Source organism: Apium graveolens, chromosome 11 (genome assembly GCF_009905375.1).
Source record: "Apium graveolens cultivar Ventura chromosome 11, ASM990537v1, whole genome shotgun sequence".
Taxonomy (NCBI): Eukaryota; Viridiplantae; Streptophyta; class Magnoliopsida; order Apiales; family Apiaceae; genus Apium; species Apium graveolens.
The window spans coordinates 201,456,981-201,594,917 of record NC_133657.1 but is presented as its reverse complement, the minus strand read 5'-3'; the positions used below and the strand labels follow the sequence as shown (position 1 = coordinate 201,594,917).

At 34.5% G+C, this 137,937-nt stretch overlaps 4 protein-coding genes, 1 long non-coding RNA gene and 4 pseudogenes across 22 annotated transcripts; 4 read left to right on the top strand and 5 right to left on the bottom strand.

Annotated features, from left to right (window-relative positions):
• Window positions 1-27,187: 27,187 nt before the first annotated feature.
• LOC141695055 (uncharacterized) lies at window positions 27,188-30,073 on the bottom strand. The gene is made up of 5 exons (XR_012564261.1): window positions 29,948-30,073; window positions 29,551-29,620; window positions 28,450-28,527; window positions 27,923-28,328; window positions 27,188-27,459 (listed from the first exon to the last, which is right to left on the bottom strand). It is a non-coding gene; the product is annotated as an uncharacterized LOC141695055 (long non-coding RNA).
• A 186-nt stretch (window positions 30,074-30,259) lies between these two features.
• Window positions 30,260-96,267, top strand: LOC141696512 (xanthotoxol synthase-like; annotated as a pseudogene).
• Window positions 32,200-50,022, bottom strand: LOC141697648 (UDP-glucosyltransferase 103-like). Of its 3 annotated transcripts, XM_074502139.1 has the most exons (5): window positions 49,616-49,755; window positions 48,928-49,089; window positions 48,482-48,558; window positions 47,215-47,519; window positions 32,200-32,424 (listed from the first exon to the last, which is right to left on the bottom strand). In XM_074502139.1, the coding sequence occupies exons 4-5, from the start codon at window positions 47,506-47,508 to the stop codon at window positions 32,329-32,331; spliced, it is 390 nt and encodes a 129-aa protein (XP_074358240.1). In that variant the 5' UTR covers window positions 47,509-47,519; window positions 48,482-48,558; window positions 48,928-49,089; window positions 49,616-49,755; the 3' UTR covers window positions 32,200-32,328. The 3 variants fall into 3 exon arrangements, with proteins under 3 accessions (XP_074358240.1, XP_074358241.1, XP_074358242.1); XM_074502140.1 differs by lacking the exon at window positions 48,482-48,558; XM_074502141.1 differs by lacking the exon at window positions 49,616-49,755 and adding an exon at window positions 49,884-50,022 and having other exon boundaries at window positions 32,204-32,424; window positions 47,215-49,089.
• LOC141697487 (large ribosomal subunit protein uL15y-like) lies at window positions 49,306-51,311 on the bottom strand (annotated as a pseudogene).
• LOC141697392 (uncharacterized) lies at window positions 77,853-81,272 on the bottom strand. 9 transcript variants are annotated; one of them, XM_074501746.1, is made up of 11 exons: window positions 80,945-81,266; window positions 80,843-80,876; window positions 80,249-80,734; window positions 79,755-79,994; window positions 79,504-79,566; window positions 79,234-79,274; window positions 78,918-78,997; window positions 78,757-78,789; window positions 78,496-78,610; window positions 78,261-78,372; window positions 77,853-78,155 (listed from the first exon to the last, which is right to left on the bottom strand). In XM_074501746.1, exons 4-10 carry the CDS (start codon window positions 79,880-79,882, stop codon window positions 78,356-78,358), a joined length of 477 nt encoding a protein of 158 aa, XP_074357847.1. In that variant the 5' UTR covers window positions 79,883-79,994; window positions 80,249-80,734; window positions 80,843-80,876; window positions 80,945-81,266; the 3' UTR covers window positions 77,853-78,155; window positions 78,261-78,355. The 9 variants fall into 9 exon arrangements, with proteins under 9 accessions (XP_074357847.1, XP_074357848.1, XP_074357850.1 ...); XM_074501747.1 differs by having other exon boundaries at window positions 79,755-80,734; window positions 80,812-80,876; window positions 80,945-81,272; XM_074501749.1 differs by having other exon boundaries at window positions 79,755-80,734; window positions 80,812-80,876; window positions 80,961-81,272.
• On the bottom strand, window positions 92,697-95,350 carry LOC141698112 (putative NOT transcription complex subunit VIP2). 8 transcript variants are annotated; one of them, XM_074502723.1, is made up of 8 exons: window positions 95,197-95,350; window positions 94,268-95,069; window positions 93,940-94,042; window positions 93,578-93,813; window positions 93,380-93,489; window positions 93,230-93,282; window positions 93,099-93,140; window positions 92,697-92,938 (listed from the first exon to the last, which is right to left on the bottom strand). In XM_074502723.1, the coding sequence occupies exons 4-8, from the start codon at window positions 93,648-93,650 to the stop codon at window positions 92,785-92,787; spliced, it is 432 nt and encodes a 143-aa protein (XP_074358824.1). In that variant the 5' UTR covers window positions 93,651-93,813; window positions 93,940-94,042; window positions 94,268-95,069; window positions 95,197-95,350; the 3' UTR covers window positions 92,697-92,784. The 8 variants fall into 8 exon arrangements, with proteins under 8 accessions (XP_074358824.1, XP_074358826.1, XP_074358825.1 ...); XM_074502725.1 differs by having other exon boundaries at window positions 93,578-93,803; XM_074502724.1 differs by having other exon boundaries at window positions 94,268-94,955.
• A 2,482-nt stretch (window positions 96,268-98,749) lies between the features above and the next one.
• Window positions 98,750-99,706, top strand: LOC141696511 (xanthotoxol synthase-like; annotated as a pseudogene).
• A 7,738-nt stretch (window positions 99,707-107,444) lies between these two features.
• LOC141696790 (xanthotoxol synthase-like) lies at window positions 107,445-114,630 on the top strand (annotated as a pseudogene).
• Window positions 114,631-135,391: 20,761 nt separating this feature from the next.
• Window positions 135,392-136,763, top strand: LOC141696510 (xanthotoxol synthase-like). The gene is made up of 2 exons (XM_074500642.1): window positions 135,392-135,551; window positions 136,309-136,763. Exons 1-2 carry the CDS (start codon window positions 135,392-135,394, stop codon window positions 136,761-136,763), a joined length of 615 nt encoding a protein of 204 aa, XP_074356743.1.
• Window positions 136,764-137,937: the final 1,174 nt, after the last annotated feature.

The window sequence follows — 137,937 nt, the reverse complement described above, 5'->3', positions numbered from 1 at the left end:
TGAAGGTGGATTCATCAAGTGGTTTGGTAAAGATGTCTGCAAGTTGTTTTTCACTTGGAACAAAATGAAGTTCCACAATACCATTTATAACATGCTCTCTAATGAAGGGGTACTTGATGTCAATGTGCTTGGTCCTTGAATGTTGTACTGGATTCTCAGTGATGGCAATAACACTTGTGTTATCACAGAAAATAGGAATCATATTCACTTGTAGACCATAGTCCAACATTTGATTTTTCATCCACAAAATCTGTGCACAACAACTACCAGCAGCAATATATTCAGCATCAGCCGCAGAAGTAGAAACTGAATTTTGCTTTTCACTAAACCAGGATACTATCTTGTTTCCTAGAAATTGAAGGGTTCCTATTGTACTTTTTTTTATCAATTTCACAACCTGCATAATCTGCATTTGAATAACCAGTTAGATCAAAGCCAGAATCTCTAGGGTACCAAATGCCAAGTTTTGGTGTTCTCTTAAGATATCTGAAATTTCTCTTAATAGCTATCAAATGAGATTCTCTAGGATCAGCCTGAAATCTAGCACAAAGACAAGTAGCAAACATTATATATAGCCTACTAGCTGTTAAATATAGAAGTGAGCCAACCATGTCTCTATATCTTGAAATGTCCACAGACTTTTCAGTAGTGTTTATTTCAAGTTTAGTTGCAGTGGCCATGGGAGTTTTTGCAGATGTGCAATCCATTAGATCAAACTTCTTCAAAAGATCATAGATATATTTGGTTTGACTAATGAATATTCCATCACTAACTTGCTTAACTTGTAAACCAAGAAAGTATGTTAGCTCTCCCATCATTCTCGTTTCATATTTACTTCGCATCAATTTGGTAAACTTTTTGCAAACTTTTTCATTTATAGAGCCAAATATAATATCATCTACATAAATTTGAACAAGTATACTAGAGCCATTAACATTTCTAAAGAATAAGGTTTTGTCAACAGTATCTCTAGTGAAGTGATTTTCTAAGAGAAATTTTGACAAAGTATCATACACCAATAAAGAAATATCCTTCTGCGTCGCACTTTTTGCGTCGGTTGAATATAGAACCGACGCTTAAACACACTTCAAACATCAGTTGTAACTTTAACTGATGTCTTAAGGCATTTGTGCATGATCTGTTGCATCGGTCTTTGATACAACTGATGCTTTTGACAATCTGTAGCGTCGGGCTTTAAAACGCCGACACCTAAAATCCTTTATAGCGTCGGTCTTTATGATGCCGATGTTGTAACTTCTACGTACAGCATCGGCGACGCTGTAGGTTTGGTTTATAGCATCGGCTTGTAAATGCCGACGCTACAGATTTGGTTTAGAAATTCGCCGTGTAATTGTCAAGGCTGTAGATTTGCTTTAAAGCATCGTCTTCTGAATGCCGAAGCTATAGGTTGTTATTTTTTTAAAATAATTTTAAGAAAAAATTTAAATAATAAAAAAATTAAGTATAGTTATAAAATATGAAATAAAATTAATAAAATTGTGGATGGGAAATTATTACTATCATTATAAAATAGTAGAAAATTAAATATCTATGATATACTAAACTCTAAATTAATATAATAATTTTATAGTTACAAAAGAATTGATATTTTACCAAAAATTCTAATAATAATTAAGTAATTAATTTAAATATTAATAATTAGTAGATTTGAAATGTTATTTTTCAAATTTTGAAAATTAATTGAATTTTTAATTCTATATATAAATAAACACAGAGGTGTTAATTACAATCAGTGGATAATGCACTAATGCAAATACTCCCTCGGGTCCATATCACTACTACAGAATTGAATTTAGAAGACACTGCTTGCATAATGCTTTTTAAATTATGCTACATAAGTGATACACTTACATGGCGTTTTTGTGAAAAACGTTATACATGTTTTTATATAAAAATACAAAGAAATTTAAAAAAATGAAAAAATTCACGTAGCGGTTCTCTAATGAGCGCTAATATAGTTTAGACTAGTATAGCCTGTTTTGAAACGTTATGATAGTTAACATATTTTAAGTATAATTTTTTTAATTTTTTATCTATTTTTTAACCCTTGCATAGCATTTTCGAAAGGGGTTTTTAAGTTCATGTATCCTAAGTACTATACTTCTAGATTATTTATTTATTTTTGGACTTAATCATGTATTACAAAGGAGAGAAGATCTAAAACCGAACATACTTTCCAGAGCAGATTTTCGATTAAGCGTTAAATATAATCTGAGTCGTCATTTGCATCAACCATTCTATCGGCTCTTCATTTCTCTCCTTCAATCTTGAAAACATGGAGTTTGAATTGATTTAATGGGCTTCTCTGTGATTTGAATTTATTGGCTACTTCGAATTGGAAATTGAAGGTACTACGAATTCAACTAATCTTATCTCTATTTTTCAACCAAGTCTTCTGTAAATTTAATTTTTGCTTATGATTGAGAGTGCTTAATTTTAAATTCAGTTTTGGGCATAATTTTAGGGTTCTATTTTGAAATAATTGCAGTTGTTAAATTAATTTTAGGGTTCTCAATTATATGTTTATGACCCATTCTTGACAAGTGATTTTTCCTCTATGTCTTCCCAGATGCACATATCTAGCGCCTATTCGATCTCTATAATAATATTTATGTCAATTAGTGTATAGAAAATCCATTAGTGGAGATGATCATAAGATGTAACACACAGAGACAAAGAGAGAGAGATGAACCATTGTAATTGTTATTATGAAAATGAATTAACTTGTTCCTAAAATACAGACTGAAAGAGTATATATAGTCACTAATATCCTAACAGAATTCTACACATACACGTTTTGAATCGGTAACAAATTCCAGCTAAGCATGACCTTATGATATTTACTCTTTTGTGGTATCAGCTAGGCTAGTGTCACTTTGTTGATCAGATATACGTGTAACAATTTATATGTACAGATTTCAATAGCGTCGGCATTGGGTATAACCGAAGCAATTAATCAAACCAGAAGCGTCGGAATTTTATCCAACCGACGCATTGCAATGCGACAAATAGCGTCGGCTATATTTATAACACCAATGCTATAAGTCAACCTACAGCGTCGGTTGATTAACCTATGACGTGTGTCATTTAACCGACACAATTAATGCTTCTGTGTCGCTCGTTTAACCGACGTTGTAGGTCCATACCTATAGCGTCTCCCACACTTACTTCGCCACTTGACCGATGCCTTAGTGCTATTTTAACCGACGCTAAAAGTCCAGTCTGCACTAGTGATACCAGGCTCTAGGTGCTTGCTTCAATCCATAAAGTGCTTTCAAAAGATAGTAGACATATTCTGTAAAATTTGGGTCTTCAAAACCAGGAGGCTGACTGACATAGACTTCTTCCTCTATATCTTTATTTAAAAAGGCACTTTTGACATCCATTTGATAGACTTTGAAATTGCCATGGGCTGCATGTGCTAAGAAAATTCTGATGGCTTCAAGTCTTGCAACAGGAGCAAAAGTTTCATCAAAATCAATTCCTTCTTGTTGACAGTAGCCCTTGGCAACCAATCTAGCTTTGTTCTTGACAACCATGTAATTCTCATCCATCTTGTTTTTGAATACCCACTTGGTGTCAATAGGATTCTTTCCTTTAGGCTTGGGCACCAGCTTCCATATTTTATTTCTTTTAAATTGGTTTAGCTCCTCTTGCATAGCTAAAACCCAATCAGGATCCAGCAGAGCTTCTTCTACCTTTTTAGGCTCTTCCTGAGATAGAAAGCTACTATATAGACATTCATCTTAAGTTGCTTTCATTATTTGCACTCCTGAAGATGATTCACCAATGATCAGTTCAAATGGGTGATCTCTAGTCCATTTTCTCTTTTAAGGTAAATTAGCTCTAGATGAAGAGGCCTCATTGTTGTCTTGATGAGTGACATAGTTTTGATTAGAAGAAATTCCCCCTGAGTTTGTGGATCTTTGACTTGTAGTTGGGGTTCTTTCTGATTGTGATATGTATTGGCCCTCAATTTCTATTGATGACTCAACGGATATTGAGTTTTTCCTTCCAACGGATGATGCATATTGTCTTTCAACGAATGATGCACTTTGTCTCTTGATGGATGTTGAATTATGTGCTTCATTGGTTGTGGAATTTTTTGCATTTTCCTTAGGTTTTTCTCCTTGATCACTTTCATCATCACTGTCATCACAAACCATCTCAGCATTATCAAATTTGAGTCTTTCATGGAAATCTCCATCTTGCAGTCATTCAATCTTTTTATCATCAAACACAACATGTACAGATTCCATAACAATGTTGGTTCTTAGATTGAAGACTCTATATGGTTTTCCAACAGCATATCCAACAAAATGCCTTCATATGCTTTAGCATCAAACTTTCCATGCTGATCAGTTTGATTCCTTAAGATACAGCATTTACAGCCAAAGACATGAAGAAAGTTCATTGTTGACTTCCTGTTCTTGAACAATTAATAGGGTGTCATGCATTTTTCTTGATTAACCAAAGAAATATTATGAGTGTAGCATGCAATATTTACAGCTTCAACCCAAAAATATGTTAGTAATTTTGGTTCTTCTAGCATTGTTCTTGCAGCTTCAATAAGAGATTTGTTTTTCCTTTCCATAATACCATTTTGTTGTGGGGTTCTTGCAGCTGAGAATTCATGCATGATCCCATTTTCTTCACAAAATGATCTCATCACAGAATTCTTGAACTCAGTTCCATTGTCACTTCTGATCCTTCTTACTTTGAAATCAGGATGATTGTTAACTTGCCTTATGTTATTGATGATGATTTCACTAGCTTCATCTTTGGATTTTATAAAGTATATCCAAGAGAACTTTGAGAAATCATCCATAATTACTAGACAGTATCTTTTCTTTGAGATGGACAACACATTGACTGGTCCAAACAAATCCATGTGCAATAGTTATAAAGGTTCTTCAATTGTTGAATCAAGCTTCTTTCTGAATGATGCCCTGATTTGTTTCCCTTTCTGACAGGCATCACACAGTCCATCCTTTGAGAATTCCACTTGTGGGATTCCTCTTACCAAATCTTTCCTGACTAGCTCATTCATAGTCTTAAAGTTAAGGTGGGACAACTTCTTGTGCCATAGCCAACTTTCATCTTGACTTGCCTTGCTAAATAGACAAGTGACAGATTATGCATTTGATGAGTTACCCTTATCTTGTTGCTTAGATTTCTTGTTGCTTCTCTTGTTGGTCACAACACAGGCTTCAGAATTGAATGTTACTGAGTTACCCTTATCACAAAGCTGGCTGATACTCAATAAATTATGCTTGAGTCCATCCACTAAGGCAGCCTCTTCAATGATGACATTATCTTTTGAAATCAAGCCATATCCCACAGTATAACCCTTGTTGTCATCTCCAAAAGTGATACTTTGGTCGGCTCTTTCCTTGAACTCAGTAAGCAGGGTAGAGTCTCTAGTCATGTGCCTTGAGCACCCACTATCTAAATACCAAAGATTCTTTCTATTTCCCTGCACACAACAAAATCAAATCAAGTTAATTTTGGTACCCAAGTTTCCCTGGGTCTTATTTTGTTAGCCTTTTTCTTAGGTTTCTTGGGTTGGTCTTCATATGACTTAGGTACTTGAAGATCATCCTTAGTCAATTGAGTAGAACTCTTAAAACCATTCATCATTGCAGAATTATCATGCACAACTTGATTAACATGGAAAGGCATATTCTGTGCAAACATGCTATTCCAGTAAGGCATGCTAAATGGCATTTGTGGCATACTAAATAAAGCATATATAGATTTTGTTCAAATGGTATGTTAGCATACTGTGCATTCAAATTGTGTGCAGACATAATATTTACAGGCATTGTAGGCATTCTGGGAAATGAAGATGGTGCAAACATGGGAGCGGGCATAGCAAGTTTGCAATTAACAGATAAATGATTAACACTACCACACTTAACACAGATCTTTCTTGGTGCATATTTATCAGGTGTATAGTTGTTATGTTTGTTAATTCCTACTTTCCCATTTCTATTACTTTTCCTTTTTGACTCTGTTCTCACTTCAATTTTCTCCAATATGTCATTTAATTGCTTAATAGACAGATTCTATATATTAACTCTTTTTTTTGTTTAACTTGACTTGTTTCTCCTGGAACAAAGTTCTTAGAAACTGATCCATACTTATCAATCAATTTAGCTAGCTTAGCTTTGCTAACTGGTTTGCTTGCACTCAACGGATGTGGCTCATTGTCTTTCGACGGATAATCTTTTGATTATTCAACGGATGATTTTCATCATCCGTCGAATCCACATCCGTTGAGGGTCCTTCAACTAGATCGGAATCAAGCTTCTCCCAGTTCTTTTTCCAGGCTGCATCACAAAAAGATTCTATACCTTGAACTTTAGTAATTTGAGCATGGACATCTCTAGATGATTTCCATGCCTTAATTACTTCCTGTTCTCGTTCAAGTTGCTTTCTTAAAATCTCCTCTTTTTTTAAGGATTCAGTTAGTTCATCCTTAGCAATCTTGCATTCTATTTTCAAATTTTCAAACTCAACAAATTGAGTCACTAACACATTGTTTCTTTCATTTAAAAACACATTATTTTCTTTAATTTTATTGTTTTCTTTAGTGAAAGACTTGAGTGTAACACACATGTGATATAATTCAGTAGACATGTCATTTATGACATCATTACACTCGACTTTAGATAAATGAGCTTGGTTGGTAGGGATTACCTGATTGCTTGATGAACTTGTTTATGTTTCATCTAATTTGGCCATAAGTGCTAGATTGACATAGCTTGTATCTTCATCCTCTCCCAATCCATCTACACCCCCGTCATTTTCTTCTGTAATGAAAGCCCTTTCCTTTTGATTAAGTAACTCAAAGTATTTCTGCTCATCTATGTCATCCATGTCATCTTGACTAAGATGATCTTCATGTTCAGCTACTAGCCCTTTACCTTTGCCTTCACAAACTCTAGGGTTTGGTGCAGAATCAACAGTTTCAACCTTTATCTCCTTTTCTTGCTCAGCAACTAATTTAATAGACCCTCCCTTCTTTCTTTCTTTCTCCATCTTCACATCTTGCTTAATTTCAAGCTCATAGGTTTTTAGGATACCATACAGTCTATCCAAGGTGAACTCCTTGTAATCTTAAGAATTTCTCAATGAGACTGTCATAGGCTTCCATTCCTTTGGAAGAGATCTAAGGAATTTGAGGTTTGAGTCTTTTGTTTGATAGACCCTTTCATGCAGTTTTAGAGCATTCAGTAGTTTTTAGAATCTACTGAAAATGTCAGTGAGTGACTCACCTTCTTCAATATGGAAATGCTTATATTGCTGAATCAAGAGTTGCATTTTGTTCTCCCTTACTTGCTCAGTTCCATTACATATAACTTGAATTGTATCCCAGACATCCTTAGCAGTTTTGCAGTTTATGATGTTGTCAAACATGTCACTATTAACACCATTAAATAGAATGTTCATGGCCTTTTTATCCTTTTGAACTTGTTCTTTATCTAGATCAGACCATTCTGCTTGTGGCTTTCGAACTGATGCTTCATTTCCTGTAACAGCTCTCATAGGGACATGTGGATCTTTCTCAATGCAGTCCACATATGCTTCATCTTGTGATAGGAGATGCATGTGCATTTTACCTTCCAATGGTGATAGCTGTCTTTGTCCAGAAATAGAATCTTTACTCCAACATCTTTTCTGTTCATCTTGTTAGTTGTTGTGATCTTTAAACTCTTTGTTCTTCAAGAGCTTGCTCTGATACCAATTGTTATTCCCAAATAATCTAAATAAGAATTACAGAAGGGGGTTGAATGTAATTCTGGCTCCTTTTCAAATTTCAAGAACTGTTTTTTTATAAATATATATATCTGTGTTTGATTTAGCAAGGTGCAGAATGGAAGTAATATTGAAATCAAAGCACAAAGTAAATAAATACAAGTATTTAAAAACTTTCTGGGGATTCAACTTTTCCACCAGATATATATATATATATATATATATATTAAGTTGAGAACTCTGTGTAACAAAATTTTTCACAGCTGCTTACAAGTTAAGAATACAAGAACAGAGAAATTATTAACAAATTTTCCTTTTCATTTCTCTGGTAAAATTGCTCACTAACTTGGATATTTTTCAACTTGCTACTCTTGGTTTATATATCACCAAGTTACATGATAAAAAGACAAACTATATCTAGTCTAACTTCATGCTGCTACACTTCTCTTTCCAGCATCTTTGAATATCATCTATTTAGCATAGAAATGGAAATGCTTCTTTGTTCTCTAAAACCTTCAAACAGGCTGCCACATTCCATTTGCATATAACCAACGCATGTGACTGTCAAGTCACTATCAACTGCTCTTTTGAGTTTGAACATCCGTTGGAACTTAGATTGATCATCCGTTGGAACTTTGGTTGATCATCCGTCGAGACTTATGTTGATCATCCGTTGGAGCTTTGTGAATCATCCGTTGAGACTATCTTTTTTGGCAGTTAACTCTATTTCATTTCTACAAGATTACAAGGTATTTAATATTTACAATTCACCATCCTATCTTGCATATCAATCTAGTAGTTAACATGACTTGAACAATCTACAACATCTAGTTCACTAAGCCATTCAAGTATACAGAAATGTGCTACTAGTCTTATTGTTACATAAGCTACTTTTTCAACGGATGTTGAAAATGATCATCGGTTGAAAGCTACAAAATCACTTAACTAAAATCTAATAAGTGTTTTGTTCAAGTTATCGTCAAGTACACAACATATTCCTAACAGATAAGCTAGCTTACATTGAAAAATTGGTGAATGATAGGCTGTTATAAGATAGAAGTATAACAAAACCGACGGACTATCCCCTGCTTCAAGTACTTCTGAAGAAAGTTTGGAGATTATTACAAAACAGGCACCCCTTCTCTCTATTCATAATATTCGTGTGTTTCCATCTTTGTCTTTATATAAACCCTCCTCTCTCTTTTACTATTTCCCCCTCATCTCTCTCTCTCTCTCTCTCTCTCTCTCTCTCTCTCTCTCCCCCCAAAACACCATTCTCTACTGATCAAGGTACGTACTAATCTTCAAACTTCTTCAATCAATAAGTTTATAGCACCTTTTTCTTTATTTGTAGTTTTACTTATCATCATCTTCTTTCTTTGTATGTTAATTATATATGGTCTTTGTTGTAATTTTATCTTGTACTTAGTAATTTTATTTTAGGTAGCATTTTTCTCCTTTGTAAATTTTACTTACAAAATTTGTTGCAATTATATTGTACTTGTACACTGTTATATGCTACAAAGTGTCTTCCACATGAATAAAACTTTTATTTTTTGATTTACATGGCGTCCGGGAAAGGCTTGCTCTTACCATGACTAATCCCCGCACCGTGAATTGCACTGTTTTGGATCAAATGAATACAACTTTGTTTAACCAACAAAAAGATTTAATTGGTACACTAATTTATTTGTTTTTTCTGCAACTTTAATTGATATATGTTAGTGTAATTTGGAGGCAGTAGCTAAGACAGATTAAAGTTCAAATATGTTATTGTTATGCCACATTTTGGCATATCCTAATTATATTTAAATTTCTAATATTAATAATTATTAATTCTGATTAATTATTATCATTTAATGCTCAAATTTTATCCTCTCCCTGAAATGAGGAAATAATCAATCACAGTGAATAAATAACAAAAAATATCTTGAAATGATATCTTTCAAATCAAGGAAGATATCACAACGCCAAGATTAAATCAAATAAAATTGGTAATTAGCACATTAACGAAATTTATCCCTAAAGTCTCTTTAGGATAAGTCCGAATTTCACAAAACTGCGTAGGCTTGATCCAATATAAATTGGTACGCAGGCATCTTGGCAAAGGGATCCAATACAACGAGATAAATTGAGACACCTCCCAAGTCCAGCCCCATATTTTTATAAACCTTAATCCCCGAAATTTAGCCACATTCATACGAATTACGCTCTAATATTTTAGCAACCTCCGATTTCGTGTTGTTACGAAATTCCTCCAACAACGGCTATAATAGTTGGTTGAGATTAAGGTCACATGTGTAACACTTCTTCCATTGGCTTTCATATAAACCTCAGTTTATTTTATATATTTTTGCACCTCTTTCTTATGGACCTAGTTTGCATCTGAATTAACTATTAAATTTTGGTCTCAAAATCATAAACTTCGTACTTATAAAGGTATGCATCATATATGCCTCGGTGTACTTGATTTTTAACTTTATTGTTATTTGATAAACTTGATTAAATGTTACTCACTTACTCCTTGCTGGAGTTGAGTGAGGTTTCATGTTCAATACTTGATTTATCTATACAAACTTATAAATTAACATCAAAAATTAAATTCCAAGGTATTTAATATAATATGGGAATGGTGTCATAAGCGATTTGGAAGACTTATCGATACAAACAAGTGTCTGTGTTGTATTCTGTTTCATGATAATGGTTTCAAGCCATAAGTTTCTAATTTCTTGTTCTTGCTAATTGCTTGAACTTGTGTGATTTTGTTATATTTGCCTATAGCTTCAAAAATTGATGATACCTTTTTATTATGTGCCACTACTACCCTTGATATTCTTTTCTTTAAGAATCAAAAATGAACATGAATGTATTACGTATATAAGTGATTTCATCTTTTAATTAACCTTTTTGTAGTCATTATTTGACTAATGGATACCTAATATGTTAAACAATGCATACATCGGGAAATTATGTTTAAACTTCTACAAAACCAGTTTGACAGTTACAAATTTATAAAAAGTGAGTTGCCTGTCGAAAGTTATTTACATCTATGTTTCACTACAGAATGCTCAAGTCTAACTAGCTTCAGCTTGCACATCGAATTTAACCTGTCTAGCAGAGTTTAATAATCTATGACGTCTATTTTTAAAGTTTTTTGGCCGCTCTACAATAGTTTGTGTAATATGAACACAAAATTATACAGATCAATTTTCTCCTTTAAAGTTTATTTTATCTTTACACCGCTACCAAATTTCAACTACCTAACAATTCTGAGACATTAACAGGAGTAGCAAAATGTGATAAACTCAAACTGAACTGATAAAGTAGTTTTGTAAATATATCAACGAGAACAGCAGAAGATAGCACTGGCCGAGTCAACTGGTTTGGATCAAAAGAAGAAAGAGAAAAAGCTTTTACCTTGAGCCACTATGCAGGGGAAGTATGTAATTTGTAACTAAGCTCTAGTAATTAGCAGGTGATGTAGGGGGTTTGTTTTATTTTTAAGAAATTTTTGTAATTGATGGTACAAGTTTATTTATATTTTGTAAATTCAGTTTATATATTCAGTTTATATTTTATTGTTTGGAATTTATGAAATGATCATGCCTAATATTAGCGGGAAATTTAAATTAACTTTAGTTTTTATTAAATTTTAATTATGAAATTATTATAGCTTGTATAATATAGTACAAAATTTTACAGATCGCCAAACTCAACTGGGAACACTAGTCAAGTCCAATTGCAACCCTAGTTGATGTTTCAGTAGAATGTTTCTATAACAGATAAGGAGGGGTTGCAATAGGGTGTGCTGGGGTTGCAATAAAGTTCTTTCCTAACCGCTAAAAGTGCAAACCCGGAAAAGTGTTGCAGTAGCGTTTTTGGCACCTGTAGCAACGGGTTTTTTTGCCTTGAGCAACGGTTTCGTGGGGTTGCAGAATGCAATCTATGGCGTAGTGATAAATGGTCTTCAGCATCATCCAAAAAAATGTTAAAAATGCTGAAAAATGTAGCCATAAGGCGTAAGGCAACACATTGGTCAATTTTGAGGGTGTTGGAAATTTGCGTGTGACCTTTGATTTTATGCCAACACATTTTAAAAAATTATGCCAACATCCGTATTATATTGCCATAGTATCCTATAGCGACATTTTTTACTCAATAGAAACATGAGCACTGGTGTTGACTTTAACTCTATGACAACACTCTCTAGTCAATAGCAACACCGACAAGCTGTTGTCTTAAATATTCTTGCAACATATCCCCCCTATAGCAATACTAATTGATTAACATTTCTTATTTTTTCCAACACTTTATAGGGTTAAGGCAACATTTTGGTGGTAATTTTTGAATATCTTGTTACTAAAAAAAGCATCTCAATATTAATCAAGTTTATCTAAATAAATCAAAATAATATACAAACCAATTCCATCTAAGATAAGTAGAAACATCAAACTAGTTCCGATATAAACTTTCAAGTCATAACAATTCCAAGTATTATGACTAAAAGTTTATTATACTTAGATAAAACTACATGCTTCAGTTAAAATCTAGCCAAAGATAATAAGTACCATAGTTACAAATCGATCCCACAATATAAGAAAACATTATATTATAACTTAATATGCAAAATCTTCAAGGACTTTGTTAGGAATATGTGTATTAGTTTGATGATAAGTTAAATAAAACACTTAAGTAGAAATCTAGTGTTTGTAGCCTCAACGGATAAGACCATCTTGGCTATCCGTTGAAGGAGTAGCTTTACTTAGCAATAAGTTTAGTATTTTAGCACATTTCATTCTCTGGATTCAAGTTGTAATTCTTAGATGTTGTAGGAAATTATCAGTCATGTTGACTACTAGTGGATATGCAAATAGGAGGGCTAATTGTAAATATTTCATGCCTTGTAATTTTGTATAAGTGAAGAAGTATCAACTGATATTGAAGACCTTCAACGGATAAGAAACAAAGCTTCAATGGATGTCTCTAAAGCTTCAACGGATAATATCCATCAACGGATAAGTGCTTCAACTGCTAATGCATCAACGGATAAAGCTTCAACGGATAAAGCCTCAACGGATAAGGCATCAACGGATGAAAGCTTCAACGGATGCTTAGTTCATTAGCAGTTGATAGTGACAATTCATAAGCTGACAGAGGCACATGGGTTGACAGAGACAAACTGGAACGTGGAAGCCTCTAGGAGGAATCAAGAAAATGCAACATTTCCATTCTGGTACAAACAAGGAAGTATTCAAAGATTAACAGCTAAGCCTAAATTACATTGGATAGAGAAATGAAGAAGAAACATGTGAAGAGCCTTTTTAATTGTATTTTACAGTTTTGTCTTCACTTGTAAACTTGGTGATATATAAACCAAGTAGCAGCTAGTAATTAGATGTGAATTTTTTCCAGAGCTGTTTAGAAAAATCCAGAGAGAAAATCATCTAGTTTGTACTAGGAAGCAGCTGTGATTTAATTCTTTGAATCACAGATTTTCTGAAATAACACATCTCTGGTGGAACAACAAATCCACCAGAAAAGTTTTTAAGTTCTCTGTGTTCTTTACATTTGTGTTTGAATATATACCTGTATGCATTAGCTTCAAGCAATTCACACACATTTGCTCACAAAAACACTTAGCCTTAGAAACTGCTCAAAACTTGAAAAAGTTTTGAGATTTATATTCAACCCCCCTTCTGTAAATCTCATTGTTAGTCCACTGGGAATAACAATTGGTATCAGAGCAAGCTCTTAACATACAAAGAGTTTAAAGATCTCATCTGCTAACATCATGAGTAAGAAGGATATTGGTGTAAAGATTCCAATCTTGGAAAGAGATAACTATCATCACTGGAAAGTGAAGATGCACTTACATCTTCTCTCTCAAGATGAAAGCTACATCAACTGCATTGAAAATGGTCCTCACATCCCTCACAAGGTGGCCACAGCTGCTACTGCAACAGTTGCTGTTGGACAGTCTATTCTCAAGCCAAAAGCAGAATGGACTGTTGAAGATATTGAAGAGGTTCACAAGGACAAGAAAGCCATGAACATTCTGTTTAATGGCCTAGATCAAGATATGTTTGACAATGTGATTAACAGCCAAACTGCTAAGGAAATTTGGGATACTGTGCAGCTTATCTGTGAAGGCACTGAGCAAGTTAGAGAAAACAAAATGCAGCTTCTCATTCAACAGTATGAATATTTTCATTTTGAAGAAGGAGAATCATTGAATGATACCTTCAACAGATTTCAGAAACTGTTGAATGGATTGAAGCTGTATGGCAGAGTGTACCAAGTTAAGGACTCCAATTTAAAATTTCTAAGGTCTCTACCAAAGGAATGGAAGCCTATGAGTGTTTCTCTAAGAAATTCTCAAGATTATAAGGACTCCACACTTGAAAGATTATATGGAATTTTGAAGACATATGAACTTGAGATGGAGCAAGATGAGTTGTTGGAAAAGAGGAAGAGAAAAGGAGGATCAGTTGCACTTGTAGCTGACAGTGAGAAGGTTGAAACCAGGAATGAGGAAAAGACAATGCCAAGTCTCAAAATTGGCACAAGCAAATCAGAATTAAGCAAGGGTAAAGAGCAAGTAGCTGAGGATGAAGACAATTCCAGTCAGGATGACTCTGATGATGTTGATGAACATCTAGCTTTTCTGTCCAGGAGGTTTGCAAAGATGAAGTTTAGGAAAAATACAAAATTCACTAAGCCAAACAAAAACATGGTGGACAAATCCAAGTTCAAATGTTATAACTGTGGCATTAGTGAGTGTAGGAAGCCAACCTCTGATAAGAAGAAATTTGAGCAAGTTGATTACAAAAAAAAAGTATTTTGATTTGCTCAAACAAAAGGAAAGAGCTTTTCTCACTCAAGATGATTGGGCAGCAGATGGAGTCAATGAAGATGATGATATGGAATATGTCAACCTAGCCCTGATGGCTAATTCTGATGAAAATGAAACTAGTTCATCAAGCAACGAGGTAATTACTACTGATCTCTCTCAACTTTCTAAAAATGAATGCAATGAAGCCATAAATGATATGTCCAATGAATTATATCATTTACGAGTTTCCCTTAAGTCACTAGCCAAGGAAAACACTAGGATCAAAGAGAATAATGTGTTTTTAAGTGATAGGAATGCTGTGTTAGAGGATCAGGTAATTGAGCTTAAAAAGATTAAACTTAAATGCTTGACTGTTGAGAGTGAACTAGAAGAAGCTGTTAAGAAAGTAGAAATTCTTTCTAAACAGTTAGAAAGTGAGCAAGAGGTAATCAAGGCCTGGAAAACATCTAGGGATGTTAGTGTTCAGATTGCCAAGGTTCAGGGAATTGAATCATTCTGTGAGGATGCCTGGAAGAAAAACAAAAAGGAGTTGGAATTAATTGATGGATTGTCAACGGATGTGGAATCAACGGATGATGAAAGTTATCCGTTGAAGGAAGAAAAGGAGCATCCGTTGAAGGCTCATCAATTAAAATAGGCAAGTAATTTCAAAAATAAAAATCTCAATAAGAAGGATGGTTCAACTCTCAAGAACTTTGTCAAAGAAGGAGCTAGCACATCCAAAGATGCCAGTAAGGTGAATATAGGACACATGACTTTAGATCAGCTGAAAAATAGGCTTAAGTTGGTTGAGGATAAGAAGGAAACTAAAAGAAAATCTAAAAGAAATGGGAAGGTAGGGATTAATAAACATAACAATAACACACCTGATAGGTATGCTCCTAGAAAAAGCTGTGTGCATTGTAAAAGTGTTAATCACCTATCTGATAATTGTAAATCTGTTAAAAATGCTCCCATGCCTTCAAATCCCTCCATGCCTAACATATCTATGTCACATCTGCATGCCATTCCTGTTATGTCTCATCAGAATCCCCATGCACATTTTGCAAACATGCCATATATTAATAATCCTTATTTTACTGCATTTAGTATGCCTCAAATGCGATACAATATGCCTATGTGGAATAATATGTTTGCACAATCTATGCCTTATCAATTCCAATCAAATGTGCTAAATGATTCTGTGACTAACCCTACACTTCAACCAACTAATCTAAGACCAAGGCTGACCCAAAGTTACCTAAGTCAAAAGATGCAGGAGGAATGAAGTCTAGGAAAAAGACTAACAAGGCTGGACCCAAGGAAACTTGGGTACCAAAATCAACTTGATTGATTTTGTTGTGTGCAGGGAAAAAGAAGGAATCTATGGTACTTGGACAGTGGCTGTTCAAGGCATATGACAGGAGATTTCACCCTGCTCACAGAGTTTAAAGAGAGAGCTGGCCCTAGCATAACCTTTGGAGATGACAGCAAAGGATTCACTATGGGAAATGGCTTGATTTCAAAAGAAAATGTCATCATTGATGAAGTTGCATTAGTTAATGGTCTCAAAAACAACTTATTGAGCATCAGTCAATTATGTGACAGAGGGAATACTGTTTCCTTCAATTCTGAAGCCTGTATTGTCACAAGTAAGAAGGACAATAAAGTGGTTCTAACTGGAGTTAGAAAAGGGAATGTGTATTTAGCTGACTTCAACTCTACAGATGCAGAATCTATTACTTGTCTTCTCAGCAAAGCAAGTTCAGTTGAAAGTTGGCTATGGCACAAGAAGCTGTCCCACTTGAATTTCAAGACAATGAATGATCTAGTCAAAAAGGACTTAGTTAGAGGAATGCCTCTAGTAGAATTCACAAGGGATGGACTGTGTGATGCTTGTCAGAAAGGAAAGCAAAAGAAAGTATCATTCAGTAAGAAGCTTAAATCTGTAATTGATGAACCATTACAACTGCTACACATGGATCTTTTTGGACCAGTCAATGTATTGTCAATTTCAAGGAAAAGATATTGCCTAGTGATTGTAGATGATTTCTCAAAGTTTTCATGGGTTTATTTTCTTGGATCAAAGGATGAATCTAGTGAAATCACTATCAATCATATCAAGCAAATCAACAATCATCCTGATTTCAAAGTAAGGAATATTAGGAGTGACAATGGAACTGAGTTCAAAAATTCAACCATGAAGTTGTTCTGTGAAGAAAATGGGATCATGCATGAGTTCTCAGCTCCAAGGACTCCACAACAAAATGGTGTGGTGGAAAGGAAAAACAGATCACTAATTGAAGCTGCAAGGACAATGCTTGAAGAGTCAAAACTCCCAACTTATTTTTGGGCTGAGGCTGTTAACTGTGCATGTTACACTCAGAATATTTCTCTAATCAATCAGGCAAAAGGCATGACTCCCTATCAATTATTCAAGAGAAGAAAACCAACTTTAAACTTTCTGCATGTCTTTGGTTGTAAATGTTATATCTTAAGGAATCAATCTGATCACAAAGGGAAGTTTGATGCAAAGGCTGATGAAGGAATATTTGTTGGTTATTCTGCTGGAAAATCATATAGGGTCTACAATCTAAGAACCAACATTGTCATGGAATCTGTGCATGTTGTGTTTGATGATAAAAATATTGATGGACTAACAGATGAGGGACATTATGAAGGACTCAAATTTGACAATATTGAGATATATTGTGATGATAGTGAAGATGAGAATGATGAAGAAGGCATCTCAAGAAGAATCAAAATCTGCCTTTGGATAATGCACAGAATGTTGCATCCTTCGAAAGTCATAATTCAGCTTCCGTTGAAAGAAGTAATGCAGCATCCGTTGAAAGACAAAGTGCAGCATCCGTTGAAGTTCATAATGAAGCATCCGTTGATCACAGTCTATCAACGGATAATCAATTCACTTCATCAGTTGATAGAGCTCCCAATTCCTTTCAAAGGATCAGCAACTCAGGGGGAGTTTCAACCAATCAACATTCTATCTCACATCATGACAATACTGAGGCAACCTCATCTAGAGCTAATCTACCACCTCAAAGGAAATGGACCAAGAATCACCCTTTTGAACTGATCATTGGTGATGATACATCTAAAGTGCAAACTAGAAGGGCTACTCAAGATGAATGTCTGTATAGTAGCTTTCTATCACAGGAGGAACCTAAGAGAGAGGAAAAAGCTCTATTGGATCCAGATTGGATTTTAGCAATGCAAGAGGAGCTAAACCAATTTGAGAGGAACAAAGTATGGAAGCTGGTACCCAAGCCAAAGAACAAGAGTTCTATTGACACAAAATGGGTATTCAGAAACAAGATGGATGAAAATGGCATTGTCATAAGGAATAAAGCCAGATTGGTTGTTAAAGGCTATTCTCAACAAGAGGGAATAGATTTTGATGAAACATTTGCTCCAGTTGCTAGACTTGAAGCCATCGGAATCTTTCTAGCCTATGCAGCCCATGCCAATTTCAAAGTCTATCAAATGGATATCAAGAGTGCATTTCTAAGTGGGGAATTGGAGGAAGAAGTTTATGTAAGCCAACCTTCAGGATTTGAAGATCCAAACTTTCCAGACTATGTGTATTATCTGTTGAAAGCACTCTATGGACTAAAGCAAGCACCTAGAGCCTGGTATGAGACTTTGTCAAAATTTCTTCTAGATAATCACTTCACAAGAGGTACTGTTGACAAAACTCTTTTCTTTAGAAATGTTAATGGCTCTACAATACTTGTTCAACTTTATGTAGATGATATTATATTTGGATCTACAGATGATAAGCTTTGTAAAAAGTTTGCTAAGTGAATGCAAAGTAAATATGAAATGAGCATGATGGGAGAGCTAACTTATTTTCTTGGTTTACAAGTTAAACAAGTTAGTGGTGGAATTTTCATTAGTCAAACTAAATATATTTATGATCTTTTAAAGAAGTTTGACTTAATGGACTGTTCATCTGCAAAAACTCCCATGGCCACTGCCACCAAGCTTGAATTAAACAAGGCTGAAAAGTCTGTGGACATTTCAAGTTATAGAGGCATGGTTGGCTCACTTTTATATTTAACTGCTAGTAGACCTGATATAATGTTTTCTACATGTCTCTGTGCTAGATTTCAAGCTGACCCTAAAGAATCTCATTTAGTGGCTATTAAAAGAATCTTCAGATATCTCAAAGGGACTCTAAATCTAGGAATTTGGTACCCTAGAGAGTCTGATTTTGATCTAATTGGCTACTCAGATGCAGATTATGCAGGCTGCAAAATAGACAGGAAAAGCACACTAGCACCTGTCAATTTCTAGGGAACAAGCTTGTGTCATGGTTCAGCAAGAAGCAAAATTCTGTTTCTACATCAATAGCTGAAGCTGAGTACATTGCTGCTGGTAGTTGCTGTGCACAGATACTATGGATGAGGAATCAACTATTTGACTATGGACTAACTGTTGACAAAATTCCTATATTCTGTGACAACACAAGTGCCATTGCCATTACTTAAAATCCAGTGCAACACTCAAGAACCAAACACATTGGCATCAAGTACCACTTCATTAGGGAACATGTGATGAAAGGTATAGTGGAACTTCATTTTGTTCCAAGTGAAAAGCAGATTGCAGACATATTTACCAAGCCACTTGATGAATCAACATTCACAAGATTAGTAAGTGAGCTAGGTATGCTTAATTATTCATAAATTTATGTCTTCTATATAATCTGCCTTGACGCCTGAAATGAATTTGCTGCAAGAACAAAGTTGACTTTAAGTAAGACTTATTCTATCAACGGATATTCCCTATCCGTTGAAAGCCAAAATTGTTCTATCAACGGATGTTCATTATCCGTTGAAAGACAAATACATTTCTGGTAATTTTATCCCTCAACGGATAAAATAATGTTGATCATCAACGGATAACTATTTACCTTATCCGTTGAAGTGTCACATCAGTTACTTTAAGTGAGTCACAGCCGTTGATTCTTTTACTTAACTGTTGATACAGATATACACTGTTGTATGTATTTGTATTAAAGGCAGTTTTCAGAATTTCTACAGTTTTCTTTATTCTTAAACGGCTGTAATTTGTTTAAAAGTATCATTTAATCATTTTATTTACGTTTTAATTCAAGAAAGTATAAAAGCCCATTGGATTCTTATTTTCACTTTACGCTTTCTTGCAATTTTTATTCTCCTTCTCTCCCAAAACTCTCAAGTTTTTCTCTGCAACCTCTACTCACAACAATGGCACCAGTAGTCAAAATTATGTCTCAATCTGGATTTGTTTATGAAAAGAACAATTTCGTAGCCTTGGTTGAAAAGAATGAAGCCCATACTGACTATCACAAGATGATGGACTTCATCAAAAACTGCAAACTAAGCTAAGCAATACTGGAAGCCCCAACCATTTACTGTGAAGTAATTGAGGAGATTTGGACAACTGCAGAGTTCAACTCCACAGATATGACTATTGCCTTCTCTCTCAAAGGTAAGGATTATTGCATTAACTCTGATGATATACAGTCTTGCTTTAAGTTGCCTGAGAATAATGCCATGACACCACACACTGATAAAGATGTATCTGCTATGTTAGATTCCATATGCTATGCTTTTGATTCTGCTAGTTTAGGTAGTATTAGAAGGAAGGGCCTTAGGAAAGAATGGAGTTTTCTTGGAGATGCCTTTGTCAAGGTCTTCTCTGGGAAGATTAGCAATTTTGATGCCATAACTTCATCTCTTGTTAATATGCTCTATATGCTAGTTTCTGATAGGTACTTTAATTTTAGCAACTATGTCATGCTAGAATTAGGTTCCAGATTAGGTAACAAAGCTAATAGACCACATAACATCTACTATGCTAGATTCTTTATGTTATTGGCTAACCATGTTGTTGAAGGATTGGTTATATCTAATGAGAACAATAAACTCAAATGTTGGGCACAAGAGAAAAAGGTCCTTGTAGACCTTTTGAGAATCAACCTCAACAGCCAGGTGCCATTGGTATATTTGCCAATCATGAATGCACCACAGGTAAGTGAGGTAAACACTTCTATAACTCCTACTGTTTCCAACCCCATTGTTTCTTTGCCTTCCATTGTGGCAATGGAATCTGTGTCTTTGTCCAAACAGGTTCCTACCAAAGCCACCAAAACTAAAATCTCAAAACACAAGTCAAAGAAAACCACCTCTGTTGTTTCTCAAAAGACAACAGTTGTAACAACTACCATAAACCCTGAAGGGAGTAAAAGGGTATGAGTGGTGAGGGGAGGGGTGAACATCAAGAAACCCCCCAGGATAAGGCGGGAGAGGTGAGTGGTACCCCAGCCAGCCAAGCCACAGTCTCTCAAAAGACTGTGGTGGTTCAAAAGGAGTCAAACACATCCCTAGTTGCATCCTCCCAAAAGGATATAGCTATTGAAAATAGTCCCCAACCAGGGACACAGAACAAAAGACGGAGGGACACTGAGGCCACACATTCACCAATCAAAGCCTTTTCAAGGAAGAAGAAGGCCAAGACCCTAGTTTCCACACAGGGGGCACACATAGCACATATACATCCACCTGTATCTTTGCCTTCTCAAATTCAGCTTGATGTGACTCCAGCAAATGTGGAGTCACAGCCCCATTCTCTCATAAAAGAAACACATCAATCATCAAACTCTCCATCACCCTCTCTGGATGTGGATATGATATTCACATCAATTCCTGATTCTCCCTCATTAAAACTCAGGGAGGAGCCCCACTCAAAACCTGATGATCATCATCTTTTAGATGATTTGTTGGATCATCAGCCAATTCATTCAGATATAGTTGAAGAATCTGTGTCACCTCACTTAAAATCAATTCACACAGATTCAACAATTATGTCACTTTCAATATCTACATCTTTTCCTTCTTCAACGGATACCTCTCATCCGTTGACAAGTGGTTGTTCTTCGACGGATAAGCTTAACAGCAGTTATCCGTTGATACCATCAGTTTCCACTTCAACGGATACTCCCTATCCGTTGATGGTCTCTATGATGGATTTTAATCGCAGCGGAGGCATGGTAAAACACTTTTACATATATAAAATCCAAATAAAAGCATATAAATTGTGGTAAAAACATAGGGATCGATTACTAACCTTTAATATGCGATCCAAAAGCAACGATCGAAGATCCTTAGCAGCTGCTCCTCAAACATGAAGCACTCCACCGGTATCCACCAAGAAAACGACGTTAAGGAGGAGGAGGAGGTGGAGAGAATTAGGTTTTATAAAATTTTGGGGTTAGAATAAAAATAGGGTTTATAATAGTATATTTATAGGCAAAATTTTCAGCTGAAATTTTCCCATAAATATTATTATTATTATCCCATTTATTATTCTCATTAATAATTAAAACACCTTTTAATTATTAATCCTTTTTCTAAACACTTTAGAAATAATTCTTTCTCTTGATTTAATTTCCAAAAATTAAATCCTTAATTAATAATATTAAGGACTTTTCTTAATTAATTTATAATCAATTAAATCTCATTTAATCAATTATTAAATTTGCCAATTAATTATTTATTTCACAAATAAATAATTATTAGCCATTATTAATTAATTCCTCCACCATTAAATCATTCCCTTTTTATGGTGTGACCCTGTAGGTTCAATATTAAGCCGGTAGTAGAAATAAATAATAATAAAACTATTTTATCATTATTTATATAAATTCTCTAATTTATTAAATATGATTAATTAATTAATCACATTTATTCTACATCGTGAGGGATACTTCTCAGCATATCGCGACTATCCGGATAATATGAATTCACTGCTTAGAATACCAAGAACCTATTCAGTGAATAGTTACCGTACAATAAACTCCTTCTACCCTACAATATCCCGATTAAATACAAGGCATGAATCTCGTGTCAAGCCTATCTAATTTAATCACTTGCTTACCATTTACTATGCTTAGTTCTATGCAAATTAGAAACTCCTTTCTAATTTCATTCACCCTGGCCAGAGATTCCTGAACTAGCATAAGTGGATCAGCCTTGAACATTCGCTTCCTTCACTGGAAGGGGTATATCCTTTATTGATCATACACTATCTTCGTGTACAAATTCCTATACCCAGTAGGGCCCTAATAATTGTCCCTGGAGACTAAGAACTAAACCAAAACATAGTTCAGTGTACACAAGATGACTATGATGACCTCAAGTCTAAGGATACTTGTACAACTATCACTATATGAACAACTGCTGACACGTGAGTGAACTCCATCAGTTGTTCAGCTGTGCGAGTCATGTTCAGTGAACTTATTCTATAATAAGCACCTACATACTAGCTATAGTGTCACCACACAAATGTCTATGAGAACAGACATCCTTCATCATGAAGCAAGCATAGTATGTACCGATCTTTGCGGATTATTAATTACCAGTTAGTAATCCTACGACCAGGAACTATTTAAGTTTAGAGTTATCATCTTTTAGGTCTCACTATTATGATCTCATCATAATCCATAAAAAGCTTTACTCTAAACTATGGCATATCTTATTTAAACACTTAAATAGATAAAGCCCGTAATAAAAACAAAACAAGTCTTTTATTAATATCAATGAAATCAAAACAGATTACATAAAAAGTTATTCCTAAATCCTAATACATGATTGGACTTAGGACATATTCCTTTCACTCTACACATATAACATAAACACTTCCAACTGTAGAGGACATGGTTACTGTACAATCACTCTTAGGTTTGAGGGAAGGGAGTGATAATTTGAGTGAGAGGCTGGGTTGCTCCCAGGAAAAAGGAGAGGTTGAGAGTCACCATATGCATGCTATTTCTTCCAGCATGGCAAAAGTGAGTGAGGGGAGTGCCACCTTAGAAGGTGAGGGTGAGGGTGTGAGGGTGTGTGTGAGCCAGGGGGAGCCCCTGATGCAAGAAAATAGAGAAAATGAGAGAAAGGTAGGTACAGAAGCTATAAGGGTGGATCCAGCCATTGCTAGTGAGTCAATGATAGTGGATGATGCAGAAAAGGAAAGACAATTTCAGCAACATTACAAAGCTGTAATTGATAACATTTCCTTGGATGCTGACACTTTTACTCACCCTGTTCCAGCCTATCAATTATTGGCTGCTCAGGGCAATGTGGAGGTAGAACAGACTTTAAACATTGTACACACTTCAGAATCTCTTCTCAGAGACAAAGCTGCTGTTAACAGGTTGCCTTCTCAAGCTGGTGAGCCATCTGAAGAATTTGGAGTAAATTCTAATGATGATGACTCTAATTCTTTGGATGAGAGCATGAACTTAGGGGGAGAAGCATGCCCAAGTTCTGTTCCAGATCTACCTGATTGGGCATGGGCAAAGGCATCTACACCAGGAGAGTTTGGTGTAACTTTGGTCAGGCATGTAATGACTATTCAGAAGGCCCTTTAGGAGACTACAGATGCTGGTACCAAGGCAATTCTTCAAGCTCATCTGGACTCTCTGCATCTCTTGCAGTTGCAGCATTTCAAATAGAATCTAAGTGTGGATGAACTGAAGCAGGACATTGCTGATCTGAAATCCTACAATGCTGAGAAGATGGATTCAGTCATGCCTTATGGTACTATGCAAGATTTGTTGGGGAGATTGAGGAAATCATCTGATGCTGACAAGAGGCTGGCCAGGTTGGAAGACAGAGTTCAGATCATTGAAGACTCTATGGTCACCATTCTTCAGAATCAACAAACTCAGATAAATCTACTAATGCAGCTGGCAAAAGCACAAGGCTTGACCCCTACCCTTGCTGATAACAAAAAGGGGGAGAATAAAGGGGAAGGGGAAGGAGAGCCATCAACAACAGTTCAAATATCTCAAGTGCTAGTTCCTGCCATCACCACTTCTCCAACTATTCAAATCAAAGGAAAGCTTGATGGAATTGATCTAATCCAGATAGCAGCAGCTGAATTGCAAGTCAAAGAGCAAAGGAGGAAAATTGATGAAAAGATGAAACAAATTTTTGGTTCTACAACTTCTAAATTACAATCTGTGAAGCATAGCACAAAGGTGGAACCAATTATTATGGAGCTCAAGCCAGTAAGGAGGAATAAGGTTGGAGAGACTTCTTCCAAGAATCTGAAACCTAGGGTTCTCAAGCCCAACTAAAGATCCAACAAGGACTCTACAAAGAACCCTCTAAGCCTTGCTCAGTTGAAAGAAGTGGACTTTCCTCTTCCAAAGCTTGATGAAGACAAGGTTTTGGGTGGGAGTATCATAAAGCACAAAGAGACCATGGATGTGGTTGAAAGGATGAACATGGCTATTATCTGTAGAGAGGGAAAGAGCATCTGTGTGATGCAAGGACATCCCAAATTCTTAATAGCCAAGAGGGAAGAAACCAGAAGGTTGAAGGAAGAAGCCAAAAAGCTAAAGGCTGACAAAAGAGCACAAGAAAAGCTTGAAAAATAGCTAAAGTCAAGTCAAGCTGAAGAAAAGAAAGAAATTGAAGACAAAAGTGAAGATGAAGGTATGGGGGACATGGTTGATAATGATATGGAAGAAAGAAGTAAGGAAAGAGAGGAATGGCAGAAAGGGAACATAAAGAAGGCCAATGCAAAGAGAAAGATGGTAGATGAGACTGAAGAAACCCAATCAAACTCCAAACCACTACCTTCTATTCCTGAACCCATTGTGCCTGACCCCTTCATAAACATTCATGGTGAAACAATCATTCCTAAGGAGGAACCAATTGATTGGGACACCATCAAATTGCCCACCTTCTTAACCTCTTCTCCACCATCAAAGAAGCAGAAAATAAGAATCAAATCAACACCTCCTAAAACCTCAATCAAATTCACTCAGAAGCCTAAGCCTAAGCCACAAGCCTCTAAGGATGATTATGTTCACATTTGTGACATAAAAGAATTTTCAGACATTGAACTCTATCTGGATGAGCTGGAGGAAGTAAGGGGAATAGATGCCTACACACAGCTACCAGAAAGACTAGTGTTCAAATACAAAGGAAGTGGGGAAAGAACTTGCCCTCTCTACAGGATTCTGAATGAAGGCTACTCTACCTTGGTTAGAGTCTACTCAGCCATACAAAAGGATTCTGGCTTTACCAGGACTGCCAAGACTGAGATTCTCAACAAGATTGCCAACATAAGGAAGACTTGGTGGGAGCCCAATGCCTTGCCTAGAACATTACTCATTCAAGAAAGAGGAATTACAGTTCACAAATCACCTCATTGGTTGATGGAGTTCAGAGACAACAAAGGAGTCAGAAGATTTTTCAGACTTGAAGATCATCTCAAGATTGCCAGTAATGAAACTCTCAAGGATATGCAATCTAAGTTGGACATCAATGAAGAAGATGAAGCTGAGTTCTACAGACAACTTCAACTTCAAATAGAGGAGAATGACAGGAGGCTAGGAAAGAAAACAAGGGATCAAAGGAAAAGAAATTAATCTGCTCAGGCTAAAGGAGCACCCTTGGAAACAATGTAATTCTTCAATTCCATCTCAGCATACACATTTTTGCAGCACTTTTGAATTTCTGCTTTATTACAGTTAATATATTTGTCAAGTGTTTTGTTATCATCAAGCTAAACCCAAATTTATGCCTACAATTCTAGTAGACATAAATAGGGGGAGATTATTAGGAATATGCGTATTAGTTTGATGATAAGTTAAATAAAACACTTAATTAGAAATCTAGTGTTTGTAGCCTCAACGGATAATACCATATTGGCTATCCGTTGAAGGAGTAGCTTTACTTAGCAATAAGTTTAGTATTGTAGCACATTTCATTCTCTGGATTCAAGTTGTAATTCTTAGATGTTGTAGGAAATTATCAGTCATGTTGACTACTAGTGGATATGCAAATAGGAGGGCTAATTGTAAATATTTCATGCCTTGTAATTTTGTATAAGTGAAGAAGTATCAACTGATATTGAAGACCTTCAACGGATAAGAAATAAAGCTTCAACGGATGTCTCTAAAGCTTCAACGGATAATATCCATCAACGGATAAGTGCTTCAACGGATAAAGACTTCAACTGCTAATGCATCAACGGATAAAGCTTCAACTGATAAAGCCTCAACGGATAAGGCATCAACGGATGAAAGCTTCAACGGATGCTTAGTTCATTAGCAGTTGATAGTGACAATTCATAAGCTGACAGAGGCACATGGGTTGACAGAGACAAACTGGAACGTGGAAGCCTCTAGGTGGAATCAAGAAAATGCAGCATTTCCATTCTGGTGCAAACAAGGAAGTATTCAAAGATTAACAGCTAAGCCTAAATTGCATTGGATAGAGAAATGAAGAAGAAACATGTGAAGAGCCTTTTTAATTGTATTTTACAGTTTTGTCTTCACTTGTAAACTTGGTGATATATAAACCAAGTAGCAGCTAGTAATTAGATGTGAATTTTTTCCAGAGCTGTTTAGAAAAATCCAGAGAGAAAATCATCTAGTTTGTACTAGGAAGCAGCTGTGATTTAATTCTTTGAATCACAGATTTTCTGAAATAACACATCTCTGGTGGAACAACAAATCCACCAGAAAAGTTTTTAAGTTCTCTGTGTTCTTTACATTTGTGTTTGAATATATATCTGTCTGCATTAGCTTCAAGCAATTCACACACATTTGCTCACAAAAACACTTAGCCTTAGAAACTGCTCAAAACTTGAAAAAGTTTTGAGATTTACATTCAACCCCCCTTCTGTAAATCTCATTGTTAGTCCACTGGGAATAACAGACTTGAATTGCTTGATATGCAAAATCTTCAAGGACTTGCATTGCTTGCTCCACTGTTGTTTGGTGACTGCCTACTCAGCTCTTCAAGATCAATCTCACTCTTTGGATTCTACATTAACATGCAAAGAAAATTATCACCTTTTTCATTTAAATAACTAAAAAAATCGAAAGTAATTTTATGTATTACTATCTAATTTGGTAGAGAATTTTGATATATCTTCTTTGCCTTGCTTTTTTGAAAATCAAATGTTCTAATATTACTAAGGCCGAACTCTGTCTGCACAATAATATAAGGCAGTAACTTGACTAAATGCATCATAATTATTGATATATGTTAGACGCTCATTTATGTAGAGAGCATATAGAAAGAACATAATATCATGAAAATATTAGTATAATATATTAGGCACTCATTTAAAATGAATATAATTGATGCTGGAATTTATATAAAAGGAATGCTAAACCACTATTGGAAGCCTAAAGTTCTATGAAATAGTCGTCACTTAACTCGTCTCATCTGTTATCACTATAATCCAGAAAATGATGGTAAATATTATAGAGTATAAATGTACCTTAAGATATCTCCAGAATTAGTTGATTCCATATCTCCTGTCATTTTTTGAGAATATTTGAGAATAATGTTAAAAAGCTAGCTGTATAGAATCAAATGCATGTGCAGCTTTGTTTAGAATCATTTAAGAACAATAGTAAAAGAAAAATCTATTATCTCAGTGCATTTTAGAAAACATAATTAAGAATATATGTTGGACACACTCATGTAATCCATATCTGTTTTAACAGAAAATTACAACAAACACCAATCATAAAATAATCCAACTAGTATAACCAAAAGACAAAAAAGAAAAAAAGAACAAAACCATCGATATCAAGACTTTGCCCATGTACAAAATAAACCAAGACTTTGTAACAATTTATAATGCTCGCCTGATCTCATGCTTCCCCCGGCAATGCCATCACCTACTTCTCCCAAAAATAATCCATATCGGCCAAATTTATAAATATTAGAACATTATTTAACAAAATGATTTTAATTGTTTGACTGGAAAATCTGTAGAGGTGATTTATTGACATTATGGACCTGAGATCGACCTCTTTAAAGGTCTTGCTCCATTTGTGATAGCCTTGTCCAACCCGATTACAGCTGCTGCACATATGCCTTCACGCTCGCACACATATATAAACATGTATCAAACACATTATTAACATAAGTGAAAAAAGCAATAGCATCCAGAAAAAAATGAATTAACAAGAGAAATATTTAGATTGAAAATTCAGCGTATTCATTTTATTAAAAAGAATAGCACCATTTTTTTGGAGTCTGTTTTTCCTTGTTGCTTCTCTATTTTGAACTAGCATGAGCAGATTCAGTTAAAGACTGAATTCTTTCAAAAGACTACAACATATTTATTATGAGAAAGTGATAAATATTTCCAATATTTAAAACCTTAGAGTTTATTAAACAATAACAACAATATTAGAAAATAAGTTAGCTACCACATTAAAGTGCCAGCTAACAAGATGGTCTAAACCTCACAACTCAAATCCTCAAGAAAGAGTCCATATTTTATATGTAAATATTTATACATATATTCACATGTGAATTTCTGCAGTTCACTTTCATGAAACTTAGCAGCAACCTAGTATTTCATCCACTAAAAGTTAGGCAGCAAGTCAATAACTCATTGTTAGTTTACCTCAACAATGCTACTAAGTTTTGAGGTTCTAATATGCATGAAATGTGTGTAATTTTTAGAAAGTGGCGTGTCGTACATAGTATAGCATGTTCAAAGTGGACTTGACAGTATTTTGGTGTTCTAATTCACTCACTGCTTTACATATATATTACACAAACAACTAGATGAACCAGTAAAATATTGTTTTCTCCTAATTTATTCTTCACTAATTCTTCATTTCATGATTTCTGCCTATATACAATCCAATACCCCATCTATATTTTGTCAGATAGCACATGTAATGTAATTAGGATTTGTTTATTTATGCATGTTAAGTAAAACTTTCGGATATGACTAGTCTAATCGAAACCAAAAATCATAATTAATCAAAATCCATAAAACAAAGATCATGAACAGATATCATAACAATAATCATAATAGTGAAATTAATATGAAATTCTACTTCAGGAATTCTGCGGAAACATACTGAATATCATTTCACTGACCTGCGATGACCATTTGTACTTGAAAGACTAATGTTATTGACAAACTCATCTCCAGTCAATGTTATAGAACCTTAATCACAATTGGAAATATCATAATTAATATGTTGTACTCTATTAGATGTTGCATCTGGTCATCTTCTCCGCAAAATCCAAGAAATTAAATTGGGCAAATTAATCTTAAATTGGACAAATTACAAACTTTTTGCTTATGCTGCAAAAGCTATTGCTATCTGTTCTAACTCCAAACATATGCAACAGACATACATATATATGAATATACCCCAATAAAAATTCCCCAAAATTTAGAGTTTGTAAAACCCCCAAAATTAACAAATTAAGACCCACAAAATTAGGTTGTGTACTACCACAAACTAATTAGCTGGATAAACAACCATACCTTTAATTAGAAGAATTAATGAACTGGAGCTACAAACGGAGATGATAAAGATCTCAGATGAGAGAGAGGGATAGGAGAGAAAGGAGTGAAGAGAAGAGAGAGAACCGATGAGGGAGAGAAAGTATGTGTCTCTGTTTAATTGAGAAAGTGTTTTGATATTTGACTTTTAATTTTACCTTTTATCTGAGCGGGATTTTTTTTCCCATAGAGCGGGAATTTTATTAGATATTTTATTAGAATATCTAAGGAAAGATAAATATAGGTGTTGGCATTAAGTATCTAAGACAACAAATACGGCAACATCTGATAGTGATGTTGCCATACATCCGTATTATTCGATTTTGGCCACATAAGGCAACATTTTACGTGGCAACATCCTTTTCGATTGTTGCTAAAGACCATTTATGTAGTACGGTTACTCTTTCTCTTCCAATTGCTTCAGTTTATCTTTTATATTACCATAAAAAGAGTTGATGGTCTTTCTTCACCACCTGGTCTACGAGGCCTTCCGTTCATCAGACACTTTTACCAACCATATAAATCTTCATGCGCTTATGAGTATATCTCAAACCTATCGAAACAATATGGATCTCTCATGACTTTACGCATGGCCTCAGTCCCAGTACTTGTTGTTTCATCACAAAAAATGGTGCAAGAAGTGTTGAAACTCAAGATCTCATATACTGTAGTAGGGCTCAGACGACTGGCAAACGAAAATTGTCGTATAATGGACGACATATGGCGTTTGCTCCATATAGTGGCCATTGGAGGCATGTGAGAAAGTTGTGTACACTCGAATTATTCGCTAAAAAAGAGCTCAACTTTCTTTTCGTCAGGTTCGTGAAGATGGGGTTGCTCTGATGATTGGCCGATTTGCAGAGGCAGCTGCTGTTTCAAAACATGTGAACGGCTTTGAATATTTTTTGAATTATGCTACTTCAATTATTTCTAGAGTTACATTTGGGAAGAGGTATGATGAAGACACTTTAGGAAAAGAGAAGTTCAAAAGAATGGTGGTGGATAGCAAAACATTGTTTGTTGCCTTTTTTGTTTCAGCTTTCTTTCATATGCTCAGATTGATAGACTCGGTGGATTATAGGCTATACTTGATCGAAATTTCAAAGAGATGTAAACGTTCTACCAAGAACATATTAGTGAAAACTCCAAGCCTGACACACCCAAGTCTTCGACAAATGATCTCATTAACGTCATGTTAAAAAAGCTCTACTCTAACAGTGGATAGCATGAAAGCAATTTTTTGGTAATTTGCCTCTTTCACTCTTTATCACTACTAGCATGAAAACCCGTGCGAGGCACGAGTCATGGTCTAGTAAAACTTCTAAATTTATGAGATGTTGATGTGTGTGCAATGTTGATGAGTTGTGATGTTAGTTTTGTACTTTAGTTATGTAGTTACCTTGTTACCAATGGAAATCAATTTGATGTGTTTAATCTTTTTACCTTATCATCATATACAATTGATGTATTTTTGAGTTACGAATTGGGTAACCTTGATACTGACACTACACCATAAACAGCCTATTGCAACTAAAAAAAATGTTGGTATAGGTCCAAAATATGTTGTTGTTGGCCCAAATATTCAAAGGAAACACTTTTTTGGTGTTGGTTTTTTTGATGTTGCCTTTGGGGTCAATAGCAACGCCATGATTCTCTATGCCAACATATATTTTTGTGTTGAAATAGAGGGCAACAGCAACAATATTGTTATCCTCTACCAACATCGTTTTATGTTGCCTTTGAATTGAAACATCTTGAAAAAGTTAGCGGGTCCCATATGACACGTAAGCTGCCTACTGTGCCACGTCACATGTGCCACATCATCACATGTGGGCCCACCTTTGCCACATCAGCATATGTGGGGAAATCATTCAATACTTTACATGAGCAATGGAAAATTTTTAATTTAAAAAAAGAATTCACATTTGATTTACATGATTTTCCGAAAGCTAAATCAACATTAACAATTTACTGTATAATAATCCAAACCAACCTTGATTCCAATTCACCTAATTAATTACAAGAGTATCTTTTACCTAATTTATAGTAATCATTTACTTCCAACATACAACAAAAGAAAAAATCAATGAAAAATATCTTCGAACAAAAATAGATTAAAATAACTTCCGAGAAATTCTACCGGCCATCAAGATCAGCAAATTCCACTTATTCATCGGCCATGCACTTCTGTGGTTCAGCTATTGCATGTATAGAAAATGATATGAAAAATGTTAACAAATTAAATGGAATTATAAATTAACTAGTGTAGTGTAATTTTATTGCAGAAATTATAGTTTTATTCAAATAGTTTCAATTTTTAAAAGCTTAATAAAGCATATAAACAGTACGAGACTTAGACTGTTTCAATCATATAAACATAACATATCAATAACAAATCCACCAAGCTTACCAGACTTGGATTGTTTCAAAATTGTTGTAACTTGTTGTGCAAGACATGCCTGTACAATAACAAGACTATGTCAAATTGACAACCCTAAGTAAGTTGTATTGTAATCTTAGTTTGCATTTTGTAATGTAATATTTAAAGTCTATAAAAATGTCAAAGAGTAGACTGGAGACTTTTTCTTTAAACAGTATCAAGCCTAAGAATTCTATCTGGAAGAAGATCAAGAAGATCATGCCTCAGAAGAATTATAAAGAAGCTTGGAGTTGAATAAATCTGTTTTGAGAAAAATGTTCTAAGTCAAGATCTCTACAAGTCACAAATTTAATGTTATAGAGAAGTCATTCGAGAACTCCAGAATGACTTAGAGAGATGTCAGGAAAGCTACTAGAGAACTCAGAGATATCGACAAGCCAAATTGAAGACATGAAGATTGGAGATATCGATAAGTCATTTCTTCACTAGAGAACTCAGAGTTATCGACAAGTCAAATATCACTAGAGAACTCTGAGTTATCGACAAGTCAAATATCATTAGAGAACTCTGAGATATCGATAAGTTAATTATCACTAGAGAATTCTGAGATATCGACAAGTCCAATATCACTAGAGAACTCTGAGTTATCGATAAGTCAATTAGTCACTAGAGAACTCAGAGATGTCTATAAGCCAAAGTGAAGACATGAAGTGGAGAGATCTTGACAAACCAAAATTCTCTTATAGAGAACTCAGAGACCTCTACAAGTCAAATTAACTATAGAGTTATGAGAGATCTCGATAAGCCAATATACTTATCGAGATGTCAAGTTCTCTATATACCAAACTTGAGATCTCAAGGTAAAACTCAAAGTACAAGGTGTAGACCAGTTCAGTATCCAAGATTAACAATCAACAAACAATCTAACCAGTTGGATTGACAAGTCTACAAAAAGCAGCTTGAAGAGTGTGCAAGATCAAGGGTGAAGATTAACTAACAAAGGAACATCAAAGTTAACACAGTATACAAAGATATGCTACGCCAGAAATGGAAGATATAATTTTTCTAAAATGGAATGATTAGTGACAGTTTATTAAGTGAATATCATCTCTTATTACACATTGTGTAAACTAGTAGTTAACTATCATATAAATTTAACACCGGTCCTTTGTTAGATGTAACAATTTAGATAAGGAAAATCATGTATTCTCTCAAGGAAGAAGCTAAGCTCTTTATCAACAAAGATCCTAGAAATTTTGTAGCAAAACATTCTTAATTTTAATATAAAATTAAGTGAGTTTTGAAAGATCCGTGCTCTTCATTGTTGCATGTTTAATTCCACCATCAAAACATTTATCTACAAGATTTGATTTACTTTGTTCACAACCATAAATAATTCAAGAAAAGCATAAAAACATAAAAACACATTCACCCCCCTCTGTGTGTAATTCATTACCTAATAAGTGGTATCAGAGCAAAATCTAAAAGCAAACAGATTCAAGATCTTGGAAGAATGAATACACAGAAAATCAGTAGCATCAAAATCCTTACTTTTGACAACGCTAACTACACTCTTTGGAAAAAGAAAATGTTGCTGTTTATCAGGATGGTTAATCCACTCTACATTCAGATTCTAAAAAATGGGCCTTTCACTCCTATGGTTAGAGTTGAGGAATCTACAGATGGTGATATGGTCATTCCAGCTCATTATGCTCCAAAAGATCCTTCTGAGTACACTGAGCCTGAGAAAGAAAAGGTTTCTCTAGATAGTGGCTTGCAGCTAATATTGATAGAGTCACTTGACAATGTAATGTACAATAACATTGTCAACTGTGACACTGCTAAGCAGATCTGGGAAAAGATTGAAATAGTGTGTGAAGGAACTGAGGAAGTTAGATCTAATAAAAGAAGGATACTGATTTCACAGTATGAGGGTTTCATGGCTAAGCCAAAAGAAAGTATCACTAATGTGTTTGAAAGGTTTAACAAGCTGATAAATGACTTGCAGCTCCATGACAAATACTATGAAGCTAAAGAAGTGAACTTGAAGTTTTTGCTTACACTTCCTGATCATTTGGAATAGAAGATTTCAGCAATCAGAGAAGGGAAAGACTTGAGCAGAATAACACTGGAAGTTCAATATGGAATCCTAAAAATATATGAATTAGAGACGATTCAGAGGAAATCATTAAGAACTGGTCAAGGGCATGTTGTAGATGTTTCAAGTGCTCTAATTGTCAATGAAGGCCAGACCTCTAATGATGAGCCAAGATCCCAGACTCCAGTTGCCTCAGCAAGCGAGCAAATAAATAATGATTCACATGAACATGTCATTCTGGAATTGGAAGAAGATGAGTTCTACACCCTAGATGAACTTGATGAGCTTGATCAGTCAATGGCCTATCTGACAAGAAAGTTCTTTAACATTAAAGTAAAGAAGCCAAGGTTCTTGAAGGGTAAAGGACAATCATTTAACAAAGACAGCAGCTGGAAAGGAAAAGGGAAGTACACATCTGATAGCAAAAATGGTTACAAAACTGGATCTGTTGACAGATCAAAGATAAGGTGCTATAACTGTGATGAACTAGGCCATGCTATAGAATGCAGGCAACCCAAGAAAGCAAAGAAAGACAAAACTTATCTTGAACTGGAAGCAAAGTATGAAGCTCTTTTGAAGAAACAGCAAAGCAAAGCTTATATCGTAGAGGGAAGGAGTTGGGATGACTCTGATAATGATGAAGATGAGAAAGTTGGAAATTATGCACTAATGGCTTTGGATCAAGGAGAGTCATCCTCTTTAAAATCACATGTACCAACTCCCACTATCATTGATTTAATTGTGAGTCAATATAAGGAAACTGTAGAGAAGATGAGCACATAAATATTTCACATTCATACAAGTATGGTTGCTGCTAATGAAGAGGTTAACAGACTAACAAAGATAAATGAGAAGCTTGAAAATGAGAAACAAGAAGCTGAATTATTGTTGGTAAAGCTTGAAGCTGTGAGACAAGATAATGCATATCTGCTAAACAAGCTCAAGTGTGCAAGTGATATTGAAGCAGTATTAAGGGAGAAGCTGGAAAATAATGAAGTGAAGTTGAAGTCCTTCAAGAATGCATCTGAGTTGGTTAGAAAATACCATGAGAAAAACAAGACATATGAAAATATTTCTATTGGTCTTGATTATGATGCCTTGGACAGCAAGAAGAAAAATATAGGTGACAAAGGAAAAGCAACAGAAAATGAAAATGTTCTAGCAATGCTGAAAAAGGTTGTTTCACCTATGTTCAAGGCATGTGAAGTTAACTTCAGTGAAGAAGAGTTGATTATCAAGCAAGAAACTGTTGATGTAGACAATGAGAAGAAAAATGCAGAAGCAACTCAATCTTCCAAAGCTGAAGAGAATCTCGTGGACAACCAAGGTTCCAAGACACCTGTCAAAGAAACCAAAACTGAAGATGCAAGAAATAAGAAGAAAAATAGAAATGGGAAAATTGGGATAAACAAAAGCAACAATTTTGCTTATGTTGCAGATGCTCCAAGAAAGAAATGTGAGAAATGTGGCTCTATGAATCACCTAACTCACCTTTGAAAAAAGGTTGTTAGCAATCCAGTTAAAGGAGCCTGCAAATATAATGAAGCAGATGCAAATGATCCCTACTCATTCTGTGACAAGTTTGATTGCATCCCTTGCAACTTGAAAGTGATGAAAAGTTGTCACAAGCTGATAGTAGACCTCAAAGAAACAAAAATTGGGTCTACAACAGATAGAGAAAATGCACAACAGTCAATGAATTTTATTTTATCTGAAATAACTCATTCTACTTCTGCTAAATCAGTTAATAAGAAGAAAGTACCCAACACTGCTTGGGTTGCTAAACACACTTAAAACTCATTATGTGCAGGGCAAAATAAAGAAGGTCATATGGACCATAGATAGTGAATGTTCCAGATATATGACAGGTGATAAGGCCCTGCTATCACAGTTTGAGGAGAAGGTTGGCCCTTTGATGACCTTTGGAGACAACATCAAAGGATTCACAATGGGATATGGCAAGATTTTTTCTGGAAATGTTGTCATTGATGATGTAGCATTGGTAGCTGATCTTGAAGTAAATCTTCTCAGTGTCAGTCAATTTGCAGACAAAGGTTTTAAAGTTCTATTTGACAAAGAAGAATGTATTTTCATTAGCAAGAAAACTAATGAAGTTGCTCTAAAAGGAGTATGGAAATGAAGCTTGTTTGTTGCAGACTTGGACTTAACAAATAAGGATGGTATTTGTTGCTTCTACACCAAGGCATCAGAAGAACAAAGCAAGCTATGACATAAAAAGTTGTCTCACTTGAATTTCAAGGCAATTAACACCTTGGTCAAAAAGGAGTTAGTAAGAGACATGCCTAATCTGGAGTTTGCTCAAGTTGAAGTTTGCGAAGGCTGTCAGAAAGGAAAAATGAAAAGATTAAGTCACAAGTCAAAAACTGTGAATTCTATAAGTGCACCATTGCAACTTATTGACATTGACTTGTTTGGGCCAGTAAATGTCTTATAAATTTCAAGGAACAAATATGCACTTGTGATGGTGGATGATTTCTCAAGATACACTTGGATAGAGTTCATGCACTCTAAAGATGAGACTCCACACATCATAATTGAGCACATAAAGAAGATAGAAAAACAGGCAGAAGATCAAACTATGTAAAGAAATTGAGAAGTGATAATGGAACATAATTCAGAAATACAATATTAAGTGAATCCTGCAAAAATAAAGGCATTGTTCAAGAGTTCTCTGCTGCTAGAACACCTCAACAAAATGGGGTAGTTAAAAGAAAGAATAGAACATTGGTAGAGGCTTCTAGAACAATGTTGCAAGATGCCAAGTTGCCAACAAGTTTTTGGGAAGAAGCTGTTACCACTGCATGCTACACTCAAAACAAATATCTCATTAACAAGGCTCATGGAAAATCACCTTACTCAATCCTGTCTAAAAGAAAGCCTACTGTAAAGCATCTTCATGTGTTTGGAAGTAAGTGTTACATTTTAAAAGACAACTCTGAATATATGGGAAAATTTGACTCACAGGTTTTTGAAGCATTTTTTTGGGATATTAATTGGAGAGAACTGCCTACAAGGTCTATGTAATTGATCAAAAGAAGATTATGGAAAGCACATATGTGACTTTTGATGATGACAAGTGTCCAGGCTTGGAATGTCTTGATTATAATGAAGCTGAAGCCCTTGCATTTGAAAACCTCAACATTAATAGTGATTTTGATGAAGAAGATGAAGTCAATGCACAACAGATAATGAATGAAGAGACTATTGAACAAGAAAATCATGGGAATGGAAGCTCATCTCAAACACATGAATTTAATAGTACAAACTCAGGGGGAGAAAGAGAAGAAGGATCTACCAGTCATACCAATGATGAAGAAAATGATGAAGGCACAAGTCAACAAACTCACACAAGGAAGTGGGATAGAAGTCACACTAGAGAAGCAATTATTGGTGATCCAACTGCTGGTGTGAGAACTAGAAGTGCAACTGCTAATGAGTGCCTACATGCATGCTTTCTGTCTCAAGTAGAGCCTAAGAAAAATGAGGAAGCTCTAATGGATCCTGATTGGATATCTGCCATGCAGGAAGAACTGAATCAGTTTGAAAGGAACAAAGTTTGCGAGTTAGTTCCTGCACCAAAGAACAGAAATATAATTGGAACAAAATGGGTGTTCAGGAACAAGATATATGAAAATGGTACAGTTACCAGAAACAAGGCAAGGTTGGTTACAAAAGGCCACTCACAGGAAGAAGGAATTGATTATGGTGAAACTTTTGCTTCAGTTGCAAGACTTGAAGCAATATAGATTTTTCTAGCATTTGCTGCACATCCAAATTTTAAAGTGTATCAAATGGATGTTAAGGGTGCCTTTCTAAATGGTGAGCTAGAAGAAGAGGTTTATGTGCAACAGACACTTAGCTTTGAAGATCCAGAATTTCCAGATTTTGTGTACAAATTACTCAAGGCTCTATATGGACTGAAGCAGACACCGAGAGCTTGGTATGATACATTGTCAGAATTCCTACTTAAACATGGTTTTACCAGAGGTAATATAGATAAAACTCTCTTCTACAAGAAACATAGTGATGATATGATCCTAGTTCAGATTTATGTGGATGATATCATCTTAGTTCTACAAATGAAAAGCTTTATCAAAGATTCTCCAAGCTTATGCAGAGTGAATATGAAATGAGTATGATGGGGGAATTAAGTTACTTTCTGAGATTTCAAGTCAGTCAAAGAAGTGATGGAATCTTCATCAGCCAAACTAAGTATGTCAAAGATTTATTGAAAATGTTTGGCATGGTTGATTGTTCACATGCATCTAAACCTATGTCTACAACAACAAAGTTGGATGATAAAAAGGGCAAAAGTGTAGATATTTCAAGTTATAGAGGGATAATTGGATCATTGCTTTACTTAACTGCAAGTAGACCAGACATCATGTTTGCTACATGTTTGTGTGCAAGATTTCAAGCCAATTCAAAATAATCACATTTGATGGCTGTAAAGAGGATTTTCAGATACTTGAAGGGCATTCCAAACTTGGGATTATGGTATCCTAAGGGAACTGGTTTTGAATCGGTTGGTTACACAGATGCAGATTTTGCTGGATGCAGGGTTGACAGAAAGAGTACTAGTGGAAGCTGTTAATTTCTTGGACAAAGACTTGTGTCCTGGTATAGCAAGAAACAACAATCTGTATCAACTTCCACAGTAGAGGTTGAATACATAGCTGAAGGAAGTTGTTGTTCTCAAGTGTTCTGGATTAGAAATCAGCTAATGGATTATGGCCTAGTGTTACACAAAATTCCTATCATGTGTGACAATAATAGTGCTATATCTATAGTGACTAATCCAGTTAATCATTCTAGAACAAAGCACATTGATGTAAGGTACCATTTTATTAGAGAACATGCTACATTGAGCTCATTTTTGTTCCAACAGAAAAATAATTAGCTGACATTTTTACTAAACCTTTGGACAAAGTAACTTTCACTAGACTTGTAGGTGAAATTGGAATGCTTAATTATTCATCCTAAGGCAAGAACCCAGCTAATGTTTTGCAGCAGATTAATTTCTAGTAAATCAAAATTAATTTGATTTAATTGGAAATTAACTAAAATATGAATTATAAATATTTCAGAAATCTCTGCATATTTATTTTTCAAAAACAAATTCAACTTGGAATTTTTTAAATTCTAAGTAAACTGTCTAAATGTTAATTTACATCTTCACTATGTAAAATTAACACAAGGCGGAATCAAATTGATCAAAAGTATATAGAGAACTGAGTTCTCGATAAGTCTAACTGACTTATCGACATGTCATTTTAAGACTTCTCGAGTGAGTTCTCGATAAGTCAATTTACTGACTTCTCGAGCGACTTCTCGATAAGCTTTATTATGACTTATCGATAAGTCGTTATAGAGTTCTCTATAAGTGTAAACTTACAGAGTTCTCTACAAGTATCTTTTTAGACTTATAGATAACTCAGAAATAAAATAATTTAATTCAATAAATTATTTTGGTAGAATACTTTTGGCAAAACTGTTCTGATTTTATTTTGATTTATTCAAATAAAAATTGGAATAAAATTTAGTCCATTTTGGACAAACTAGGTATTTATTTGACATCTCGATAAGTTAATTTTTTTCTCTAAAAGAGTAATTTAAAATGACTTCTCGATATGTAATTCATTTTCAAATTGACGTATCGATAAGTGTACCCTAAACGTCTATTTTAACTTCTCGATAAGTCATTTGCTTTTACTATAAATACCCAGACATCTCGATACATATACATACTTACATCTTTCGAGAACTCAAATGATCTAGCTTTTCAATCCAAAACCGATTTCTCTCTCGTTTTCACTCCTTTCTCACTAATTTTTCTTATCCACTAAACTTCATACTCATAACAATGGCAGCCAACAATATTGTTCCCTTCATCCCAAAGGAGACTAATTTTCTTGCATTTTAAGATGCAAACCAAGCACCTGAGACTTTCCAATGCTTTGTCAAGTTCTTGTCTAAGACCTACTTTGTAGGGGCTCTAACTGCTAATCCTGTGTTGTACTTGGATGTGTTAGGGGACTTTTGGAACAAAGCTACAACAAGGATAATTGTGCATAAAAACCAGGCTGCAATAATTGTGATAAACTGCACAATTAAGGGCCAACATGTGGAGATATCTGAGAATGATTTAAATATGGCATTGGGAATTCCTACTGAAAAGCTGGTGGAGGCTCCAAGTCAGGATGAGCTGTATGAATTCATGGACTTCATCAGTAACTCTGAGAAGATCAACCTGGCCAGTATGAACAAGAATCATCTAAGGAGGGAATGGTCCTTTCTGTTTGATTCAGTGATAAGGGCATTCACCTGCAGGAATTCAGGGTTTGATAACATATCAAGTGTTGTCCAGAAACCGGTCTACTCAATGGCTCACAACAAACAAATCAATGTAGGACACTACATACTGGAGGAATTGAGCACCAGGCTAACAATGCTATTGGAGTGATGAGGTAAGGAAATTTTTCTACCTAGATTCATTATGTCAGCTTTAAACCATAAAGTTAATGACATACATATGCTTGAAGGAGTAAATAGGTCACTAATTGGCAACTATAAGCAAATGTCCAAAATTCTATTTGGATCACTTCTTACTAAGAATAAGGTTCCAGTGGGTCTTAAGTTAACACCTTTCATAATTGAAAGATTTAAGACCTACCCTTATTTTATGCCAGACATGAGAACCAGTGCAAGTCAACCTAGTACAACAATGGTTCCTGAGCCCGTGGAAGCACAAACATAGGCACATCTACAGGAACCTACCCATGTTGAGCCTATTCCTTCACTACCAATAGCAGCTAGGAAACCAACCACTTCATCCTCTCAAAAGGGTGAAGTGCATAAAAAGAAGAGAAAGGAGATAACCTTGAATGTTATGCATAAGAGTGGTGAGGAACAAACAGAAGCTAAGTCACCCTTGGTCAAGAGGACTAAGAAGAGTAAGAAATTTGAGTTGACTACTCAAACCACCTCTGTATCCTCCCAGAAGGATGCAGTTGTAAAACTGGGGACTAAACAGATACATTCTCTCAACATGATGTGTCTATTGAAAAGAGCATTCACCCCAATGCACCCTGTATAGATCTACACAGCCAACACCTGAAGAAATTCAAGTGTATGGCAGGAGAAATAAGGATGACAAATACTGTGAGAGCACATCTATTGAAGCTCCCTCATTCATTCAGGGGGAGCTTCCAACACTCAATCTGAGCAACAAATCTTAATCTCACAAATTTCTTCCTCACCTACAGCACTTGAATCCATTTCTCAAGTGCAAGCTAAATCAAGTGACTTGGTTCAAGAAACCTTGCTCACCACCCATACACTACAATCAGATGGTGAGAGGCTACTAGTTGGGGTAGACCTTGATGACACCATCAAAATCATGGGGGATTCATCAGTTTTTACTGAAGACCCCATGGATGTTACAAATGCACCTTCATGTGCAAATCAGTTTCACAGACTGTTAGGTTTGAGGGTAGTACTCCTGAGGGGGAGCTATCTAAATTCTCTCCAATTCAATTGGAGGTTCCTGTACAAGGAACAAATCCCCTCAAAACCCTAGTAGAAATTGCATTAGCAGTTGATGCTAGGAGTACAATTGCCAATGACCCTACTATGTGAAAGGAAAGTTTATCACATTCATGTGACAATGCTTTGCAAGAAGCATAAGGGTTTGAGACTGGTGCACATGATAGTAACCCAGTCAAATCCCCTCCAATTCAATTAAAGGTTCCCACTACACGCGAGGAACAACAACTTGTTATAACCACAGAGCAATCTGTGAGTAAAACTGTGACTTCTCTCACAGGTGGTTCTGATCCTCAACCCTCAACATCTCAACAACATTTAATCTCCCAATGGCTTCAAGACACTGTAAATCAACCTTCTACCATTGAAGATCTTAGGGTTGATCAACTTGGAGGCCTTGCACAAATATCACAACAGCTACTCACATCCAACATGTCAAATCAGGACTACCAAGCTATCATGCTCACCTACCAGGCTGGTGTTGAAGAAAATTAAGCAAAAATTATTGATGAAGCTGGTCAGGATGCTAACTGTGATGCTTGGCTGGATAAGGAATTCACCATTGAATTGAATGTTGTGTTAGCTAAATTCAGGGAGGAATACATCACCATTCTGGGAAGCAATGCTAGATCTCTAACTTCCCAAGAGGTGTATGATACTATCAATGATGTCTACAAAGCTCAAATCAATGATGCCATCACATTGAACGGACATCAGGACAAGATTATGAGAATGGTCAGGGAAAAGATGGATCAAATCATCCCCTCTTAGACTGAGATTAAAAACCAATTTAAAAACTTCTCAGAATAAATGTTAAGGTATGATCTTAGTGGGATTGATAAGAGTGTCACACAGCTGAAAGGCTCTTTTGTAGCCTTGCACAAGGTAGTTCAAGATCACATCACAAACTCCAATGACACAAGGTGGAAGTTGGATCAAATGCACACTGTAAGATACACTCATTCACCTTTGGTCATGGATGAAATTCGGAAACATGTGCAAGCTACATTTGGACCATCTACTGCTCTCTCTACTTCAAGCTCCTCTCCTCAAGACTTTCAAGATCTCAAGACACAAGTAGCTTCTCTAAAGACCTCCAATGCATCTCTCAATGCTCAAGTTCAAGCTTTGACTTCTCTAGTCAAGAGTCAACAATCAGACATCAAAACCCTGGTGGATTCTCACAAGCATCTTCAAATGCAAAATTTTGTTGCTTTGGGAGCCATTATGGGGAAACTCAACATACCACTACCCTCACTACCTAAACAAATAAGGCCAGAAATTCTAACTCCCCTACTCATGCCTGTCACCAAGACTAATGGGGATATTGAGGCTAGGATTCAACAATCTAGGGATGCTCAAGAAAAATCCAAAGAGCTTATTCAGGTTGGTCAAAGCTCCTCAAGTGCTCAAGTTGATGTTGGCAAAGAAAGACTCATCAAGGCTACAGAAGGACCAAATCAAGATCAAGAATTCAGTGAACTTCTTGCAGTCTTGAGAATGTCTCTTCAAAATAACTTCATCACATATAAAAGAGCATTGGCTAAAACTATCAATCAAGTCAGGGCTGTAGTGGTGAATGTCGATAACCATCTACAGAAGAGGATTGTTGTCAATATTAATGATGGTGGTGTAGACAGATTCCTTCAAGTCTCTATGTCAAATCTCAGAACTCTAAGGGCATCTGAGCTGGATGTGATGATTGACAAAGTTCATAGAGTCATAACAGAGGACACTCAACTTCTTAATGAACTTAAATATGCATAGATAGAAGCTTTTCCTGAAGCATATCTATATCCAAGCAAAGGAGTGTCCTACATCTGCCCACAGACCAAGAAGAACAAAATCCTCAATGTGCCTAAGAATTGTGTGAGAGGGAATATGAGACTGATAATGACTCTTCAATCTGACTTGAACTATTAAAAGATCAAGAAAATTGAAGATGAAGAAATGATCATGATTCTTGAAAGGTATCTCAGAAATGCTGACACCATGTTGCCATCCACTCAATTTAATCTAAGAAGTGACAAGGATGATGAAGAGCAGAAGCATGATGAACAAAAACCTTTTGGCTCAAATCCAAGTCAATCTTCTAGAGCAACTGGTAGTAACACTGAGAAGCAGAATGAGAAGAAGGAAGGTGACAAGAAAATAGGAGAAGAGAGAAGAAACAAGAGAAGGCATGATGGCTCAGAACCACAACAAACCCAAAAAATCCAAACATCTCAAGCTCAACCTCCAAAGCCAACAACCTCAATCATCAATCCACCTCTAACCTTTAAGCCAAAGTTTCCATACAAACAAACTGCAAACACCATCCTAAAAACACCAATCACATCAAACCAAACATCTCTCAAGAAAATCACAAACTTACCTTTAGACAAGCATTCACTCAAAATTCACTACAAAACTGTTGGGAGGAAACTTAAGAAGGCTAAGGATACTGAAAAAGTACAAGTTACTGAAAGGGCCATCTGGAACTTTTTCAAGCAAAATGACTTTCTACCTTTAAATTGGTGCATCTCAGATGAAGATTATTTTCAACAATTAGCTGAGGAAATAGTCAGAGTTTGGGTTGTATCTCTAAGGGAAGTTAGAATTTACTATGAAGATGGGTCCTTCACATTCCTTGGTTGTGCTTTAATGGATTCTCTCTCCCACAGAAATCAAGAGAGTGATAAGCTTGCTAAAAGATAAAGATACTGCTACAAGAGCATGGAGATCAGTTTTGGCTGAGTGGTTGATTATAAGGGAGGAAAGAAGAAAAAGGAATGAGGCTGAATATGAAGAAAGAGTAAGGAAGTATGATGAGGAGAATGAGATGTTCATAAGAAGATCAGAAGAACTCAAGGCCAAAGGAATGAGCAGAATCTCTAAGGATGGAAAGTTTTTAAACATTAAAGCTGGCAAATTCTCAAGATTTAGGATTGATTTACTAGACAGTGGTTATCCAAAGGTAGACAGACTCAAACTTTTAGAAGTTTTAAGCGGGACACCTACTATAGAAGAAATTGAAATTCTTGATTACTTAAAGTAGGGGTGAGCAGAAAAAAGTCAAACCGACCGAACCAGACCGGACCAAACCGACCAAACCGCTTTTTACGGTTTTTTTTGGCGGTTCGACTTGGTCTAGGTTTGGTATGAATAAAAACCGTTATTTTATGGTTCGACCTGGTTTTCATCTCCAAACCGGACCGTTAAGGTCGAACCGGACCGTTTCAATATATATTAATATATTTATTATAATTATATACCATTTTTATGTATATATATATTAATTACTTAAGTTTATTTATACTTTATATATTTATTTTATAATTAATATCTTCAAATTTGTATTTTACATGTAATATTTGTATTTTAAATTTTAAAAAATAATAAATTTTATATTTATGTATTTAGTTAGGTTTCAAACCGAACCGACCGGACCGGACCGTTAACTTGCGGTCTGGTCTGGTCTGGTCCGAAATTTCAAACGGTCTGGTCCGGTCTGATATTTTGTAAAACCGTTATGTATGGTCCGGTCCGGTTTGATCGTAAAAAACCGACCAAACCGACCGTTGCACAGCCCTACTTAAAGGATCTCATTAGAAAAGAAGCAGAAGCGAAAATAGTCTTTACTTGATGCTTGTAACCATTTAAACTCTGTAAATCTCCTAATGTATAAAAGTTGTAATTGTGTCAATTTTTTTTAATCTTAGTTTCCATCATAACTTGGGGTTAGTCTTGTTAACAGGCATGGATTTGTGTTAAGCAATCTTCCCACAAATTGGGGGAGATTGTTGTGCAAGACATGCCTGTACAATAACAAGACTAAGTCAAATTGACAACCCTAAGTAAGTTGTATTGTAATCTTAGTTTGCATTTTGTATTGTAAAATTTAAAGTCTATAAAATGTCAAAGAGCAGACTGAAGTCTTTTTCTTTAAACAGTATCAAGCCTAAGAATTTTATCTGGAAGAAGATCAAGAAGATCATGCCTCAGAAGAATTATAAAGAAGCTTGGAGTTGAATAAATCTGTTTTGAGAAAAATGTTCTAAGTCAAGATTCCTACAAGTCACAGATTTAATATTATAGAGAAGTTATACGAGAACTCCAAAATAACTTATAGAGAAGTCAGGAAAGCTACTAGAGAACTCAGAGATATCGACAAACCAAATTGAAGACATGAAGATTGGAGATATCGACAAGTCATTTCTTCACTAGAGAACTCAGAGTTATCGACAAGTCAAATATCACTAGAGAACTCTGAGTTATCGAAAAGTTAAATATCATTAGAGAACTCTGAGATATCGATAAGTCAATTATCACTAGAGAACTCTGAGATATCAACAAGTCAAATATCACTAGAGAACTTTGAGTTATCGACAAGTCAATTAGTCATTAGAGAACTCAGAGATGTCTATAAGCCAAAGTGAAGACATGAAGTGGAAAGATCTCGACAAGCCAAAATTCTCTTATAGAAAACTCAGAGACCTCTACAAGTCAAATTAACTATAGAATTATGAGAGATCTCGATAAGCCAATATACTTATCGAGATGTCAAGTTCTCTATATACCAAACTGGAGATCTCGAGATAAAACTCAAAGTACAAGGTGCAGACCAGTTCAGTATCCAAGATTAACAATCAACAAACAATCCAACCAGTTGGAATGACAAGTCTACAAAAAGCTTGAAGAGTGTGCAAGATCAAGGGTGAAGATTAACTGACAAAGGAAGATCAAAGTTAACAGAGTATGCAAACATATGCTAAGCCAGAAATGGAATATATATTTTTTCCTAATAATGGAATGAATAGTGATAGTTTACTAAAGTGAATAGCATCTCTTATTACACATTGTGTAAAACAATAGTTAATTATCATATAAAGTCAACACTGGTCCTTTGTTAGATGTAACAATTTAGATAAGGAAAATCCTGTATTCTCTTAAGGAAAAAGCTAAGCTCTTTATCAACAAAGAGCCTAGAAATTTTGTAACAAAATATTCTTAATTTTAATATAAAATTAAGTGAGTTTTGAAAGATATGTGCTCTTCATTGTTGCATGTTTAATTCCAGCATCAACACATTTCTCTACAAGATTTGATTTACTTTGTTCACAACAATAAATAATTCAAGAAAAACAGAAAAACATAAAAACACATTCATTACCTAACATTGTGTGTAATTCATTACCTAACATAACTATATCTCTTAAGTCTTACCAGTGTCTGCTGCCTCTCAATTAAGGAAGTGAAGAAAGATATCATTGGTAGAAAAATGAGCTCTGTCAGAGTGCTCTCATCTAAATCAGGAATGTCCACAAAGGCTATGCGTTCATGAGCCTCTTTCTTAAGGTTCCGAGGAAGCGCTCCTGTGGTGGAGTCAAAACGAAACTTCATTATCAAGATGCTGATTGAAATACGCTCATCACGACTAGCAAGGAGCTTTGCAAACTCAACTGCAGATACCAAATGACCAGCTCCAGGCGCAGGGATAAAAATTAGCTCTGCTCTCATCTTTTTTACAACTAGAAATTGGTGGAGTAAGATGATCAAAGAAATAGAAAAATGGATGCAACTGAATTAGCTTTACCACAACCTTTAGATAATAATGATCTGAACTCACTGCCAATTATTTTATTATTCTTTTTTATGTATTCCTCATGCATGTATATTTGCAGGTGACCCTCTTTCTTGTCATGTTACAGTTCATCATAGATGACAATAGGTTGTTACTTCAAAAATTAAATGCTTAAAACATGACAGAAAAACCATATACTCTCTAATGATCAAGGCCTAAGATTCACCAAAACAGTAAAGAACTGGTTAAGGAAGCACATACATTTTTTTGATATTTTAAACCTAAGTTTATTGATCAGCATACAGAACCACAAATGTTTCAAGTGTCAAAGAGTATTTAAGATGTCACGGAAAGCTAAATTTGTCTGCTTCACACATAATCAAATATGCATGACCATATTGTGTCAAGTGTCAAAGAGTGTATCATATATGCAGCGTACAGAACCACAAATGTCTCAAGTGTCAAAGAGTGTATCATATATGCAGTCTGTAGCAGTGAATTGAAAGTAACATAATCAAATATGCTCCATACAAAAATTTAAGCACTGTCTTACCATATGATATGATTTTAATTGTCCGGAGAAATGCAGGCCTGCTTAAATAGGACCTCACTACTGCATTTTCTTTTTCTTTTATCTGTTCTTTGGTTAATAATTTATTTACTCATTACTTAATAATTTCAGATACAATGCATTTATTTACTCATCAGAAAAACCAGCACCTTTTGTCACCCAATTACAAGTAAAAACTGAAAGAACCAAACAAGTTCTTATGATAGATTGTATCACATTATATATTTGTTTCTCATAATTTATATTACAGTCCACTTCTGAGACATTACAAATCTATATATTTTTTACCTGTGCTTGTGCACATGGAAAAGTGCATGAAAAAGGTGCAGAAGGCATACCCAACCATTCCTTTGTCGATGATAAAAGCTGTGATTCCTTTGGAGCCAGCAGCCATGTCTATTTTTGCGTATACAATCTTTTATATATTATAGTTCCGAAGAAAAATATAACAATATTAGACTTCATTTAGAAAGAGCCAAGATTGCTTAATATATCGTAGACATATATTAAATCAGCAGACGAGGTTACTGTAACAGCTCAGTCACGCATTGAAATTTGAAACATGTCGAATATTTTGCTGGTTAAGTCCATTTACTAATTGCCCAAACAAAATGATCTTTTGGACCCTCTGATGACTTTTATATGTTTTATGCAACTTAATTTATATTTTATGTATATATCTGTATGGGAAATAAAGAGCAGTAGCATTGTATATATGACTATGCAGGACTCAAAAAATTAATTTTTGTTGATGTCACAAAGCCCAAAATTAATGGTAACCTACCACAGTCACGGTGAATGCGGAACAGAGTATCTTCTGATTGTCTTTATGAGATACCATCAAAGGAATTTGTAATCTCTCCAAGTCTTCCTTGCCCTTGCCTCAGTCAGTCCTACAAGAGCTGATTAAACTACCACCTTTTTTAAGATCCCACTCATCTTTCCGCTGATAATGACAACAATATAATTGAAGTATTGTATTACAACAACTAACACGAAGAAGCTAAACAAAAAAAAGAGCATAACAAAAATCAACATAATAGAAAGCTCAACCAAGTTAATTTTCCATTCCTGCTACCATATTAAAATAATAATAATCACACAAAAAAATAAACATTATAAGTATCATTCATAACAGTAAGAGCAATCAAAACACAAAAAAAAGAAATTAAACATTAATATGTCCATTAAATAGAATCAAATACCAAAGAGACGAAAAGTCGATAAATTGGTTTGACATGTGGGGGGAATAAATGGATCACACATTTCATCAAACATGTCCGGGGCAAGATAAAACATATGAAATAAAACATAATATGAGCATCATACAAATTAAAACACATATCAAATAGATAAGAGATAGAACTACTTTAAACTCAAAATCCAATATTTAAACCCGATAAACCCGGATGAAGCCCCAAATTAAAACCCTAATTTTAAACTTCTTAATCAATGAAAAACCCAAATCAAACCTAAGCAGTAAGCACAAAAACACCACCAGCCTCCTCAATCTTCCTCTCTGCAATCTTCGAAACAATTTTGGCCTTAACGACAATTGGTTGTGACACAGACCCCTTAACAAAGACCTTAAAATACGCAACTGAGTAACATCAAACACAGGAGCCTTATCACCATCAACAACACTCTCTTTAACATCTTGTGAGACCATTTACCAGAGCTTAACAATGTTGACTATTGGACAGTAGAAATTGTTACAGAGCTTGTGAAAGTAACGTATACCGACTTTACTGAAATAACCGGGATGGTACTTGTCGAAGAGGATGCGGTGGTGGTGCATGCCTCCGGTATTTCAACGACCGTCGGGATGCTTACGGTGTTTTCCGATACGACCGTGGCCGACGCTGATGTGGCCACACTTCTTACGGTTCTTCTTCAAGTCGGTTGTCTATTTGGTTGTGAGAGCGGCGCTGAGGAGAAATGAATTGTTTGTTAGGGTTTGGATTGGGGATTTAAATTAGAGGAGAGTGGGTGTGTGATATTTGTTCGAGTTATTTTACTGTGTTTCCGTTCTTGAATTTTTTGATGAAACTGAAAACTGGAGGGCATGATGGTAAATTGGAAATTATATTTGTTGCTGCAAAATCAGTGGGAACAAATTAATCCCATTGTGTGCTTTTCTTATATTTTTCATTTAACTTTTTATATTTTAATAATTAATTTTAATTTGTTTTGTAAATTTTAGCTTAAGTTAAAATATATCACAAGTGGGCCCCACACGCGCCATATCAGCACTTGTGTCACGTCAGTTTTGTGGGCCCTAGTTTGCCACGTCAGGAATAATATTTTTTAAAGTAAAAATATGGCAACACTTTCTCAATACTACAACAACATAACCACATTTTGAACCTTTATCAACAACCTTTATCAACAGAGTTTTAATGTCTAAGGCAACATAATAATGATAATGTTGAATTAACCAAATTAGGGATGGCAAATCCGACAAAACCAATGGCAACATCAACTTTAAATGTGGTAGTAGGCCATTTATGGTGTATTGTGAATATCTGGTGTGTGTAAGACGTATTTAAGCTTTTTTTATTTAACTTTATTTTTATTGTGCGTTCGTGTTCGAAATTATGGACAATGTTTATGAAAGCGTAAACCGACTTCCTTGTGTTTTTGTTCAAAGTGTACAAATTGTCATTTACAGCTCATTAGGTATAAAAGTTAAACTCGATAGTATATTAACATAAATGACTGAACTATATGCAAGGAAAATCCTTATGTACGATTCTTAAAAAAGTTTTTTTCAGCTAACTTTATTTCATCCCTGCATAGTGATTTTGGTGTGAAATGTGCATTGGTACATGGTGCATCGTACGTAACCACTAGGATTGATTTATATTATCATTGATTATATCTGTAAATTTTTCTCCTTTGTACATGTGTTGATGCATTTACAATACTCTTACTAATTTAAAAGCTATAGAAATGTAGTTTGTATCCATGAAGATGCAGTTTAATCTAACGTGCTTGTTTTATCGTAAAGGTGTATTAGTTTATAACGAAAATTGTCATGCATCCCACATGTTCCATCCCACACGTATGTTTACCTTCAAAAGCAATTGAGACTACACTTAGAGCTGACAAAGTACCTGATATTTGCGACAACCTCAAGTTGTAAGAGGCCATCAAGATGTCCGCCATCCCAGATTTAGGGTTTTGATAAAAGAATGTGTAATAAATTGAAATCAAACACCCCCTCACCCCCCCCCCCCGCCAAAAAAAACACCTTCCCCCACAAACTATATTGAATCTAAGTTTCAAATTTTATCGTTGTAAATTAATGCTTTCCTTGCAAAAGTATGTATTTCATTATACTGACAGTTTACTACGTACATTTTATTAAATGCCAAAAGTCAGAAAAGGACAAATTTATCAGGTACTTTATATTTCATTTAACAAATTACATTTATAGTCGCGTTCTTGATAATCTCTAATGGAGGCACGTGTTATCTTATTGGCATGATAGAGAATTGTGTATCAATGTGTTTGAAATATTTATTTGATTTTTATCACTCTTTTTTTCATTCATGGTATGTGTTGTTATAATGTTTTTACAACAATCGGTGCATAATTTGGTTATGCACATTCATACAAAAATTCAAAATAATAGATAAAATAATTCTTAGATGTGTGCTATATCATAAAATATAACTCAAATATATATCGAAATATTATGATTTGTATAGGTATTTGTGAACATTTGTTAAATTCTTATATTTTATCTTATTTGATAAGTTGTAATGACTTAAATATCAAATATTTTTTCACTACGCAACACATGTGCGCTTACATATAAAGACACTCACGTATCGTGTATATGATTGCAAATACATGATTGGGTTGTAGTTTTCAATATCACTGACGGTGGGCGCTATTTTACAGTTTAATATAACTTGATTATTTTATCATAAAGTTGTATTAGTTTATGACATAAATTGTCATATATCCCATGTATTACTTCCTACAATTATGTTTACCTCCAAAAGCAATTGAGATTGCACTTAGAGCTGACAAAGCGCCTGATGTTTTTTACAATCTCAAGTTGTAAGAGGCCACTGACATGTACGGTGTCCCGGGTTTAGGGTTTTGACAAAATGATCCGGTATAAGTAATCTTTGTTAGACTTTAAAAAAAGAATGAAATAAAAAACCATCACTCCCCCCTTAAAAGCCTTACACTCCAAACGATATTGAATCTAAGTTTCCAATTTTGTCCCTGTAAAAGAATGTTTTTCTTGAAAAACTATGTGTTTCATTATACTGATAATTTAATACGCACTTTTTATTAAATGCCAAAATTTAGGAAAAATAAATTTATCACGTACCTTATATTTTATTCAAAAAATTATATTTATAGTCGTATTTTTGGTAATCTCTAATGGATGCACGCGTTACTTCATAGGCCTGCATGCACTACAAGAAAAATGGCTTCATACAACGGTTGATACACAACGGTTAAAAGACTGTCGTCTTAAAAATACAAACAATGGTATTTTAATTTGTAGACACAAACTGTTGTGTAGGAAAACCACAAACAACAGTTATTGATGTTTTTTCAAACTGTTGTCTATATGGTGTCCTTTCATCGACTCAGACAAGAGTTGTTTTACAAAAGTGTTGTCTTACATTTTTTACAAAACACATTTAGGCTGTTGTTAGTTAATTGACTTATGGTAACCTCAGACAATGGTTTTTCCTAGTGAGTTGTGTGTTTCAGACAATTGTGTATTATAACCCCTGTCTGATTTGCTACCAAACAACGGTCCCGATAAACCAACGTTAAAAAGAAAGTTTATAGACCACGGTTAAATGTAGTGTTAGTTAAATCCTTATTAGAAGACAGTTTTGTACATTGTGACAGCAACACTTAACTGTTCTTTCCAATAATTTTTTTTATTATTTTCCCCTGATTATATTTTTATCTCCGTCCAAATTTACTAACTTATAATATTTAGTGTAATTCTGTCAAAGATAACAGACAACAGTATGGGTGAAAAAAGTTGTTAAAACACCAAAGACATAATGGTCTTTATTTCTGCATTGTTGTCTGAACATATTTGAGAGAACGGTTTTACTAAATAACCGTTATGTGTTGGGCAATGGTAATAAAAAATGAGCTGAATATGTCAAATCCCCACAAAACCAACCAAAACATCAATCCAAAAGAATTGCAAACCATAGATCATAATAGCAGCAAACTAGCAAACAAAAAAAATTCTCAATCAAATTGGGAAACCAAAATATTTGCCTCATCAAATGAAGAAGTTACGTTAATCCGACAATACACAAACAAAATAGTACTTAAATTGAGAAGTTAGGTAATCGAAAAATACAACATCCAATTGAACTCTCACATAGCTTGTAGTTAATGAATTAAGGATCAAACATGACATGTTGGCTGAATATGAAATTGATGTAACCATGTCCAGGAAAACAAGAATGAGATCAAGTAGTCTAGTTAGGCAAATGTTCTACAATTCTGACCTCAACTTAATCAATAATCTGACTCAATATCTGCATTGGTCACTAAAAGAAAAATAAAAATTAAATTGTAAGTGGATTTAAAAAGCTCAGAGCAGGGAAATCGACAAAGCATGTTCATCAAGACTGTAGTCTGAAACCCGCTTCCCAACAAGTAAGTTGTCATTCTGCTAGCGGGGTTGATGTGGATGAAGGTGTAAAGAATCTTGATACACCAGAGACTGCAAGGAAGATTTTTCATGTTCAAGAGGATGAAGGTGTTCATAAAGTGCAAATGATTGATGCTTTATTTGTTGATTTTGGGGAGGAACTTAAGGCTTCTAACAAGGTAGTTGGTGAGGATGAAAATTGTAGGGTTGTTGAAAATGAGACATATGATGAAGTGAATGTGAATGCTTCCGGTAGTGCTGTTTGTAAGTTGGCCATTGGATCGCGGAGCAACATTGTAGCTTATGCAAAGACTGATGAAGTAATCGTTCCTGAAGGATGTGAAGAGAAAATCCATGGAGTAATACTTGGAGAAGATAATGTAAGAGTGTCGATCACTCAAGTCATTAAAGGTGATGTTAAGGTTCCATTTCCTATTGGTGATGAAATTGTGACTTTGGAACAAGCCATAGGAACTTTTATTGGATGGCCCCAAAACCTGGTAGCAATAGGAAACAATAGCCCTTTTGATGTTTTGTCAGCTCCAAATGTTAGAATATTTTTGTGCATGGTAATTTCCGTACATAAATGGCATGTTCTTACGTAGTATATTTCTTCTTACTATTTTCACGTACATTGTTTTCAGAAAGCCAAGAAAGGTCATTCTAAGAAAATGAAGAAGACGTATAAAGTAGTTGAAGATGTTGAACCAAAGCTTGTTGTTGAGATGGGTGCAAATTATTCTTCTGCCTTGAAGCGTTTGTGGACATGGGAAAAGGATGCATTGGCTGATGGAAGAACAAAGTCTTTTGAGCTAAGCGAAGAAGCCTTTGGCGCTACAAAGAAGCAAGTCATTTTCTTATCAGATATACATGTGGTCTGCTCTGGAGGTGAAATAGCAGGTTCTGTCATTTGTATTTATATTAAGTAAGTTTTTCTGTAAAAACTTTTTTATTTTTCGTAGACAGTCCTGCAATCAAACTGAGACTTTACTAATGTTATTCCCAGTGGACTAACAATGAGATTTACAGAAGGGGGGTTGAATGTAAATCTCAAAACTTTTTCAAGTTTTGAGCAGTTATCAAGGCTAAGTGTTTTTGAGAACAAGTGTGTGAATTACTTGAAGCTAATACAGACAGATATATATTCAAACACAAATGTAAAGAACACAAAGAACTTAAAAACTTTTATGGTGGATTTGTTGTTCCACCAGAGATGTGTTATTTCAGAAAATCTGTGATTCAAAGAATTAAATCACAGCTGCTTCCTAGTACAAACTAGACGATTTTCTCTCTGGATATTTCTAAACAGCTCTGGAAAATTCTTGTCTAATTACTAGCTGCTACTTGGTTTATATATCACCAAGTTTACAAGTGAAGACAAAACTGTAAGAATTACAACTTGAATCCAGAGAATGAATGTGCTACAATACTAAACTTATTGCTAAGTAAAGCTACTCCTTCAACGGATAGCCAAGATGGTCTTATCCGTTGAGTCTACAAACACTAGATTTCTACTTAAGTGTTTTGTTTAACTTATCATCAAACTAATACACATATTCCTAACAATCTCCCCCTATTTATGTCTACTTAGAACTATAGGCATAAATTTGGGTTTAGCTTGATGATAACAAAACACTTGACAAATATATAAACTGTAATAAAGCAGAAATTCAAAAGTGCTACAGAAATGTGTATGCTAAGATGGAATTGAAGAATTACATTGTTTCCAAGGGTGCTCCTTTAGCCTGAGCAGATTAGTTTCTTTTCATTTGATTCCTTGTTTTCTTTCCTAGCCTCCTGTCATTCTCCTCTATTTGAAGTTGAAGTTGTCTGTAGAATTCAGCTTCATCTTCTTCATTGATGTCCAACTTAGATTGCATATCCTTGAGAGTTTCATTACTGGCAATCTTGAGTTGATCTTCAATTCTGAAAAATCTTCTGACTCCTTTGTTGTCTCTAAACTCCATCAACCAATGAGGTGATTTGTGAACTGTAATTCCTCTTTCTTGAATGAGTAATGTTCTAGGCAAGGCATTGGGCTCCCACCAAGTTTTCCTTATGTTGGCAATTTTATTGAGAATCTCAGTCTTGGCAGTCCTGGTAAAGCCAGAATCCCTTTGTATGGCTGAGTAGACTCTAACCAAGGTGGAGTAGCCTTCATTCAGAATCCTGTAGAGAGGCCAAGTTCTTTCCCCACTTCCTTTGTATTTGAACACTAGTCTTTCTGGTAGCTGTCTGTAGGCAGCTATTCCCCTTACTTCCTCCAGCTCATCCAGATAGAGTTCAATGTCTGAAAATTCTTTTATGTCACATATGTGAACATAATCATCCTTAGAGGCTTGAGGCTTAGGCTTAGGCTTCTGTGTGAATTTGATTGAGGCTTTAGAGGGTGTTGATTTGATTCTTCTTTTCTGCTTCTTTGATGGTGGAGAAGAGGTTAAGAAGGTAGGCAATTTGATGGTGTCCCAATCAATTGGTTCTTCCTTAGGAATGATTGTTTCACCATGAATGTTCATGAAGGGGTCAGGCACAATGGGTTCAGGAATAGAGGGTAGTGGTTTGGATATTGATTGGGTTTCTTCAGTCTCATCTACCATCTTTCTCTTTGCATTGGCCTTCTTTCTGTTCCCTATCTGCCATTCTTCTCTTTCCTTACTTCTTTCCTCCATATCAGTATCAACCATGTCCCCTATAGCTTCATCTTCACTTTTGTCTTCAATTTCTTTCTGTTCTTCAGCCTGACTTGACTTTAGCTGTTTGGCTTCTTCCTTCAACCTTCTGGTTTCTTCCCTCTTGGCTATTGAGAATTTGGGATGTCCTTGCATCACACATATGCTCTTTCCCTCTCTGAAGATAATAGCCATGTTCCTCCTTACAGCCACATCCATGGTCTCTTTGAGCTTTGTGATACTTCTACCCAAAAGCTTGTCTTCATCAGCCTTTGGAAGAGGAAAATCAACTCCTTTCATCTGAGCAAGGCTTAGAGGATTCTTTGTAGAGTCCTTATTGGATCTGTTATTGGGCTTGAGAACCATAGGTTTCAGATTCTTGGAAGAAGTCTCTCCAACCTTATTCATCCCTACTGGCTTGAGCTCCACAATAATTGATTCCACTTTTGTGCTGTGCTTCACAGATTGTGATTGAGAAGTAGTAGAACCAAAAATTTGTTGCATCTTTTCATCAATCTTCTTCCTTTGCTCTTTGACTTGCAATTCAGCTGCTGCTATCTGGATTAGATCAATTCCATCAAGCTTTCCTTTGATTTGAATAATTGGAGAAGTGGTGATGGCAGGAACTAGCACTTGAGATATTTAAACTGTTGTTGATGGCTCTCCTTCCCCTTCCCCTTTATTCTCCCCCTTTTTGTTATCATCAAGGGTAGGGGTCAAGCCTTGTGCTTTGGCCAGCTGCATGAGTAGATTTGTTTGAGTTTGTTGATTCTGAAGGATGGTGACCATAGAGTCTTCAATGATCTGAACTCTGGATTCCAATTTGGCCAGTCTCTTGTCAACATCAGATTCTTTCCTCAGTCTCCCCAACAAATCTTGCATAGTACCATAAGGTATGACTGAATCCAAACTTCTCAGCATTGTAGGATTTCAGATCAGCAATGTCCTGCTTGATCTCATCCACACTTAGATTCTGTCTGAAGTGCTGCAACTGCAAGAGATGCAGAGATTCCAGATGAGCTTGAAGAATTGCCTTGGTACCAGCATCTGTAGTCTCCTGAAGGGCCTTCTGAATTGTCATGACTTGTCTAACCAAAGTGACACCAAACTCTCCTGGTTTTGATGCTTTTGCCCATGCCCATTCAGGAAGATCTGGAACAGAACTTGAGCCTGTTACTCCCCCTAAGTTCATACTCTCATTCAAAGAATCAGAGTCATCATCATTAGAATTTACTCCAAATTCTTCAGATGGCTCACCAGCTTGAGAAGGCAGCCTGTTAACAGCAACTTTGTCTCTGAGAAGAGATTCTGAAGTGTGCACAATGTTTAAAGTCTGTTCTGCCTCCACATTGCCCTGAGCAGCCAATAATTGATAGGCTGAAACAGGATGAGTAAAAGTGTCAGCATCCAAGGAAATGTTATCAATTACAGCTTTGTAATGTTGCTGAAATTGTCTTTCCTTTTCTGCATCATCCACTTTCATTGACTCACTAGCAATGGCTGGATCCACCCTTGTAGCTTTTGTACCTGCCTTTCTCTCATTTTCTCTATGTTCTTGCATCAGGGGCTCCCCCTGGCTCACACACACCCTCACACCCTCACCCTCACCTTCTAAGGTGGCACTCCCCTCACTCACTTTTGCCATGCTGGAAGAAATAGCATGCATATGGTGACTCTCAACCTCTCCTTTTGCCTGGGAGCAACCCAGCCTCTCACTCAAAAGATCACTCCCTTCCCTCAAACCTAAAAGGGATTGTACAATAACCATGTCCTCTACAGTTGGAATTGTTTCTGTTAAGTGTGTAGAGACCATCAACGGATAGAGAGTATCCGTTGAAGTGGAAACTGATGGTATCAACGGATAACTGCTGTTAAGCTTATCCGTTGAAGAACAACCACTTGTCAACGGATGAGAGATATCCATTGAAGAAGGAAAAGATGTAGATATAGAAAGTGACATAATTGTTGAATATGTGTGAATTCATTTTAAGTGAGGTGACACAGATTCTTCAACCATATCTGAAAGAATTGGCTGATGATCCAACAAATCATCTAAAAGATGATGATCATCAGGTTTTGAGTGGGGCTCCTCCCTAAGTTTTAATGAGGGAGAATCAGGAATTGATGTGAATATCATATCCACATCCAGAGAGGGTGATGGGGAGTTTGATGATTGGTGTGTTTCTATTATGAGAGAATGGGGCTGTGACTCCACATTTGCTGGAATCACAACAAGCTGAATTTGAGAAGGCTCAGATACAGGTGGATGTATTTGTGCTGTGTGTGCCCCTTGTGTGGAAACTAGGGTCTTGGCCTTCTTCTTCCTTGAAAAGGATTTAATTGGTGAATGTGTGGCTTCAGTGTCCCTCCCTCTTTTGTTCTGTGTCCCTGGTTGGGGATTATTTTCAATAGTTACATCCTTTTGGGAGGATGCAACTAGGGATGTGTTGGACTCCTTTTGAACCACCACAGTCTTTTGAGAGACTGTGGCTTGGCTGGCTTGGGTACCACTCACCTCTCCCACCTTATCCTGGGGGGTTTCTTGATGTTCACCCCTCCCCTCACCACTCACACCCTGTTCACTCCCTTCAGGGTTTTTGGTAGTTGTTAAAACTGTTGTCTTTTGAGAAACAACAGAGGTAGTTTTCTTTGACTTGAGTTTTGAAACTTTAGTTTTGGTGGCTTTGGTAGGAACCTGTTTGGACAAAGACACAGATTCCATGGCCACACTAGAAGGCAAAGAAACAATGGGGTTGGAAATAGTAGGAGTTATAGAAGTGTTTACCTCACTTACCTGTGGTGCATTTATGATTGGCAAATATACCAATGGCACCTGGCTGTTGAGGTTCATTCTCACAAGGTCTGCAAGGACCCTTTTCTCTTGTGCCCAGCATTTGAGTTTATTATTCTCATTTGATATGACCAATCCTTCAGCAACATGGTTAGCCAATAACATAAAGAATCTAGCATAGTAGATGTTATGTGGTCTATTAGCTTTGTTACCTAATCTGGAACCTAATTCTAGCATGACACAGTTGCTAAAATTAAAGTACCTATCAGAAACTAGCATGTAGAGCATATTAACAAGAGATGAAGTTATGGCATCAAAATTGCTAATCTTCCCAGAGAAAACCTTAATAAAGGCATCTCCAAGAAAACTCCATTCTTTCCTAAGGCCTTTCCTTCTAGTACTACCTAAACTAGCAGAATAAAAAGCATAGGCTATGGAATCTAACATAGCAGATACATCTTTATCACTGTGTGGTGTCATGGCATTATTCTCAGGAAACTTAAAGCAAGACTGTATATCATCACAGTTAATGCAATAATCCTTACCTTTGAGAGAGAAGGCAATAGTCATATCTGTGGAGTTGAACTCTGCAGTTGTCCAAATCTCCTCAATCACCTCACAGTAGATGGTTGGGGCTTCCAGCATTGCATAGCTTAGTTTGCAGTTTTTGATGAAGTCCATCATCTTGTGATAATCAGAATGGGCTTCATTCTTTTCAACCAAGGCTACGAAATTATTCTTTTCATAAACAAATCCTGTTTGAGACATAATTTTGACTACTGGTGCCATTGTTGTGAGTAGAGGTTGCAGAGAAAAACTTGAGAATTGTGGGAGAGAAGGAGAATGAAAATTGCAAGAAAGCGTAAAGTGAAAATAAGAGTTTAATGGGCTTTTATACTTTCTTGAATTAAAACGTAAATAAAATGATACTTTTAAGTAAATTACAGCCGTTCAAGAATAAATAAAACTGTAAAAATTCTAAACTGCCTTTAATACAAATACATACAACAGTGTATATCTGTATCAACGGTTAAGTAAAGAAATCAACGGTCGTGACTTACTGAAAGTAACTGATGTGACACTTCAACGGATAAGGTAAATAGTTATCCGTTGATGACCAACACTATTTTATCCGTTGAGGGATAAAATTACCAGAAATGTATTTGTCTTTCAAAGGATAATGAACATCCGTTGATTAGACAATTTTGGCTTTCAACGGATAGGGAATATCCGTTGATAGGATAGGTCTTTCTTAAAGCCAACTTTGTTCTTGCAGCAAATTCATTTCAGGCTTCAATGCAGATTATATAGAGGACATAAATTTATGAATAATTAAGCATACCTAGCTCACTTACTAATCTTGTGAATGTTGATTCATCAAGTGGCTTGGTAAATATGTCTGCAATCTGCTTTTCACTTGGAACAAAATGAAGTTCCACTGTACCTTTCATCACATGTTCCCTAATAAAGTGGTACTTGATATCAATGTGCTTGGTTCTTGAGTGCTGCACTGGATTTTCAGTAATGGCAATGGCACTTGTGTTATCACAGAATATTGGAATTTTTTCAACAGTCAAACCATAGTTAAATAGTTGATTCCTTATCCATAGTATCTATGCACAGCAACTACCAATAGCAATGTACTCAGCTTCAGCTGTTGATGTAGAAACAGAATTTTGCTTCTTGCTGAACCATGAAACAAGCTTGTTCCCTAGAAATTGACAGGTGCCAGTTGTGCTTTTCCTGTCTATTTTACAGCCTGCATAATCTGCATCTGAGTAGCCAATTAGATCAAAACCAGACTCTCTAGGATACCAAATTCCTAGATTTGGAGTCCCTTTGAGATATCTGAAGATTCTTTTAATAGCCACTAAGTGAGATTCTTTAGGGTCAGCTTGAAATCTAGCACAGAGACATGTAGAAAACATTATATCAGGTCTACTAGCAGTTAAATATAAAAGTGAGCCAACCATGCCTCTATAACTTGAAATATCCACAGACTTTTCAGCCTTGTTTAATTCAAGCTTGGTGGCAGTGGCCATGTGAGTTTTTGCAGATGAACAATCCATTAAGTCAAACTTCTTTAAAAGATCATAAATATATTTAGTTTGACTAATGAAAATTCCATCACTAACTTGTTTAACTTGTAAACCAAGAAAATAAGTTAGCTCTCCCATCATGCTCATTTCATATTTACTTTGCATTAACTTAGCAAACTTTTTACAAAGCTTATCATCTGTAGATCCAAATATAATATCATCTACATAAATTTGAACAAGTATTTTAGAGCCATTAACATTTCTAAAGAAGAGAGTTTTGTCAACAGTACCTCTTGTGAAATGATTATCTAGAAGGAATTTTGACAAAGTCTCATACCAGGCTCTAGGTGCTTGCTTTAGTCCATAGAGTGCTTTCAACAGATAATACACATAGTCTGGAAAGTTTGGATCTTCAAATCCTGGAGGTTGGCTTACATAAACTTCCTCCTCCAATTTCCCATTTAGAAATGCACTCTTGACATCCATTTGATAGACTTTGAAATTGACATCGGCTGCATAGGCTAGAAAGATTCTGATGGCCTCAAGTCTGGCAACTGGAGCAAATGTTTCATCAAAATCTATTCCTTCTTGTTGAGAATAGCCTTTAGCAACCAATCTGGCTTTATTCCTTATGACAATGCCATTTTCATCCATCTTGTTTCTGAATACCCATTTTGTGTCAGTAGAACTCTTGTTCTTTGGCTTGGGTACCAGCTTCCATACTTTGTTCCTTTCAAATTGGTTTAGCTCCTCTTGCATTGCTAAAATCCAATCTGGATCCAATAGAGCTTCTTCCACTCTCTTAGGTTCCTCCTGTGATAGGAAGCTACTATACAGACATTCATCTTGAGTAGCCCTTCTAGTTTGCACTTTAGATGTAGCATCACCAATGATCAGTTCAAAAGGGTGATTCTTGGTCCATTTCCTTTAAGGTGGTAGATTAGCTCTAGATGAGGTTGCCTCAGTATTGTCATGATGTGAGATAGAATGTTGATTGGTTGAAACTCCCCCTGAGTTGCTGATCCTTTGAAAGGAGTTGGGAGCTCTATCAACTGATGAAGTAAATTGATTATCCGTTGACAGACTGTGATCAACGGATGCTTCATTATGAACTTCAACGGATGATGCACTTTGTCTTTCAACAGATGCTGCATTGCTTCTTTCAACGGAAGCTGAATTATAACTTTCAACGGATGCAGCATTCTGTGCATTATCCAAAGGCAGATTCTGAATTCTTCTTGAGATGCCTTCTTCATCATTCTCATCTTCACTATCATCACAATATATCTCAATGTTGTCAAATTTGAGTCCTTCATGATGTCCCTCATCTGTTAGTCCATCAATCTTTTTATCATCAAACACAACATGCACAGATTCCATGACAATGTTGGTTGTTAGATTGTAGACCCTATAAGATTTTCCAGCAGAATAGCCAACAAATATTTCTTCATCAGCCTTTACATCAAACTTCCCTTTGTGATCAGATTGATTCCTTAAGATGTTACATTTACAACCAAAGACATGCAGAAAGTTTAAAGTTGGTTTTCTTCTCTTGAATAATTGATAGGGAGTCATGCCTTTTGCCTGATTGATTAGAGAAATATTCTGAGTGTAACATGCACAGTTAACAGCCTCAGCCCAAAAGTAAGTTGGGAGTTTTGACTCTTCAAGCATTGTCCTTGCAGCCTCAATTAGTGATCTGTTCTTCCTTTCCACCACACCATTTTGTTGTGGAGTCCTTGGAGCTGAGAACTCATGCATGATCCCATTTTCTTCACAGAACAACTTCATGGTTGAATTCTTGAACTCAGTTCCATTGTCACTCCTAATATTCCTTACTTTGAAATCAGGATGATTGTTGACTTGCTTGATATGATTGATAATGATTTCACTAGCTTCATCCTTTGATCCAAGAAAATAGACCCATGAAAACTTAGAGAAATCATCAACAATCACTAGGCAATATCTTTTCCTTGAAATTGACAATACATTGACTGGTCCAAAAAGATCCATGTGTAGCAGTTGTAATGGTTCATCAATTGCAGATTCAAGCTTCTTACTGAATGATACTTTCTTTTGCTTTCCTTTCTGACAAACATCACACAGTCCATCCCTTGTGAATTCCACTAGAGGCATTCCTCTAACTAAGTCCTTTTTGACTAGATCATTCATTGTCTTGAAATTCAAATGGGACAGCATCTTATGCCATAGCCAACTTTCAACTGCACTTGCTTTGCTGAAAAGACAAGTAATGGATTCTGCATCTGTAGAGTTGAAGTTAGCTAAGTACACATTCCCTTTTCTAACTCCAGTTAGAACCACTTTATTGTCCTTTTTACTTGTGACAATACAGGCTTCAGAATTGAAGGAAACAGTATTCCCTCTGTCACATAGTTGACTGATGCTCAATAAGTTGTGTTTGAGACCATCAACCAATGCAACTTCATCAATGATGACATTTCCTTTTGAAATCAAGCCATATCCCATAGTGAATCCTTTGCTGTCATCTCCAAAGGTTATGCTAGGTCCAACTCTCTCCTTAAACTCTGTGAGCAGGGTGAAATCTCCTGTCATGTGCCTTGAACAACCACTGTCCAAGTACCATAGATTCCTTCTTTGTCCCTGCACACAACAAAATCAATCAAGTTGATTTTGGTACCCAAGTTTCCTTGGGTCCAGCCTTGTTAGTCTTTTTCCTAGACTTCATTCCTCCTGCATCTTTTGACTTAGGTAACTTTGGGTCAACCTTGATCTCAGATGTGGTTGGCTGAAGTGTAGGGTTAGTCACAGAATCATTTAACACATTTGATTGATAAGGCATAGATTGTGCAAACATGTTATTCCACATATGCATATTGTATGGCATGTGAGGCATACTAAATGCAGTAAAATAAGGATTATTAATATATGGCATGTTTGCAAAATGTGCATGAGGATTCTGATGAGACATAACAGGCATAGCATGCAGAGGTGACATAGACATGTTAGGCATGGAGGGATTTGAAGGTATGGGAGCATTTTTAACAGATTTGCAATTATCATATAGGTGATTAACACTTTTACAATGCACACAGCTTTTTCTAGGAGCATACCTATCAGGTTTGTAATTGTTATATTTATTAATCCCTACCTTCCCATTTCTTTTAGATTTTCTTTTAATTTCCTTCTTATCCTCAACCAACTTAAGCCTATTTTTCAGCTGATCCAAAGTCATGTGTCCTATATTCACCTTACTGGCATCTTTGGATGTGCTAGCTCCTTCTTTGACAAAGTTCTTGAGAGTAGAATCATTCTTCTTATTAAGGTTTTTATTTTTAAAATTACTTGCCTGTTTTAATTGATGAGCCTTCAACGGATGCTCCTTTTCTTCCTTCAACGGATAACTTTCATCATCCGTTGATTCCACATCCGTTGACAATCCATCAATTAATTCTAACTCCTTTTTGTTTTTCTTCCAGGAATCCTCACAGAATGATTCAATTCCATGAACCATGGCAATTTGAACACTAACATCCCTAGATGTTTTCCAGGCCTTGATTACCTCTTGCTCACTTTCTAACTGTTTAGAAAGAATTTCTACTTTCTTAACAGCTTCTTCTAGTTCACTCTCAACAGTCAAGCATTTAAGTTTAATCTTTTCAAGCTCAATAACCTGATTCTCTAACACAGCATTCTTATCACTTAAAAACACATTATTCTCTTTGATCCTAGTGTTTTCTTTAGCTAGTGATTTAAGGGAAACACGCAAATGATATAATTCATTGGACATATCATTTATGGTTTCATTGCATTCATGTTTAGAAAGCTGAGAGAGATCAGTAGTAATTACCTGGTTGCTTGATGAACTAGTTTCATTTTCATCAGAATTAGCCATCAGGGCTAGGTTGACATATTCCACATCATCATCTTCATTGACCCCATCTGCTGCCCAATCATCTTGAGTGAGAAAAGCTCTTTCCTTTTGTTTGAGCAAATCAAAATACTTCTTTTTGTAATCAACTTGCTCAAATTTCTTTTTATCAGAAGTTGGCTTCCTATACTCACTTGCAAAGTGTCCACTAATGCCACAGTTGTAACATTTGAACTTTGATTTGTCCACCATGTTTTAGTTTGGCTTAGTGAATTTTGTATTTTTCCTGAACTTCATCTTTGCAAACCTCCTGGACAGAAAGGCCAGATGTTCATCAATATCATCAGAGTCATCCTGACTGGAATTGTCTTCATCCTCAGCAACTTGCTCTTTACCCTTGCTTAATTCTGATTTGCTTGTGCCAATTTTGAGACTTGGCATTGTCTTTTCCTCATTCCTGGCTTCAACTTTTTCACTGTCAGCTATAAGTGCAACTGATCCTCCTTTTCTCTTTCCCTTTTCCAACAGCTCATCTTGCTCCATCTCAAGTTCATAAGTCTTAAAAATTCCATATAATCTTTCAAGTGTGAAGTCCTTATAATCTTGAGAATTTCTTAGAGAAACAGTCATAGGCTTCCATTCATTTGGTAGAGACCTTAGAAATTTTAAATTGGAGTCCTTGACTTGGTACACTCTCCCATACAGCTTCAATCCATTCAACAGTTTCTGAAATCTGTTGAAGGTATCATTCAATGATTCTCCTTCTTCATAGTGAAAATATTCATACTGTTGAATGAGAAGCTGCATTTTGTTTTCTCTAACTTGCTCAGCACCTTCATAGATAAGCTGCACAGTATCCCAAATTTCCTTAGCAGTTTGGCTGTTGATGACATTGTCAAACATATCTTGATCCAGGCCATTAAACAGAATGTTTATGACTTTCTTGTCCTTGTGAACCTCTTCAATATCTTCAACAGTCCATTCTGCCTTTGGCTTGGGAATAGACTGTCCAACATCAACTGTTGCAGTAGCAGCTGTGGCCACCTTGTGTGGGATGTGAGGACCATTTTCAATGCAGTTGATGTAGCTTTCATCATTAGAGAGAAGATGTAAATGTATCTTCACTTTCCAGTGATGATAGTTATCTCTTTCCAGGATTGGAATCTTTACACCAATATCCTTCTTACTCATGATGTTAGCAGAATAGATCTTTAAACTCTTTGTATGTTAAGAGCTTGCTCTGATACCAATTGTTATTCCCAGTGGACTAACAATGAGATTTACAGAAGGGGGGTTGAATGTAAATCTCAAAACTTTTTCAAGTTTTGAGCAGTTTCTAAGGCTAAGTGTTTTTTAGAACAAGTGTGTGAATTGATTGAAGCTAATACAGACAGATATATATTCAAACACAAATGTAAAGAACACAAAGAACTTAAAAACTTTTCTGGTGGATTTGTTGTTCCACCAGAGATGTGTTATTTCAGAAAATCTGTGATTCAAAGAATTAAATCACAGCTGCTTCCTAGTACAAACTAGATGATTTTCTCTCTGGATATTTCTAAACAGCTCTGGAAAATTCTTGTCTAATTACTAGCTGCTACTTGGTTTATATATCACCAAGTTTACAAGTGAAGACAAAACTGTGAAATACAATTAAAAAGATTCTTCACATGTTTCTTCTTCATTTCTCTATCAAATACAATTTAGGCTTGGTTGTAGATCTTTGAATACTTCCTTGTTTGCATCAGAATGGAAATGATGCATTTTCTTGATTCCTCCTAGAGGCTTCCACATTCCAGTTTGTCTCTGTCAACCCATGTGCCTCTGTCAGCTTGTGAATTGTCACTATCAACTGCTAATGAACTAGGCATCCGTTGAAGCTTTCATCCGTTGATGCCTTATCCGTTGAGGCTTTATCCGTTGAAGCTTTATCCGTTGATGCATTATCAGTTGAAGTCTTTATCCGTTGAAGCACTCATCCGTTGATGGATATTATCCGTTGAAGCATTAGAGACATCCGTTGAAGCTTTGTTTCTTATCCGTTGAAGGTCTTCAATATCAGTTGATACTTCTTCACTTATACAAAATTACAAGGCATGAAATATTTACAATTAGCCCTCCTATTTGCATATCCACTAGTAGTCAACATGACTGATAATTTCCTACAACAACTAAGAATTACAACTTGAATCCAGAGAATGAAATGTGCTACAATACTAAACTTATTGCTAAGTAAAGCTACTCCTTCAACGGATAGCCAAGATGGTCTTATCCGTTGAGGCTACAAACACTAGATTTCTACCTAAGTGTTTTGTTTAACTTATTATCAAAGTAATACACATATTCCTAACAACTAACTACTGCTTAACTTTATATATAGCTTCTTAAATGAATATGTGAAAAAGCAGAAGATGACCAACATGATAAGCTTCATAGATCCTGGTATGATTGGTGCCATTGGATGTGGTAATGCGGGGCAGAGGTCGCGTGCACTCGCTGCACGATTTAAGAATGCTAAGAAAGGCCAATACTTCATCATGCCTTACAATGCGATGTAAGTGTTAATACTACATCTCTCACGTAAATTTTTGAGGTAAAATATGATAATATCATATGTCTTGCCCTTTTTAGTTGATTTTTTTATGAGAATTTAAGTTTCAATAGTGAAGACAAGGGTTAAGCTTTTGAGATTAAATTTGTAATATATATTGCAATTTTAGGTTTAACATTTAAAATATGTTGTTTAAAATTTATTAAATGGTCAAGTTGTGTCACATAGGGAGACAATTTGATGGAATTGTTATGATTATATGTTCATTTCATTTTTTAAGTTAACAATTTTTTTGGTGGGTTTAATATGATGTAAGTCTTAATACTACACCTCTCACATAAATTTTGAGGTAAATTTATGGTGGATTTAATTTTAGTATCGATGTGATTTTTTTGTTGATGTTTGAGTTGATAACGTGAGAAGAATTAGGTCTTCAAGTTTTAATTTAAAACTTGCATCATTGTTCATGTTTGCGTATGAACCACTGGACTTTGACTGTTGCAAATCCTTAGGCATAGATTTTCTACTACATGGACCCTCTCAAACGTCGAATTGCAAATGGGGAATTGGTGGAAGTTGTCGACAAGTGAGTTCAACTTCTAATGTTCTTGTATTTAGTCCTGAACCTTGGTTTACCATATTTTTTTGTTTGATTTTATGTTGATACATATTATTTTGGTTGCAGTGCCATTAAAATGAATAAAGAGGATCCAAATAAGGTTTCAAAGAAGAAAATAGTATGGGAGAACATGGCGGTATTAATTCATTCTCAACATTTTGTAATTATGTCATCTGAGGATGTGATTAATATTTCTTTGATGTTTTCAGGGAGTTCCGGTGTAGGCGGGGAACAAGGATTGTGGCATGTTCATGATGCGGTATATGAAGGAGATCTTTGAAGACAAAGAGCTTGAGTTTGCTGTCAATGTCAGTTTTTACTTTCTTTGGGTTTGCTCATACACTAGTAAAACATGTCACTTACAAAAACATTTGGTCATTTTTCAGTGGATGCGCAGGACGAACCTGGTTTATACAGATGATGACGTTAACGAGTTTCGAACCGACTTTGCAAAATATTTTATGAAACGACACACAAATTAGGTTCTATAGTCTAGTCCTTTTCTTTTTTCAACTAGTAGCAAAGTGGAAGTTTTTGAACTAGTACTTAAGTGGAAGTTGTATCTATGTACTTGGTAATGGTAAAGTAAACTTTAAATGAAGTATTTGGTGTTAGGTGGATTGATCAGTATGGGTCTATCAATTTGCTTCTTTTGGTCAGTTGCTTGAGTATGTCAATTTGCAGATTGATCGGTGGCTTGGGTATGTATTTGGTTATATTGTATTTTGGTGAATTGGAAAATTGACATGTTGCGAATAGATGATTTAATATTATGGCCTATATATTCTTGTTTTATGTCATTTCATGTTGTTGGAACCAAATGTTTATTGTCATATTTTGCTTTTAAGTTTTTGGTGGTGGTTTGCAAGCGGTGTATTTAAAATGCAAAATTACACACTTAACAGATAAATGTTTTTTACAAGAAAGTAACCATTGTACCAAAATAATTCGGACAACACTGCACCATTTTGTTAACAATCGACCAAAGCTAGATACGAAAATGTCTTAACACTTGCAAACCATTGTCTCTACATCATTCTTATAACTAGAGTAGGGGTACCACTGTTGTGTGAAAACGTAACTGCAATGAGACTTAAATTTGAGTACAGTCTAAACACGTTTTAGATAACAGTTAAGCACAACTCGATACAGTAAAACAGCGGTTCATAATTTTAACATACTGTTGTTTGAGGAATTTCTTACAAAAGTGCTTAAATAAACTGTTGTCTAAACAAACTAAGATAAACGTTTATCTATAAAATTGTTGTGGTTAGCCTCTCAGACAATGGCTAAGTCAAATAACCATTGTTAAGAGTAAAACTATAAAAAATTTTGGGAAAATTTAAGCATCTTGCGTAACACTTATTCCCCGTTGTGTAATATCCCTTGAGTACATATTGTCCAACAACATTTTATTTGTCAAAACTGTTGTTTGTAAAGACTTCACATAACTGTCTTAAATTGTTGTTTGACATTGTTTCGGATAACAGTTAAGTAACCGTTGTTTGAAGGTAATCAGACGGCAATCAGACGGTGCCTCAATAGATGACGGAAAACCTCAGTGACAGACAACGGTGCAAAACAGTTGTGTGAAGCTATTTTTCTTGTAGTGCTGATAGAAAATTATATATCAATATTTTTGAAATATTTATTTGTTTTTATCACTCTTTTTTCATTCATTGTATGTGTTGTTATAATTTTTTTAATTCAATCAGTGCATAATTTGGTTATGCACATTCATACGAAAATTCAAAATAGTAGACAAAATAATCCTTAGATGTTTCGATATCATAAAATATAACTCAAATATATATATGGAAGTATATTATGATTTATATAAATATTTGTGAATATTTGTTAAACTTTTATATTTAACTTTATTTGATAAGTTGTAATAATTAAAATATCAAATATTTCTCCACTACGCGGCACACTCGCGCGCACGCACATGTATCAGGCACACGTACACACACGTACCGTGTTCCATACTTAATGACAAATGATTTATATCTAATTTTACGTAATCAAGCATCAATGCTGAAAGTGACATTAGAATTATTTATGTTTTATAAAAACTAACTGTTGATATTATTTTACTTTTGAATAATTTAAAAATGTAACAGTTGATTACATGTGACACACATCACTAATTCATACCACAATATTATACCATCAAAATATGCAAGTGAAAATTAAATATGACAAAAATAATTAAATAATTTCAAAAATCAAATTTCAAATAATAATCCATTCGTGTCACAATACATATTTCGTGTCTGGATGAAGACATGTATGCTTCAGTGGCACAGTGTTATGAAGTTGAATATACCAATTAGTACACTCAAGTTTGATTCTCAATAATAATTTGTTTTAAATAACACATATGGTTGAGTGGCCCAATGGAATAATAATCTGTAGGGCGTCGATGTTCGATTTGCACAAATTACAATTTTAAATGCATCACAAATATAACGGTAATTATGTAATTTCAGGTTGAATAAATTATCCCACCAATTAAATGAAATAAAATATCTCATTAGTGGCTCGTGTTGGGCTATTAGAAAATGTAAAAATAAAAAAATGATTGAAATTTTTTAATCTCAATAATTAAAATATCAAATATTTATTATATGAAGAACACACAAGCACACCTAATATGTGAATGATTCACAACACATATGGTTGAGAAGCTCAGTGGTATGATAACATATAGAGCAATAGTGGCACCAATGTTTGATTCCCATACAAAATAGTTTTTAAATGCATTACAAATATAAGGGTAATTATGTAATTTTAGGTTGAATAAAGTTTCTCACCAATTAATTTGGAATAAAATATCTCACCAATACATCATATTGGGATATTACGTATATAATAGATAATAGATTGATAAATAATTACTCAAATAACTTGCATTTATAATTATTCAAAAATTATAATTATCTAAGAAATTGTAATTGTTTATATATTGTAATTGTAGTAGCACTGACAATCAATCCATATACAATTTTACTCAACAAAGCATCAATCATGGATGCTAAAAATAATTTATATATGATATTCACATGCTTTTTTTTCAAGATTTCGAAGAGAAATTTGTACATATATCGTCATTCAAATCGTTTTCAAGTTTCTTTTGTATATGATTCTAATCTTTCTCTTTATAATAACTTGATAATATTGTATTTTATTTTTCTAAAATAAATATTTTTCAATTCGTTAATTTTTTTAGAATATTAGTTGAACTTGATAATTCTTTCAAATTATCGACTAGTATTAATTTTTTTTCTTTAGATATAAGAACATGGATTAAATCAAATGGTACAACACATTATAGTTTCAAATAATTCAAAATATAATGTAATTCAAAATAGTTGCACGATATTTTTCAGCATTACATAATATTTCCGTAAAATTATTATTACTCATCTTAAATACATTTTTTCGAAAGATTGAATTCTATAATTTTTCAAGTTTCTTATATAAATATACGCGAGTTAAGTTCTATTGAATCTCTATTTTTTGTTGAGTACGGGAGTCTACATATATTTTTCAAGTAAAATAGTACATTAAATATTGTAAAACGTATTATAATATGTGAATCATGTTCTACAAGCATCACTATTTTAATGAAAGTTTTGCAAATCTCATACATCTGACAAGTTGAACATTACATAACATATGATTCTATAAAACATGATTAGTTTACAAACATACATCTTCAAGTTGTAGAACACGTGCATGTTCAACTTCTTTAACATGAATGATACAACACCATAATATACGTTTATATCCTGAAATTTATTATTTTAGTTTTTAAACAATTAAATACATTAAACCTGAACCATTAGATAAGATTTTAATATAAAGTTAGGATTTTCGACTGGAGAATTCTAAAAAAAATTAGGGACTCCATATATATGGTTACATATAATAATCATATTAAACCGAACAATTTAAAGTTTAAGATATCTTTAATAAATATTTGAATATAAATATAATTTTAATTAACTTATGCAATAAATAATCTATATTTTTTATGAATAAGTATCAAATGTCTAACCATTTTTCAAATAATATATTAATGGAAAATCTAATTTTTACTATTCAGTTGTGTAGTTTAATTTTTTTCTAAAGAGAATGAAAAAAAATAGGACTTTGGGATTGGGATTAACTTTTTACCAATTCTCCATAATTGAATAAATTTGATTTTGTATGTGTCGTAGTTTTAACAGATCTTGTGACATCTAATGTCAAATTCCGAGTATATTTAAATATTGGGTCAAGTCCAAAAAATAATAACGTACAACCGGTCATTTAGTAATTTTGAAACATATTATTAATTGACTTGATCGTATAGACACCTCAAAAATATTAATTTTATTATTACGAGGTTTTACAAAATTTATCCTTATTGGTAAGATGTCTTGTCAAACTCGTAATTTAAATTTAGTAAACCTAAACAGTGACGATGTATTTTCGGCCAGCCGGGTCATGTTGCCAAATTTCGAGTATATTTGAAAATGGGTAAAATCCTTATTTCGAAACTAGTAATTTTGATACATATTATTAATTGACCTGATCCCATAAAACATCAAAAATATTAATTTTTATTAACATTAGATATTACAAAATTTCCCTTTAGTGGTATAATATTCTCTTCGGACTCGTAATTTAATTTAAACCTGGATGACGTTATATTTTCGGTCGGGTTATGCTGTCATATTCCGAGTATATTTTGAAAAATGAGTCAAGTTCTGATTTCGAATTCAAAAAAAAACTGAAAACATTGACTATTTATGACCCTAACCTATCGAAATATATGATATACACACACACACAAATATATATATATATATATATATGTTCTTTATATATAAGCGTATCAATTTTCAACATTTTTTTAAAAAATTAACTATATGTACAATTTATTTATTTTTTTTATAAAAAAATATATATTAAAAATGTATGGGTGTTGTGCAAGACATGCCTGTATATAACAAGACTAAGTCATATTGACAATTCTAAGGATATGTTGTATGATAATCTATATTTGTATTCTATAATTGTATTTCTTGAGTCTGTAAAAATATTTAGTAGATTAATCTGGGAGATCTTTCTGTGAACAACCTTCAAGCTAAGTAATAAACTCTGGAAGAAGATCATATCCTGATCATGCATCAGAGAATAGTGTAGCGGCTTAGATTTGAATAAAATTGTTCTAGGAAAAATATTCTAAGTCAGATATCGACAAGTCACAAATCAAGGGATATCGAGAAATCTATCGAGAAGTCCAACACGACATATCGAGAAATCCCAAGAAATATCGATAAGTCAATCTACATGTAGAGATCTCAGATATCGACAAATTAAATTTCCTCTGTAGAGAACTGGAGATATCGACCAGTCATTTCTTCATGCATGTAGAGATCTAGAGAAATTGACAAGTCAAAAATCCTCATGTAGAGAACTCAAGTTGTCGACAAGTCAAAAGTCTATATCGAAAATTAGAGATGTCGACAAGCTATTCTACATTTCGAGAACTAGAGACCTCGACAAGTAATTTATATATTTCGAGAACTCGAGATATCGATAAGCCATTTCACTTATCGATATGTCACTTCTCGACAAGACAAAAGGAGGCCTCGAGAACTTATCTCATAATTCAGAATGCAGACAAGTTCAAGATTCAAGATTATCAGTCACCAAACAATTCATTCACTGAATTGGAAAGACTACAAAAGTAGCTTGAAGAAATATAAGATCAAGAGCCAAGATTCACTGGACAGAGGATGGTCACAGACCTACAAGATTCTGCACAGATTTGCTAACACTAGAAAAGGAAATAGACAAGGTTGCTTTAGAAACTGTGTTAGTACATTTTAGTGCAAATTTTGTAAACTCGTATTGGTTTATAAAACATGCACGGGTACTTAGTTTAGAAGTAACAAACAGATCTAGAAAAATATTTTATTCTCTCTCAAGATTTGTAGCTGATTTCTTATTTCTAAGAACACAGATTTATAGCAAAATAAACTTGATTAATACAATTAAGTGAGTTTTGATAAATTGTTGTGTGTGTTTACTTTCAGATAATTTATCTCTACCGATTTATATTTGCTTTGTTCAAAATAAGCCATACACTTTCAAAAGAGCAAAATACATATTATGAAAGTATATAGATAAAGATCTTGGAAGAATGAGTGCTCAGAAATTAAGCAGTATTAAGATACCTGTCTTTGATAAGATCAACTACACATTATGAAAGAAGAAAATGATGTTGTTCATAAGGATGGCCAACCCTATGTACTTTCAGATTCTCAAAAATGGACCTTTCAATCCTATTGAAAGGGTTCCCGAATCTATAGATAGAGACATGGTCATACCAGCACATTTTGCACCTAAAGATGCCTCAACATACATAGAGCCTAAAAAAGAAAAGGTTTCTCTGGATAGCAGCTTAGACTCATATTGATTGAGTCACTGGATAATGTGATGTATAATAACAGATCTGGGAGAAAATAGAAATACTGCGTGAGAGAATAGAAGAGGTTAGATCAAATCAAAAAAGGATCTTGGTGTCATAATATGAGGGTTTTATGGCTTAACCCAAGAAAAGTATAACTGAGGTTTTTGAAAGGTTCAATAAGCTGATAAATGATTTGCAGCTTCATGACAAGTATTATGAAGCTCAAGAAGTCAACCTTAAATTCTTGCTCACCCTTTCTGATCATTTGGAATAAAAGATATCTTCTATTAGAGAAGGAAGAGATTTAAGCAGAATGACTCTGGAAGTCTTGTATGGGATCTTGAAGACCTATGAGCTGGAAATGTTACAAAGGAAGTCATTGAGAGCTGGTCAAGGGCATGTTGTTGATGGAACTAGTGCTTTGGTTGCCAATGACAGCAAAACATCTGAAAATGAACTAGAAGCTCAGACACCAGTTGTTCAAGCTGTTGAGCAGAAAAATAAGGAACCACAGAAGCAAGTCATATTGGAGTTAGAGGATGATAAATTCTACACCCTTGATGAACTGGATGAGATGGACCAGTCAATGGCTTACCTTGCAAAGAAATTCTCTAACATAAGGGTTAAAAAGCCAAAGTACTTTAAGAACAAGGGTCAGACATCTAACAACAACAACAACTGAAAAGGAAAAACTCAGTTCAATTCAACTGGAAAAAGTGATTACAAGTCAGGGCCTGTTGACAGATCAAAGATAAGGTGTTATAATTGTGATGAGCTGGGTCACTTTTCCACTGAGTGCAGAATGCCAAAGAAAGTGAAGAAAGATAAAGCTTATCTGGAGTTGGAAGCAAAGTATGAAGCACTCTTGAGAAAGCAACAGGGAAAGGCTTATATTGCAGACGGAAAAAGTTGGGATGATATAGATGATGAGGATGACTGTGAAGACTATGGAAATTATGCTCTCATAGCTCTAGAGTAAGAAGAATCATCTGCATCCAAATCATAGGTACCTATTTTAACCACAATTGAATTAAATGCCACTAAATATAAAGAAACTATTGAGAAAATGAGTGTAGTGATGTTTCATATCCACACAATCATGGTAGTAGCTACTGAGGAAGTAAGTAGGCTGTCAAAAATCAATGAGAAGTTTGAGATTGAAAAATAGGAGCTAGAACTGCAGCTTGTTGGTCTTGAAACAGTCAAGCAAGAAAATGATCAGCTCAAGAACCAGAGAACCAGCTGAAGTGTGCTGGAGAAGTAGAGGCAGTGTTGAGAGAAAAAATTGAGAAAAATGATTTGAAACTTAAATCATTCAATAATGCATCTCAGTTGATTGATCAGTATCATGAGAAAAACAAACTGTGTGCTAACGTAGCTATTGGTTTGGACTATGAGGCCCTTAGCTCTCACAAGAAAATTGAAGCTGACAAAGGAAACCAAATTGAGAACTAGGATGTTCCTATGATGTTGAAAAGAGTAAATGCACCTTTGTTTAAAGCTTGTGAAATAAATTTCAGTGAAGTGGAGTTAAAAATTAAGAAAGAAATTGCAGATGAAGATAAAGAAAAGAAAGATGCAGAATCCACTCCCATCATTGAATGTGAGAAAAAGCCTGTAGTAAATCAAGCTACTAAGACACCAACAAAAGAGATCAATACTGAAAACACTGGGAAAAAGAAGAACGAAAATAGAAAAATAGGTGTAAACAAGAGTAACAATTATGCCTATGTTGCAGATGCTCCAAGGAAGCAATGTCAGAAACGTGGCTTAACAAATCATCTAGTTCACCTTTGTAGAAAGGCTGTTAGTGAGCCAAAAGTTTGAGCATGCAAATACGATGAGGCATTGGCTGACGATCCCTATTTCTTCCGTGATAAGTTTGATTGCATTCCTTGCAATATGAAGGTTATGACAAGCTGTCATAAATTGAGAAAAGATCTTAAGGAAGTCAATCTTAGATCTAAGATTAAAAAGGAAAATGATGATCAAACCATGAATGTTATTCTTTTTAAAAATTCAAATTCTACTTCTGCAACTTCTGTGAAAAAGAAGAAAGTGTCCAACACTGCTTGGGTAGCTAAACACACTTAATCCTCATTATGTGCAGGGCAAGAAGAATAAAGTCATATGAATAATTGACAGTGGATGTTCCAGGAATATGACAGGTGATAAGGCCTTGTTATGATAGTTTGAGGAGATGGTTGGCCCATTGGTGACTTTTGGAGACAACAACAAAAGATTCACAATGGTATATGTCAAGTTGATTTATGAAAAGGTTGTCATTGATGATGTAGCACTAGTTGTTGGTCTTGAAGTAAATCTTCTCAGTGTCATCCAGTTCATAGAAAAAGGTTTCAAAGTAATGTTTGACAAAGAAAATTGTTCAATTACTAGCACCTTATTTACATGGACCTATTTGGACCAATTAATGACTTGTCTATATCCTGAAAGAAATATGCATTGGTGATGGTGGATTACTGCTCAAGATATACTTGGGTGGAATTTATACATTCAAAGGATGAAACTCCACACATCATCATTGAACACATAAAAAAGTTAAGAAGCAGGTTGAGGATCAAAATAGTGTTAAAAGATTGAGAAGTGATAATGACACATAATTCAGGAATGCATCTTTAAGTGAATTCTCACTACTGGAAAAACATCAATAGACATCGGTTCTGGGCTGATGTAAAAAATTTTAAAAACCGATGTTTAGGTGGGTGTAGAGAAAAGTCCATGTTTTTCACATCGGTTTCAGACTGATATGAAAGACTGCATAACACATCGTTTCTAAAAAAATAACGATGTATTAGGCTTACTAAGACATCAGTTAGTAACCGAAGTGTTAAATACATACTCAAACATCGGTTGGTAACCGATGTAAAAAATTACAAACGATGTCAATTGACATATGCAACAACGCTTCTCTAGATGGAAACGATGTATTAAACGTACTAAGACATCAGTGTGTAACCGATGTATGTTATTATATATTTAATAATTATATATACACATATATATGCACCAAAAATATCAAAGAAAAACAAGTAGAATCAATCACATGAAAAAAAACAAAACTTCGATTATCATTATCAAACTTACAAAGCATTCGAATATACAAAATTGACGATATCAAAAACATAATTGTCAAATACTAGTTGAATGAGAGGAACTGGGAAATTGTGGAGCAATACATTTGGTAAATTAATGTCCACGCCTCTCTGTATTCAGATTCAAACCTAGAAATGTCTACCCTTTTGACAAAATTTGAGCTTCCACAGCTCTGAGGTTAGCCTTTTCTTCTTCTAAAAATGCAACACAAAGAACTTCAATAGTGTAGTTCACACTTTTGAAAAAATTGTCACCTACAAACATAATCAACATAGAGTGGAGGTTAATATAGAAATCCTGATAATTGAACACATGGGAGAAGCCTAAACAGGACATTTGCAATGGGCAGTAATTCTTACCATAAATATCAAATACGTGATTTCCAGATTCAAGATCATTTATCTCACATGGCTGAAAACCATCAAGTTTTTTAAAAGAGGCAGTGTCAGGATCTCTAGCAGCTACCATCTTCTTCAAATTCAACAAGAAACATCAGAAGTAATTAAACATTTGGAACTCTATGCTAAAGGAATTAAAGAAGGTTAAAGAATTGCTCAATACAAAAAATAAATTTACAATGAATCCAATACTGACCGAGTTCACTGTTTGGTCGAAGCGATATGAAGGAAACTCGAGAAAATACATTCCAGCAGATGTTACCTTTCCTGTTTTTACACAGTCTTCTTGCGCCAAAATAAAGTATATACCACTGAATGAGTATATGCCAAGGGATAGTGCATATTTTTTACCATCAAAATAAGTTGCAGGCTAGAAATCATATCCAATGGACCTAAATCCAGATGTCTGAATGTTCTGTAATGCTAACCAGCTAACCAACACAAAGTAATACTTTACCGGCAAGGAGAGGCTTAATCCAGAATTTCCTTCCTGGCCAAAGTATAAAAGATGCACAAACACACCACCCCTTAGTACATGCTTATGCTTATAAAACAGGCAGAAGTATTTCACATGATCTGACTAGAAAAGAGATTTAAACATGTATAAGAAAATGATACCTTAGATTTGTTATTGGGTAAGATCCTTGTACCCGTGCTCGAGGATGCCCTCTGAGATCTGAAAATTGCGAACCATCTCCCTGCAAGTGTACAATTTATGGCATTCAACTTAAACACCTTGACCTTTGCTGATAAACTTAAAATTCTTCAGATAATTAATCACACGTCTTATGCTCTATATATGCATAAGTTTCAAACTAATCCTAAATCAAAATGCTTTTATGATAGTTTCACAATATCTTTTATAATAGAAGACATTCTAAACTTTGATATGAGATTTTGAGTTGGCATAAAGTAGCTCTTGTCACCCGAATACCTGATACACAAAGATATATGCAGCTGTTGTCACCTGAATACCTGATATATAAAGAGATGTTTTTACAAATAGAATTGGTAAACAAAAACTCAAATGAAAATAACTTTTATGAAATACAAAACAATATTTTCCATCTGCGGAGATAATATATTAAATAAATATAATATATCAGGGACGTGGAAAGACTATTAAATCAATATTTTATAATAGTAGACACATGAAGGACATCAAATGAGATAAGATCATATTGTTGTTGTATAGGTAACTCACTGTCTTGACAATTTCAATGCGGGGTGCCAGCCAATACTCAAATTCAACCTTCTTATCAAGTACCTGGGCAAAAAAAAGAAAATTCAGAATACCAAAAATTTCATTAGAACATACAACCAGGCTTCTATGCATTACCACAAGCCCTCGACATTAATACTTTTTATAAACCAGCTAAATAAGATATAAGAAACTGACTTTCTGACTCGTCTTTTCAAGAGCTGACCTTCCATGCTCATTCCACAGAGACTCACCTGAGAGTCAACAAGACGAACTGCAAGCCATGGTGGAATCCATGATTCATGAACTTGAAACAATCACAGAATATGTCATGTTGCAGCAAGCTAGAGTCACTACATATATGCAATTGTAGATGCATCATCTGGATGGATCATCAAGATGACAGAGCTCGAGTACATGCAATATCCAGCAGCAAGAAGCTTGCTACCTGGCTGGAATACACTCACGACACACCTCTGTTCTTCATTGTCTAGCTGCATTGGTTAAAAAATCATAGCATTAGAAAGGTCTTATATTCTTAAGTTTCATGCCTTTTGTCAGGTTTATTAAGCCTGAGATTCAGTTTGGCATATAAGATCATTTCACAACAGAAAAAACAATTACTTGCAAATATAAGAAGTACAGTTCTATTACTACTACCCTTGAATCTGAAGAGCAAATGCAATTTAACCCTACAAAAACTCATTAAGAAAAGAACAAAAATAGAAAATAAGCAAACATAACATACAAGTTCTTATTATCCAAACCATCTCCCAGATCAATTCTCGAAAGCTCTGTAAAAAGTGCATCGATCTTCTCTTCTTTCTCCTCCCCATGTTTGTTCTCTTTCAACCTTGCAGACCTCCTGGTATTGTACACTCTCTGTACAGTACTCACTTTCTTCATACTACTCTTGCGAGCTATCTGACTTACTTTTTTATGTACCCATAGACTATATAAGACTGTCATATTTATGTATCATCACATGTAATCGTTGACAAGGAGGAACAGGGAAACAACAACAGTCACTAGAGGTGTAGATATCAATGAACCTAATTAGAATCGCAGGGGCATGTGTGTGCAGGTCATCTAGGCCCAAATTTGTTTTAAGAATCTGCAATTACTATAAGTTCATCAAATACAAACAATTTCCAGTTCAATTCCTCTACTAATTTCACTCGCTTTGCAGTGTCTAGAGATTCTGAACGTGTAAACCAACAGAACAAACAGAGCCCTACAATCAACACAATCAAACTTTAAAATTACAAAATAAAACAAAACTTAATTTAAAACCAAAATTGACAAGCATACATCTATTATATTAAATTTGAAGATGACTTACTTTGGAGCTGACCCATGATGAAGAATCAACAAATCTGTAAAAAAAAAGTTTTATTAAAAACTAAAATTTGAATTTCGAAACAATAATTAGAAAAAAACCTACTAATTTTAGGGGATACGAGATAGATGAAGCCTCATTTGCTACAAGTACATCAACCTAAAGCCTCTTATGCAACCAACTAACAAAAATCAAAAGCTAGGGTTCGACCTAATTTGATTCAAATTTGGGAGTTTCAAAATCTAGGGTTTTAATTTGGGGTATGAATCTAGGGTTCTTGAGCGAGTTTGAAAGAGGGAATTTAGTTTCTGAGTGAGTTTCGAAATGGTAATTGAAATTGTCCGAGAGGAGCGGAGAATGAACTCCGCGTGTTTTTTAATTTTTTTAAAAAGTACCGAAACATCGGTTTTAGTTATAACGGATGTTAAAGGAGTGATATCTATCGACTGTTTTGTTGTAGTGTCAGCAAAGAAGGCATTGTTCAAGAGTTCTCAGCTGAAAGAACACCTCAGCAAAATGATGCGGTTGAAAGGAAAAATAGAACTCTAGTTGAAGCTACAATAACAATACTGCAAGATGTCAATTTGCCAACAAATTTTTGGGAAGAAGTTGTCAACACTGCATGCTACACTCAATACATATATCTTATCAACAAAAAACCTTGGCAAGTCACCCTACTCAATTTTGTCAAAAAAAAGCCTACTGTAAAATATTTGCATGTGTTTGGAAGCAAATTTTTTGTGCTCAAAGACAACTCTGAATATGTTGAAAAATTTGACTCCAACGTATTTGAATCTATTTTTCTAGGATATTAATTGGAAAGAACTGCCTACAGAGTTTATGTGTTAGAGCAAAAGAAAATTATGGAAAGCACATATATGACCTTTGACAGTCACAAGTGTCCAGACTTTGAATGCCTTGATGAAAATGAAGCCGAATCCCTAAAATTTGAAAATTTAAATATTGGCAGTGATTCTGAAGATGAAGTTGAGATCAACACAAACAACATAATGGAGGAAGAATCAAATGAACCAGTAAATTGTGAAGATGATAATTCATCTCAAAGTAGAAACACACCTGAATTTGATGGCACACACTCTGGGGGGAAAAGAGGTGACAATAATGCAAGTCATGCCAATAATAAAAAAATGCAAACAACTCTAGTCAACAAGATCATGCCAGAAAATGGGATAGGAGTCACACAAGAGATGTTATAAGTTGGATGAAGATAAGAAAGGAAAAATGTAGATATTTCAGGTTATAGAGGAATGATTAGATCTTTACTGTACTCAACTACTAGTTGCCCAGACATCATGTTTGTAATATGTCTGTGTGCTAGATTTCAAGCAAATCCTAAAGAATCACATTCGATGACTGTCAACAGGATTTTCAGATATTTGAAGGGAACAACATACTTGGGATTGTGGTATCCTAAGGGAACTGGTTTTGAAGCTATTGAATACATGGATACAGATTTTTCTGGATGCAGGGTAGACAGAAAGAGTACCAGTGGTAGCTGTCAATTTCTTGGTCAAAGACTTGTATCCTGGTATAGTAAGAAACAACAATCTGTGTCAACTTTCACAGCTGAAGCTGAATACATAGCGACTGGAAGTTGTTGTGCTCAAGTGTTTTGGATTAAAAATAATTTAATGGACTATGGCCCAGTGTTACATAAAATTTCAATCATGTGTGACAATACTAGTGTCATATCTATTGTTGCTAATCCAGTTAATTATTCTAGAACTAAGCACATTGATGTAAGGTACCATTTGATTAGAGAACATGTTGCAAATGATACTATTGAGCTTATTTTTGTTCCAAAAGGAAAACAATTAGCTGTCATTTTCACTAAACCTTTGGATGAATCAACTTTCACTAGACTTGTAGGTGAAATCGGTATGTTGAATTCTTCATCCTAAATGCAAGAACTTAGCTAATATGTTGCAGCAGATTAACTTTCGACAAATCAAAATTAATTTAATTTAATTAGAAATTAACTGGAATATGATTTATAAATATTTCAGAATTCTCTGTATATTTATTTTTCAAAATTTCAAACTTAACTTAAAAAATTTCAAATTCTAAGAAAAACTGTCTAATTGTTAATTCACATTTTTAATATGTGAAATTAATATAAGACAGAACTGAAAAAGATCAAAAGTATGTAGATAACTGAGTTCTCGATAAGTCTAAATGACTTCTCGACAAGTCATTTTGAGACTTCTCGACAGAGTTCTCGATAAGTCTTTTCCATGACTTCTTGATGGACTTCTCGATAAACCTCTTTATGACTTCTCGATAAGTCTAGTAGAGATCTCGATATATATATATATATATATATATATCAATATAGAGTTCTCTACAAGCATAAGTCTTAGACTTATCAATAACTCAGAACTAGAATTATTTAATTCGATAAAATACTTTTGACATAAAATTAATTCTAATATTATATTGATTTATTCAATAAAAATTGGAATAATTCAGTCCAATCATGACAAACTGGGTATTTATTCTACATCTCGATAAGTCACTATCTAGTTCTCGATAAGAGTCAGGATAGTGACATTTCGATATGAGTTTTCCAATTCACGTGACTTCTCGATAAGCAAATATCAACCGTTTATTCCTACTTCTCAAAAAGTCACATCTTTATCTTATAAATACCCAGACATCTTGACATAACCCCTTTTTATTCTCTTGAGATCTCAATTGACCTAATTTCTGCAAGTTTTCATCGCTCTCACTCTCTTCAAGCTTTTTCTTTATCTAAACACTTACCCATTCAAAATCAAACACTTCCAATGGCTTCCAACAACGTTAGAGCTTTTATCCCAAAAGAGGGCACCAACTATTTGGCATTTGTTGATGCAAAACAAGCTTCTGATAACTTCAAGTGCTTTGTGAGATTCATTGCAGATTCATATCTCTCAGGGGCCATGAAAGTTAATCCTGTGCGTTACTTGAATGTATTGAATGAATCCTGGAACTCTGCTGTGATCAACACCATTGTCCAAGAAAATCAAGTTGTATTTTTGGTGGTAAACTGCACAATTCAAGATGTATTGTGGAATGCGCAAATGATGTCAACAAAGCTTTGGGGATTCCTAAAGATAACATTGTAGAGGTTCCAACACCACTGAGTTTATGGATTTCATCAACTATAGTGAGAAGATTGACATGGCCAGACTGAACAAGAAGAACCTAAGGAGAGAATGGTCTTTTTGTGTTTGACTCTATCATAAGAGCATTCACATGCAAAAAGGCTGTCTATGAAAACATCTCCAGTGTAGTGCAGAAGTTGGTGTACTCCATGGCCTACAACAAATAGCTCAATATTGGAAACTTGATCCTGGAAGAACTGAGTACAAGGCTGACAATACCTTTGGTATGTAGAGGTAAAGAAATTTTATTTACTAGATTTATAATGTCCACTTTAAACAATAAAGTAGCAGACATTCATTTGATTGATGGAATAGATAGAAATCAAAAAGGCATTTATAAACAAGTGTCCAAAGTTCTATTTGGTTCACTAACTACAAAGAATCATGTAAAGGTTGCTCTAAATATCACAGACTTCATGTCGGAGAGATTTAGAACGTACCCTTACCCTATGCCTGACATGTGGTCTAGTACAATTTCTAGTACAACAATGGCTCCTGCACCTGTACAAGTACACAAACAGGATAACACACAAGGGTCTTCCACAACTGAGATCCTTTTTTCTCAACCATTAGAATCTAGGAAGCCAACTGCTACATCCTCGCAAAAGGATGAAGTTAGTAAAAAGAAGAGAAAATAAACACCTTTGATAGTTGTTACTGAGAGTGGTGAGGACCAAACAAACATTGAGTCAACCCTGGTCAGAAAACTGAAGAAGCAAAGGAAGGTTGAGTTGATCACTCAAATAGCCACCTCTGCATCTTCTAAAAAAGATGCAGTTGTAAAAATGGAGATAAAACAGACTCTAGTGGCACCTTCTCAACAAAGTGTCACTATTGAATCAAGCATTCTCCTCAATGCATCATGTCAAGAATCTGCACACACTCTTGAGCACTCTCAAGGGGGTGAAAGAAGTCAATTGGACTGCACACACAATGATAGCACATCAATTGAAACTCCCTCATCCATTCAGGGAGAGTTGCCAAAAATTAATTGTGAAATCACTAATCTCATCTCCAAACTTTCTTCATCTTATAATGAGAGACTTGACAGCAATTCTCAAGCCTTGCCCACATCAAGTGACATATTTCAAGAAACTGTGATCACAACTCAGACACAATCTCTAGATGGTGAGAGACTACATGCTGAGGTAGACCTTGATGACACCATAAAAAACACAGGGGTTTTATAAGTTTTTACTGAAGACCCTGTGCAGGCTATTGTACTTTCTTGTGCACCACAGTCTTCATAGACTGCTAGGTTTGAGAGTAGTAATCTTGAGGGGGAGCTACTCAATTCTTCTCCAATTCAATTGTAGGTTTCTCAAGAAGGAACAACTCCCATCACAACTTTAGCTGAAATTTCATTTCCAATTTGGGAGTATAATTTCCAATGATCTAGTCATTGAGGAGGCAAGTCTAGCACATTCAGGTGCCAGTTTCTTGCAAGAGGAACAAGGGTTTGAGGCCATGGTGTATGATAGTAACCTGGTCAAATCCCCTCCTATTAAAATGGAGGTTCACTCTTCTAGTGAACAACGCGCTATCACCGCCACAGTTCCTACTTGGGTCAAATTTTGACACTTATCACGGGAACAGTTACCACTTCTATCCCATCCACTTCAAATACTTCCAACCATCAACATCAAACACTACACACCAACCTGAATGCCTTATTTCTCAATGGATGCAAGATGTTCAAGCCCAACCAACCACAGTCAATGATCTTTTGGTTGATCAGCTTGCAGGCCTAGCCAACATAACCCAATAACTTCTTACCACTAACATGTCTAACCAAGACTATCAGGCTATTCTACTCTCAAACAAAGAGGATGTTGAAAAGCAACAAGAAAAGATTGCAGATGAAGCACATGATAATATGGATGCATGGTTGTCAAAAGACTTCATAGTGAACATAGAGGAGGCCTTGGATAAATTTAGAGATGAATATGTCACCATTCTGGGAAGCAATGCCAAGGTCCTCACTACTCAAGAGGTTTATGATGCTATAACTGAAGGGTACAAAGCTCAACTGAAGGGCTTTCATCATATTGGAAGAGCTGTGGAAAATATTCTAGACAAACATCAAGCTAAAGTTAAGAAAATTTTAAATGATAGGATTAATGAATTGATGCCTACTTTCTCAGACATGAAGTCAAAGTTCAACAAGTTTTCAGATAAGCTTCAAGCTCTTTCTCTTGCGCCATTTGAAGAAACTGTTACAAAACTGAGAGAATCTTTTATAGCCTTGCATGAGGTGATCCATAATCAAATAACTCAAAATAATGACTCCAAGGTCAAGCTGAATCAATTGTAAAAGGCTAGGTATGAACCATTAGCTTTGGTCATGGGGGAGTTCAAGAATGTTGTTCAGAATTCGATTGGAACTTTATCTACATCAAGTTCACAACCTATACCTTCCACCTCAACCAACCTTCAAATCCAAAATCTACAAACACAAGTCTCAAATCTCCAAACCTCAAATGACTCTCTATCTACTCAAGTATCTCAGCTAACTTCTCTTGTACAAAGCCAACAATAAGACATCAAGTCCTTAATAGACTCCCACAAATATCTACAGATACAAAGTTCAGTATCTTTGGGAGCTATTATGGGAGCCTTGAATGTACCGCTCCAGAAAACCCCACAAGCTGTCAGGACCCAAATTCCTCGACCTACACCTACTGTGCCTGCTTTCAAGACTAAGGGGGAGATGGAGTCTTAGCTAAAATCCAGCCAAGCTACTATTCAGAATAAAGATGATGTTGGTATGGACAGACTCATGAAGGCAACTGAGGGACCTTGTCTTAACAAAGAATTTGATGAACTCCTAAAAGCCCTTAGTGTCTCTCATAACAACAATCACTTCACATACAAGAAGGCTATGGAAGGAACATAAATTTCTTGAGGGTGGTAATGGTGATTAAGGTAAACTTCAAGGAAAAGAGGATTGTTGCCCATGTGAATGACTCAGGTGTGGACAGATGCATGCATGTGTCTCTCTCTTATCTACAATCAAAAAGAGCATTTGAGCTGGACATCTTTATTAACTAGGGGAACAGGGTGATTCCAGAGGACACTTTCTTGCTCAATAAACTGGAAAAGGGTCAAATGCCTGCATTTCTTGAAGCCTACCTTCAACTAAGTAAGGGAGTGGCCTACATCTATTCTAACACCAAAACGTGTAAACATTTTCAGATTCCAAAGGATTGTGTCATAGAGAACAAGAAATTCCCGATGATCATAGAGACAGATCTAAAGTCATAGAAAAATAAGACTTTTAAAGATGAGGAAGTTATGAAGATTATTGCTAAATATCTGAAAAATGCTAAAGCCATGCTACCTAAGACTCAAATTAACATAAAAGATGACTTGGATGATGATGAGCAGAAGAAAGATGAGCACAAATCTTTTGGCTCAAATCCAAGTCAGTCTAGCAAGGAAAATGGTAGCAAAGTGGATGCCAAGAAAAAGGGGAAGGAGGAAAAGAAATGAAGGGATGTTGGAAAGAAAAGGAGAAAGGTCGGAGAAGGAGGAGAAAAGAAGCAGAAAGTCCAAGAAATTCAAATTTCACAAACTCTACCAACTCAAACCCCTATACCTAGCCAAACAAACACTCAATCTATCCAAACCTCAAAACCCAAGTACCTGTACAAGCCAACTGCTCATTCCCTACTCAAAATACTTATAACAGCTAGCCAAACCTCACTCGAGAAAATATCTAAACCACCTTCATTTAAACCTCTAACTAGAACTCACTTCAAGACAACAGGAAGAAAAACAAAAGAAATTCAAGCTGATATTGGTGATATATCTGGAATTGCTTCAATCGGGATGACTTACTACCAGTTTCTAAGAGCATATCAGATGATGATCATTACCAATAGTTAGCTAAAGAGATAGTCAAAGTCTGTGTTGTCTCTCTAAGAGAAGTCAGAATTTACTACAAGGATGACACCTTCATTTTGCTGAATAAAGAAGTAATTGAGACACTTTCAACTCTAGAATTGGAGAGAGTGATTAGTCTGATGAATGCAAGGGATTCAAGTACAAGAATGTGGAAAGATGTATTGGCTGGAAGGTTGAGGGATAAAGATACCAGTTACGTCTCGTATTCTTGGTTTGATCGGTCTTTGAAAGCTTGCATTGGGATAGCTATTCTGCCCATTTCGTCGAGATAAAGGGTAAATCTACGTTTGTGATTAAGTCTACGGCTCTGTTACCGGTAAACAAGTTACTGGAGATCCTTTGGGAGGGAGGTTGGGTGAATTCAATAATAGACGCCTGTTGGGCACGACTCTGATCCGGAAGAAAGATTTTCCTTCCTTTTTCCGCATTTCGCTCAAAAGGTTGAAATGATAGAATCGTTTTTGATTGGACCAAATGCGGGTGCGGACATGAAGTTCCCTATTTGCAGATCTGTTCAGGTACATTTCCAATTCATTCTTTCGGCAGCTTTAAGATGCTTATTCTCTTGAGGGAATATCTTATAGAAGAAATGCCAACCCTATAAAGCTTTTTTCTGCAAGTAATCTCGAGGCTTTCAAACGCATATAAGTTTTTTTTTTTTTTTAAGTATGTTCTAGGTCTTTTCCCAAGAAAGGCAGAACTTCCTTCTTGTATTAGCAAACCATCACCCTCACGGTTATCTATTTTCTAGATAATACCAGCTCTTCGTTCAATTCTTTTGAAGTCATTGGATCCTTTTACGCGTTCGAGAATCCCCTCCCTTTTTCTACTGCGTCCCGAAGAGTAACCCGAATTAGAAGAATTACGAACCGTACAAGCGCCTTTTTGTGCATACGGTTCAACAAAAAATTGAAACGAGGTCCCCGATAACGTGACATAAAGATTCCACCAATAAGTAACCCAAGATTCCAGACTTTTATTAAATGAGAGATTCTTGCCCCCTGAAAGATGAATCAATAATTTCTTAGTATTCGGTTATTGGGGAAAAATCAATTTAATTATAATATCGAATCAGGACCAGCTAGTGGAGGAAAACCTCCTAGGGATTTCATCCACAAACACAAAGTTTATGGCTGACTGATATGGCTCAAACCACCTGGGCACTTGGCCCAATATGAGTCGGAGTAAAGCATTCCAAAGTTGGTGCATCTCGTTGAGCGTGGAGAAGCAAACCTCTTCGGATTGCGTGAAGTCATCCTTGTAATACCAGGATAGGGACTCTCTCTTTTCTAAATCTATCCTCTTCTTCGGACTCTATCATAGTCCTAATCTTTTTTATCCTTGTTTAGAAGAAAGGGAACGCTAGCTAGATGCTTAACCTGTGTCTGGTACTGCATGGTTCCACTCTGCAAGAACTCCGAGACTAAGAGGAATGTATAAACTAATGATTCCATAGATTCGATCGTGGTTTACAATTATAGGTTCCATCCGTATTGGTATCAGATCAATTCCCATGTTCCGATCTTTCCATGTTTTTTACCCAGGTTTGTTGATTTCCCATTAAGAATGAAATGGGCCTATTTTTCTATTCGGATTATTCCAATGTTTTATTTATGAATTTTTTTGGATGACTTAAAAGACTGCACAAATCAGGACTTGGAATACATTATCCAGAAATGGACATTTTCTGAATATTAAGATAGGCAGAGTTTCAAGATTCAGGATTCATCTTCTCAACAGTTACTCATTAAACGAATGACTCAACTAGTGAAAGCTCTAAGAGGGACATAGATTATTGATGAACTTGAAGTACTAGGCAAACTCAAGGACCTCATTAGAAAAGAACCTGGTTATGAGAAACTTACCTAAGCTTTGTAACTATGTACTGATCTAACTGTAAGCTGTATAAAAATTGTATTTTTTCAATCTTTCAATCTTATTATAATTGATTTTAGCTTGGGGTTAGTCTTGTTATCAGGCATGAACTTGTGAAAAGTAATCTTCTCATAAATTGGGGGAGATTTTTGTGCAAGACATGCGTGTATATAACAAGACTAAGTCATATTGACAGCCCTAAGAATAAGTTTTAAGATAATCTATATTTGTATTTTGTAATTGAATTCCTTGATTCTGTAAAAATGTTTAGTAGATTAGACTGACAGATTTTTATGTGAACAACCTTCAAGTTAAGGAATAAACTCTGGAAAAAGATCATATCCTGATCATGCCTCAAATAAAAGTATAGCAGCTTGGATTTGAATAAAACTGTTCTAGGAAAAATGTTCTAAGTCAGATATCGACAAGTCACGGATCAAGGGATATCGAGAAATCGGTCAAGAAGTCCAAAAGACTTATCGAGAAGTCCCAAGAGATATCGATAAATCAATCTACATGTAGAGATCTCAGATATCGACAAGTCAAATTTCCTATGTAGAGAACTGGAGATATCGACAAGTCATTTCTTCATATAGAGATCTAGAGATATCGACATCTCAAAAATCCTCATGTAGAGAACTCAAGATATCGACAAGTGAAAAGTCTATATCGAGAACTAGAGATGTCGACAAGCTATTCTATATGTCGAGAACTAAAGACCTCGACAAGTCATTTATATATGTCGAAAACTCGAGATATCGATATGCCATTTCACTTATCGATATGTCACTTCTCGACAAGAAAAAAGGAGGCCTCGAGAACCTATCTCATAATTTAAAATGCAGACAAGTTCAAGATTTAAGATTATCAGTCAACAAACAATTCATTCACTGAATTGGAAAGACTACAAAATTAGCTTGAAGAATATAAGATCAAGGGCCAAGATTCACTGGACAAAGGATGGTCACAGACCTATAAGATTCTGCACAGATTTGATAACACTGGAAAAGGAAATAGACTAGGTTGCTTTAGAAACTATGTTAGTACATTTTAGTGCAAGACAAACTTGATGAATACAATTAAGTGAGTTTTTGATAAATTGTTATGTGTGTTTACTGTCAGATAATTTACCTCTACCAATTCATACTTTCTTTGTTCAAAATAAGACAAACACTTTCAAAAGAGGATTAAAATTCAAGAAACACATTTAACCCCCCCTCTATGGTATATTTCATTGCACTCAATATCTAACAATGAGAAATTCTTTTTAAACAAAAAAATGTTTAATAAATAAGTAATGATCCGTTTTTATATTATGCTTCACTTTATATCTTAATTCAATTCTTTAAAACTAACTCTACAAATATTCCAGTAATTATGTTTATTTTAACAAAACCAATATTTGTTTAAAGTTAATAAATTGTCACTATTTACGACACTCACATATTATGAGTATGACTAAAATTAGAAGTAACAATGTAGGTTGTAAGAAGATGTGCATGTAAATATAAAGACTCGGGTTCGATTCTCATAAACAGTATTCTTTTATATAAATATTAAATAGAAGGGTAAAATTGTCATTTCACTGAGAATAAAAAATCTCACTAATTTTATCCCCTTGTTCTCTTATTATATATAGAAGAGATTTCATTTTTCACCTTTTATGGTTTAATGTTTTATTTTATTATCGGAAAAGGTAGATATTGATCCTACAATTATATCACCATGTCTACTTCTGTGTGTGGGTCTCTACCTCGTCACTCACTCGTGATTTTAATTCAGCCTTTATCTGCTTACACACAATACTATGCGTCAAAATCATAATTATTGTTTATGACAAAATGCACTAGAGGTGTCTTACAATAATCGGAAAAAGCCTTTCTCATACTCGTCCTGTCTCAATTTATCCATCTTATTTGATTTAGAAGTAGTAATTCTTTAAAAAATTATTTATTATTTTGAAAAACTGAAAAACAAATACAGGAGTGCAACATATTTACTTTCTAATGACATAATTTTTACTATAGTTTTCAATAGAGAATTTTAAATAAGAAATTTTCAATCAAAATTTGGTTAATTTGACCGCAAAAAATCAAAATAGATTGGTGCATTATTTACGATTTGGCTGTTGCTTTAAATTTTTGCAGAATATATTCATTGGAGGAATTGGTACGATTGGGAGTGCGTTGGTTTTTTCAATGACAACATTAATGCGTAACCAAGGAGTCATGAAGAAAGCTCATGAAGAGATTAGAAGGGTGATTAGGAAGAAAAAAATTGTTAACGGTGATGATATTCAGAATCTCCCTTACTTGTGACTAGTTCTGAAGGAGACACTGCGATTATACCCTCCAGGTCCACTACTAATTACGTGAGTTACAATGGGAACCTATATCCTTGCTGAAAATGATGATCATATGTACATGATCAAACCCAACACCGTAGTTTATGTAAACACGTAGGGAATTGGAGGAGACCCAAAGATTTGGAAAATCCCCTAGAGTTTAAGCCTGAAAGCACTACGCCATAGATGGCTTTTAGCAACACCAAAACTGTGTTGCTATAGATCCCTAAAAATGTTTTCCTAGGCAAAAAGAGGTCTATTGCAACACTTTTTCGGTGTTGGGTCTAAGGTTGTCACTATAGGTATCTAACCTTACAATAGTGTCAATCTATGGTAACACAGCAATATGTTGCTATAGATATCAATTGCAATATGATTTTTAGAGTATAGCAACACAGACTTGGTGTTGTAATAGGTATACTAACTGACACAAAATGGGCCCTACATGTGGGGCCCACTGGTGGGGCTCACATAGTGAGTCCCACATGTGCAATAAAATGAATATATAATATTTAAATATTTGAATTTAAAAAAAACTAAACCAAATATCCATTAAATTCCTTCTTTCATTCAATATAACATTCAACATCATTCAAAATTACATCCCAAATATCTAATAATAAACAACCATCAACTAAATCATCTTATTGCTATTAACAAAAATTAAAACTATTAGCACTATCTTTTAGACCTGGCCTAATATAAAATGCAAAATCAAACATCAAATCCACATCCGGCCCAGGATACCTACTCTTAACCATTAACCAGAACCGCTGCTCTCTGTGGTAGAACCATCCCCTGTTATATCTGGCAACATATTAATAAAGCAGCAATTAGAAACAATAACGCTGCCCCTTAAGTAAGCTAATTAAAAAGTGGAACCAGTGCCGTGGTGCTATAAGCTGGGACGATACAAACTTAACTTGGACTGATACAACAGTAAATGGTCATAAATATGATAACATACAATTTATTTGCAGTATATAATTGTGCCTCATCTTTTGGCATGCTGCATAAAAATAATGTACATATATAAATCAGTTGTGTGATCAGGAAGGACTAAATAAAAATAAAGAGATTTGAGTCCAAATACGCCACCTGTAGAATATATAGAACAATGTGTCCAACTGGACCTTTTGAAAATGGAGTTGCTGCAATCACAAATATTTAAGACACATTTGGTTAAAAAAAATGCATATACAGATTACTAAAATTGTTTAAAAATTATGAGATCCATGAGTGGCTTACATATAGGGAAGGTGGTTGTTTGGCATAATAGCACTGGGGCACAGTAAACTCTGGATCACCCTTGGCAGGATCATCAGACCACGGGGAACCATATGCTTTGTGCAGATTTTCTGCAAAATTAAAGTTTAATCCAAGCGTTGTCAAAACAATTACAACCAGCCTTTTCATCGTAACAAGTGAAGTTGTTTAGGACCTCACCTTTGGGTCGAATACACCAGCCTACTTGTTTAGCTCTGATATTGCAATTAGTACCCCTTGCTCTGACTTTCATTTATGATCAACAATGCTATATGTAGACTGATTTTCTCACAGTTATTTGTGATCAATGACTTGCGACAAGTCACAATGTTGGCTTAACTTGTTGCAAACTGTCTGGGATTCAATTCAGCACTCTGTCCCCATGCTAGGTAAAGATCTACGTTTGCTGCAAAAAGCTACATGTTCATAATTCTTAGTAGAAGATTCTAATTAGCCAGTAACACTGAATATATTAATACAACAGAATGAAAATATTTAAGAACAAACTCCAGCACAACTGATTGCGGACAACAGCTACTAACCTCCAGCTTCATTTCTGCCTGTGTGGATACTCTTCCGTGCCAGAGGAACAAACCTGAAGTAAGCATAAATTAAGTCGTTTCTGTTCCCCAAAACTTGTAGCACCTGCAATGAGATGAATCCACAACCAGCTAACAAAGTCAGCATACAACCAATTACCAAGATTAAAATACAGAACAGAAAGAATGCAATACATTTGCAGTCATCTCGTTAAGAATCAAATATCCTTTCTGAAATCCTGAACAGAAAGAATGCATTGCTTGACTAATTTTACAATAACAAAGTGATAAAATATTCTGGTAGATGGAAGGTAGTTAAGAACATTCTTACCTGCTGCACTTCATTTCTTGTGATTCTTCCATCTTCATTGTTGTCCACCCTGAGAAAGTAAACAAATAAATATAGATTATATCTCAATAACCAATTACTCTCACCTCATTTCATAATAGGGAACGTATGTGCCTGTGGTTATATTATTTTGGTTATATCTTGGTCTCTAGAGTTATAATATCCATGTAACATTCCAAAACTGAGTACATTAATCGTTTAAACCTTCTGTCTTAGTTGAAAATGCTTTTTTTTGCAAATTAAAAGGTTTGGAATTATTGTCCGCAAGGGTTGGCTCAGTTGGTTAAAGAGGGGATAACTATCTTGGTCACAGGTTCGAATCTCACGGGAGGAAAATTTATGATTATGGCTCCTCAGTGAGAGCCTGTCGCTTAAATACGGTTTACCTTGGTTCACGTGATTCACGTGGTTTACTCAGTTCGCACCCGAATGGTAGCGGCTGCGGATTATCTACGATTAAAAAAAGAGGTTTGGAATTACTATTTACGTAAAGTAAATTGCATGTCAAAGAAAATGTTTAGACGAGCGTCAAAACTTTGGTCTGTAATCTGCAACCAAAAATCGTGAAGCTCAACTTTAGTTATATGCCCGATCTTCTCATTCTGATGGCGACGTCGTCTTTCTAGTACATCAAACACCCCCTATGCAAACTCCTTGGAGTCGGCCATCCCTGTCATAGGATAAAACACCATATAATCAATCAGGTACTTGCCCACAGAAGCATAAACTTCTGTATAAACCGAGACCTCTCCTTGCATAGTGTCATTCAAAACTTTTTAAGTAACTGGAATCACAAAGAAGAAACGCTTAAGTAAATGTAAGAATCTGCCTACAACTATAAACAGACAAAATCAAAGGCACGAGTAGAGCATTACATGTGGATGAGAGAGAGAATGGGAGAGATTTCATACCTCTATTCTGCAAGGATTGTTCCTCCGATTAGAGCTCAAAACCATGGCCGCTTCTCGAATTCAGGGATAAGAGAATGATACTGTAATTAAAAGAGGGATGAAGAATCCCTAAATTCATTTCCCTCCTTTAATTTGCCTAAAATTTTTAAGTCCCGCTCTGTTCAAATTTTAGCCACCTGACCCAAAAATTTAGAGGCCAATATCCAAAATAAATATTAGCTTCCATCCTATTGCTTTTCATCATTTAATTTTTATTTTTTAAATTTTATATATATTCTTATACTTTTATATCATTATATTCATTACTATTATTATTGATTTAATAAATTTTAAATACTCAAAACAGTTACGAACTTTAATTTCTATAAAAAAATGGTTTAGTTATTTTCAAAACTAATAGTTTTATATAATTAATTATTAAAATTTATTCATTTATTATAAATTTTAAGAAAATATTTCAAAAATCATAAAATATAAATATTTTATTTATTTGGCGGAATTCTACTTTCCAGCAACCTCCATAAATTAATTTATTCATATCAATTATTTTTAAAGGCAAATTTAATTTTGAGTTAAAATTAAAATATTCTTTATTGAACTGTGTATACCAACACCACCTCGTTGATTGCAATAGAGAAGAGGTCTACGTTAACACCAAAGGTTTACTCGGCTATAGCAACATGTATGTATGCCTACGGTAACACCAAAATCAGGTTGTTGTGATAGGATCGTAATTTCATACCTACTACAACGTTTTCTAAGGCAACACCATGCAAAAAGTGAAATTAGGCCATCTATGGCATAGTGAAGATTTTTGGAAAGATCTGATTATAATTACGCGGGAACGCAATTTGAGTATCTACCATTTGGTACTGGAAGGAGAATTTGAGCATGAATGATCATAGGACAATCGAACGTGTAGCTTTGACTTGCTAATCTTCTTTATAGTTTCGACTGATAATCACCTACTGGGATGAAATTCGAGGACATCGACGATCAGCTTACTAATGGTTTAACTTTGAAAAAAAGAATCCACTCTACCTTCGACCCAAATTACATGTACGTCCATGATTATGTGTTCTGCAGGGACACATATACTGGGTAAGAAACGAGTATTACACAATGATTACACAAAAATTTCACAGTTAAACCCGAAACATTATCAAGAAAAATCTTATATCATTTTGGAGAACTTGAAAACAATGTGTATATCCATTGCATAACACCAAAAAATAAATAGTTTTAACACAAGAAATTAGACGCATCACAAAGAGTAAGATTAAGACTATGGAAAATATATGGCATATACAAAGCTCTTTGATTTATATCAAGTAATTTTTTTGAACTCCTTGATATTTTCCATTCATATTTGAACCATTGTCAAAACCTCGACCTCTGATATCCTCTACATTAAGATCGAAATATTTTAAAGAACTTACCAATTCACCAAAGATGCCTAATCCGGATGTGTCATCTACATTAAGAAATTCAAGAAAGAACTCTTCTATTTTAATTTTATTATTTGACATGTTCACACTTTGCACAAGCAAAGTCATTTGTTCTTGATGACGTATATCCGGAATGCAATCAAGAATAATCGAGAAATATTTAGCCTCTTTAACCACACTTAAAATGGAACTTATAACACTATGAGCCAAAAGAGAAATTAACTCATTTTGAACTTTGTTGCCAAGACAATGATGATGCATCTCATAATTTGGATTCTTATAACATGATCTTCAATACCAAATCAAATTCCGCAATCATCTCAATTAATCCCAAAAGGTTACCATTACTTTCTTGGTGGAGTTTCTTATTAGACCCTCTAAAAGTAAAATTATTTTAACAAGACATTTCAGAACCGAAATTATTCTTATCAATACTTCTTTCCAACATTCCTTGTCCTGGGATATTTCTTGTTGGAGATCTTTATCAATGGTTTGATTTTTATTCAATCTCAATTTTAATTCATTCCAATTGTTCGTGTTAGTGATATGCTCAACACTATTTTCATGTTGTTTGAGCCTCTCACCGAGATGTTTCCAATCTCTCTACCCATCATTTGCTAATGAACTTTTCATTTGATGAGATTCGAACAACTTACAACAAAAACAATAGACGTTATGCACTAGTCTACAATAAATTAACAATTTTCTAAGAACAACCTCCCAATTATTTAATCCTCTAGAATAAGAAGCATATGAAAAATGTCTTGAAGTATCATCAAGTTAAAATGTGAGATTTAATTCCCTTATAGGCCCTATTTCAACTAAGACATCCCTCTCATTGTTGTTTAAATTATCCGAATTTTTAGGATCATAAATATCTTTAAAAAGAAGACATGACTCATCTTCTTTAAGCCTTACATTTTCCTCATTCAAAATCGCATATTCTACATTTAAATTCTCCAAATTTTCATTACCAATCCCCGAGCCCTCCAAAATTTTACATTTTTACTTAATTCTTGTTCTGAAGTTTCTACCTTTTTAATATCAAAATTGTCCATAGCTCCCTACTAACTCATTTACTCGCTTTCTCTTTTATCTTTTCTCATTTTCGGATGGTTGCTTTGGTGGCATTGTAATACGTAAAAATAAAACAACTAATGGATGTAAAAGAAGGATATCACCTTGAATAGAAAATTTTAAAATCCAAATTTTAAAGCATTCACAATTTTGAAATTTGAAGTAAGATTGCTTTAATCTTGATTATAGCCTGTGAAATTATAAAAAGAAGATTAAAACATAATGAGAAAATTAGCGTTAAAAGAGCCCTAAATTGAATAAGATCACAAACCCTGAATTTCCCTTAATTCTATAAAATTTACGATGTTATGTCTATAATTATAATATGTAAATATAATTTTTGTCAAAATTTAGGCCCATAGCCAAACAGGCCCATGGCAAGTAATTTACCTGGTTGACCTGGTCATGGAACAGCCGTGGCAAAAAGGTGTTAAACATTATATGTACCACAAATATGTATGTGTATAATGATGAAAAAATTATATTTTATTTAGTATTTGTACACCCTGTGCCAAATATTTTTTTTAAGAATTAATTAAACACGTATATGCAAGTAGTCTAACCCTTGAAGGGAGCTCAAGAGCTCACCCGGGCCAAATCTTGCCATATCAAGTTGTCAACTCAATCTGCCTTAACTTGACGCATTTTACTTAATTAACATTTTTTGACAACCTCAATTAAACACATATATGCAAGTAGTCTAACCCTTGAAGGGAGCTCAAGAGCTCACCCCGGGCCAAATCTTGCAATATCAAGTTGTCAACTCAATCTGCCTTAACTTGACGCATTTTACTTAATTAACATTTTTTGACAACCTCGTATATAATGGAGTGCTAACAAATACTATATGTTATTACATTGATGGGACAGGCATGTATACTTTAAAGAAGAACAAAGATTGGTCGATTTCATATAACCTAATGCCTTTAAATAATTTAGATTTGAAACTATTCAAATTTAAACAAATAAGCTAGTATATATATTGTGCAGCAAGTATAGTCCATAGACCATAGTTATTAACACTGGAGATGGATCCTGTAGTAATTTTTCTCATTCTTGCATTTCCAATTGCATATCTCTTGTGTTATCACAATAAAAGAGTCGATGGTCTTTCTGCACCACCCGGTCCAGGAGGGCATCCGTTCATCGGAAACTTTTACCAAATATATAAATCTACATGCGCTAACGAGTATATCTCGAACCTATCAAAATAATATGGATCTATCATGACTTTACGTCTGGGCTCAGTCCCAGTACTTATTGTTTCATCACCAAAAATGGCGCAAGAAGTGTTGAGAACTCAAGATCTTAGCTACTGTAATAGGATTGAGATGACTAGAATGAAAAAATTGTGGTACAATGGACGAGATATGGCATTTTCTCCCTATAATGACCATTGGAGGCAGGTGAGAAAGTTGTGTACACTCGAATTATTCACTCAAAAAAGAGCTCAGCTATCTTTTCATCCGGTTCGTGAAGATGAGGTTGCTCAAATGATTGGACGAATTGCGGAGGCAGCTTCTGCTTCAAAACATGTGAACGGATTTGAATATTTTTCGAATTATGCTACTTCAATTACTTCTAGAGTTGCATTTGGGAAGAGGTATGATGAAGACACTTTAGGAAAAGAGAAATTCAGAAGAATGGTGGCAGATATCAAAACCATGTTACCTGCCTTTTTTGTTTCGGATTTATTTCCTATGTTCGGCTGGATTGATAGACTCAGTGGATTATGGGCTATACTTGATAGGAATTTCAAAGAGATGGATAAGTTCTACCAAGAACTTATTGATGAACACTCCAAGCCTGACAGACCCAAGTCCTCGACAGAGGATCTCATTGATGTCATGCTAAAAAAGAAAAGCTCTACTCTACCAGTGGATAGCATGAAAGTAATTCTTTTGGTAATTTGCTTCTTTCACTCTTTAGGGATAAATATCAAGTTCATGATTGATTGCAGCCAAATGACTCAGTTTATTCACTGACTACAAATTTGACTCACTTTACTCACTCATTTAATTAAAATGTACATGCCGTTAAAAGTCAATGAAGATTGTAACGGTCAGATCTGATGTAGCATGAACAGAGACCAATCAGCTGAGCTGTAGATGACGTGGACTGTACAACGGCTACATCTGCCCTTTATATACATACACATACAACCCATACTTGATATTTATCCCCTAAATATTTTAGGGTTCTTCTTTTCCATGGCAACAATAAGCACAACAAGATCTTCTCACCCCATGTCCTCAAGAAGTTCTTCTGGGTTCATTTACGATTGTGGTGATAGGGGGAAAATGTATACGTCTTGGTCCTTGAGAAATCCAGGACGAAGGTTTTATACGTGTTCTCACTCCCAAGTAAGACATTTGTGATAGCATTAAAGATGATGTTAGTGAATTAATTTTGAATTAAAAAATTAAAATTTGAAACTTGCAGGATAGCAGGTGTGACTATTTTCAATGGTATCATACGGATTTCGGGGAAGGAATGTTGAAGTTATCACTCATCTCAATAATCGAAGAATTTACTTAGAAGCAAAGATAGAGTTGCTCGAAGAGAAGATTGTGATGCTCGAAGAAAAAGTAGCAAAGAAGAAGGAAAAGAACAGGGAGAAGAAAGTGAAATTTGGCAAGTATTGGAAGATACTAAAGATGTCTGGATTTGTAACTGTTGTGTTCATTGATGTGTTGGTGATAAAGTCCCAGCAGAAGAAGAATGTGAATGGTGGATGGCTCTATGTTATGTAATTTGTATGTTAGTGGTGTGAATTTCAGTTAGTGGATGGCTTCATATTGTGTTGCCACTGATGAATTTTGTGCAATTATAATGCATCCGTATGGCTCAGTGTCCATATACTAGCAATATTTAAATGAATGGAATGAATGAAATTATAGCATTATGAAGATTGGTGTGAAATAAGCTGCTAATGTAGATAACTTCATTCAGTCATTACATGGTCCCAAATTTTGAAACATAAGTTTTACATACTTAACCATACCAAAATGAGGTCTACTTGACCATACTTAAGACAAAAATATAGCCATCCCAAAGTTATGATTCAACTGACCATACTTAACATAAGTACATTGTTTGGGACTGATTACACTAAACCCAAAAATATAAAGTTCATAATTAAAAACCCTTAATCATCATCAAGGTTGACAGGATCATCCGACGTATTTTTAAAAGTGAACTTTGTCTTCAACCATAATCTGTTGCTCCTCCTTGGTTCTGGTTCTACCTCATCTTCATCGCTTTCTTCTTCTTCTTCTTCTCCAGACATGACTTCATCACCCTCTTATTCTCCTTCTGATTCTTCATGATCTACCTCTTCAGATTCTTCATCACCTTCTTCTCCACTGTCTACTTCAGCACCTTCTTCAGCAAGGCCTTCCATGGTTTTCTCTGTACTTGGTCCATCTGCTGCCATAGTAGGAGTTACATGTGCATCACCATGTTTAAATGGTGGAGTACTAACACATGGAGTCCCATTTGGCATATGGCCTGTTGACACAAACCCAGGATTAGGCATGAATAGTTTACCTCCACAAGCTCCTAAGAGCATTTCCTGAAATGACTGAGTCCTTGGAGTAGGTTGAGTAGTCAAGGTTTCATGGTTGCTAGGCACTTTGTTGCTTTCTTTAAAAACCTCAATCAAGTCATCATATGTATCATGAAGAATGTTGTCATCATAGGCTGCAAGGATGTCTTCTAGCTGACCAGCAAATTCTTCCTCCTCAATCACTGGTTCAATTTGTTTTTGCTGACATTTTTTGGCCATCCAGAAGGGCCTATCTTTTCTCTTGGTTTGAGACTTGTTCTTCATTTATTCTTTCCCCTTCCCTTTCCCAGTAGATGCTTTAACCTTGGATGTTTCCCTTGGTTCTCCAATGACAATACCTGGTAAGGCCCTCCTTACTGGCAACTCAGTCCTAGGCCTCTCCTCTTGTCCCTGTCTCTGTTCAGATTCTCCTTCCTCTTGGCCACCTTCACCACCTTCATCACATTCATCTTGTTTTTTAGCTTCATTTCCCCCCTGTTCTGTTGGTTATGTGGGCACTTAGGCTTCTTGTGTCCTGCTTGTCCACACAAATTGTAATGCATTTTCTTCCCACTAGTTAGTTTCTGCAAACCAGGCACTCCCTCTGTAGATTTACTCCTACTTTGACTACCCCCCTCCCAATGCTCTCTTCTCCTTAATCTTTTGGGCCTCCCTCTTAATTTCTTAGGAATGTCAGGTGGCAACATCACTGCTTTGTCTGTCATCTCCCAAAAATCCTCCCCTCTTAAAGCTTGCAAGGTTTGATTGTAAGACTTCATATACATTTCTTTGGTGTAATACTTTGAAATATACATGATAGGTTGATGTCTCCTATCATGTATAGCAGCCACAGCATGGGAACATGGGATCCCTGTTAGGTCCCATGCCCTACAATCACAAGTCCTATCTTCTATGTTGACAGCCACTGCTTTTGTGCCAAATTTTACCATATACTTTTTGTCCCCATCCCAACTGGCATGCCACTTTCTAGAGTTTTTTTACTGAAATGTCAAGCTTACCCTTTATTCTGGGGCAAATGACAATGTCAGCATGTTACATAGCCTCCCTATTTATCCTGATTCTCCTCATTATTTTGAAATGAAGTTTCTGCAACATTGTAAGAACTGGCATGTACCTACAAACATTATTAAAAAAAATCAGATAAATATAAAAAAAATCAGAAAGTATGCAATAAATAATTGTGAGATAATGTACCTCTCATTAACTATCCAGGAATTAAAGCACTCTGACATATTATTCTCCACATTGTCAGCATCACATTTATTCTGAAAAAAAATGCTTTTGACCAGCTTTTGGGATCCAGTTTGGAGAGGTGCTCATATGCTGATTTTGAGTGCCTTTGAAGAGCTTTCATTGCTTTCTGGTAGCCAGCTGGGTATGTTGCACATGCAGCCATCCAAAAATAATTTTTAACTAATCCAGTTGGCCACCTACACATATAATAATACTTAGAATTGTCAAAATCAGTTAGGGCCATCTTTAATAGAAATATCTTTATAATGTAACTACTTACTTTTTTCTCATATTATTTTATAAGTGTCTTGTGCATAATATGTGTTCTGTATGGGGTAGATATTCCTTCATTGCATTTCAAGTCCCTAGCATTTATTACACCATAAGAATACGCAATCAATATGAAACAACAACCAAAAAGCATAGTAATGTAAGTTACAAATAAATAAAGCATACCTTTTGTTGATCACTAATCACTGTGAGTCCAACTCCATTTCCAAGAATAAGATCTTCTCTAAGTAGTCCAAGGAACCATCTCCAACTTTCAGTACTTTCAGTACTTTCAGATTCTACCACTGCATATGCAACTGGGTACATCTGGTTATTACCATCCCTCCCAACTGCACTCAGCAACTGACCCCCACACACAGTTTTCAGGAAACATCCATCTACACCTAAAATTGGTCTACATCCCAACTTTTATCCTTCTTTCAATGCATGGTAGCATATGTAGATCCTTTGAAATTTATTCTGAGAATCATCGGTTATCCTGTTTGTCCTTATGTCAACCCTATTTCCTGGATTATTTTTTAGAATCTCAAAACCAAAATCCCACGCCCTGGCATAATGGTCTTTCAATGTCTCTATAACCCCAGCAAGAGCAGCTTGTCTAACCCTAGAACACTTTATCCTAGGGACTTCTATTTTAAGTTCTTTCCTTATTGTTTCCTGCATTTCTTTCACCTTCCACTGTGGATTCTTCCTGATTTTTTCACCATACATCTCTGTCAGTACTTTCACACTTACCAGTTTATTTTCATAAGGTTTTGTACACTAATGGTCATCAAGACATGTCTTGATCTGCACAGCTCCTCTTGCATTTTCTAGCCTACTGCACCATAAATAAAACTGACACCCTTTCTCACAGCCTACTTGCACCCTCTTACTATCATTTGCTATGAAATGCAAAGCTCTCCTCTCTCTAATTCCATACTCTCTTACCACTTTCCTGAACTCCTCAATAGATGCAAATTTCATCCCAACCTCCCATTTTACTATCCCTTCACTTTTATCTGGATTAAATACTTTTGTTCTCTTCTTTCTTCTGTTCCCAGGTGGAATGCCAATGTATCCCTGTTTGATATTTTCATCTTCACTTGAACTTTCATCAGACCTTAACTCATCACTGTTGTAGTCTTCCTCATCATAATCACTCCCTTCACTATCGGTATCAGGTATAACTTGTTTCCTCAGGTTTCTTGCCTCCACAAGCTCTTCATCACTTTCCTTATCAGTCAACCCCTCATAATCTAAATCTTCACTGTCCTCCTCACTAAATTCAACATTTTCATTTAAAGACTCTTCTACTTCTTCAACATGTTCATCTATCCTATGACCCCCACTACCACCAGCAGAACCACTAATATCTTCATCCATTATATCATCAGTAATTGGTGGTTTATCAGTAGATTGATTTTGATGATCCACATAAACATTCATTTTTTTTAATGGTAGAGACAGCTTAGTTAAATCCCTCATGGAGACATCATCATATAATAATCTAATACCTTTCTTGAAGCTATGACCATCATTTTGGAAGTAGTACAAATCAGTTGGGCTATAATTATATTTTTCTGCATAATCTTCAAATTCCAGTACAGATATTACATCAGTGTCAACATTTTCAATTACTTCTACAGACCCCCCCCCACATACCCAGCATTACCCTTCACGGGTTCAACTTTAAAAACCCCATGGTGATGTAAATAAAGGGTAACCCTAGAAGACATTCCTACATAACAAAGATTATATAACTTCGATTACACACTTTTATTACAAACAAACGAAGTAAACAGCAAACACGAGATGATATTCAACTGAATAACTAAAATATGGTGTCAAATAAGCACAACTCAGTATGCATGTCATACAGAAATCGTAAGTTTGTATATATATATCAATACATACCTTATACGGTGCTTTGATGATAGCAATCAGTCAGTTGTTCTTCAATCTTCCACAATCAACCCAGAAACGCAAGCAATCGATCGATTCCAAGAAAAAAGAGGATTAGGGTTTCATTTCTTCCCCTCTTTCAATTCCCGCTTCTTCTCCCTTTCTTTGACATAACTGATTCTCTTTTTTTTTAATTTTTAACTTGGACAGGTGCCACTTCGGCGACAGGTGTTGCCACTTCAGCGACAGGTGTTGCCATATCAACGACAGGTGTCGTCAGACGGAAAACTTAATGTTTAACGTTAAGTCTGACCAATTTCTTCATTGACTTTTAACGGCCTGTACATTTTAATTAAATGAGTGAGTAAAGTGAGTCAAATTTGTAGTCAGTGACCAAACTGAGTCATTTGGCTGCAATCAGTCATGAACTTGATATTTATCCCTCACTCTTTATCACTTTAACGTTTTTTAAAGTGATATTACATAAAAAAGTAGAAGTTGATCATTCAATTATATCACCATGTCTAGTTATGTGTGGGTCTCTACCTGGTCACTCACTCTACCAGGGAAACATATTGGGAAAGTAATATGAATAAAGCATATATTTGCATATATGCGGACCAGTTGTGATGATTTTGTTTTAATTTTGGAAAAAAAGAATCCAATCTACCTTCAACCCAAATTACATGTACGTCCATGATTATGTGTTCTTCAAGGACACATATTGGGTAAGAAACAAGTATTACACAAAGATTACATAAAGATTTCACAGTTAAACATGAAACATTGTCAAGAAAAATCTTAAATCTTTTAAGAGAACTTGAAAATAATGTGTATATCCGTTGCATAACACTAAAAGAAGAAATAGCTTTAACACAAGAATTAAACGCATCACAAAGAGTAAGATTAAGACTATGGAAAGCACATGGCATATACAAATCTCTTGGATTTATATCAAGTAACTTTTTTGAACTCCTTGATATTTTCCTTCCATATTAGAACCATTTTCATAACCTTGACCTCTAATATCATCTACATTAAGATCGAAAGACTTTAAAGAACTTATCAATTCATCAAATAAGCCTAATCCGGATGTGTCATTACATTCTAAAATTGAAGAAAGAACTCTTCTATTTTGATTTTATTACTTGACATGTTCACACTTTGCACAAGCAAAGTCACTTGTTCTTGATGACGTATATCCAGAATGTAATCAAGAATAACCGAGAAATATCTAGGCTCTTTAACAACACTTAAAATGGAAATTCTACCACTATGAGCCAAAAGAGAAATCAACTCATTTTGAATTTTGTTGCCAAGTCAATGATGATGCATCATATAATTTTGGATTCTTATAAAATGATCTTTCAATACCAAATCAAATTCCGCAATCATCTCATTTAATCCCAAAAGGTTACCACTACTTTCTTGGTGGAGTTTCTTATTAGACCCTCTAAAAGTCAAATTATTTTAGCAAGACATTTCACAACCGAAATTATTCTTATAAATACTTCTTTCCAATGTTCTTTCTCCTGGGATAATTCTTGTTGGAGATCATTATCAATGGTTTGATTTTTATTCAATCTCACTTTTAATTCATTCCAGTTGTTCATGTTAGTGATATGCTCAACACTATTTTTATGTTGTTTAAGCCTTTCACCGAGATGTTTCCAATCTCTCAACCCATCATTTGCTAATGAACTTTTTATTTGATGAGATTTGAACAACTTACAACAAAAATAATAGACGTTATCCACCAGTCTACAATAAATTAACAATTTTCTATGAACCACTCCCAATTATTAAATTCTCTAGAATAAGAAGCATATGAAAAATGTTTTGAAGTATCATCTAGTGGTTATGTGAGATTTAATTCCCTTATAGGCCCTTTTTCAACTAAGACATCCCTCTCATTGTTGTTTAAATTATCCCAATTTTTAGGATCATAAATATCTTGAAAAGGAAGACATGACTCATCTTATACAACCCTTACATTTTTCTCATTCAAAATCTCACATTCTACATTCAAATTCTCTAAATTTTCATTTCCAATCCCCGAGCACTCCAAATTTTTACTTAGTTCTTGTTCTGAAGTTTCTACCTTTTTAATAACAAAATTGTCCATGGCTCATTTTTGTGACTCTACTAACTCATTTACTCCCTTTCACTTTTTTCTTTTTTCATTTTCGGAGGGTTGCTTTGGTGGCATTGTACTCCGCAAAAATAAAACAACTAATGGATGTATAGGAAGAAAATCACCTTGAATATAAAATTTTAAAATCCAAACTCCAAAGCATTCACAATTTTGAAATTTGAAATAAGATTGCTTGAATCCTGATTATAGCGTGTGAAATCATAAAAAAAAGATTAAAACATAATCTGAAAATTAGCATAAAAAGAGCCCTAAATTGAATAAGATCACAAACTCTAAATTTCCTCTAATTATATAAAATTTACAATGTTATGTCTATGATTATGATATATAAATATAATTTATGTCAAAATTTAGGCCCCTAGCCAAACAGGCCCGACAAGATATACGTGTATAATGATGAAAAAATGATAATTGATTTAGTATTCGTACACCGTGTGCCAAATATATTTTTTTGGTAGTCGAACCCCTAAGCACCCTTCAAATAATGCCATATCAAGTTGTCAACTCGATCTGCCTTAACTTGACCGCATTTTACTTGATTAACAATTTTTGACAACTTAGTGTCTAATGGAGTGCTAACAAATACTATATGTTATTACATTGGTGGGGCAGGCATGTATACTTTAAAGAAGAACAAAGATTGCTCGATTTCTTTAAACCTAACGCCTTTAAATAATTTAGATTTGAAACTAATCAAAATTAAACAAATAAGCCGGTCTATATATCGTGCAGCAAGTATAGTCTATAGACTATAGTTATTAACACTGGAGATGGACCATGTAGTAATTTTTCTCATTCTTGCTTTTCCAATTGCATATCTCTTGTGTTATCACAATAAAAGAGTTGATGGTCTTTCTGCACCACCCGGTCCACGAGGCCTTCCGTTCATCGGAAACTTTTACCAAATATATAAATCTACATGCGCTCACGAGTATATCTCGAACCTATCGAAACAATATGGATCTCTCATGACTTTACGCCTGGGCTCAGTCCCAGTACTTATTGTTTCATCACCAACAATGGCGCAAGAAGTGTTGAAAACTCAAGATCTTGTCTACTGTAGCAGGGCTGAGATGACTGGAACGAAAAAATTGTCATATAATGGACGAGATATGGCTTTTCTCCGTATAATGACCACTGGAGGCATGTGAGGAAGTTGTGTACACTCGAATTATTCACTCAGAAAAGAGCTCAGCTTTCTTTTCGTCCGGTTCGTGAAGATGAGGTTGCTCGGATGATTGGACGATTTGCGGAGGCAGCTGCTGCTTCAAAACATGTGAACGGCTTTGAATATTTTTCGAATTATGCTACTTCAATTATTTCTAGAGTTGCATTTGGGAAGAGGTATGATGAAGACACTTTAGGAAAAGAGAAATTCAGAAGAATGGTGGCGGATATCGAAACCATGTTAACTGCCTTTTTTGTTTCAGATTTCTTTCCTATGTTCGGCTGGATTGATAGACTTGATACACAAAAACAAATATATATATATATATATATATATATGCGTTTAGTATGAAACTGGACGAACAATACTACACGTTTGCTGTTAAGATGTCTCTTTTTATTAATCAGCAAATGTAGAACTTAAAACAAAAGCATACAACGGAAACATGCTGAAAAATAGGACCACTCCTACCACTAAGACTCCACCTCTAACTTATTCAAAGACTCCTACTGAACTCCTAGAAAATAGCATGACCAAGTCATGTACTCAGACAAAATAAAACACTGGGAATTAAACAAAATACACAAGACATCGAATTAAATAAAACTAGTTTGAGATTAAAAATCCCAACATTGCCTCCCTTAATCTCAAACTGGTTTCTGCAGATCCTTAACTCCAAGCAAGTTACGCATCCTCTCGAACTTTATAGTTGCCAGGGCCTTAGTTAAACAGTCTGCACGCTGCTTGTCTCCACTTACATGTTTGACAACTATTTCCCCACGCTCCACACATTCTCTAATAAAATGAAATCGTATGTCAATATGCTTACTGCGACCATGGAACACCGGATTTTTAGCAAGATCAATCGCGGACTTATTATCAATGAATAACACCACTGGACCAATTGACTCTCCTGTAATCTGTTGTAACACATTCCGAACCCATATGCCTTGACAAGCAGCTGATGTTGCAGCCATGAACTCAGCTTCACATGATGATAACGCCACCACCCTTTGCTTCTGTGACACCCACGAGATTAAGCTATCATTCAAATAATAAACCATACCACTTGTGCTTTTCCTGTCATCAAGAGTTCCACCCAAATCACTGTCCGAAAAACCAGTAACCACATTATTTCCGCTGTTTTGAGCATAAATTAACCCGTACTGTAGTGTCCCCTTGATATAACGTAAAATCCTTTTCACTGCACCCAGATGAAGAATCGTAGGACTATCCATGTATCGGCTCACCATACCCACAGAAAAAGCTATATCCGGACGAGTATTAACCAAATATCTGAGCCCTCCAACTAAACTTCTGTACATTGTAGCATCCACCTTCTTTCCATTCTCATCTTTTGTAATCTGATCTTTAGGATCCATGGGGAATTTTGTAGGATTGCAGCCCTTTAACCCTGCTTTCTCCAGCAATTTTTCTGCATAACCGGACTGCTTTAATTCAATGAAATCTTTCTCTTGTTTCACCTCGATCCCCAGATAATAACTTAATCTCCCGAGGTCTGTCATCTCAAAATTACTTGCCATTTGTATCTTGAATTCCTCTATTTTCTTCACATCTTGACCAGTGACTAAGATATCATCCACATACACTGCTATAATCAGACAATCACTTCCCTTTCCTCGAGTGTATACTGCATTCTCATAAGGACAACGCTCAAAACCCAAGTCCTTTAAACTCTGATTCAGTTTAGCGTACCACGCCCTAGGAGCTTGACGCAAACCATACAATGCCTTGATCAATTTATAAACCAAATGCTCCTTACCATCTCTTTCAAATCCCTCCGGTTGTGATACATACACGTCTTCGGTGATTTCTCCATTTAAAATGCAGTTTTTACATCCAAGTGGTGAACTTCCCAAGAGTTTTTCGCTGCCAATGCAAGCAATAATCTCACCATTTCCAATCGTGTGACAGGCGCAAACACTTCCTCGTAATCTATGCCGTATTCCTGAGCATATCCCTTCGCGACAAGTCGAGCTTTGTGCTTGACTATGTTGCCAGCTGCGTCTTTTTTAGCTTAAATATCCACTTCAGCCCTATTACCTTGTGTCCAGTTGGAAGTTCCGCGAGTCTCCAAGTATTATTCTTTTCAATTGATTCAATCTCTGCCTCCATAGCTCTTTTCCAGCTTTTATCTTTCGATGCTTCCCTGTAATTAGCTGGTTCTTCTGTCCCCATCAGATATAATTCTTCATCTAGAGTAACTTCTTCGGTGTCATTATACACATCTTCTATTAATCGCGTGCGTCTCGGTTCAGTACTGTCATCATAATTCTCTATGTTCATCCTTGAAGCAGTATTCTGTGCTGCAGGCGTGACTGCCTCCAATTCCTCTCTGAATTCTGTATGTGTTTGACCTCCACTTTCTTCACTTTCTTCAAATATTTCTGCATCAACAGGAAACATCACCTGTGACGCCTCTTCGTCCTCTTTCTTATCCCATGACCATGATTTTTCCTCATCAAATACTACATCCTTGCTTACATAGATTCTCCTCTCTTCGGGACTATAGAGTCGATAACCTTTTGTGCCACTCTCTCTGCCCAAGTTTATGACTTGCATACTTCGATCATCTAATTTTCGAGTACCCTGACTTGGTATTTTCATGTGACCAATACAACCAAAAACCCTTATATGTGCTACAACTGGCTTAGAATGAGACCAGGCTTCATATGGAGTTGTCCCCGTTAGTGCTCTCGTAGGAAGTCTGTTAAGAATATAAACGGCATGTCTCACCGCTTCTCCCCAAAAATAAGCAGGCAAATTCCTTCCCTTTAGAAAGCTTCGTGTCATCTCCATTACGGTCCTGTTTCTTCTTTCGACAACGCCGTTTTGTTGTGGCGTGTATGGATTAGTGTAGTGCCTCACTATTCCCATCTCCTCACAATAATTCTTGAACTCATTAGACATAAATTCTCCCCCTCTATCCGTTCTTAGTACTTTGATTTTTCGATCACCTCCATCTTCAACCAATGCCCTGAATTTTTTGAATGCTTCGAAGGCCTCACTTTTATTTTTGAGAAAGTATACCCACATTACACGACTGAAATCATCTACTAACAGAAAGAAATACCTGTTTCCGGAGGCCGTTTCTGGCGTTATAGGACCACACAAATCAGCATGTACGAGCTCCAGAATTTTCTTAGCAGTAAAACTTGATTTTTTCGGTATTTGCTTCCTTGCTTGCTTTGATAGTAAACAGCCATCACATAAATCCTTCGGTTGCACAATCTTTGGTAACCCTCTCACCATCTCATCCTTGAACATCATGGCTAGTGCTTGATAATTCACATGACCCATCCTAGCATGCCATAATTTTGATGTGTCCTCCAATTTAGTCATCAAACAACACTTATTCTCAGTTTCAATTATTATCTTGTATAATCGATTCTGAGATTTCTTAATTTTCATTAGCAGCTTTTCTTCCTTATCAAACACCCACATAAACTCTCCTCTAATCACTATCTTGTTACCCTCCTCCGTTAGTTGTCCAACACTTATAATATTACTACGGAGACTAGGGATAAAATATACCTCATTGAGAACTCTTTCTTGCCCATCTTTGCATTTGAGAGCTATAGTACCCCTTCCTTGAATGTCAACCTTGGAACCATCTCCAAATTTCACTCTACCTGTGATGCTTTCATCGAGTTTCTTAAACTTAGATTTTTGACCAGTCATATGATTACTGGCGCCGTTATCCAAGTACCACACATTCGATTCTTGCTCCTTTTCTACAGTTTTCTCTCTCAAACTTGGCTTTACATCACTTTCATCCAAGAGCAGCATCTTTGACTCGGTTCGCTCGCACTTTGCCAGCAAAAGTGCTGGTTCGTCATCTTCCATTTGTGTCAAGTTTGATTCCTGCTTTTGTTCCCGATTTTGCTTTGGCTTTTTGCACTCAAATGCGAAATGCCCATACCCGCTACAATTAAAGCACCTTACACGACTTTTGTCTCGACTTTTTATACTTGGAGTCTGGCTTTCACCCGTCCTGTTGCTGCGTTTCAGCCACTCTTCTCGTGTTAGGAGTAGTTTCCCTTCATTGTTCTCTCTTTTCCGCCATTCTTCTTCAGTGAGTAACAATTTCCCCTCACTTACCTCGTTTTTACCCTTAATTCTTTCATCATATGCCTTCAGTGCTCCAACTGCATCCTCCACAGACATAATATCAAGATTTCCGAACTGTTCCATTGTTGACGTGATCTGTAAGAACTTTGTAGGCATGGCACGTAGTAATTTTTTCACTACGTACGACTCTTTCACCTCCTCCCCTAAAGCTCTTATATTAGTCACAAGACCATTAAGCTTCATGTAAAAATCTTCGAGTTGATCCGACTCCTTCATGCTTAAGGCCTCAAATTCCGTCTTTAAGGTCTGAATTCTAGCTGCCTTCACCTGATCTGCTCCTTGACGCAGAGTTTTAATGGCGTCCCACGCTGCCTTTGCAGTTTTCTTCTCGGCAATCGATAATAGCACGTCTTCTGGGATTCCCTGATAGATCATTGCTAAAGCAATCTTATCTATTTTGTCCTCAACTGCCACTTTCGGATCGATTGGTTCAACAGTACCCCATACACCTTGGGCTTGCATAACTACCTTCATTTTGAGGGACCAAGACGTATAGTTAGTCCTGTCCAGCATTGGATAACTTAACCCAAATGACCCTCCTTTCAACTTGTTCACATCCACATTCGACATCTCTGACTCTCACCTCGTGACCTGGTTGCTCTGATACCAAGTGATACACAAAAACAAATATATATATATATATATATATATATATATGCGTTTAGTATGAAACTGGACGAACAATACTACACGTTTGCTGTTAAGATGTCTCTTTTTATTAATCAGCAAATGTAGAACTTAAAACAAAAGCATACAACGGAAACATGCTGAAAAATAGGACCACTCCTACCACTAAGACTCCACCTCTAACTTATTCAAAGACTCCTACTGAACTCCTAGAAAATAGCATGACCAAGTCATGTACTCAGACAAAATAAAACACTGGGAATTAAACAAAATACACAAGACATCGAATTAAATAAAACTAGTTTGAGATTAAAAATCCCAACAAGACTCAGTGGATTACGGGCTATACTTGAACGGAATTTCAAAGAGATGGATATGTTCTACCAAGAAATTATTGATGAACACTCCAATCCTGAAAGACCCAAGTCTTCGACAGAGGATCTCATTGATGTCATGCTAAAAAAGAAAAGCTCTACTCTAACAGTGGATAGCATGAAAGCAATTCTTTTGGTAATTTGCTTCTTTCACTCTTTATCACTCTTACATTTTTTAAAGTGAAGCACCTTTTAGGGTTTAATGTTTTAATCTATTAACCAAAAAAGTAGAAGTTGATCCTACAATTATATCACCATGTCTAGTTATGTGTGGGTCTCTACCTAGTCACTCACTAGTGATTTTAATTCAACCTTTAGCTGCTTACACACGCTACTATGTTTCAAACTCACAATTATTGTTTATGAGAGAATGCACTAGAATCAATCTATCACTCTTATTTGATTTGTATGGTTAATTTGACTCAGTTTTAGGAGAATTTTTTCAAAAAATTATTTAATATATTAAAAAACTGAAAAATAAATACTAAAGTGCGGTAGATATACTTTCTAGTGATATAATTTTTATAATTGTTGTCAATAATGTACGGTAATTATTTTTTAGTCAAAATTTGATTAATTTGATCACAAAAAATCAAAAAAGATTAATGCATTATTCACGATTTAGTTGTTGCTTTAAATGTTTGCAGGATGTATTCAGTGGAGGAATTAGTTCGACTGGGAGTGCGTTGGTATTTTCAATGACTGCATTACTGCGTAACCAAAGAGTCATGAAGAAAGCTCAGGAAGAGATTAGAAGGGTGATTGGGAAGAAAGGAATTGTCAACGAAGATGATATTCAGAATCTCCCTTACTTGAGACTAATTGTGAAGGAGACATTGAGATTATATCCTCCGGGCCCACTATTAGTTCCCCGAGTAACAATGGGAACCTCTATCCTTGGTGAAGATGAAGATCATATGTACATGATCAAACCTAACACCATAGTTTATGTAAATACGTGGGGAATTGGAAGAGACCCGAAAATTTGGAAAAATCCCCTCGAGTTTGAGCCTGAAAGATTTTTGGAAAGACCTGATTATAATTACGCAGGAACACAATTTGAGTATCTACCATTTGGTGCTGGAAGGAGAATTTGTGTCGGAATTATCATAGGAAAATCGAACGTGGAGCTCGGACTTGCTAATCTTCTTTACAGTTTCGACTGGGAACCACCTATTGGGATGAAAATTGAGGACATTGAAGATCAGCCTACGAATGGTTTAATTTTGACAAAAAAGAATCCACTCTACCTTCGACCCAAATTACATGTAAGTCCATGATTATGTGTTCTACAGGGAGACATATTGGGAAAGTAATATGAAAAAAACATATATTTGCATATATGCGGACCGGTTGTGATGATTTTGTTTTATCTCCTAATCTTAAATTGTCGAAGTTGTACTTGATCTTATCTATTACTATTATATAAAAGTTGAAACATTGAAAGTTTTAGTAAAGTGCGTATTTTTTGGTACACGCTGAATTTATTGAATTACCCTTATTTAAATTTTTTTATTAGCCTTAGTAATCGAATTATAATAGAAAAAGAAATAAAAATCATTTTCAACTATAACACGTTACCTTTTTTGTGTCTCTCAATTAAAACAACTTCTCTAAATATCACGGACAAGTTTATTTAATAAAATAGAATAATAATATTATAACCACTAATAACTAATAAATTACCTTTTTGAGCTACTTAATTATTTATTATATTTAATTATTATTTTACTTAAAGACTTTGTTAAGATCATTGAGTTTAGCAATCCATATATTCTTAAATGCTTTACAAGAATAACTTAGCATGAACATCCTAATTCCTCGATATTCGACGACAATAACAATCTCATCTTATAATGCAAAAACCCTTTGTTCTTAAAATAATGCAAAAGTCAAAATTATATACACCCTTAACATCAGCTATTGCGCATATATTTTGTACGGTTCCACAGTAAAAAATATTTGTTTTATATAATTTTTACTATTAATGTAAAGACAAGTATACTTAAAGTAAGTATTATCTTACAATTCAAATACATAAACAAAATAAAAAAATGATTTTTGAACTCGAATTATTTATCTATTTATATTAGTATATTAAATATGAAACTTTACGGTCCTTCCTTCAATTACATAATTTCCCTTTCTTAAAAAAATTAATATTTTACTCAATTGCTCTTCCTTAATTAATTTCTAACCAATTACCTTTATAAGTAAAATACGTTGCCTTTTTTATTTTCACCAACTAAAACAACTCTTTTGCTACTAATATTTTAGACCATTCTTTTTAATCTATTCCTTTTTTAAGTAAAACATGTTTTCTTTTTAATTTTTTCCAAATAAAACAAATATTTCTTTAAAAATATTATGGACAATTTTTTTTTAATATATGTTGATTATCTATCTATCAATCTATCTATCTTCTATACTATCTATTACTATCTATTAATAGATGAAACATTGAAAGTTTTGGTACTGTGCCTGTTTTTTAGTTCACGCTGAATTTACTGAATTACCCTTACTTAACAAACTTTTATAAATTAAATTTTATTAAAATACAATTCTTCCCGCATTTGAATTGAACCCCCCTTAAAGTCTGAAAGTCTCGCTTCCATCTATCTATTTTGTTTCTCCATCTCCCTTTTTTCAAACATATGGTTAATTAATGTACTATCTTTAATTTAATATTTATATTTTATTGATTCAATTCACTCGGTCGTGCCTCTCATTCAGTCAGACGTTGGTAAGAGCCTTAATTTCATTGATTTCATATAATTACGTTTTCTTACTTCTATTTGAAAAAATTGAAACTTTTGATTTTAGTTTTTATTTTCAATCATTCAAGCTGATGCTGGTGTTATTTGGAATTTCTTCAATCAGGATGACTTTCTCCCAGTTTCTAAGAGCTTATCAGATTATGATTATCACCAACGGTTAGCTGAGGAGATAATCAAAGTCTGTGTTGTCTAACTCAAGGACGACACCTTCATTTTACTAAATAGAGAAGTAATTGAGATATTTTCAACTCCGGAATTGGAGAGAGTGATTAGTTTGATGAATGCAAGAGATTCAAGTACAAGAATGTGGAAGGATGTATTGGCAAGAAGGTTGAGAGATAAAGATACCAGGCATGCTAGGGAAAAGACTGAATGAGAGGAAATAAAGAAGGAATATACTGAAGAAATTGAGGTGTTTGAGAAAAGATCAAATGAGCTAAAGGTAAAAGGGTTGAGCAGGATTTCTAAAGATGGACATTTTATGAATATTAAGATGGGCAGAGTTTCAAGATTCAAGATTCATCTTCTCAACAGTTACTCATTAAATGAATTCCTCAAACTAGTGGAAGCTATAAGTGGGACAAAGATTATTGAAGAACTTAAAGTACTTGTCAAACTCAAGGACATCATTAGAATAGAACCTGGTTATGAGAAATTTACCTAAGCTTTGTAACTATGTACTGATGTAACTGTATGCTGCATATAAAAATTGTATTTTTTCAATCTGTCAATTTTATTGTAATTGATTTTACCATGAGGCTAGTCTTGTTATCAAGCATGAATTTGTGACAAGTAATTTTCTCACAAATTGAGGGAGATTGTTGTGCCATACATGCGTGTATATAACAAGACTAAGTCATATTGACAACCCTAAGAAAATTATGCATGATAATCTATATTTTTATTCTATAATTGTATTCCTTGAGTTTGTAAAAAATGTCTAGTAGATTAGACTGAGAGATTTTTCTGTGAACAGCCTTCAAGCTATGGAATAAACTATGAAAGAAGATTATATCCTGATCATGCCTTAGAGTAAAGTGTAGCAGCTTGGATTTGAATAAAACTGTTCTAGGAAAAATGTTTTAAGTCGAATATCGACAAGTCACAGGATCAAGACTTATCGAGAAATCGGTCGAGAAGTCCAAAATGACTTATCGAGAAGTCCCAAGAGATATCGACAAGTCAATATAGATGTAGAGATCTCAGATATCGACAAGTCAAATTTTTTATGTTGAGAACTGGAAATATCAACAAGTCATTTCTTCATGTAGAGATCTAGAGATATTGACATGTCAAAAATTCTCATGTGCAGAACTCAAGATGTCGACAAGTTAAAAGTATTTATCGATAAGTAGAGATATCGACAAGCTATTCTACATGTCGAGAACTAAAGACCTCGACAAGTCATTTATATATGCCGAGAAATCGAGATATCAATAAGCCATTTCATATATCAACATGTCACTTCTCTACAAGACAAAAGGAGACCTCAACAACCTATCTCATAATTTAGAATACAGACAAGTTTAAGATTCAAGATTATCGGTCAACAAAAAATTCATTCACTGAATTAGAAAGACTACAAGAGCAATTTGAAGAACAAAAGATCAAGGGTCAAGATTCACTGGACATAGGATGGTCACAGACCTACAAGATTCTGTATAAATTTGCTAATATCAGAAAAGGAATTAGACAAGGTTGCTTTAGAAACCGGGTTAGTAAATTTTAGTGCAAGTTCTGTAAGCTCGTGTTGTTTGTTTATAAAGAATGCACGAGTCCTTAGTTTAGAAGTAACAAACTAATCTAGAAAAATCTTGTATTATCTCTCAAGATTTGTAGTTGAGTTCTTATTTCTAAGAACACAGATTTGTAGGAAGAGAAACTTGATTAATACAATTAAGTGAGTTTTTGATAAATTATTCTATGTGTTTATTGTCATATAATTTATCTCTGCCAATTCATATTTGCTTTGTTCAAAATAAGCCAAACACTTTCAAAAAAGGATTAAAATCCCACAAACACATCACCCCCCTCTGTGTTATATTTCATTACACTCAATATCTAACAACGAGACATTCTTTTTAAACTAAAATTTATTTAATAAATAAGGTAATGATCTGTTTATATATTATGCTTAACTTTATATCTTAATTCAATTCTTTAAAACTAAATCTACAAATATTCCAGTAATTATGTTTATTTTAACAAAACCAATAATTATGTATAAAGTTAATAAATTATCACTATTTACGACTGTGACATGTTATGAGTATGACTACAAACAGAAGTAACAATGTGGTATAGTTGTAAGAAGATGTGCATGTAAATATAAAGACTCAGGTTCAATTCCCATAAACAACATTCTTTTATATAAATATTAAATAAAAGGGTAAAATTGTCATTTCACTAAGAATAAAAAATCTTACTAATTTTATCCCCTTGTTCTCCTATTATATATAAAAGACATTACGTTTTTCACCTATTACGGTTTAATGTTTTATTTTATTAAAAAAAATTAGATATTGATCCTATACTTATATCACCATGTCTACTTCTGTATGTGTGTCTCTAACTCGTCACTCACTCATGATTTTAATTCAACATTTATCTTCTTACATACATTATTATGCGTCAAACTCATAATTATTGTTAATGACTAAATTTACTAGAGGTGTGTTTGAATAATCGGCAAAAGCCTTTCTCATACTCGTCCAGTCTCAATTTATCCGTATTATTTGATTTAGTAGTAGTAAATTTTTTAAAAATTATTTATTTATTTGAAAAACTGAAAAAAAATATTTGAGTGCAGTAGATTTACTTTCTAATGACATAATTTTTACTATAGTTTTCAATAATATTCAATAAAGAATTTTCAATCAAATTTTGGTTAATTTGACGGTAAAAATTCAAAATAGATTGGTGCATTATTCACCAAATGTTTAAATTTTAAATGTTTGCAGAATATATTCAGTGGAGGAATTGGTACGACGGGGAGTGTGTTGGTTTTTTGAATGAAAACATTAATGCGTAACCAAGGAGTCATGAAGAAAGTTCAGGAAGAGATTAGAAGGGTGACCGGGAAGAAATAAATTGCCAACTAAGATGATATTCAGAATCTCCCTTACTTGAAACTAGTTGTGAAGGAGATATTGCGATTATACCCTCCAGGTCCACAACTAATTCTCTGAGTAACAATGGGATCCTTTATCCCTGGAAGATGAAAATCATATGTACATGATCAAACCTAACACCATAGTTTTTGTAAATACGTGGGGAATTGGAGAAGACCCGAAAATTTGGAAAAATCCTCTATAGTTTGAGCCTGAAAGATTTTTGGAAAGATCTTATTATAATTAAGCGGGAACGCAATTTGAGTATCTACCATTTAGTCCTGGAAGGAGAATTTGTGAAGGAATGATCATAGGACAATGGAACGTGGAGTTTGGACTTGCTAGTCTTGTTTATAATTTCGATTGGGAACCACCTACTGGGATGAAATGCGAGTACATTGACGATCAGCTTACGAATGGTTTAACTTTGGGAAAAAAGAATCTACCTTCAACCCAAATTACATGTACGTCCATGATTATGTGTTGTGCAGTAACACATACTCGTGTTCTGCAGGGATAGCTAATCAATATGAATAAATCGTATATTTGCATCTATGTAGACCAGCTGTGATGATTTTGTTTTATCACATAATTTTTCTTTGTCGAGTTTGTACTTGGCCTTATAATAAATAATCTTCAGAAAATAGCAATTAGTGTTTTTTTTTGTTGTATGCAAATTATACTTATATATGCAAATTAAACCCAAACACACTGATGGTTGAAACATTCTAATAACATGGTTTAAAAAAAATCAATGTCTCTAATTCATATTAGATGGTTGAAATCTTCGAATAAGATGGCTGATAATTAAAGAGATGAAAATTATCAATTATGTAATTATATATATATATATAACTATATAGTGAGATAAATTTGTGAATTTGGAAAACACTACTACTTAAATAATATGTTGTTTATTTTTTACCCAATTTTAATGTTAAATTTGAATTAGACCTAATTTATCATTAGAACTTAAAGTATATATAATGGAGAACCAATATTGGATCTAATATTAAAAAGTGTATATAGTTGTAAGAGAAATTTTATTCCAATACTAAAAAGGTGTATTTTTATGATTAAAATCAAGTGTAAGTCTGAATCTATAGTGAATATAATTTTCAATATAAAATTTATATGTTTTTTTTATAAACTTAACATAATTTTAGTTTATTACTATTTGTTAAAACAATACTAAATTAAAGATTATTTAGCAAGTGTTGAGTGAAATATCGATGTTATAAAAAATATGAAATAGAGCATAAACTTAAAGATTAGTTTTCTTTATAAAATTATTAAAATTGTCAATAAACGTAATTAAACTATTAAAAAATATTGTGCATTACCCAAGTTATAAGCTAGTCCTTTATTACATAAAACGAATAATAGAGATAATTTTAAACTATTGACAAAAATAGAGGATTCAAAACTCATCAATCACATCTTTAAATGTACTTTAAAATATTTATTATGTTCTATACACAATTTTATTGTACATGTAATAGGATTTAAAATACTGATAATTAAAATATCTTTCAACATATTTAAAATACAATAGGTTTCTTAATCTATAAAGGAGATAGTCTGAGATTTATAAGTAAATAAGGTATTCTAATTTACAAAGAAGAGGAGTTTGAAAATATTTTTTCAACTTATTATAAATAGAACATGTATTCAAATTTATAAATAGGGAATTTCAAATTATCTTTTAAAATATTGTCAATAAAACAGGTCTTCTAGTTATTTCCAATATATGATACGAGTAAAAACGATAATTTCAAAGTATGATCAGAGGTCGAGAAAGGTTCGAAAGTATTCAAACACTTCCTTAAATCTAATTTAAAATATTAATTATCTTATATACAAAATTTTATCCTACATTTAACAGGACTTAGAATATTAATAATTAAAATATCTTCTAACATATGTAAAGTAGAATAGTTATCTTATGTTGAAATAGTTTGAGATTTATAAATAAATAAGGTATCGTAATTTACAAAGGAAATGAATTTGAAATTTATAACATATTGTAAATAGTGCATGTATTCCAATCTGTAAAATAGAGAGATTCAAATTAACTTTTAAAATATTATATATAGAATAGGTATCCTAATTATATCCTATATATAATACGATAAAAATGATAATTTCAAAATAATATCAAACGTCGAGATTCGATACCCAATAACAACACTTCTAAACATACTAAATAACAAAAAATTATATTCCAAATCATTTAAATAAGATGTGTATATATGATAAACAATATTTTGTAAACAATATTTATATTATTAATGTCAAAAATTAAAATATATAAAATATTGATTTAATAATTTTGCACAAAGGAACAAATGCACATGATAAAACCTAAAACCACTCATGGCTAATACAAGAGGCAAGAGGCAAGAGGCAAGAGGCTGGAAGACACCTCGTACTTAAAGCAACTTAATTGGATTATAGATGTAATGTTAAGAGTTTTGAGAAATTAATGAGATTGGAGTAAAACCAGTGTTCTAAAAATTGAAATTAAGTTGGACTGGGTGAGTCTACCCACAAACGATTAATTGGATTAATAGAGAGTACTAGGAATAAATTATTTTGATAAAAATGGATATATTAAAAAATAAATAAATAAATTAAATTAATAGTGTGTAAATGTAGATATTATATAATAAATCACATATCAACTGAAATAATGCATATTACTCTTTTTCAAATCAATAGAATTCTTCTAAATAACGAAAAATATCATTAATTCTAATTCATCAATAACGATATATATATATATATACTAATACTATGCGGTGAGATTAATATGTGAATTTCAGAAACACTTAATAATTATATTATTATGTTGGTTCAATTTTTAACCCATTTTTTCCATTTTTCTAGATCATTCAATGTCAAATCCGATTTAGGCCGAATTTGTCATTAGATCTTAAAGTATATAATCGAGAACCAATGGATCTAATATTCAAAACTATATTAAATAGTGTAAATAGTTGTTAGAGAAATTTTATTTGAATCCTAAAAAAGTGTATTTGAATGATTAAAATAAGATATAAATATAATTCTATAGTGAATATAATTTTGAGTATAAAATTCGTATCAGTCTTTTTTTTAATAATTTGAAGATAATTTCAGTTGAATTTCATTTGTTAAACCATTACTAAATTAAATATTATTTACTAAATGTTGAATCAACTATTAAATTTAGAAAAAAATCTCAAACGTTAAACTAAGGGTCTAAACTTAAAGATTATTTTTCTTTATTAAATTAGAATGCTAATTAATATATTAAAACAAATACAGTAGGCGATATGATAGTTATAGTATAATATGCACTAGTATATTACTTGCGATGCACGGTTATTTTTATTATCATATATTATAAATTATAACTTTAATATGTTTCTGTTTAGATTCAAACCTTATAACCGTTGAATAATATTTTTTAAGATTTATATTTAACAGTTCTCATCAATTTGGTTTGATGGCTCTGAATTGAGTGGATAGAGGACCAACAACCAAATTTTTAATATTTTGTATTTAATATAATAATATAGATAGATAGATAAATTTACTACTTTACCCACAAGAAAGAAATCACATGAAGAACATGTACATCTAACAAACACAACATATTTAAGTGATAATTCTAGGCAATTCTATCTAACAAGTTCCATTTTTAATTAATCACAGTATTTCAGGAGAATCTCTAATAAACTTCTAGACCAACCAAAACAAAGTTCCGTATCAGAATATTTTCTTCAGAGTATATGACACAGAAGAAGGTAAAAAGAAATTACTTGATCTAAATTGAACAGCATCTCTTGAGATCCTACTAAAAAATTCTGCATCAGGGATACTCTTGTTATCTAAAATTATATAGGTTAATGCAAAATGATTAAATGAGCAGAGTTTCTAAAGATGGACATTTTCTGAATATTAAGATGGGCAGAGTTTCAAGATTCAGGATTCATCTTCTCAACAGTTACTCATTAAATGAATTGCTCAGACTAGTGGAAGCTCTAAGTGGGACCGAGATTATTGAAGAACTTGAAGTACTAGTCAAAATCAAGGACCTCATTAGAAAAGAACCTGGTTATGAGAAATTTACCTAACCTTTCTAACTACGTACTGATATAACTGTAAGCTGTATAAAACTTATAATTTATCAATCTGTCAATCTTATTATAATTGATTTTAGCTTTGGGTTAGTCTTGTTATCAGGCATGAATTTGTGACAAGTAATCTTCTCACAAAGTCATATGATAATCTATATTTGTATTATGTAATTGTATTCCTAGAGTCTGTAAAAATATTTAGTAGATTAGACTGAGAGATTTTTTTGTGAACAACATTCAAGCTAAAGAATAAACTCTAGAACAAGATCATATCCTGATCATGCCTCAAAGAAAAGTGTAGCAGCATAGATTTGAATAAAATTGTTCTAGAAAAAATTTTCCAAAGTCCGATATCGACAAGTCACAGATCAAGGGATATCGAGAAGTCCAAAATGACTTATCGGGAAGTCCCAAGAGATATCGACAAGTCAATCTACATTTAGAGATCTCAGATATTAACAAGTCAAATTTCCTATGTAGAGAACTGGAGATATCGAAAAGTCATTTTTTCATATAGAGATCTAGAGATATCGACATGTCAAAAATTCTCATGTAGAGAGCTCAAGATGTCGACAAGTCAAAAGTCTATATCGAGAACTAGAGATGTCGACAAGCTATTCTACATGTCGAGAGATAGAGACCTCTACAAGTCATTTATATATGTCGAGAACTCGAGATATCGATAAACCATTTCATTTATCAATATGTCACTTCTCTACAAGACAAAAGGAGACCTCGACAACCTATCTCATAATTCATAATGCAAACAAATTCAAGATTCAAGATTATCAGTCAACAAATAATTTGTTCACCGAATTGGAAAGACGACAAAAGCAGCTTGAAGAATAGAAGATCAAGGGCCAAGATTCACTGGACAAAGGATGGTCATAGACCTACAAGATTCTGCATAGATTTTCTAACACTAGAAAAAGAAATAGACAAGGTTGCTTTAGAAACCGTGTTAGTACATTTTAGTGCAAGTTTTGTAAGCCCGTGCTATTGGTTTATAAAGCATGCACGGGTCCTTCGCTTAGAAGTAACAAACAGATCTAGAAAAATCTTGTATTCACTCTCAAGATTTGTACTTGGTCTTATAATAAAATAATTTCCAGAAATAACAATTAGTGTGTTTTAGTTTTTGTTGTATGCGAGTGACATCACTTTTGGCTACTCGAGAAGGGCAGTACAAGGCTATCTTGCTACTGCTTCGTCCGATGTATAACTAGTGTCTTGGATAATATATAAGTATATATGGCCGATTATTGATAAAAATAATGGATAATGTAATTGGATTCATATGTGGTTTTATGATGAGTTTGGGATAATTGTGCTCGGATAATATAGTTGGTCGATTGTATATATAGACTCAATAATGTAGTTGGATTGACCTAAGGATTATGAATGGATGTTAGTTATTTAATTTGGTGTATAGATTTTAGTTTTGATTTTGGTATATAAAACTAACATCACTTGAATAACCGATGTACAAAATTGTAAGTAACATCCGTATAGGTGTAACAAACTGATGTATGATTTTAAAAAACATATCATATATAGATATAAAAGAATGATGTTAAAGGTCAAGAAAGACTAAAGTTGTGTAAGAAAACAGATTTTAAAATTCATATAGATATCGGCTAAAAATCGATAACCAATATCCCTATCTTTCTCTACACATGCGAAAATATCAGTCTAATTTTTAATAGAAATCGGTTTTTAGCCGATGTCTAAGGCAGTTTTTCTAGTAGGGTGGTCTTATAATAAAGTAATTTTCGAAATATAGCAATTGGTGTTTTAGTTTTTGTTGGATGCAACTTATACTTGTATCTGCAAATTAAACTCAAACACACCGATGGTTGAAACCTTCGAATAACTTGGTTGAAAAAAAAATCAATGTGTCTAATTCATATGTGATGGTTGAAACCTTCGAATAAGATGGCTCATAATCAAAGAGATGAAAATTATCAATTATGTATATAATTAGATATATATATATATATAACTATATAGTGAGATAAATTTATAAATTTGTGAAACACTACTTAAATAATATGTTGGTTCATTTTTTACCCCTTTTTAACGTTAAATCCGAATTAGACCTAATTTATCATTAGATCTTAAAGTATATATAGTGGAGAACCAATATAGAATATAATATTAAAAAGTGTATATGGTTGTCAGAGAAATTTTATTCGAATACTAAAAAGGTGTATTTTTATGATTAAAATCAAGTATAAGTCTGGATCTATAGTGAATATAATTTTCAATATAAAATTCATATAAGTTTTTTTAATAATCTTAGCATAATTTTAGTTTAATACTATTTGTTAAAACAAGATTATTTAGCAAGTGTTGAGTGAAATATTGATGTTATAAAAAGTATGAAATAGAGCCTAAACTTAAAGATTAGTTTTCTTTATAAAATTATTAAAATTGTGAATAAACGTAATTAAACTATTAAAAAAATATCGTGCATTACCCAAGTTATAAGCTAGTCCTATATTATATAAAACAAATAATAAAGATAATTTTAAACTATTGACAAAGATCAAGGATTCGAAATTCATCAATCACATCTTTAAATGTAATTTAAAATATTTATTATCTTCTATACACAATTTTATTATACATGTAATATGATTTAAAATACTGATAATCAAAATTTATTTTAACATATTTAATATGAAATAAGTTTCTTCAGTTATAAAGGAGATAGTCTAAGATTTATAAATAAATAAGGTATTCTAATTTACAAAGAACAGGAGTTTAAAAATATTTTTTCAACTTATTGTAAATATAGCATGTATTCAGATTTATAAAAGAGAATTTAAAATTATCCTTTAAAATATTATAAATGAAATATGTATTCTAATTATTTCCTCTATATAATACAAGTAAAAATGATAATTTCAAAGTATGATCAGAGGTCGAACAAGGTTCGAAACTATTCAAACACTTCCATAAATCTAATTTAAAATATTAATTATCTTATATACACAATTTTATCCTATATTTAATAGGATTAAAAATATTAATAATTAAAATAGTTTGAGATTTATAAAAAAATAAGGTATCGAATTTTATAACGTATTGTAAATATTGCATGTATTCGAATCTGTAAAATAGAGAGCTTCAAATTATATTTTAAAATATTGTAAATAGAATAGGTATCCTAATTATATCCTATATATATAATACGATAAAAATGATAATTTCGAAATAATATCAAATGTCGAGATTCGATACCCAATAACAACACTTCTAAACATACTAAATAACAAAAAATCATATTCCAAATCATTTAAATAGGATATTTATATATGATAAACAACATTTTTTAAACAATATATATTATTAATGTCAAATATTAAAATATTAAAATATATAAAATATAAAATATTAATCTAATAAATTTGCATAAAAGAACAAATGCACGTGATAAAACCTCTCACGGCTAATACAATGACTTTCCCCACTAATACCAGAGGTTGCGGGGCACCTTGTACTTAAAGCATAATTGGATTATAGATGTAATGTTAAGAGTTTAGAGAAATTAATGAGGTTGCAGGTGTTCCAAAAATTGAAATTAAGTTTTATTCGGTGAGCCAATCCACAAACGATTAATTGGATTAATCGTAGAGTACTCGGAAGAAATATTTTGATAAAAAATTGGATATATTAAAAAATAAATTAAAATAATAGTATGTAAATGTAAATATTATATAATAAATCACATATCAACTCAAATAATGCATATTACTCTATTTCAAATCAATAGAATTCTTCCAAATAACGAAAAATATCATTAATTCTAATTCATCACCGACCATATATATATATATATATATATATATATATACTTACTATGCACAAAGATTAATGTGTGAATTTCAGAAACACTTAAATAATTATATTATTATGTTTGTTCAGTTTTTAACCCATTTTTTCCATTTTTTTGATTCAAATCCGATTAAGACCGAATTTGTCATTAGATCTTAAAATATATAGTCGAGAATCAATGGATCTAATATTCAAAACTATAATAAATAATGTATATAGTTGTTAGAGAAATTTTATTTAAATCCTAATAAAGTGTATTTCAATGATTAAAATAAGATATAAAATAATTCTATAATGAATATAGTTTTGAGTATAAAATTCGTAACAGTCTTTTTTATATAATTTGAAAATAATTTAAGTTGAATATGAGTTGTTAAACCATTACTAAATTAAAGATTAGTTACCAAATGTTGAATTAACTATTAAATTTAGAAAAAATCTCAAACGATAATTATTTTTCTTTATAAAATTAGAAAAACTTTTAATTAATATATTAAAAATGTAAAAAAAATACAGTAGGTGATATGCTAATTATAGTCTAATATGCATTACTATATTAATTGTGTCATGCAATTTGCATGCAATGCACGGTTGTTTTTACTATTATATATTGTAAATTATAATTTTTATATATTTTTGGTTAGATTCTAACCTTATATTGGTTGTATAATATTTTTTAAAATTTATATTTAACAGTTCTCGTTAATATTGATTTGATGGCCGTGGATTGAGTTAACATAGAAATAACAACCAAACTTTTTTAGTATTTAATATAATAGTATAGAAGGATACATAAATAGATTTACAACTTTACCCACAGGAAATAACATGTACATTAAACAAACACAACATATTTAAGTGATAATTCTATCTAACAAGTTCCATTTTTAATTAATCACAGTATTTCAGGAGAATCTCTAATAAACTTTGAGACCAACCAAAACAAAGTTCCATATCGGAATATTTTTTTCAGAGTACATGACACAGAAGAAGGTAAAAAGAAATTACTTGACCTAAATTGAACAGCATCTCTTGAGATCCTACTAAAAAATTCTGCATCAGGGATACGCTTGTTATCTAAAATTATATAGGTTAATGCAAAATAAGCACTATTAATCAGATTATTGATATAAAATAAGCAATTCTATATAGCAATAAAATGCAGGTAAGTACAGACGAACTCATCACCTAATCACGTGTAAATTTTATAAAAAAACAGCTTTAGCTTATGAAACAGAAAATGTAAAAAAGTTAAAGTTTGCAACTACAGGTTTAAGAATAATAAATTCTAATCATCAAGTAACTTAGATTGAATTTTCTAACCTGCCAAAAGATTGGATTATGAAGAATTTTTTTTCTTAAAAGCTTCCATTAATAATCTATTTGTGTCACGCTCAGCTTGAATACAAGTTTCCATTTGAACTCTATATTTCTCTCGTTGTGTTTGCATAAGTGGTCTTCATTTCTTGTTTTTGCAATTTCATCTTCTAGTTAAATTTTGAGATACTGTTGGCAATTAATCTAAACTTATTTGTATTTTGTATTTGAATTATTAGTTTTTATTAGAGTGTGTGTATAGCAGGCATAGAAATAGTTATATGAATTGTTGAAATTGTAATCTCAAACATATCTGTATTCATTTAGTTCAGTAACGGTTAGTTTTGTTTGTTCTGGTCAGCTGTTTTATCTTATGTAGGAGTTTGAATATGTCAGCTAGTGCAGAGTTTATTCAGGAAATAGTTGGAGCAGTCGAGTCATGCACAAGTAGTTTTAGGATCAGTTGTTTTCTTGTTTTTCCTTTATATTGTTTGTATTGCTTAGCAGAATAAATCAATTAGTCTTTTACAGACACATGAGTTTGCTTTTCTTGCTTCATACAAACATAATATTTTTATCTTAATTATTAATATATTAATATAGATTTTTAATAGTTAAAAAATAAATTGAAAAATATAATAAGTTATAATAATATATGTTCTATGATAATATGAGACTTGACTGAACATAAATAATATAATATATAATATATTTTTCACGGGACTCGAATCTTAAACCTGTAGAAATTGTTAAAAATATATAATATAAAAGTTTAAATATAATACGTTGTTGACGGGATTCGAACCATATACCTATGAGATCAGTTAAATATTAATATAATATTATTTTATTATTACATCCGACGGTTCTCATATATCTGTCTTTAGATGTAACGGTTGTTATTTACCGTACCAAACAACTATAACGAACAACCGACCAACTATCAAATAGAGGATGCTCTGCTAATAATAGTATAGTATAGATAGATAGATAGTATAGATATAATAACATTTTTATTAAAATTAACTAAACAAGTTAATTTTATCAAAAAACAATCAATTGACCAAGAGTCCAAGAACTTCTTCTCATGTATATCACGGTATCACCGTATCAGATTACCGGTAAGGTTCTGGCGACCGAGGTGTTAGTCGTAGTTGGATTTGTTGTTGCTGTGAACATCAAGTCTTGAGCTTTTTTATCCTAGAGGAGGCATTGCAAGCATCCCAACACAACAACTGGGGTCAATTATCTCTTCAAGAGCAGTCAGGGCTTCGAATAAGGCCTGACGACTCAGCTGATTATTTTTCTTGTTGCATTGTACCTATTGGCTACCACTGCTTTTCCGTTAACCGTGCGATACATGGATTGCTTTTAACACTCGAATAATTTTTAATTATATATTTTATCTTAAAATTATTAATATATTAATATAGATTTTTAATAGTTGAAAAATAAATTAAAGAATATAATATTGTAAATCTGACGGTTGTTATTTATCGTACCAAATAACTGTACCGAGCGACCGACCAACTACCAAATAGAGGGTGGTCTGCTTATAATAGTATAGTATAGATATAGACTATATTTGGTATCAGAGCAGGAGGTTCTATGCGGACGTAAAAGACATTAGAGCATGGAGGTTAACAAGAGTAAGAATGGGTCGTTAGGCTTGAGCTACCTAATGCTTTCCAGGGGCAACTATACAGCATGGGCACTCAAGATGAAAGTGTATTTGAAGGCACAAGAGGTATGGCATGCCATCGAATCGAAGGACTCAAAGGAGAAAGGAAAGGCTGCACTTGACGATAAAACTGACAAGGTGGCTCTGGCAATGATTTATCAGACCATTCCGGAAGAGATTCTCCTGTCTCTTGCAGATAAGGAGACGACAGAAGATGCGTGGAAAGCTATTAAAAAATTATGTCAAGGAGCTGAGAAAGTTAAGAAGGCAAAGATACAAACGTTGAAATCTGAATTCGAGGCCTTGAGTATGAGAGATGATGAACAGATTGATGACTTCTATATGAAGATTAATGGACTCGTGACAAAATCAGAGCCCTTGGAGAAGAATTGAGTGAAGACTACACAGTAAAGAAGTTCTTGAGGGATGTACCTGTAAAATTCCTGCAAATAATATCTACATTGGAGCAGTTTGGAGATCTTGAGAATATGACTATGGAGGAGGCTGTGGCTTCGCTAAAGGCACACGAGGAACGTGTAAAAGTAAAAGCAGAAACAAAAGAAAAGGAGAACGTTCTTCTGCTGTTGGAGGAAGAATGGGCTAAACATGAAAAGAAAGAAGGAAAATTGTTGATGACACGGGAGGAGTGGCTAAAAAGAAACAAGGAAGGATCCTCGGTGTCCAGGAATCGAGGTGGACGAGGCAAAACTAATGGAAGGTGTTACAACTGTGGAATTTATGGTCATTTTACTGCAGAATATCGGAGGCCCAAGAGATTTAGAAAACAAAGGCAGGAGGCAAATCTGACTCATATGAATGATGATGAACCTACACTACTTTCTGCAATGAGCACTAAAGAGGAGCCAAAGTTGATCACTGTGGATAGAAGTGGGATTGTTCAAGCATTGCTGTCTAGAGATGCTAAGAAGACCAATGAATCAAATTTGTGGTACCTCGACAATGGTGCGAGTAACCACATGACAGGCTTCAGGGGAAAATTTTTGGAATTGGACGAAAAGATTATAGGACAAGTGCATTTTGGGGATGGATCTGCAGTGACGATCGAAGGCAAAGGTACTGTCATGCTGCTGTGTAAAAATGGAGAGGAAAAACCTTTACATGATGTTTACTACATTCCCAGTTTGTGTAACAACATCGTTAGCTTGGGACAGATGACTGAAAGTGGAAATGAGGTGGTGATAAGGGGAGAATTTCTGTGGATTTATGATGAGAAGGAACGCTTGCTGCTGAAGGTAAAATGTTCACCAAATCGACTGTATAAAGTGACCTTAAAAAATCGTGGACAAGAATGTTTGATGACCAAAACGGAAGAATTATCTCATTTATGGCATAAGCGTCTTGGACACGTAAACTAACAACCGCTGCAGATGATGTCCTGAAGAGAGAATGGTGAAAGGGATGTCAAAGATAAGTCATCCAGAGAAGATGTGTGAGGGATGTCTTATGGCTAAATAAGCAAGGAAGAAGTTTCCCTCAAAAATAAGCTATGAAGCGGGTAAGGTTCTTGAACCTATTCATGGAGATCTATATGGTCCAATCACACCCGAAACAGCATCAGGGTACAAGTACTTCTTTTTATTGGTAGATGACTATAGTCGGTACATATGGGTTTATTTCCTTAAGAACAAAGATGAAGCCTTGAAAGCATTTAAGATTTTTCGTGAACAAGTAGAGAAAGATTCCAGGAAAGACATCAAGGTGTTTAGAAGTGACAGAGGAGGAGAATTCACATGAAATGAATTCAAGGAGTATTGTGAGGGTGCTGGGATAAAACGCCACTATACAACACCATATACACCGCAACAAAACAGTGTAGTGGAACGGCGCAGTAGAACGGTGGTAGAAATGGCCAGGAGTTGTATTAAGGAGATGAAATTACCTTCGAGAATGTGCGGAGAAGCTGTTAGAAATGCAGTGTATCTGCTCAACAGAGTTGCCACTCGTGTACTCACGGGACAAACTCCATACGAGGTGTGGTACAAGAGAAAGCCTGATGTGAGTCACGTTTGAGTTTTTGGTTGCTTTGCGTACATGAAAGTTCCTGGAAATCATATTAAGAAACTTGAAGATCGAAGCAAGAAAGTTATCAACTTGTGAAAGAAACCAGGGACTAAAGGTTACCGCATATATGATCCTAAGGAAAATCGTATCTATGTAAGCCGCGACGTAGTTTTTGAGGAAACAGTACCTTGGTTTGGTTTCACTTCTGGAGATGAAGAGGGCAACTCGGGTCATTTCACAGTGTCTAGCATAGAGGAATTGGAGGGTAATGATCAGCCTGGTGACGAAGTTTTAGGAGGAAAAGACGAGTTGCAGGTGCACACGCCCATACGACAGCCAACTGGTACAAGATCGAGTCAGGAGAATTATGATGACAGCTTAGAGCCAAGAAAGTCCAAGCCCATCACTGAAATATATGATCAAACAGAGGAGATAGAACTAAGTGAGGAACTTCATCTCATGGGAATGGATGAACCAGCTAATTTTAGACAGGCAGCTGGAGATCCGAACTGGAAGCAAGCAATGAAACAGGAAATTGATTCAACTGAAGAGAATGAAACATGGGAACTAGAGACTCCACCACAGGGTCTGAAAAAAATTTGATTGAAATGGATTTACAAGTTGAAGAAAGATGCTAACGGAAGGATTATCAAGCACAAGGCACGACTCGTTGCTAAGGGGTACACTCAAGAACATGGTGCAGATTTTGATGATGTTTACGTACCAGTAACTCATATGGAAACTGTGAAATTATTCTTGGCATTGGCGGCTAAGAAAAACTGGGAAGTGCATCACCTTGATGTGAAAATGGATTTTTTGAATGGGAACATAAAGGAAGATGTGTATGTACATCAACCGGAGGGGTTCAAGATAGCTGGACAAGAACACATGGTGTATAAATTAAAAAGGGCTCTTTATGGTCTTCAACAAGCCCCACGGGCATGGTATGCTAAACTAAATACATGCCTGGAAACACTTGGTTTTGTTAGATGTCCTCATAAACCTACAGTATACACTAGAAAGGAGCAAGAAGGGATACTGATTGTAGCAGTGTACGTAGACGACTTATTAATCACAGGGTCAAGTGGTGCCATGACTGGAAAAATTAAGCAGGAGATGAATGAGAAGTTTCAGATGGAAAAATTATTCTGAAGCAATCCGGGTATGCACACAAGATTCTTGAGAAGACAGGTATGTCAGATTACAATCCTACTACTTATTCTATGGATCCGAAGGAACAAATAACTCGAGATGAGCAAGGGGAAGCAATAGATGCAATGATGTTTAGAAGGATGGTCCGGGGCTTCGATATTTAGTTCATACGAGACCCGACATCGTATATTGTGTGGGAATAGTTAGCCATTACATGGAAAGGCCAACGAAAATTCACTTATTTGCTGCAAACCGTATCATGAGATATGTGAAAGGAACCATACATTTTGGTCTGGTTTACTCTGTAGATAGTAACAATAATGTGCTGAATGGTTTTTTTGATAGCGATCTGGGAGGACAACTCGATGACAGGCATAGCACTGGTGGCATGGTGTTCTACCTGAATAAAAGTGTGATAGCATGGGTGTCACAGAAGTAACGTTGTGTGGCACTGTCGTCATGTGAGGCCGAGTTTATGGCGGCCACAGCAGGAGCTTGTCAAGCTATATGACTGTGAAATATCTTAAACCAAATCACATCTGAATTCATGGGTCCAGTGGTTCTATACATTAATAACTGGTCAGCAGTACATTTAGCAAAAAATCCTATATTCTGTGGAAGAAGCAAGTACATAGATGTGTGTTATCATTTCATTAGGGAGTGTATGGAGCGTGGTGAAGTAACCTTGAGGCATGTGAGCAGCAACGAGCAGAGAGCAGATATCATGACAAAAGCACAGGCAAAGACCAAGTTCAAAAATATGAGAAAACTTCCGGGGGTGAAGAACTTGAAGTGATTTTTGAGCTTAAGGGGGAAATTGTTGAAATTGTAATCTCAAACATACCTGCATTCATTTAGTTCATTAATGGTTAGTTTTGTTTTGGTCAGCTGTTTTATCTAGTAAACATCTAGTTTGTAGGAGTTTGAATAAGTCAGCTAGTGCAGAGTTTATTCAGGAAATAGTTGAAGTAGTGGAGTCATGCACGAGTAGTTTTAGGATCTGTTGTTTTCTTGTTATTCCTTTATATTGTTTGTATTGATTAGCAGAATAAATCAATTAGTCTTTTATAGGCATGTGAGTTTGCTTTTCTTTCTTCATACAAGCAGCTATACATATATATATATATAGACTATATGAATAAGTCAGCTGATAGTTCAGAGTGCTTTTAGGATCGTGGAAACATGAGTGGAGTCGTGGTGGGTATTCAGAAGTGTCTGTTTTAGTTGGTCCTAGTTAGTCGCTACCAGTTTGTTGGATAACTTATTTACTTTTTATTGTTTTTCGGTTAATAGTATCAGACTTTCTGCACATTTATTTTTCTCTCAAAATCACATACACACACAGTTAAGGTTACTACATTCAGCTTATTTCATCATATGGTATCAGAGCACTGAACCTTATGAATGCCCAAGTACATGCCCAGATCAACCATCATGAAATCAAACAAAATGAAGGAGAACTCTGTTTGATTAAGTTATGCTATTAAAACAAAAGCAAACTACACTGAATGGGCTTTGAAGATGAAAGTTTAAATGCAGGCTCATGGCGTGTGGGATGCAATTGAACTAAAGGATCAAAAGACCACATCAGTTGACGATCGAACGAACAAAATCGCTCTAGCTGCAGTTTATCAGGGGATTCTGAAGATGTTTTACTGTCCATTGCAGAGAAGAGCACAGCGATGGAGGTCTGAGATGCAATCAAGTCGGTGGGCTTAAGGGAAGACAGGGTGAAGAAGGCAAAGATCCAGACACTTAAGACTGATTTTGAAACACTGAGCATGAAAGAAACTGAACATCTGGATGGGTTTTTATCAAAATTCAATGAAATAGTGACGAACATTCTTGCTCTTGGGGAGAAAGTTGAGGAAGTATGCATGGTAAAGAAACTGTTTCCAGCAATCCCATTGAAATTCATCTAAATTATGTCACCTCTTAAGCATTTTGGTAATTTAGATGAGATGTTGATTGAAGAAACAGTAGGATCATTGAATGCACATGAAGAAAGGCTTTATGGGCAGACTGAGAGTAATGGAGGACAACAACTCTTACTTATAGAGGAATAGCGGATGTAAAGGGAGAGTAATGATGGATAACTTTTAAGCTACTAAATTAAATAAGACCACCAATTTCTAGCCGGATTTGTAACGAAAAACTCCTTCCCTTTCTTCAAACCATCAACAATCGCTTTCACCATGGCCAGAATCTTCCACCAAGATCTAGATAGGGAGACGGAAGAGAGAGGAGAAAGAGATGGTAATAGAGAATACAAAGGTAGAGTGGAGAAAGAGAGAGACAGATCTCGATTCAGTGATTTTGTATTAGGTTTAAATTGGGTTTTACAAGAAAGGAGCGGTAAGAAAGGAGACATAGAGAGAGAGAGCTGAAGGAGATGAAGTTCGATATTTGAGAGGCAGAATCAGGGTTTTTGAGATAGAGCGGAGGTTTGAGAGAGAATTGCAATCGTGGTCTGAGAGAGAGACAACAAAGAGAGAGAGCCGCAAGTTTGAGAGAGGGAGAGAGCCCTTATGTGTGAGTCGAGGTTTGTGGGAGAGAGGGAGAGAGATAAAGATGGAGATAGAGAGAGAGTTAGAGATGTATGGGAGTGTGAGTAAAGGGAGAAATAATTTTTTAACTTTTTTATTACGGGGGAAAATTATGGTACTTAGCGGGGGAACTGAAACATTTATTTAGTCATTTTTTAGAAATGGTTATAGACAACGGTAAGCATAAATAACCGATGTTAAAGTGAAAAACATAAATTTGTTATTATTTTAAAATTGAACATAGACAAAGGACTATGTAAAACCGATGTTAAACAGGCTTTTAACATCGTTTTTTTTTAAATCGATGTTAAACAGGCTTTTAACATCGGGTGCATTACATACTGATGTCTAAGCACCGATGTCGTATCTATTATTTTTAGTAGTGTTGAGGCATGTAAACCATCTAGCTTGAAATCTAAGGTGGAAGAATCATCATGCCTTGGCACACACGTCTTGGCCATGTGAATTTCCAAGCAATGAATTTAGTTGTTGCTTTAAACGTTTGTAGAATATATTCAGTGGGAGAATTGGTACGACCGGAAGTGTGTTGGTTTTTTTAATGACAGCATCAATCTGTAACCAAAGAGTCATGAAAAAAGCTCATGAAGAGATTAGAAGGGTGACCGGGAAGAAAGAAATTGTCAACAAAGATTATATTCAGAATCTCTCTTACTTGAGACTAGTTATGAAGAAGACATTGCGATTATACCCTCTGGGTCCAGTACTAATTCCCCGAGTAACAATGGGAACCTCTATCCTTAGCGAGGATGAAGTTCATGTGTACATGATCAAATCTAACACCATTATTTATGTAAACAAGTGGGGAATTGGAAGAGACCCAAAGATTTGGAAGAATTCCCTAGAGTTTGAGCCTGAAAGATTTTTGGAAAGATCTGACTATAATTACGCGGGAACGCAATTTGAGTATCTCCCATTTGGTGCCGGAAAGAGAATTTGTGCAAGAATTATCATAAGACAATCGACGTGGAGTTTGGACTTGCTAATATTCTTTATAGTTTGAACTGGGAACCACCTACTGGGATGAGAAATTCGAGGACATCGACGATCACCCTATGAATGGTTTAACTTTGGGAAAAAAAGAATGCACTCTACCTTCGACGCAAATTACATGTACGTCCATGATTAGGTGTTCTGTAGGGACACATACTGGTCTTCTGCACGGACACATACTGGGTAATCAATATAAATAAATCATATATTTGCATCTATGCAGACCAGTTGTGATGATTTTATTTTATCATGTAATTTTTCATTGCCGAATTTGTACTTGGTCTTATAATAAAATATTTTTCATAAAATAACAATTAGTGTTTTAGTTTTTGTTGTATGCAACTTATACTTATATTTGCTAAGTAGAACAGGTGTTCGATTTATAGAGTACAAGAGGTCAAATTTATGTAAATATATATATATATATATATGCAAGTGCTCAAATACAAAACAATATTAGAATACAAACTACAAACCAATAAGAGGCACATGTTTAATCCGTTTCTCTCTCTTACATGTGCATTATGTATTATTTTCCCCTTCATTTTTAATTTGACTTTTCCCGTTAATCGTTTAACTTTTTTAAAAAAATAATTTTATCATATTTTTCTCCATCTCCCACTCATCAATTTGCATAACATATTTGCTATATTTTGACCAGAAATCAGTATTTAAACTTAACTGAATCACTAAGCTGAAATCAGTAATATTTCAGGAACCAGTAGATTTTAGTTATTCTCGTAGGCATAATTACTGATTTATCGCCGAAATATATCAAATATGGTATTCATACTGATTGTTGGAGGATGTAGAAAAATACAGTGAAGTTAGATTTTAAAAAGAATTCACCGATTAATGGAAAAAATTCAATTAAAAATAGAGGGAATGAGGTGGAGTTGTGTGTGAGATGTGTAGTTTGTATTTTAATTTAGCTTGTATTGGAGTAAGACTCTATATATATATATAGGCCTTTACTCCGTAGAGAACCATCTTATATGGAGAACCGTGGAGAAGCATTGTTTTTATTTTAAAATCTCATCACAAATTGTAAAATTTTTATTTTAAAAAAATATATAATTTGATGCTAATCTAGAATAATAAATATAATAAAAAATTTAACAATTAAGATTTGATAAAATTACTTGATTTTAAAATTTGATTGTAAAGTGGAATAATTTTTGATA

Coding starts and splice junctions, on each gene's coding strand:
- LOC141697648 (XM_074502141.1), bottom strand. CDS start 47,508: ATGAGAGCAGAGCTAATTTTTATCCCTGCGCCTGGAGCTGGTCATTTG. Junction 32,425..47,214: donor TTGAGAGGCAGCAGACACTG/GTAAGACTTAAG, acceptor GTTATTGTACAG/GCATGTCTTGCACAACAAGT.
- LOC141697392 (XM_074501747.1), bottom strand. CDS start 79,882: ATGATGCATCTACAATTGCATATATGTAGTGACTCTAGCTTGCTGCAA. Junction 79,275..79,503: donor GCATTGAAATTGTCAAGACA/GTGAGTTACCTA, acceptor TTTATATATCAG/GTATTCAGGTGACAACAGCT. Junction 78,611..78,756: donor GATTAAGCCTCTCCTTGCCG/GTAAAGTATTAC, acceptor ATACTCATTCAG/TGGTATATACTTTATTTTGG.
- LOC141698112 (XM_074502723.1), bottom strand. CDS start 93,650: ATGAAAGTCAGAGCAAGGGGTACTAATTGCAATATCAGAGCTAAACAA. Junction 93,490..93,577: donor CTGGTGTATTCGACCCAAAG/GTGAGGTCCTAA, acceptor TTAATTTTGCAG/AAAATCTGCACAAAGCATAT. Junction 93,141..93,229: donor TTGTTCTATATATTCTACAG/GTGGCGTATTTG, acceptor ATTTTTATGCAG/CATGCCAAAAGATGAGGCAC.
- LOC141696510 (XM_074500642.1), top strand. CDS start 135,392: ATGGCCAGAATCTTCCACCAAGATCTAGATAGGGAGACGGAAGAGAGA. Junction 135,552..136,308: donor GGTTTTACAAGAAAGGAGCG/GTAAGAAAGGAG, acceptor TTTTAATGACAG/CATCAATCTGTAACCAAAGA.